Here is a 117,042-nt window from a genome sequence, read left to right as displayed (position 1 = left end):
AAGATCAATGTCATGATCACATTGATCCTAGAAGTCTTTTTTTGTCAGTGATCTTGAATAATAATCTGCCAGCATCTTCAGCTGACCCCCTATAATAGGTAGCAGCCATAATTTCAAGTGGAGGTATAATAAACTCACACTGTCAGGAAACAATGTATGATATTAGAACTATATAACAGAATACTTACCGTATTTTTCCGTGAATAAGACTAGGTTTTTCCCCTAAAAAATAATGTCAAAAATTAGGGGGCATCTTATACACAGATACCTCCCCCCCCCATTTTCTTAAATCTGAGTCCCCCAAAATAGGGGGCATCTTATACATGGGGGCGTCTTATAGATGGAAAAATACGGTATGTTCTGAGGAATCTTCACAGTGCTATCCTCTGCATGTCTACTTAGAGGCAACTACTGAGTTTAGTGGGCTTACTTAGTAAAGTACAGCCTCAGATATCCTTCTGGAAAAACATGCACAAGGCAGCTCTAGCTAGGAGACATGGGTTTATTAGGTACCGCTCCGGCGGGAAGGTAAACGGCGTTTCTGTGCGCTGCTCTGGTTTGCAGCTTAGTCATGCTGGCCACATGACCCGGAAGTTGTACACCGGCTCCCTCAGCCAATAAAGTGAGATGAGCGCCGCAACCCCAGAGTTGTCCACGACTGGTCAGGGTTCCCTTTACCTTTACCTTTTTACTGTGGCTGTGTACAAACCATGCCTTTAAAGCACATTCAAAATGGCATGCTTTCCCTCAAAGATTAGCAGTTTAGCCCTCGCGGAGTTACAATTTCCAGCAGCCTATAACAAACTATGTTGGCCAGAATTCTTTGAGGGGGGGAATGTGCTTTAAAGGCATAGTGCATATACAGCATGGGTGAATGGATGGTGTAAATTAAATGGCAGTTTTTCTCTGGCTGGGCTTATTCCATCAACCCCTGGACAATGGTCAAGGATGATGGAAGTCGTAAGAAGGGCACAAATTCCATGGCCCTGATTTAGACCAGTGTTTCTCAGCCGGGGACCAGGTGGCCTCTTAGGGACCCCCAGGATATTCCAAGGGAGCCACAGGTGGAAATTGCATAAATGGGGGGGGCATGGCACAAGACTAGGGGGCCACTAAGAGAAGTGAGAAGTGAAGAAAACAGAGTGGTGCTGTCCGTGAGCTGTCTGGTAGGACGGAGGGGGGGGCACAGGAAGGAAGCAAGGTCAGAAGGGGGGCACAGTCGGGAATAAGGGTGGGAAACACTGATCTAGACAGCTGCAGCTTCCCTCCCAGGTTGAGAAGAGCGAAGGGAAAGGAGCAAGTGAGACAGAACAGTTAGGGACACCCTGATCAATTTGAAACCACCTATCAAGCCTCTAGTATCATAATTGCCTTTATTGATCTTAGACTTGGCCCAACTCTGCTCTAGTTGCAACCCCCATCCTCTTGCCCAGGACTGTTATTGACTTTTTTCGACTGGAGCAAAAACCCAAACTTGATATGGGGCGTGGGTGTTTCCTAAGAGAAGCTAATGGGGCTGCAGCTGCCTTACTTTCTCCTTTCCTTTCATGGAGAGAAAAGTTCAAACAGCGTTACTAAGTGTGTAAGGTCTGCTCGTGCAATTGATCTTTTACACACGTTCACGCACCCCTTCCGCACATTTGTCCTCCTGCACTGCTAAGGATTTTGGGACAAGGGCTGATGACAAGGGCTTGTAGCTCAAAAAGAAAAGGCAGAAGAGGATGTGTGTGACCCATATGTAGTGTGACCACAACATTTTGCACTGGGGCAATCTGAAATTCTCTGCAAAAGCTGAAATTCACAACCTGCTGTGGTTTAGATCCTGCAACCTGAAGGTCTAGAAACCTGTTGTTTTTTAAAGGAAAAAAGTAAGAAATACTGATAAAAAACCATACTGAGTTATATTTAGTGCTAGTCATACTCAGAGAAGACCCATTTCAATTAATAGACATGGCTGATTTAGGTTCATTAACTTTAATGGGTCTACTCTTAATAGAGGTAAATTGGAGACAAGCCACTGATTTTGTAATTGTGGAATATGCCTAGTCTTGAAAGCCTCTCTTCTTCATATAGGAATGCAAGTGTCAATCTTCACAACAAAAAGGGGTTTTCCAAGCAAAGGAAGTTGCTCACACCAGGCTGGGAAATTTGCAGAATGAGCTGCTGAGATCCTGTATCCAGTTCTGACGTTTCCATCTTGAAAAGGATGTTGAGAAACTGGAGAGGATGCATGAAAGTGTGGCAGATATTGTCTGGAAAACATAAAGCCAAAAAAGTTAATGCAAACACATGTTCATATGCTAATATATATATGGGATGTTGCTGGGTACTTTAAGGAAACAGGCACACACAAAACAGAAATTTGCATAAATCAGCTTTCCCCCAAGATGTTTTAGATTGCAACTTCCATCCTTCTTGACCTTGGACCATTTTGGCTGGGGCTGGTGCATTCCAGGTGTTGACCAGGTTGGCAGCTGCCAAGTGGCAGGCCCAGAGGGGTGAAAAAACAATGCCTCTCCACTCTGGCTCGGGGTGGCTAGAAGCCCATCTGCCCATCCATCCACGTACCCCCTGGGGCCACTTCTCCCCTGCTCTGGGAGGCCAGACAAAGGGACAGTGGGCACTGATACAGCTCCTTGCCAAGGGCACAAGGGAGCCAATGTATGCCTCTGATGCAGCCTATCATATCTGGAGAGCACCAGGTTGGCAAAAGCTAGCATCCGTGTACAGAATGTAAACTGTTCTGTGATCCTCGGATGAAGGGTGGTATGTAAATTTAATAAATAATAATAAATAATAAGAATGTCTCTGGGTGAAGTGGAGATGGTAAGTGACTAGGGCCTCATCATCACTGCACTTTGCAGTTTCCCCAGAAGAAGTGGTCCAGGACAACTTGCTGCCTGAAACAAAGGGCAAAGTGGCACACTCCCACCTCAAGCCAGGAACAAATGTGAGCCAGATTGCCAGATGAATCTTACTTTCGCACTGGGGACAGCACCTGGTTTGGAAAACCAATAGCTGAAATGACCTTGAAGGCAATGTGGAAATAGGCCCTATTCCAAACCATGCTTCTTTCTTCATATATATATATATATATATATATATATATATATATATATATATATATCAAAGTGGTTTACAACATAAAACCATACAGTGAAAAACATATTATATAGTTAAGAACCATATTAAAAAGTTAAAAACAGACCATTGTGGAAAGATGAATTCTTAATTGCCTGCATAGGCCGGGTGCAACATAAAGTTTTCAGCAGGTGTTTAAAAGTTGAATCAGAAGGTGCCTGTAGTCGGGGAAGATGTTCTTAAAGTAACCCACTGCTGGTAACTTACGCCGCTTAAGCTAAGCTATTTGAGCCCTACCATGTCTACTACTAGAAAAGACCCTGATGTTGGGAAAGATGGAGGGCACAAGGAGAAGGGGACGACAGAGGATGAGATGGTTGGACAATGTTCTCGAAGCTACTAACATGAATTTGGCCAAACTGCGAGAGGCAGTGAAGGATAGGCGTGCCTGGCATGCTCTGGTCCATGGGGTCACGACTGAACAACAACAAAAATGTCTACTAAGTGCTGGAGAAAGTGTGTGAAGCACAGCACCTACATGCATATGTGGTGGCAATGCCTCCACGTAGTATGCTTCTCAGACCAGCTTTTTGACTATGTGCCCTTGGTAACAAAATGAAGCGTGTCAAGATCTCCTCCTCCAGCTTTCATATTCTTATTCACTGCTCCTGAGCTATTCTGCAAGGAACTCGTCATCTCACTACTCATAGCTGCTTGCATGATAGTGGCGGGTTGAGGGATGGAAAACATTCTTGCACATCACTTTTACTGGTTGGTACAGGCAAATTTAGTACGTAGTCTTGCCTGAGAAACTGACTTACAACACCAGATTGAGTAAGGGTCAATCCAAGACGGGTGCATTTGAGGAACTCCAGTTTTTGCAAGTATTGTTGAATTGGTGGAAGAAGGTGAGGCTGCTGGCCTTGCTTGTTTAGCCTTAGGAAAGACTCGACATGATCGCCAACCCACCTTGATGTTGTGCATTGCTCCTGAAACCCCTTCCTAGTTTCTTCTTTATACACATGTGTAAGCAGCAGAAACAAATTATATCAAAAGTTTATTCTTGCTTGCCTTTGATTTGCACATGGTAATACATGTCTATTACATTGTATTGTTCAAAATAATTAATATAAGAGTATTTAAAAACAACAACAGCAACAACAACTGGTGGCAGAGCTGCACTGTACCCACAAGTAGCAGGCTAGTTTAAGGGGAACAAGACAGGCTATGTAGCATAAATAGTCAAATGAGTGGGGTACAAATACTACTACTACTACTACTACTATTACTACTACTAATAATAATAATAATAATAAAGTTCTGTCCTCCAACACCTTCCTACTGCACCCCACTTCTGCCACCTCACTGGCAGGAGCACCTGTGGCACCCAACTACCCCGCGAGACAGGGGTAGCCAGCATGACTGCACTGTAGTTCCCATAATCCTTAAGCACTGGCCACACTGGTTGGGTCTGATGGTAGTTGTAGTCCAAGGACACCTGGAGGGCACCATGTAGGAAAGGATGCAAGGGGCAGGAGATCTGGGCCCTGACACAAAAGAACCCAGGGCCCACAGCCTCCCTGCTTTAACCGATAAACCGATGTAATCTGGACTAGGAAAAAGTTGTAATGATTGTGATAGACAGCTCAACAAAAATGTCAACTCTGTAGGAAGTGTGTAGTAGTTAGTGAGAGGGAAGGGCAAAGTCCATGTTAGTGGGCATTAGGAAAGAGATTTTGATACAAATTGACCAATATTGTAATGCCTTTCTAGAAATCCATGGTGTGGCCGCATTTGGAATGTTGTGTACATTTCTGGTTGACCCGTTTAAAGATGGGGTATCACAGATTAGGGGAACATGTATAAAAAGACAAGAAAAATGACCAAGGGGTTGAAGGACATTCCCTCTGAGGGAACGTGAGCATCTGAGGCGCTTTTGAGGGAAAATGACTAAGCAGAGACATGACAAGAGTTTTATAAAATTATGCATGGCATGAAGGAAGTGGACAGGGAAATGTCCCAATAACATATCTTGGACTCATCTACTGAAATATGCTGCATGTGAAGCTTCTCTTCAAGAGCCAAAGAACTAGGGGGTACAGGCACATGACAGGACAAATTAGTAATAGGATTTATTGTATAGTTGTATTTCTTGTTTGAAGTCTTGTTTTAGCACTGCTTTTCTTGCTGTTTCTAATGTGACGGGGCCCCTGCAGACTGGCGGAGGCTTTTTTGCGTTGTTGTTGTTGTTGTTGTTGTTGTTGTTGTTGTTGTTATTTGAATTTATAGACTGCCCCAGTGCTTGTTTTCCTTTAAAAAATGTTTAGGGGTACTCTCATTTTCCTACTCATATTGAAATACTGCCCCTCAATGAGGCCAAACTTAGATTCATAAAATATTTAGGGGTATGCGTCCCCCTGCGTACCCCCAGAAAAAAGCACTAGACTGCCCTATACCCTGAGGTGTCTTATATAGTACCTTAGTGGTAGATTTACACTGGACTGTTTGCATGTCATTCTACTTTGTTAGCTGCTCTGCAATACTTCCCCAATGTTACCCTCATTATTGTCACCCAGCGGGGCACTTTTGCGCTATATTATGAGAACATATACAAAAGTGGGACAATCACACACTTCTGCTGGAAACATCAGTGGCATGAAAAAATACAGGATTGTCACAGGATTATACCAGTTGGAAAGGAAGCAGTATGTATGCCCCAAAGTGTTTGCAGGTGCAAACAGTATTGGAAATGGCATTGTGTATAACCGACCCAATAACATCATGAGCATGCATAAGCATGAATGCACAATAAAAAGAGACATCTGGAGGGTCCCCAGCTGCAAACTATCATAGGAGCCTGTTGGATGAAGGGTTGTGTAAAAATACAATCAATCAATATGTAAAAGACCTTTCAGAAACTTCAGCTAACTCATAATTCAGCGACTAGACTACTGACTGACAGAGGCTATATGGAACACATCCCACCAGTTCTGAAACAACTTCCTGTGCATTTTCTTTAAAAAGAAAACAACAACTTTATTTTAATAAATCAGTCAATCGTCTTATTTGTATGCCGCCTTTCCGAAGTTATGGTTTTAAGGCGGCTTACAACATATTAAAAATTTACAAAAGTAGCCATAAAAAATAAGCAAAACATCAAAAGGCTTTTGTAGCTGGAGTCAACCAGGGCCCTACCCTCCCAGGCCAGGTGTGAAAAGGCCTGCAAGGCAGAGAGCAGGTCTTCCAGGACTCAAAGCCAAGAAGTCACCAAATCAGCAACAGCAACCCAAATAAGAACAGTTAAATATCATTGTCAGGCTCCCCAAAACACAATGGCAGTAACTCTTCCTTGAAAGTAAGGAAGAGATCTTTGTTCAGGCTAATAGTAATAGGGACAGACTCAACAACAGGTACAAGGTGCAGAAGTCCAGATTTCAAGGTACACGAGCAAGACTTTGGAAGGAGATAACTGGACAAATTCATGGGGAATAAAGCTATTGGTGGTGCTGTTCTTGATGGATCTGTGTTACCTTCAGTATCATAGGTGGTATTCCTCTGAATACCAGTCACGGGGCACACAGGTGAGCAGGATGCTGTTGATATTCTGCTTTTGGGCTTCCCACAAGCACCTGAATGGTCACTCTGAGAAGAGGATGCTGAACTAGATGGGCCTTGGGTCAAATCTAGCAGGCCTCTTCTATTGCACCCTTGGTGCTGGCCTGGCTCTTATGTTCACATTAAAGTTGTAAGTAAGCTAGTCTAGTTAGTTTATTATAAAACTTAACACGTAGCAACCACGCACACACTTTTCAGACAATTGTGAAAAATTAACTGCTGGCCAAAGGTAAATAAACAGTAAACACTGAAGCACAAGTGACAAGGTTACTTGTGGAAAGGTCTAAGCACTGGGGGGGGGGGGGGACCAGTATAGAGGAAGGACTCTCTTAAGAGGAAGAGATTTCTTAAAATTTCGAAATGCAAATTAGATCTCTTTCTAAGATATGCAACAGCTGTGGGCATGATCTTGTGAGCCAGATGTCTGCGGAGATGTTGTATAAGAGATGACAGGCAAGGTGAATAAGCTAAAAAATCTGAGCAATGCCCCCAGGAAGCAGAGGAAATGGTGGATTCATGAATCAAAAGTTACAGATGTGGAAACGTGAAATGACGGCTGTAAGTTACCGGTGCTCCAACATAACTTACCCTATCGCTTTATGGGATGGAGCAATACTGGGAAATGCAAAAGAAACACTGAATTCCTGGAGGAAGTTCTTAAAGAAAGGGTGTGACTAACTAGCATCCAATTACTGAGAGTAATTGATGGCACCACATTTCTTCCAGGATAAAACATCCTTTGGGCATTTCTTCCAAAGTCTCCAAGTTATTTCAAAATGTTCACATTTGTGTGAACAGCTAAAGTCTCCTGTGCACAATTGCAATATTCTGAAGCTCTTGCAAAGGTCTGCTGAAGAGGACTAGAGCATGCATCATCAAACTTTGGGGACTGTGGGTACATTTGCAAACTGTAGAAACTGCCTCTCAGGCACCGGGTTCAGGCACAGTGTGAAATGTAGCCTCCCTTGTCTTGGAGGTCCTCAGCTTCAACAATTACTGTTGCAAGTTGCAAATATTTACTTCTGAGTGAACATGCAAAGGCTGGGCACACAAGTGACTTTCGATTACCGGTGTCGTGACTTTGCCATTTTCTGAAGTGGGCTTGGATCTTGGCTGGTATAGATCTGGTGTCAGGGTTGGTGGTATCAGACATGAATGGATTTCCAGAGTGGGGATGAGGCATCTGTTTTCCAGCACCCAAAGAGACCCAGATGACAATTGTAACTGAAGTTAATGGACCAGCCTCCGGCTCACATTCAGAATAGCAAGATGACAACAGGGATAACCTCATTGATACTAAGAGATTTCTGTAGTCTCTCTCTGGGAAACTATTAAGAGTGGCATGAACTGCTGGAGTTGGGTCAGCAATAATTTTATGCCACCTCACTTGCATTTGCTCGCCACCAAAGTATTACCCATAAATATTGTTATTGGTGGGCATGTTCACTGAAGGAAAGATTTTGTACCATTTGCTAAGACTATTAAAACATGTGTAAATCACCTTGAGACAGATGTTTACAAGGTGATTAATAAATCATAGAATCATAGAAATAAATAAGAAGAAAACTATTAGCACTCCCTAGTTGTTTCTTAAAATATATATTTATCAGACTAACAAAAGAACAACAGCGTTGTTGTACTTATGAGCTGATTATGTGCTAATGAATCAATTGTTACTTATTGTTGCACGCCACCCCAATCCCCAAGTGTTGCGAGATTCCAGGGGTTCCAGGCACTTATCCAGTGTTTGTGTTTCCTTTTGGAAATGAGGTTGTATATTTTCACATATACAACCGGAGCCTGCGATGGAGGGGCTCATAGCATTGACACCCTAAAAGGGCCTTGATTCCACCATAGCCACAGCCTTGGATTCAAACAGAAATCAAACATAGCTCTAACTCTGTCTCCAGCTTACTGCTTTGCTTCTAGCTCACATCTTTGCCAAAACTCTCTGCCTCTGACTTTCTAACTACCCCTGAGTTAAGAGAGGGGGTCTCACCCATTTGCCATCTTCCACAGAGCCCTTTCCTTCATTTTCCTTAATGGCCCATCGCCCAGGCTATCATCTTACCAGGAAACCAGCCTGGCTATTCCTAGAATTAGAAGCCTTGATTAAATTTTAACACTTGCTGGATCCAGGGATTAGAAGGGTATAAGCATGCAGCCTAATACCCCAAACTCACATGCTTAGTGCTAAAGGTCTTTCTGTCTAATAGCTGCTGCCCACATGAAAAGCCCACCTTTTATACAGATGGAGAAGTAATGAGTGCTAAGAGCATTTACACCTGTGGAGATTAGATTGTTCTTCAGTTCTTGGGGGGGGGGAGATTGAACTTTCTGTGGCCTGGGGGCTTCTCCAGATGATGTATTTATTCAAACTTTTGTCATGATTTGCAGACGTTAGATTATATCTAGTCTTTATTAAGCATTTGTTTTCTTTGCAGAGAAATTGTACAACCACAAACATTCATCCCGATTTGCTTGTGGGGCGTATATATTTATTCCTTGTTAGTCATTCATTTCACATTTTCCAGTGTATTTGCCCCTTTCCAAACCACAAAAGTCTGTTTCTTATGAAAACTGAATTTGTTGCACTTGAGTTTAATCCAATTTAATTACGTAAATCTAAATTTCCAGGTATATGCTTAAATCCTTCCCTCAAAATAGGAGAAAGACAGAAAAACCACAGGGGGGAAATGCAGTATGACAATGATGGGATGATAGCTTCATCTGTGTGGATGCCCCATAAAAAACGAGTGAATGAAGTGGTGGCAATTCCACACAAAACACATTGAATGCTTCTAGCAGGTGTTTATTGTGGGGCCAATGCTCTTCCTGCATGCAGCATCCATACAATGTTTTCGGTATCAAACTGCCAGCCTGTATTCCATATCCCCACAACCCATTTAATAAAGATTTACTATTTCTAGGGGAATTCCAGTAAGTTAAAGCAAAACAAAACCTGTTTTCAATTATCCATTTGCAATATCTCAATGATCCATTTCCAAATAAAGCTCCTGTCTGGAAACACCCCTAATGTTGGAACACTTGACCCTTTATCTCAGCCCCTATCTAAACAAAGAAAGTGAATTCTTACAGGGAAGTCTCACAGTTTCCCATCTCTCCTTCCATCAGTTACCTTCTACTTTGTTGTATGTTTGTATTTGTACTACAGTGGGGTAGGATTGTTCCTATACTGGTAACCTACAAAGGATAGACTTCACAATCCTTGCCTATCACTGGGAGATCATGAAGGGGCGGGTGGAGCTGGTCAATGGCCATCTTCTGTGTCAGTTAACTGTGAACAACAGCCAAGATTGGTAAGCACAAAATGTTTGGCAACTGTAGGGATTATGGTCGGATTGGCGCTGGCAAACCACGTCAATTCTGCAAAGGTTGCAAAAACAGCGCTGGCAAACCACGCTGACACTGGAGCGCCAGGATGGGGATGCACGGGTCAGCGGGACAGCAAAACAAAGGAGTGGTGGAAAAGTACTGGAAAAGTCATAAGATGAGCATGGGAGGGGCGCATTGAGGGAGAGGCATGGAGGATGAGCACATACGCAATGGAGATGTCATGTGAGAAGTTTTGGGGTGTTACCAAAGTACCCTGTGTAGGAGCATCTCCTTATATGGCATGGATGTATCACCATTTGGCTATATGTTTCCTTATTTGGTTCGTGAAACTGTGTCTGAGGGTTAATCATTAACCACTATGTAAGATTGCCAATAAAAGGGAGCCCTCGGGTGTGGCTCGAGGTTGCCTTCCCATGGATACCATCCTGTCCATCGTGTCGTTCTTTGCCAGCGCAACAGGCAACATTGTCTAAACTCTCTCCCCCCCCCACCATATATTTGAGACAAATCTGAGGAATTTTCAATTTAGTTAACCTTAACAACATGCCAAAAATGCATTGCGCTGTCATTTATTGCCTGCCATTTATTGGGTTATTTTTATTTTTATTTTATATATTGCGATATTTTCTGTGAACCATCCTGAGACCTCCAGGTATAGGGCAGTATATAAATTCAAATCATCATCATCATCATCATCATCATCATCATCATCATCTGTAGCTTTTTAAGTATTGAATGTCTTCTCTGATCTTGATGCTGATTTTGAGTATCTCAACCTGTCTTGAAAAGTTCCTAACTTTTTTAAAATTCAGTTTTTATTGCTGTTCTTTATGCAACACACCCTGCTCACTATTCTTAATTTCTACCTGCGGACCTTTCCTACGCAAGCTGTGTGCGATGATAGCCTCAGTCTAGTACAAATAACTGTGTTAAAAGTCCCATAATCTCTTGGTATTTCATGGTTGTCTGAGGAGCCTTCCCTGAATCCCAGTGGAAGCTGTCCTGTGTCTCCTTCTCTAATGGGAAATTATGTAAAAAGCATTGCTTGGGGCTGCTCTTACTGTAATCAAACAGGATTGTGTGTGAGAAATTCTGCTTGTACGTAGTTGCCTGTGGGAGGTATTTGTGGGAAATCTAATGTTTGGTTTTCCCAGCATCTGCAAGCAGGAAATTATTTTCCCTCAAAGCACTATAGTGATATTCTGAGGGTGCCCAGAAGCCTCTTCTATGCCCTTGTGATGTTGAATATATAAGTCTGCATGTTTTATCATTGGTCTTCCCATTCTTCCTAATTTTAACCATTTGAGTCAAATGCTGGGGGTTGGACTAGAAGACCCTTGGGTTCCTTCCAGCTCTAAAATTCTATTATTCTAACCCCCTGCAATGCAAGAATTTCAACTAAAACATCCATGACAGATGGCCATCCATCCTCTGCTTTAAAACCTCCAAGGAAGGAGAGTCCACCACCTTCTGAGGGAGATAATTTCACTGTTGAACAGCTCTCACCACCAGAAAGTTCTTCCTGGTATTTAGTTGGAATCTCCTTGCTTATAACTTGAAGCTGTTGCTTTAGGTCCTACCCTCCGGAGCAGGAGAAAACAGCCCTTTAGATATTTGAAGATGGCTATCATATCTCCTCTCAGTGTCCTCTTTTCCAGGCTACACGTACCAAATTCCCTCAACTGTACCTCATAAGGCTTGGTTTCCAGACCCTTGATCATCTTGACAGGAGTTATTGGGAGTCAGCGCAAAAGACCTGGGGCTTTGGCAATCACTCGTAGCCAAGTAAAATTGTCTTCCATAAATACAGTTTTTAAAGTGAGTCTGTAAGTGACTGTGGAGGCCAATTCTGGATCCACAGTGGGGACATAGGGTTCCAGGCGGGAGTTGATCATGGTGAGGGTTTGCCAGGTGTGCCTTCCTCTTAGCATGTTTCTCCCTTTTGTCCTTAGTTCAAGCGTCTTCAAAACCCACGACACCTTTGGTAAAGGCTGTTCTCCAATTGGAGCACTCGCAGGCCAATGTTTCCCAGTTGTCAGTGTTCATACTACATTTTTTTTTAGATTTGCCACCCAAACCATTATTTAACAGTGCCCATGACTGGCCGCAACCCCATAGTCACCTTTGACTGGACTTAACCGTCCAGGGGTCCTTTACCTTTCCCATAGCCATAAATAAAAACAATGGATGTACAAACCGACACACTTCAATGGAAAAAAATGAAGATGCTTTGGGAATACAGTATATGCAAAGAAAACAGGTACTTATTCAGAAAACCTGAACAGTCTTTGTCTCACAGATGTGCCTCAATGAGCACGCAGGGTGTAAGTGAATACAAAATGTCCCAATTGTTATGTCGAGAGTATTGCCTTTCTTAGGAAATGCCCTACTAATTGAGATACACAAGATGTCAACACAAGGCTGTGAGGACTTTCTCACCCGTGTTCTGTCTGCAACTTGTTTCCTCTGCATTCCTTTAATTTGTGGTCACTTGGGGTGAAGGATTTGATAAGAGTGCCTAAGGGCAAAACTATGCATTGTGGGGAGTTCCCTGGTTCTCTTAAGAGACAATATGTGTTCTTTGATACCAGGGGTGACTCACCTGTAGCCTTCCAGTTGTTGCTGGAGGACAGGACTCACCATCCCAGCTACCTTGCTGAAAGTCGCTTCCACCCATGTGATCTCAAAGCTTCTGAGGAAAGGATGTGGGGGCAATTATTCCTCCACAGGTGTAAATGCAGCTTTGAAACAGGGCCATTGTCAGAACAAAACTGACATGTCTATTGGCACTAGCACCATCTGCTGGGTTGTCACCATCCAGTGAAGGCAGAACGACAGCACAAAAACACCCCCAAAAGTGCACATAAGCTGCATGCCAGCACTGAGAGCAGTTGCAGCCCAGGGCATTTTGCTGCGGATGCAGAGCCAAAATGAAGCAGGCAAGAGCCAACATTTTCATGACCCTTTTTAGACAGTGGCTCCTGCTTTCACCGCACCCCACTCACCCACCTTCTTGGTACCAGGAGCCAAGGGAAAAGTGGGTACCTGCTTCCTCATCCCCATCACATGTAAACTAGGCAAGACGCCCCATTTCACTACCTCTGTGTGTCTCCACCCTCGTCATTGGAGCCAACTCCTAGGAGCTAAAGTCCCTTTGCCCCCCCCCAATAAAATATTTGTGGGGGATGCCCCCCAAGTTGATGGGCATTGCCATTCAAATGGTGTGTGTGCACTGCTTCTTGTAATCGATTATGAGGGGAGGGGTTTAACCTGATTCCCCCCCCCCCGTTTCATTCAAGTTGGCACCCCTGACCCCCATCGTTTAGCCCAGACACTGAGATCTAGCTCTGGTGGTTTTTTGGCAGTTCCCTCACTGCTAGAAGTGAAGTTACAGGGAACCATGCATAGGGCCTTCTCTGAAGATGGAGGGCACAAGGAGAAGGGGACGACAGAGGATGAGATGGTTGGACAGTGTTCTCGAAGCGACTAGCATGAGTTTGGCCAAACTGCGGGAGGCAGTGAAAGACAGGCGTGCCTGGCGTGCTCTGGTGCATGGGGTCACGAAGAGTCGGACACGACTGAAAGACTGAACAACAACACAACTTAGTTATACAGTACTGTATAGTCAAATGGGCAGGGTACTGTTGTAGTAGTTGTTATCTTTGTTGCAGTAGTAGTAGTAGTAGTAGTTGTTGTTGTTATTGCTGTTCTAACAACGATCCCCTCGCGCGCCTCTGCTTCAGAACGAACTTTCCCCACTGACCACCGAAACAAACAAGCTGCAACAACAGATCGAAAGGTTGTAGCAAAATCCCTGTTTGCCGGGGGCGCGCGCGCGCGAGGGGTGGGCGGCGGCGCGTTGAGGCGGGGGGGGGGGGAAACGGGACCGCGTCCAATGAGAAGGCGAAGCCCCTCTCTAAAGGGTTAACGGGCAGCCAATGGCAGCCGCACGGCGCGGATCCCCCACACGCTCCATTCAAGAATCTCAAGTATTCAAGATGGACGGAAGGGAATGCGGAGAGGAGAAGCGGGAGCTGCTGCTTTGAGCGCCTTCCACTTCCATGCCCGGGGGAAAGGGGGAGGAAACTCCCCGCAAGTTTCCACCTCTGCCACTGGCGGAGGCGAGAGACGAAGAGAAGCCCGAGAGCTGCTGAAAGGGTAAAGGCGTCCAATGGCTCGCGAGGGGGGCCCCCTCCCCTCCTCCGGCGTCCCTCGCACAAGCTCCGTGTCTGAAGCGCGGGGGTTCGGGGGTGTTTTTGTGTGGCGGCTCTGTGGAGAGGAGCGAAGGCTGGACGGGGCCCCGCCCGGAGTACTGCTAGAGACCCCCGGGGAACGGAGGGCGGCGACCTTCCGAGTCTTTAACCTGCCTTCCCCGCCCCCGTCCTTCCAGCCCCCCACCAGTTCCACTCAAGCTCCCTTTGGCGAGGCTTCTCCGGGCAGGGCGGGGAAAAGGCTTCCTCCGGCCAACCCTTGGCTGGTGAAAAAAGCAGGAGGCGAAAGTCCCCCAAGAGCCCTCGGGGGGCCACTCTCTCCCGTGTCCTGGGCCCAGGAAAGAGGTGTCCCATGGGAATCGGAGAGTCCGGAAGAGCGAGTCCCCCCTCCAGCCTTTGCAGGTCTCCAAGAGTAAACCGGATTGCAGGCACCCCTTCTCCCTGCCCCCCCCCAATATGACACGAAGGTACCTCGGACCCTCTTTTTCCTCTCAGGGCTTGCGTTCCTTTGTGAATGTGAATGCAGAGTAGAAAAAGCTGGAAGGGTTTTATGAAGGCACCACATTTCCAGCCACTATGGTTATGGAGTTGTTTGCATTACAGGAAATGCAAAAGGTGCTTTGAGTATGTGCTCTTGGGGGGGGGGGGCTGTATCACGTGTTCAAAAAGTTATGTGTTCTCGGTTCATATTTATTGTTGTTGTTTAGTCGTGTCTGACTCTTTGTGACCCCATGGACCAGAGCATGCCAGGCACTCCTGTCTTCCACTGCCTCCTGCAGTTTGGTCAGACTCATATTGGTAGCTTCAAGAACACTGTCCAACCATCTTGTCCTCTGTCATCCCCTTCTCTTTCCCAACATCAGGGTCTTTTCCAGGGAGTCTTCTCTTCTCATGTGGTGGCCAAAGTATTGGAGCCTCAGCTTCAGGATCTGTCCTTCCAGTGAGCACTCAGGGCTGATTTCCTTAAGAATGGATAGGTTTGATCTTCTTGCATTCTCCTCCAGCACCATAATTCAAAAGCATCAATTCTTCGGCGATCAGCCTTCTTGGTGGTCCAGCTCTCACTTCAATACATTACTACTGGGAAAACCATAGCTTTAACTATACGGACCTTTGTCGGCAAGGTGATGTCTCTGCTTTTGGATCCCCCCAAACTAAGACATACACACATTGGGGTTTGAGTTGGGAGGTTCTTGCATGTCCTCATTGGTAGCTCAACAACCACACTTTGGTAGCTCAACAACCAGCAAGTCTGAGGAGGAAGGCTGCCTAGGATAAAATGGGATTCTAAAGACCTCAAGCTCCCAATATCTAGAGGGCTTCTCCAGCCACCTGATGATTCTTTAGCCTGCGTTGTTTACATTTTTGCCCACTGGAGACCCAAGCCTATGCAAAAACCAAGCACATGTAATGGTTGTAGCTCAGAAGGTCCCAAATTCAACCCCCAGCATTTCCAGGCATGGCTGGGAATATCTCTGTCTGCAACCCTGGAAAGCCATTGCCAGTCAGGGTAGACAATATTTAGCTAGATGGACCCATAGACTGATCCAATATAAATCAGCCCCTATGTTCCTGTTTGCATTGACCGGGGGAAAGTGATGTTCATTAGGACAGCACTGTTGCCCCTTGGGGAATAAAGTTTCCCATTTAAGGGGAAACATGCAAGGTTACTTGTTGGGGTTTATTTTTCAGATTTAGCAGAGGCTGCTGGGTTTTATGCACATCTGTGGCAGAAGCATCTACTCACAGCGCGGCTAAAGGCAATTTCAAATGGCTGGTATGTTGACAATGGACGAGCTCAATCCGTGCAGACAATATATATATGTTGTACAGATTGAGAAAAAGACCTAAGAAGTATTTGTGTGAGTTATCCCTGACCTAAGCAATTCATCCTTGCTTTGGGTGCAGTTTGACCAAGGTAGATGTTTATGGTATGCTGCCAATGTTAAACCGTATTAAGTCAGACCTGCAGTTCCCATCATCACAGTTCCTTTAAACTAGGTCAGGCTTTCTCAACCTCGGCCCTCCAGATGTTTTTGGCCTACAACTCCCATGATCCCTAGCTAGCAGGACCAGTGGTCAGGGATGATGGGAATTGCAGTCTCAAAACATCTGGAGAGCCGAGGTCGAGGAAGCCTGAACTAGGTGGTACACAGCCCTGTTTAGGGAAGTTTTTAATCTGTGACATTTTACCAGTAATGTATTTTAATATTTGTTGGAAGCTGCCCAGAGTGGCTGGGGAAAACCAGCCAGATGGGCGGGGTACAAATAATCATTTATTTATTTATTATCATTAATGCAGAGTCAGTTCATACATAATAAACCAGCAGCTTCCTGAAGGGGTTTGCAGTTTAAACAGATGGAGGGATAGAATCATAGAATCAGAGTTGGAAGGGACCCTGAGGATCATGTGTTTGCATAAAGTGAGAATTAAAGTTGAGAAAGTAAGGAATTGGCTAAATAAGTATTGCTAGCAAGACTAGACTGTATACAAATTTGGTTGCCAGCCCAATGGGGTTGGGGAGAGAAGAGGAACTGACTTGACCAATTATTATTTTGCTTCAAGTAATTGTCAGAAAAACCAGGAAATGTCAGGGTTGTTGTTTTTCCCCCCTCCTCAGTTTGCTTGTTTCTGGAGCTGTGCATTTTGGGTGAATAGATACCCCCTGGTAATTGCTGAGTCCTGGAAAACCCAGGGACTGCCCAGGGACTAGAATTTTTATTTTAGTAGGTAGTAACCCTATCTAGAAACAATAACATAATACTGTAAGGATCTTTATGCCATCTGATTTTTTTTCAGGGGTGGAGTCAGCAAATTTTTTACATAGCTTGTTTGGAAATCTTTGTTCTCCATTAGATTTCATGTTCTGATAGCATATATAGATTACTAAGATATTACATTTCTAAGTAGTTGGAGTGGAGTAGGGTGGGAGCTTCAAGGTGAGGTACCTCTTAGCAGTGTTCAAAACTCCCATTGTTCTAGGCCAGGGATCAGCAAACTTTTTCAGCAGGGGGCCGGTCCACTGTCCCTCAGACCTTGTGGGGGACCGAACTATATTTTTTTGAAAAAGAAAAAAAATGAACGAATTCCTATGCCCCACAAATAACCCAGAGATACATTTTAAATAAAAGGACACATTCTACTTGTGTAAAAACAGGCCGGATTTAGAAGGCAATTGGGCCGGATCCAGCCTCCAGGCCTTAGTTTGCCTACCCATGAATCTAGGCGCATTTTGCGACAGGGAATTTCATTTGGACGGGCAGTTTCTGAGCTCTAGGTGCAGCACTGTGCCTAATATTTCAGATTAAAAATGTAGAGTGGAAGGAAAGGAGGACGTTTTTCTGCCTCCCCACTTCCAGTTACTCTCTGAAGACTGGAGAAGAGACCCTCTTAAGAATATTAGGGGGGTGGGCAGGGGAAGGACTAGACCGTGTGAAAAATGAACATAAAATTTTAGCTGCAGTTCTTTCATTTTCTGCTTTGTATTCTTATAAAAAAGTGCCTAGACATTCCATTGTTGCACCCATAACCTAAGATTAAGGTGCCATTTAGCTTCTAGCTTTCACATCTCAGTTTCTAATCTCATGGAGATGCCGGTGGGGCAGCTGTCTGTACAGGGCCAGCTATCTTCTAATATGTCCCACCCCCTTGAAGACAGTAGGAAGGAAATCTCATGTGCCCTGTCCAGGGCTGATGCAAAATTTCGCTGTCAACAGGGGCATAGCTGTGGAGTGAAGGGGTATAGGGTCCAGCATGTTTGCTCCTCCTCTGTGCTGTTGATGTCTCACCCATGACTCATAGGAACAGAGGAAGCTGCCGTATGCTGAGTCAGACCCTCGGTCCATGTGGCCTACACTGACTGGCAGCAGCTCTCCAGGGTTTCAGGCAGGGTCTCTCCTAGTCCTACTTGGAGATGCTGGGGATTGAATCTAGGACCTTATGGATGCATAGCTGTATTTTGGCTGTTCCACTGGCATGTCTTCTCCAGTAAAATGGCTTTGCTAATGTGGCTCTGCCATTGTACTGGGGGAGTCCCACCCAAGGATCTGCCGTGGCAGCAGCATTCCGTCTGTATAATGGGATTTCTGCAAAACTAAAGCCCTTCAGCTAATGTTACTGTAACTCAAGTACAGGATTGTGCCCTCAGGTTCCTCATAGTGCTTTACAACTAATTGCCACCAATTCAGTTCAACAAAGCTCAATTAAGTGGAAATATAACCACTATAACCATCTTTAACATGAAACCTGACAAAAGAGCTATAGTAGCATGAAACTGGATTTCGAAGGGGCAGAGGAACCAGAGACCAAATTGCAAACATGCGCTGGATTATGGAGAAAGCTAGAGAGTTCCAGAAAAAACATCTACTTCTGCTTCATTGACTACGCAAAAGCATTTGACTGTGTCGACCACAGCAAATTATGGCAAGTTCTTAAAGAAACGGGAGTGCCGGATCACCTCATTTGTCTCCTGAGAAATCTCTATGTGGGACAAGAAGCTACAGTTAGAAGTGGATATGGAACAACTGATTGGTTCAAAATTGAGGAAGGAGTACGACAAGGCTGTATATTGTCTCCCTGCTTATTTAACTTATATGCAGAATTCATCATGCGAAAGGCTGGACTGGATGAATCCCAAACCGGAATTAAGATTGCCGGAAAAAATATCAACAACCTCAGATATGCTGATGATACTACCTTGATGGCAGAAAGTGAGGAGGAATTAAAGAACCTTTTAATGAGGGTGAAAGAGGAAAGCGCAAGATATGGGCTGAAGCTCAACATCAAAAAAACTAAGATCATGGCCACTGGTCCCATCACCTCCTGGCAAATAGAAGGGGAAGAAATGGAGGCAGTGAGAGATTTCACTTTCTTGGGTTCCATGATCACTGCAGATGGTGACAGCAGTCACGAAATTAGAAGACACCTGCTTCTTGGGAGAAAAGCAATGACAAACCTAGACAGCATCTTAAAAAGCAAAGACATCACCTTGCTGACAAAGGTCCGTATAGTAAAAGCTATGGTCTTCCCAGTAGTAATGTACGGAAGTGAGAGCTGGACCATCAAGAAGGCTGATCGCCGAAGAATTGATGCTTTTGAATTATGGTGCTGGAGGAGACTCTTGAGAGTCCCATGGACTGCAAGAAGATCAAACCTATCCATTCTCAAAGAAATCAGCCCTGAATGCTCACTAGAAGGACAGATCCTGAAGTTGAGGCTCCAGTACTTTGGCCACCTCATGAGAAGAGAAGACTCCCTAGAAAAGACCCTGATGTTGGGAAAGATGGAGGGCACAAGGAGAAGGGGACGACAGAGGATGAGATGGTTGGACAGTGTTCTCGAAGCTACTAACATGAGTTTGGCCAAACTGCGAGAGGTAGTGAAGGATAGGCGTGCCTGGCGTGCTCTGGTCCATGGGGTCACGAAGAGTCGGACACGACTGAACGACTGAACAAAGCATGAAACCAAAACATTATTAATCAAGGACACTTCTCCCTGATCTGGTGATCTTTTACAGTGCAAGCCTAACCATGTCTGTTCAGAAGTATGTCCTATTGAATTCAATGGGGCTTACTCCCAGGTAGCAAGGGTTGGGATTACAGCCTTGCTTCCTGCTGTGGGGCAGTTGTATTGGAGTGACTGTTCCATAAACTCTGATCAGACCACCTGAATGTGTGAGAAAAATCAGAGCATCCTGCACAGACTGGAAGAGATGATAGATTGCTCTGCCACCAAATACTAAGGCCTTAAATGTGCAGCCCACCAACTTTATTTCACAGACATGCACAATTACCTGCTTTCAAGCATCAGTGTGAATTGACAAACTGCCTCCACTCTGTATACAGGATCCTAACACTCAAGTTTGGACATGTGAGCATCATTGGATTTTGTGTCTTTACACCTAGTCAGAATTTTAGATTCCAGTGCTCTTCTAAAAACATTTTAAAATATATTCTATATACTCAATCCATTCTGTTGCTAGGTGCAATAAACTTGAACCAGTCTTGTTTTTTTAAACAAACAAACAAAAACCGTGAGTGACGAAATATTTCTTCCGGAGTCACATGAGGTAACTACAATTTAAACTGCCTTATTCAAAAGTGATGTGATGTCCTTATGGTACAACCCATATATGTAATCTCAGGGAACAACTCTAGGTGGTCTCTGTGTTACCTTTTCTGTTTAGATCAATATAACTTTGGCGGAAAGCTGATCAGTGTTCGGAGATGTGTTTCAGTGTTCTTTAACTATTTGTCTTCTATATTGTATACTAGAGGCTGGTTTTGTTTCTTTGTGAAAAGGGGAAAGTTCTTGGCTAAATGGGCAGTTTCAAATGCTTTCATCCTTGCCTTACGTAGTATTGCGTTCACAAGCAGCTTCCTTGCTCCTGAGCTCGGTCACATGCAGCAATATTTTCTTGCAGTTCCAACAAAACTTTCATGCTTGTGAATCCTTGGAGGTGTCCTCCCAGTAAACTACTGTACTTACCTTAATTTATTTGGAAAACATGCTTGAGTTCAGTTAAGAAATTGTCTCTATCAAAGTCATGCATACTTCTATTTCGTTTCTCTGGATCATCTTGATTTTGTTAATTACATTTATTTTTGCTTTTACACGTTTTTTTTTTTTTACTTTTATATGAAGCCAAGCTTGGTATTTTTGTCTTCCAAGGTTTTGCGGATTGTTAATGCCTTGGGTTGTCCTTGCCTCTGATTATTATTTTTAGAAGTTAGCAATGAATAAACATAGAACTGCTATCTGTCAAACATACGGTTCTCCTCTTAAAGAGGTGCAGTGATTAGATAATGGCCTCAACCAATATAACAGTCTGAACTGAACTGCAGTGTCGGAGAGGTTTGCCTACACTATCTTTCTTAGATCATTGCAGCTATCTTCCGCTGAATTTGTGCAGCCAAGAAAGCCATGCAGACTAACTGCAAAAAAATGTCGGGATCCAGCAAAGATCTCTGTGTGTAGAAGAAGAGGTGTAGCCAACACAATGCCCTCCGGAGTTGCTGGACTACAACTCCCAGCGTCCTTGACCGTTAGCCATGCTGGCTGGTGCTTATGGAAGTTGTAGTCCAGAAACTTCCGGAGGGCATAACTCCCCCACCCCCGGTGTAGAATATAAAAGCCTGTATGGGTAGGGAGTGGGCGACTTGTGTGAGAAGAGAGATTATATTTGTGGTGCAGTTCACTTGTCTAGTTCTTTCACTTGAAAGCCTTTTCTCTGCTCCCTTTGCTCCAGAAGTTTGTTGTCATTTCCCAAAAATTCAAATTGCTTCATATCTAGTTGCAAGGTTCAGCACTACTGGTAGGTGAATGACCTGTTGGTAAAAGATGAGGGCACCCTTTCCCACCAGCCGACGTCACAAAACTATCAGTCCCCATTTCATTTATGGCACAATTCCCAGCCAAACCACTTAGCCACTTTGTTATAAATACATGTGCATTAATTTTTACTGGTGAGCTGTTTGCTGGTTCTCTTTCAGAGGTCTCAATAGGCAAGGTTTTGGTTCTGGGGGTCAGAGTTCTGCCCTGGGTTACAACTTTTTTTTAACCTAGTGTTCACATGAATCAAATTCCAAGGTCTTGTGGTGTGGTTAGCATGGGATGTGGTTACGGCAGTGGGGTGAGACTCCCAGCCTTGACTGACAGCACTCATAGCTTTGGAAAATAAACCTCCCACACCTGCACCTCTGTTTGCCATTCTGCCCCTTATTATCTATTTGCTTTTAGTTCCTCTGGGTAGAGCATGTATTTTACCCTGTACTTTCAACCCTGTTTGCCGCAACAGAGCTTCTGGTAGTTACTTGAAAACAATTCCACCCAAAGTTCCTGTTGGAGGCCCACGGTGATATTTATAGCATCCATAGTGAATTCCATAGGATCAACAGATCAGGTCAAGTTAATGCTTCAGCCCTCAAGCCTTACAGACCACAGCCAAACCAGTCATGCAGCAGTTGTCTGCATCAGGCAACAGTTGCAGGACAGACTGTCAGAGGACTTTGTTGCATATATTTGCAGAGCTATGGTAAGGCCTTTATATGCTGCTTTTTGGACATACAGTGGTACCCCGGGTTACGTACTTAATCCGTTCCAGGTTACAGTTCATAACCCGAAAAGTACACAACCCGGAGTGTAGGTAACCCGAGGTATGACTGTTCACACACAAAATTCTGCATGGTGATAGCCTATATCAACCATTCAGCATATATTGTGGCCCATATAGTAAATCACACTCTTGTCATATACACCAGACCACTAGATTGGAATACAGTGGTGCCCCGCTAGACGAAAATAATTCGTCCCGCGAAAATTTTCGTCTAGCGGGGTTTTCGTCTTGCGGAGCGGCAATGGGAGCCGCGCTCCGCAAAACGGAAAAAAAAAAAGACGAAATTTGTTCGTCTTGCGAGGCAGCCCCATAGACTTTTTCGTCTAGCGGGGCAGCCTCCCGCTAGACGAATGCTTTCGTCTAGCGAGTTTTTCGTCTAGCGAAGCATTCGTCTAGCGGGGTACCACTGTATATGCATTTGGTTGGCACGGAGACACATAATTGTTGTTAATGGAAAAATGACTTCTGTGTATTGAACAGTAGTGAAGATTAGTTGGTAGCTACAGTAATAGACATGGAATCAAGAAACCTAATGTTGCTTATCCCTGACTCTGCTGCCTACTAGATGATTTGGAGTGTAAAGCTACTTTTTCTCCATTTGTCTCAATCTTCCAAGGGCATGGTGGAAATGGAAAATCCCAGATCTTCAGTATTTGTATATGAGATTGTATGTAGGGCCAAAAGTAAGAGACGGGTGGTACAGATTTGAATCATAGCTATCAACTTTTCCCTTTTCTTGCGAGGAATCCTATTCGGAATAAGGGAATTTCCCTTAAAAAAAGGGAAAAGTTGACAGCTATGGTTTGAATCCATACCCAGAAATATGAAGACATGAATCCTATTGAAAGGTTTAAAAAGGTAAAGGACCGCTGGACGGTTAAGTCCAGTCAAAGGCAACTATGGGGTGCGGCACGCATCTCGCTTTCAGGCCAAGAGAGCTTTCTAATCACACAGGCTAATCACACCACAGGCAGCTTTCCGGGTCATGTGGCCAGCATGACTAAACCGCTTCTGGTGCAACAGGACACTGTGACGAGTGTCAGAGTGCATGGAAAAGCTGTTTATACTTTCCCACTGCAGCGGTACCTATTTATCTACTTGCACTGGTGTGCTTTCGAACTGCTAGGGTGGCAGAAGCTGGGACAGAGCAACGGGAGCTCACCACCATCGAGCGAATTCGAACAGCCAACCTTCCAATTGGCAAGCCCAAGAGGCTCAGTGGTTTAGACCCCAGTGCCACCTGCATCCCTAAGAATCCTACTATCCTAATATCTAATGATTATTATTTTTAAGGTGGCTTATTTCTTATACTTTCATCTTGATGCAAAGTATTATCCTCTGTAGAATTAAAACAACAACCCACAAATCTCAGGTTGGAATTAAAAGAATACTAAGACACCGAGGCATTTGTGGGGAGAGATAAGAGTTGAATCCAACTTTCTGGATCTAGCTGGCTGTTCAGTGGCTAAGCAAATGAGACACCATACTTGCACTAGAATAAAGACTTTTCTGATCTGGCAAGTAGGGAGTTTTTTAAGCCATCTTCTAACAAGAACAGACATTTCCTTAATCTTGTGCCATTCCAGTTCACACTTAGTGAATAGCCTTCTCACTGTAGAAGTGGAGCTGGTGGGTGCAGTGACAGAGAGCAGTTCGGCAGTAGAAAGAAGTTATTCCATCTACTTTTACTCCCCTCCTTCTCTAGGTGGACCTTCTGAAACCGCTTATAGAAACACCAAACTGGATGTTCCTGCTGAATGAAGACCAGAAAGGACGGTTGAAATTATTTGGGCACTACAGCAGCCCAGAGGACACCCCAAAGAAAGCAAACTGATAAAGAGTTAAAATGAATCCCCATTGTCTTGGGCGAGGTGAGAAGGTGGTTCTCTTGTTCCCACATAGGAATTCGGAGAGAGGGAAAGAGTGCGTGAAGAGCCTCCAGAGGCACTGGGCATGGCCCCTGTCCAAGGCTCTTTTCACATTGTGCTACTGTCTGAGCCCAACGCAAGCAGTGCAATGTAAAAAGGGCATTGGGTGGGTGGCCACAGCAGCATGAAGCCTCTATACGTCCATTATTGGCAATATTCAGGGGATAGGCATGGAGCCTTGCTATGTGAGGCAAACGGAAGGTGTAACTGAGAAAACGAATACTGCCCAGCAGCAGCACAACATAGCTCCTGTGACAGCTGAAGTGCTCCCATCCACCCCAAATATATATGGGGCTGTTCAGCATCAACTGCTGGGTTAGGATAGTTCACAGGCCAACATGGTTTGGCACCTGAGTGGAAACTGAAGGGTTGTTGCTTTCTTGCAAATCACCTTTGACTGTTCCGAGGAGTTACAGCAACCTATTGCCTAATAAATGTTACCGCTTCTTTAACTGGGTGTCTCCTGTGTTCTCAAAGTTGCCGAATTGCTGGTAAATGTTAAAATTTATGGGAAAGAAAGCTCTGACTCATTCTAGATGTGGAAAGGAAGACATGGGCAGCGACTTCCTGGAATATGGTAATTTGGCACACACAGTTCTGATAAGTTTTCAAATGGGGAGAAACTTTGTAGCTTGTATTTTATTGTATATGTGGGTTTCCAGATGCTCATCCCAATGGTGCTGATGTTTGGTTACTTTAAAAGAAAAAGAAGTATTAGTGGGATTTCCAAGTTCAAGCCATCAGCCGTTCTTGTTTCAGAGAAGTCCTCTTGGGACGTTTGGCCAGCAAGCTTAATCCTTGTGAATGTAACTGCTAGATTTGGGCAGCAGCCGCGCAAGGAAGCAGGAAAAGAGAAGCCATTAGTAGCATGGCTCTTTTTGATTTTGTTTGGGTTTTTTAAATATAAAACACCTTTATTATACAAAAAGAAATATATCCTGCGCTGGTGACAGTGCTGAGGCTTTACCCCCACCTGCCCCCCATCCTGTCTTCATGTGGGGTGGGGGGATGTGGGGGAGCCATGGTGCCCAAGGTTCACAAGCACACGGCGACCCAAAACAAAAGAAATAGACTCCATAGAGTAGACATGGGGGGTAAACACCACGGCAGTGTCAGGGAACGGGAGGGGTGAAAGGGGTTGTGAACTACCATGGCTCCATGTGGAGAGGGGCTGCTCCCCCCCCCCTACCTCTAGGATCCCTTTGTTTCCTCTTTGAGAGGGATTTCCTCTCCCCAACACTGGTAGGCTGTCAAACACAAATTTTATTTCTCCCAAGAAAGGAGAAGAGCATAAAAAGCTGCCTTTTCCTGACTCAGACCCTCTTGGCCCTTCTAGCTCAACCTGGTCAATATTGATCGGCAGCAGTTATCCAGGGCCGTTGGGCAGAGAGCCTGTTCTAGCCGTTCCGTGAGGTTCTTTAAAAAAACAACAACTGGAGATGCCAGAGATTGAACCTAGAACCTCCTTCATGCAACACTTGCTGCTAAGCCATGGCATCTCCTCAAGAGCTTGCCCTGTGCCCACAGCCCTTTCCGTCCTGCTCCAGGAAGGACTGCGTTCTGTCTTACGCAACGGACTGCAAAAGTGCAAAACCTGCCTGCAGTTCTGGATGCCACTGCTTGCTCCGCCCGAAAGGCGCTGTCAGCGGGGGGGAGGGCAGCATATAGATCACGTGGAATCCAATCCAACACCCCCAGCACTGTCCCCTGAACCCTCTGAGCTTCCCCTTCTGCTGTAAGGGCAGGGGTGGGGTCCTCCACTCTGCGAATCCAGCATTCTTAGAAAGTACAAGAGGTTTGGGAGAAGGGTCCTGGTATCTCCACTCCCACGGGTGATGCTATGCAGGAGGGCTGGGGTGAGGGGTGGGGTGGGTTGGTTGTGCCGGGATGCCAGCTGTGGATGTGGGGTTGGGAAAGGGCAAGGCATGCTACGCAGGAGGGTGTGCGCCCAGAGTCCCCCTCAGTCCCAGCCGTTGTCCTTCACCATATGTGACATCTCAATAATGTACTTCCCTTCTTTGTACTTCTGGCTGGTCTCGAAGGCTTGTTCCTGGCAAATGAGGAGATTGGGAGAATTAACCCCATTTGCTTCAGATATCTGCCTAAAAAAAACCACACACACACACACACAAACTCCGTAGAATCTGCAGCACCCAAAACACAAAAGTTGCTCTCATAAGAGGTGTGTGAACAAAAAAACCACCCACAATTACAACAGGGGAAGTAGGAATCAAGAGCTTCTACTAGTGTGGCCTGACAGCTAGAGGCTGACATTTCTAAGTGCCATGGTTTCTAAGAGCCAGTGTGGTGTAATGGTTTGACAGGACCTGGGAGAGCAGGGTTCAAATCCCCACTAAGCCATGTCACCATCAATCAGCCTAATCTACCTCACAGGGTTGTTGTGAGGATGACATGGAGAGAAGAACCATGTACACCACCTTAAGATCTTTGGAAAATAAAGGTGGTATATAAATGTTATAAATAAATAAAATATAATGGCTTTGAAAAGGACCTTGTTGCCCACATGCAGGGCATGGGGTCAGCCTGGCCCTTCTCCCCAACTGAGCAGAGTCAGAGACAGGTTTTCCATGGCTGCCTCGTTTTGACTCTTTCCAACAAGGTTGCTTGCAAGAATCCTGTTTTGAAAGGGGATTTATTGTCTAGACTTTGTAAGCTACCAGTATTCAGTACTCACGTATTTCCAGCCCAGTGTTGTCTTGCAGCTTTCGCAGAAAATGTCAGCGACTGAATGGAGACCGGTGAGCAAGAGACGTTGTTCGGCCGGACCACAGCCCACATTAACCCTGCAGTCAAAGAAATTAGAAGGCACTGTCTCTCTTTATCCTTCTCAGAGTTCCACCCTGCTCTGTTCTACCTCACAGGGAGTTTAGCACAAACACTACGCAAAGAGGGTGTGAGGAACTATGTTTTTCCTAACACTTGTGCATTTGCTCACATACACACACACACACACACATACAGACAGAAAAAAAATAGGAGGAGGAGGAAAAGAAGAAGAAGAAGAAGAAGAAGAAGAAGAAGAAGAAGAAGAAGAAGAAGAAGAAGAAGAAGAAGAAGAAAGGATTTCAAGCCTCATCACTTTTTCATGTGATTGGTTTATGGAACGATCTCAGCAACTGAAACATGACTTACACAATTGGGTATGAGAAACCAAAACACATCTCAGCAGTTCCTGTTTCCAGATAAAAACCTATTAAGCACCTATTTTCTTTAGGATGCAGAAGTGTCACATCTAAGCTTTAAAAATAAATAGATTTAAGGATTTTGGCTGAGTGTTTTCAGCTTGATAATGTGTTTAATGCTGTTCCCATACATATGGTTCTTTTATACTAGTGGTATAAATATGCTGTTTTTATATGGCTTTAAAATATAATCATGTTTGACGTGGTTTTAATAAGTTTACATTGTGAGCCACTTTTTTAATCCACCTGGTGGGAAAGAGCAGCATATAAGCTTTTTAAATAAAACAAATAAATCACTTCCTCATGCCTTTACCGTTTGTCTTGAAAAAGAAAAGAAAAGCCAGCCTATTCTGCTAGGAACCAAGATGGGGCACTAAAACAAGAGAAGAGTTCTGAATTCAATCCCACAGTGGCCTCCTGTGGCCATGAGGAGAAATACCCAGTGTGACTGGAACACATTCACATTGTAGCGAAAGAACCATTCCAATTCCACACTGGTCCCTGGGAAGAGAAAGCTCTGACAGATGTGTTTGATCTTTACTCAAGGCAGGATATCTCTGCCTCGTCCCAGGCTTGATGGTACATGCTTAGCTGTAACACAGAGGCTACCACAGCCAGCTGAACAATTGTCTTAGGAGTTTGTCTTAAAAGCTTGCTGTTCTGTCAGCTGAAACATAGGGTGTTCAGCCTATGACAACTTGAGGGCCATAGGAAGTGCCAAAGGTATAAACTTCAGGGAAGCTTAAAAATGCTCTCCAATCCAACAGTAGGGGGAAAGAAACAAAACAACAGGCTCCCCTGCTAAACCAGGGGCCTAGAAACAACAAGGAACCTAGAATAACTCAGGAAGTGTCACTTGCATTTGCCCTGGAAAGTACAAATATCATCTCCTAAATATAAGGTTCTTCAGCTCGTCATAAGAATCTCTTACTATATAGAGAATCCTCATGTCCTGCTTGCAGGCTTCCCAAAGGCATTTTGGTTGGCCGCTGTGAGAACAGGATGCTGGACTTGATGGGCCACTGGCCTGATCCAGCAGGGCTCTTCGTATGTCTTTAGGTCATGTTCTTATCCTAGCCAATGCCCTCTTGGCATGATAAAGCAGATCAACCTGGTGGAAGCAGGAGGCAGCCAGACTTGAGTTACTGGAGCCAAGGACCATCAAAAGACTAGTGCTTTCCCCTCATGATTTCAAACCGATCTACATTGAAAGAAAAGTTAAATTCTTCTAAGATGTGGAATCAGGGGGCTCTGGGGCAGAGGGAAAGAAATTCAGATCTTACCCTTACACTAAGATTTGGTCTCCCATCAATTACTTCAGACTAACTCTCCCGTGAGGTGTAAGGCACCATAACTGCATTCCTTGTCTCTCTTTTTTGTGGTGACATCCAAAAGGGCGATAAACCCAGTTTCACAGCTGGAATAAAAGCTATTCTATAACATTTGTTTAGATGAAGTGTTCCATTCACCAGTTACAGGTGGGTAGCTGTGTTGGTCTGCCATAGTCAAAACAAAATAAAATAAAAAAATTATTTGCAGTAGCACCTTAGAGACCAACTAAGTTTGTTCTTGGTATGAGCTTTCGTGTGCATGCACACAAAAGTTGGTCTCTAAGGTGCTACTGGAAAGAATTTTTTATTTTATTTTGTTTTGTTCCATTCACGTTTGCCCAAGTAAGGGCAAAACCAGAATGCTACCGGGGGGAAAGAGCCATTGAATCATCGCTCGCTTATTAAATGCGCCAGCTGTCAGACAATGGTCAATTTACCAATACGAAACTATCAATAGGAACTTTCCACAAACTGTAAAAGTTTGCCATTCCCCACAGAACTGGCCCAGTAGGTCCTTGCTTTTGCAAATCCCACAGGTTCCTACCACTGAGAAAAGAGCATCTACTTCTCAGGCAGAAAGAATTCGCCACTCCAAAACAACAGTTTGCTTGGCTAGGTTCAACAAGCATGGCAGAGGAATGCAAGATCCGTATGACTCAGTCAGTCTGCCTTGGAACTAGGCCTTCTCCCTGCCAAAGGCCAATTAGAAATGAAGAGAAGAAAAAACTATGTACTTTTCTTCACTGTCAAAACCATGGCACACAGGGAGGCACCTAGAGAGAGCCTTCTGCACTATGAGCTATATTTTGCATATATTAGAGAAGTCTGAAGGATGACCAGCATTCCTCTGGCACATCTCTATGTAGTGAGGCAGGAGATTACTCATACATTGGCTTTTGCAGATGCATTCAGTAAGAGTCGTCAAAAGAGCAGAGGAACGAAGGGTTCATCTTGAAGGAAACAACATAGATAAGAAACGCTCTGTAGAGATTCTGATTAATTGTTAGATCAGAGGGAAGAGAGTTCTCATTGCCAGCAATTCAGAATCAAGGGTAGATCATGCTTGAAGGTCAAGAGTGCAACATCCTGTGGATGGTTGAGCCAGCACCCAAGAGAGCGAGCGAGCTGCAAGGACACAAAGCAAGATGTGAGGAGTTCCAGTGCAAGGTCTGGTGGTGCTACCATTAAGTTCAGCAGGATGATGTAGGGAGGAATCCAGCGCTGAATTAAGGAATGACCATGAGACTTTGGGAACAAAGACTACAATGACAGAAATTATGCACTATTTAATTTCTCTTAGATGTGCTTCATTTCTAAAAAGAGAATGGCTCAGGTGTAACGCTAGCTAGATGTCATCCTTGCTGGCTGATGCCCTTATCCCAAGCCCCAGGGAGTGGGTGCTGAGGGGCACATATTCAGAGGTAATGTTGCTTTGTTCCTCTTGAGTTCCAGAGCTCAGTATGTCAAGCTCAGATCATCAGAATGCCTACATAGTATGGAATGCTGAGTGAGGTATGATGGATAAATGCCATCATATATAAGACCTCCCCCTGGAAATACTCAAATGTAACCCTAACCCACCCTACCCTAGCAGCATCACTCTATATTTCCCTCCTTCTTAAGGAACGGATGAGATGTAGCAGTGATCTACATTCTTCCGGTGCGAAACGAAACCACCTCTCTCCCTCTGCCTCTGCTCTGCTTCTTCCAATCTCCCCCGCATCCCCACCCACACCAAATAAAACCAATTGCAGTAGGAGACTCACACAGAATTGAAAAGATAGGCGCGACCATGACTTCCCTGGAAAGACTGTGGAAATAAAGTATAGGAGTTACGACCCTCTCCTTTGCAAGGCTCTTTGACCCACTCCCCCCACAAACCCAACTGCTTTGCTTCAAGGCAGAAATCCCCAGATATGAGAAAGATTAGTTCTCTTCCTGGACAGACCGATAGGTATTGCTAGCAAGGTATCCCACCAGTAGGGTGCCATTTTTTTTAGAAAGTGTCCTAGTCGGGCCCTGGGGTGGCACTGCTTTGGGGGAATCACTCAATGCCAGAGATCCAGGAAGACCACAGATAAAATAACAGCGATGTAGCTAAACTTTCTGCCATGTCCCAGGGAGGCAAGTACCTTGGAGATGAGCTCATCGTGCTTGGCCAGATGTGCCCGGCAGTGAACACAGCTGTACGTTCGGTGGCACCGGGGCAGGTAACTGCGGAAGGTCTTGGTAGGGAGGCAGGCAGCGGGTGGCGCTGGCTCACAGCTGGGCATGACAGGCTGGAGAGCAATGCCCTGTCTAGGGGGGGGAGCCGGCGCTGTGCAGCCCCCACACAGGCGGTCGCAAGTGAAACAGCGAAGCAGGTTGGCTAGAGCCGTGTTTCAGAAAAGTGAAGTTTGGGGGGGCTGCACTGCCAGGGCCCCCCCAGATGAGAACCAGACCGAAAGCGGAGTCACCTGTGGAGAGACAACGGCAAGCAATTATCAGCCCTGGGAGAAGCCTACTGTGTGTGTCAGACCCAGGAGGAGGTGATCTAGGCCTCTTCTGGAGGTGGAAGTTATGGCATGTCCTGCACTACACAGCATGGAATGTGTATTTGAGCAGACAGAAAGCTCAGTGGATTCATCTGGAATAATTACCACTTGGCCCTCGCTCCACATTCAGACAGTTCGGTAATTAGAATCCTCCATCCACCTCTATAAAAAGTCAATGAAAACGAGGTGTGTGTGTGTGGGGGGGGGAATCAGTCTGGTTTTTACCAAATTCAAGAGGGAACTTGGAGAGAGACAGGACCTTAGTGCTAAGCGGTTTGGGGTCTGCACGATTCAAATCCCTGGCTCAGCCTATTGTTCTCATTGTTTACATAAACAGGCCCACAACTCAGGTGCCTTGAACAACATGTTCAGCTTATCCTCACAACTTTTGTAACCTTAATTGTAGGTTAAGGCCATGGTTTCATTATGCTTTTGCTTTAAGCATAATTGTATCTGTGCAGCTCAAGCCTACGTATGTTTACTCAGAAATAAATCCCACTGAGTATGGTATGATTCGCTCCCAGTTAAGCCTGCACAGAATCAGAGTCTTGGGTTTTGCAATGCCCGTGATCTGAAAGGCCCATCTGATTAAGAAACAGCTTTTCTGCTTTTACTGCCTTATACCGAGTCAGGCCATTGACCCTTCCAGTTCAATGTTGCCTATGCTAACTGGGGACAGGGCTTCAGGAAGGGGGCTGTCGCAGACCTGTGCAGAGATTTTGCCTGGCGCCTTCTGCATGCAAAGCAGCTGTCCTCCCTCTGAGCTACAGCCTTCCAATTGTAGATGTTGCTATTACACAGCATGTCACATAACCAATGACTCTGGCAACGTTGGAAAACATTCTGAAATATGCAGAGTGCCCTAAGGCCTCTGAGCAACCTTTCAACGTTGCATTGCCTAAACCCAACCCTCTGGTGATGTACCCCGCTGCCCCTTGCACTAAACGACCCCCACCCCCACCCCGCCACGAGCAGCAGCCTCGGATAATATTCCTTTTTCCGACCCACCCTTGTCACGGGCCTTTTATTGTGGCTGCAAGAGGGCCCTCTACCGGGGCCTCGACGTCATTTCCATGCGTGTTCATTCAAAGCCTCCTCCCGTCCGCCCCCGTTCTGACAGCGACTCTCGGCCGCGCGAGCGCGCCCCCTATCGGCAGCAAAGCGGCATTACAACTCCTCTCCCACAAAAGCTGACTTTCGGAAGCTCCAGCAGCAGCCTCATGCATTTGCCCACCGTGCGGACATGGGCCATTAGCGCTTCCCAATCCGTCCTGCAGCAGCAACAGCAACGCCGCGCGCAACTCCGGCTCCCGAAAGAAAAAGCAGCCCGGGTCCAGAGCAATGCCGCGCGAGAAGCATCCCAGCAGAAAGCCCTGCGCGCTGCTTTCTTACCTTGCTTTTCGCACTTCACCCGTCCACTTCGTCTCTCCTAGAAGGGCGGGGGGAAGAAGGGAGAAATCAGGGGTAAGAAAAAGTGAAGTGGGAGGAGCCCAGGTGTGGGGGCGTGCGGGGGGGGGCTCGAGGCGTTAATCACCGCAGAGTCTGACTCACGTGGCTGCCTGCGCGGAAGGAAAATAAAGGCGGATTTGGCGTCGCGAAGTTCCCAGAGGGACTTGGCCGGAGGGGGGGGGGTTGGGGAGCGGGGATCGGGCTCTCTCGGCGCGGCACGGTGGTGGAAACGAAACGAGCAACTCCCCAAGAGCCCCGCGAGCGAGGGAGGCAAAGTTTCAGCTGCAGCGGCGGCGCCTCCGCCTCCGCCGGCTTTGCCCTCCGCGCTGCTCACCTTGAAACCTGCGCCCGGGCGCGTGTGCGCGGCGGCGGCGGGGAGCTGCCTGTCCGTGTCTGCTCCTGCTCCTGCTGCCGAGCGGCGATGGGTCGCGTCCAGGCGAGCGCAGCTTCAGGGCCGCCGAAGGGCTGCTTTTGTGCTTCGTCGGTAGACGAATGTGGCTGTGTGTTGTGGAACCGCATCATAACATTGTGAGTCATCCATCCCTCCCTCCCTCCTCCTCGACTCTCTTCCTCCCCCCCCCTCCCCGCTCTTAGCCTGCTGCTACGTCAGAGAGGGGCCGGAGACACGGATCAAGGAGGGAGGGGATAAACAGGGGCCACCAGCACCACCGCAGCAGCAAGGATGCAGGGCGCAATGGGCACGCTGGGGTGAAGAGATCGGCGGAACGGGCAGCTGGCGATCAGGGAGCCGGGAAAGCGGGGGCGCTGCTGGGGTGGCTCCGGCGACAAGGATGGCGGTGGGGAGGGAGAAAGACGCGCAGGTGATAAATCCCACGTTGCGCGCCCGTGGCAAACTCTGACGCAGGGAGAGAGGCGAGAGACGCAGCTCAGGGTCACGGCCTGCAAATCTGCAATATCATTCTCCGGTGCACTTCTCCACCATCACCCCAGCCCCCAAAACATATAGCCACTCACTTTAGGGCTTCCAAGATCCTGGCGACACCCCGAAACGCAAAGGCCCAGATCTCTCAACGCTCTTCAACCTTGACAGGCTCAGTCATTGCTTAGACTTTCTCATCCCTACCCCGCACCCCAGTTGGCATCCCCTAACGAATAGGTCGACAACCTCATCATTCCCTCCCCCTCCCCGCAACGTGATTGCCAAACGAATTTGGCCTTGGGATCAATGTGGAGCCATTAACTCCAAGAGGAGTTTGGGCGTCCAGTTCTGTCGACGAGGAGTAGCATCCATTTAGTCTGTTACTAAGCAGCAGCAGGAAGACCAAACACGTCCTGCTGGTGCTATAGAGACTTAAGAAACACTAGCCTTCTTCCGTGCAAGCATACACCACAAGCAGGCTGAAGGTCCAAGTTGGAGGCACACCTATCTGATATGATAGATCAGCTTCTGTCGTTTTAAAAATGTGCAAGCTTTTGAATTCTTGAGTTCTTCAGCAAGCAGGTGCTGTCTCCAAGTACAGGTACATCAATGTTTGTTTTAAGGACTTCCACAGTCACCCAGTTCATCTCCCTTAGGAAGATTGCATGCTAAACTATTTTGTGTATTTATGTTTGCCTTGAGGAGCTGCAATTGCTTCCAGTGCTAAAAGCCATGGAAACACAGCTGGAAACCAGCCCCTTGATGGATCAAAACCTAAGTTGCCACAAGTTGAATGAAAGTCATGCAAATAGGGCCCTAATAAAACAAAAAAACAGGCTCTTTTTGCTGGTTGTGTTCTAGAATGACAGCACTCCCTGATCCTTTGTACTTCAGTTTCCACTACAGTACCATGTCAATTTCGTAAGTTGCAGACATCTCATTCTTCCCTTCTCATTTTAACACTCAAATAGTAGTATAAAAACTGGGTCTTCTGTGGTTAATAAGCCACCTTTAAGAAACCACAAAACAGAGGAGAAAAGTCCTTTTTTTATTAACAGTGATGTTTGCAGTTAAATCAGTGGTCTGATGCTCACAACATTTTTGGTTGTGCTACTGACTTCAACAGTCTTGATCCAATCATGTTTGGTACAGAAGCATCTGGAAGCTGTATCTTGTTATGTCCTTCAAATAAAAAGGATCCAAGATCTCTGTCATGGTAATAGTGTTCTGAAGATGACTCTATTCTTGCTGAAGATGAATATGGGCTGTACCAAAGGAATTGATTATATTGACTCATTCCTTTCTCATTTTCGCTTAATCTTTTTTTCTCCCTACCTTTTGCTGCCTCTTTGATCTCCTTCAAACGTAGCCTACATCTGGACACCTAGGGTCCCTTTTATTTATAATACTATTTATAGGCCCTTTGCCCCCTTTTGAGCACAGCCCATTCAAGGTGGTTCACAATGTCATAAAAGCAATACATACAGCAATCCAAAAACCCAGCAACAGCAGCAGTGTTAGCAAATATTTGAAAAGGTAGACCAGTTGAAACAGATCAGCAATGTAAATTTCCTGCAAATGTGAAGAACTATTTTAAGATGGGCAGTTCCCCCCTGCCTCTGCCCCCCTAACAATGAAGGCTTTATTTAGGAGAAGGCAATTCTGAAATAAATGGGCTTTTTAAACCCACTGAAAGCTTTGCTGGTTGGAGGCTAAAGAGCTGCAAGAGGAGAAAGTTCCACAGTCTGGGGACCACTGCCAAAAAGGCCACCTCCCACACTTGCTGCTGTTTCTGCTTCAGTCAATAACTAAGTGGAGTGAGAAGGGTACCTTCCATAGCTGCAAATGGAGAATGGAGCAACATGACCCCCCCAAAAAAGCTATGTAACATAGTTGTGGTTTAATAATAAAATATTATGAACATTTCCCCTAATTTAGAACTGACATTTTAAAGGATGCAAATGAAAAAAGCATAAAATATCCTGTTGGGTGGGCCTGTTCAGGGCAGCAAGGCAGACTAAGGCAGGAATCCCATAGTCACTTGCCTTGAGTAAGCTCCATTGAAATCAATGGGACTTACTTCTGTATAGACATGTACAGGATTCTTCCGTAAGTGACATCCTTGCAACTTCATTGCCTCTATGCTGCTGCTCAACCCTGTAAAGCACATTTAGCTACTGAACAATGCTGGAGGGAAGGAAAACTTTGTAAAGTTATGACTGGAGATTTGCATGGGTGGGCAGTTACACCACAATTGACTCAGTGCAGAGTAGCAAGCAGCAGGTACAATCTATCTGAGTAGTAAGAACTTGGAAGTTCATCTGTTGTACCCTTAAAACAAAACAGACTATTTTGGGAAGACTTAGTACTGACTTTGATGACCAACATTGTGTATTTTTCTAGGTAAACAAATAGTAAAAGAGAATCCAGGGAAAACCTAAATTCCATGAGAATTCTTGTGGCATAAGCTTTTACTGTATAGTCTCTGGTCCAATAAAGTTTATCCCACAATAAATCTTTAGTGCGCCGCCTTGTGTTTTTTTGGGTGGATGTGTGGCATAGCAGGAGTCTTTCTTGAATTTGTAAACAAATAATCAAAGACCATGATATGCCTTTTTCTGTCGAAAGATGAGAAGCAGGAATTATTCATGGTTGCGTGTGTTTAAACTCTCTCTCTCTCTCTCTCTCTCTCTCTCTCTTCAGAGTCACAGAGAGTGAAATTTTCCAGATGGGTGTTTTTGATCTGAGGTGATGAGAAGGAAATAACCCTACTCTATAGGATAGGAAACGTGCTTGCGCGGTTGTTTGTTTGCATTTAGCAGCTGAACAACAAAGGGTTAAACAAGGTTAGAAACTACATTTCCCAGCGGGCCACGCGAACAACAAACGCTTCCCCGTCAGGCAATTGAAGGAGGCGGTGGTTCAGGGGGCATGCGCACATCACACAATCGCTGCGGCCGTCACTTCCGGGACAACCGGCACTTCCGTTGCCTGGCCCGATCCGGGACTCGTGTGGTTGGATCCCTGTGGATTCAGTAGGTGGGTGATTTTCCTCAGCTTCTCAAGGCCTCGGGTCGGTTTCCATGGAGACGTGCAGCCTTCACGAAGGCAGGAGCGCAACTGCCTCTTCGTGGGGAAGAGTCTTGCCCGTCGCCTCGCTTTAGGCCCCTTCCCCTCTATGCTGCCAGGCAGGCACTGAAACGCTGCGATAGCTGCGCGGTTGTCAACACTCGAAACGGGGCGGGGGTTGAAACCCCGCTGGGAAAGCAGTGTATCGCCCAGTGTCAACGACATACGGATACTATACTGTTACTCTATTTCAGAAAGATAGATCCTGATCTTTGGCTGTTGGTTAAATCTGGAACGGTTTCGCTTCTACGGAAACGAAACTGTTCCACCTGATGGATCAAAAGGACGGATCAGCGACTTTCAGCCCCAGGATCGATCTCTTCCTCCCTCTGTACAATGCCAATTCAGTAGTTAAGCATCTGGGGAAAGATTGCCGCTAGAAGTCTTGCTGAGACTCTGCTGTGGTATGGGGGTACTGGCCTGCTCCCCTCCACCCTCTCTTCAGAAGGATCCTCCAGTGAAACTGGTTGCTGACGAGAGACCTAAATAAAACGGAGCCCTAGCTGTCTTCTTCAGAGGTGGGAGCCACCAGGCACATGCTCATAGCCACTTATAGAGGCACATCGTCCAGCTTACAATGTGTACCACAAGCAAAAGAAGAGGGATGGACGAAGGTTGTGTTGTCTTGTGTTTGGACAATCAAATCTCAGTTTAAACTGAGATGTGCAGAAGCTTCAAGCATTTTCAGGCAGCTCATTTGGCAAACTGGCTTCTAAAGAAGCCAGAATATAAAGCCATTGTTTAAAGTTGGCTTTCAGATCCTGGATCATTTGGAAGCAATTCACTACTGTTCCTGGTTTGTATGTGAAGGGAAGCCATGGTTAACTGCAGTTTCTTGGCTTGTTTGTTCATTCACACAAAGCATGGTGCATAGGGGATGTGTGCAGGTGTCTAAAAGTTGTGCATATCTTGGCTCATTAAGCTGAGGTTTGAGTGTGCAACTGTGATCTTTACAATTCAATTAATAGTTTAACAAGCCAATCCAGATCGTTTAGGCCAGTGATAATAAGCCCCAGCAATGGCAAACCCTCAGGCTCCCTGAACAACCTGGGGAAACTTCCTGCCTAACCAGAAACATATTTAGGTTAGAGAATAAACAGGAAAGCAAGGTGTCCACCCTTTGAAAAATGCATATATAATAGGGGACATTTTCGTCAAACTTAACGGGTTATGTAAGATGGGACACCAGGAGAGGAAAGATACCTTAGTACTTTTGCAAGCTTTCTAACGAGTAGATGTTTCATTTTTAAAACATGAGTTAGTTAGTTTAATTAATTAATTTTGTTTTGTATCCATAGCAGTTGCAAAGGAAACAAGATGGCAGAGGAAGCTGGAGATGAAAAGAAACTGGTGGCAAAGTTTGAGTTGGAGAGGGAGACTGAGCTCCGCTTTGAGGTTGAAGCTTCACAAATGGTCCAGCTGGAGCTTCTGACAGGCATGGCTGAGGTTTTTGGAACGGAACTGACGCGCAACAAGAAATTCACCTTTGATGCTGGTGCCAAAGTGGCTGTCTTCACTTGGCATGGCTGTTCAGTACAGCTAACCGGTCGGACTGAAGTAGCCTACATCTCCAAGGACACTCCCATGCTGCTGTATCTCAACACCCATACAGCCCTGGAACAGATGCGGTGGCAGGCTGAGCGTGAGGATGAACGGGGACCTCGTGTCATGGTGGTGGGCCCCACAGATGTAGGAAAGTCAACAGTCTGCCGCCTGCTGCTGAATTATGCTGTGCGCCTAGGGCGCCGACCCACTTTTGTGGAGCTGGATGTAGGGCAGGGCTCAATCTCTATTCCAGGCACCATGGGGGCACTCTATATTGAGCGACCTGCAGATGTTGAAGAAGGATTCTCAGTTCAGGCCCCTCTGGTCTATCACTTTGGGTCCACCACACCTGGCACTAACATCAAACTCTATAACAAGGTAAGCAGCATATTTGAAATAGTATGTGATATGGTGATCCTTTGCATGCATCCTAGTCTCACGGGGCTGGGCTGGGCTATTTTTTTATATCCTTATCAAACTGAGAATAGGGATGATAGTTAGAAATTGAATTTCCATTTTCATCTTTGATTATGTTATGCTGGAGGACAAACGAGATGGCTAGTCAATAAATTATTATCATGAATCCTGTTAATCTGGTTCACCATGCTGTTATATTCCAACTGTCATTAATTTGAAGATCAATGTAGATCTAGGGCTGCCTAAGCCTTTTGATTTGAACAGGCATAGGCACCTGCAACTCTTCATAGGGCTGGGCTGTTAGTGGTCAATAACTGTCCAGATCATTATCTTTTATACAAGGCAATAAACTAAAATATGCTGGTTTTACTTACTGAAGGAGTAAATTGTATAAGACAAGACTGTTTAGGGAGAGCCTTGTTAATATATTTGACTTGGATAACAGACCTATCTCTGATTAAGGAAAATCTTTAAAAACCACACCAATAACACTCCAGATCCTTATCCTTTACACAAAGACATTAACACAAGACATGCTGGTTTTACTGGTTTAAGAAGTAAATTGTGTAAGGCAGGACAGTTTAGGAAGGATCTTGTTAATATGTTTGACTTGATGTATCTCTGATGAACACAAATATTTAAAAGCCACTCTGATAATTTCATTATTAAAGAAAACTTTAATGAAGACAAAATCTGTGCTGAATAAACATATGATGCTGCTTGTTTGATCTGGAAACTTCTCTTTAAAACAGCAGGCTTTAGTCTTTTGCAAACATAGTGAATTGATCATGGAGCTTATTTCAGCTTAACTCCCATCATAGTCCAACAATACAGTGGTACCCCGCTAGACGAATGCCTCGCAAGACAAAAAACTCGCTAGACGAAGGCATTCGTCTAGCGGAAGGCTGCCCCGCAAGACGAAAAAGTCTATGGGGCTGCCTCGCAAGACGAAAAATTTTCGTCTTTTTTTTTTTTTTCGTTTTGCGGAGCGCGGCTGTCATTGCCGCTCCGCAAGACGAAAAACCCGCTAGACGAAAATTTTCGCAGAACGAATTATTTTCGTCTAGCGGGGCACCACTGTATCTGGAGGGCTGCAGGTTGCGGAAGGTAGGCTACGCCTCTTAAGTTTCCAACTTATTTCTCTGGCAACTACAGTTAAAAGGTTCTCAGGTCACAGGCTTGGGAAAGTTATGGAGGCCGTGTAGAACTGCTGCTAGTCAGTGTAGACAATTATGGGCTAATTGTATAAATGAGCTGGCTTAGAATAAGCAGCTTCATATGTTTATAGAAAAGTAATACAGATTCACTTTTGAAAAGCAGGGTGGGGTGCGACTAAGCTAAAACTTCAGTATTAGTAAACAATCTGGAGATTTCCAAGGACGGAAGCTTCTAAAAGAGGTCAGCTATCTTCATTTCATAAGACTTTCACCCATGAGATTTGTGTGGTTTCCTGTTGGTTAATGCTGCTGCTTCATCTTTTTCTGCAGATCACATCCCGCTTGGCTGATGTATTTAACCAGCGCTGTGAGGTGAACCGCCGGGCTTCGGTCAGCGGCTGTGTCATCAATACCTGTGGCTGGGTGAAGGGATCTGGGTACCAGGCACTTGTACATGCTGCCTCTGCCTTTGAAGTTGATGTTGTGGTAGTTCTGGACCAGGAGCGCCTCTACAATGAACTGAAGCGGGACTTGCCTCACTTTGTTCGGACGGTGCTGCTCCCTAAGTCAGGCGGAGTGGTCGAGCGCTCCAAAGACTTCCGGCGGGAGTTTCGTGATGACCGCATACGCGAATATTTCTATGGTTTCCGAGGAAGCTTCTACCCACATGCCTTTGATGTGAAGTTCTCTGATGTCAAGATATACAAAGTGGGCGCTCCCACTATCCCTGATTCCTGCCTGCCTCTGGGCATGTCACAGGAAGACAACCAACTCAAGCTGGTACCAGTTACACCTGGGCGTGACATGGTACACCATCTGTTAAGTGTTAGTACTGCTGATGGCACTGATGAGAACATCTCTGAAACAAGTGTGGCTGGTTTCATTGTAGTCACTGGAGTTGACCTTGAACGCCAGGTCTTCACTGTGCTTTCACCAGCACCTCGCCCGTTGCCCAAGAACTTTCTGCTCATCATGGACATTCGTTTCATGGATCTTAAGTAGTACCAGCGTTCGCAAGAAAATGATAAGACTCCACCACACAACTGTTAGCTCCCTCACAAACAAACCCATTACAATTCTGGATGGAACAGCATCTCACACAGACCAGGCAAGAGAGAGAAAGCAGTCACAATAAGGGATGAACATAGTTTGAACAATTTGAAATAATCCTTTCTGTTTTCTCTTCATTGTTGGAATGAATCCCTGAGTAGAATGGTAGAAGATGAAGCTTAGAAAATTCACGGGTTTGACTTATTGAACCACTATAATGGACAAAAGTGTTGTCTGCTAGCTAGTTAATTGGTTTGCTTTATGGTGGTGGTGATGGGTCTCCTTTGAGGTGTCACTCATTTAAACTGGTCTTATCTGAAAGTGACAATAGTGTAAAGAGGGCATTTTTTTAAAAAACAACAACAACTTTATAGATAGATATTTTTAACTTTAATAAATTCCAAAATGTTGATACTTTCATGTTTGTGTTTCTTTCTACATGTAACTAAAACCTTGTTTCAGCATTAAACAAACATGCACATATAGATACAGGGTAAGGCAGGACAAAGGGTGACTGTTTGGGTAATAAGCATACAGGTATAAGAAGAAATATTTCATCGGGCAGAAAGACAAACAAAAAATGTGCATATGAAAGCAGTGGCAATTTTGACTTCAAAGAACGTGGCTTACAAATACCACTAGCCATTTTCATATAGGAAGCTTGCAGTTAGGCACATGACTTAGGCTTATGAATGGAAACATAGTATGAAAATCCATTCTGATATGCTAGATCAGGGCGGTCCAACTTTTCATACCAAGTGGGCTACAAGAGTACTTGTGACATTTGCCCCCGCCCCCAGCTTCATGCTGCCTTCCCAAAGTTGGCTCTGGCAGCATCCTAGAACCTCCCACCCAGAGCTGTCAACCTTCATATTTTTTTTTGCATTGGGAAACGGCCATAGCTGTCAACGTTCCCTTTTTTTGCAATGGGAAATGGTGCTGGAATAAGGGAATTTCCCACAAAAAAATGGAAAGTTGACAGCTATGCTCCCACCTCTTTTTGAAAGCTGGGAAAGCACTAACTAGGCTTTCGGAAGGTGGTGGGAGGACTCTAGGACCCTGTGTGCAAGAGCTGGTGGGGGAGGGGGTGTCAAATGTTGAGGGCTGAATGTCTTATCACCCTGTGCTAGAGCTTTGCATTGAAAACTACTAAATTTGGGCTTCAATCTTAACTCCATTGATTTAAATCAGATATCATCATTAGTATATTAATATTTATTAGTTGCTTTACTCATGGAAGTGACTCAAACACAATTCTGAGTAGACTTGATTAGGATTGTACTGTTTCCCAGAATGTGAGCCAATACTAGAAAGTCTCAACTAAACCTGACCTGGAATGGAACGGTTCTCCCTATACCTCCAAAATCAGGTTACTGTTTCAGGCTAAAAGTGATCCAATGATCTACAAGTGGCCCCAATTTAAATAAAACGTGAATACTCAAAAGTAATGTCAGAGAATTTTCAGACACACTTGCAGTTGTTCAAGCTGTGACCCCTTCCAAAGCTGGCAAACAGCAGGCAGGATGAAACCTGCTGCTTAAAGTCTGCAAATCGAGAGCAGAAAGTGAAGATAACCATCCTGGTGCGGAAGGGGAAGAAGACAACATTTCTGTCCCCTGCAGGGTACCCCCCCCTCCCCCATGTTGTTGTGCTCAGCCAGTCACTGTTGCTCTTAAAGTGGTGGTTGAAACCTATTTTTACTAACTTGATCTAAAGAATTCTGAAGAAGTGTGCATGCACACGAAAGCTCATACCAATAACAAATTTAGTTGGTGTCTAAGGTGCTACTGGAATGATTTTTTAAAATTTTGTATTGATCTAAGGATCAGTATTTACATAACTGATTTGTTAAATGGTAGGTTTCCCTGAGCAGTTCATCAAGTGATCACTTGTTCTTTTAATTGTTTCCACAACATGGATTGCAGTTGTCAGATCTTGTGAGAAGCTAAGCCTGCTGTTTTAAACTTTCTCAACATACGGTACATCTGTGACGTGGGGATTCAGGGCACAGTCCGACAATGGCTGCGCTCCTTTATCTCAGGTCGGGGACAGAGAGTGGCGCTAGGGATGGAGTTGTCACCGCGACACTCCTTGGTGTGTGGAGTTCCGCAGGGCACAATCCTTTCCCCGATGCTTTTTAATATCTTTATGCGTCCTCTTGCCCAGATTGTCCGGAGTTTCGGGCTGGGCTGTCATCAATATGCTGATGACACCCAGCTTTATCTGTTGATGGACGGCCGCCCTGACTCGGTCCCAGACACACTGGCCAGGTGCTTGGAGGCTGTGGCTGCATGGATGCGTGGGAGCCGGTTGAAGTTAAACCCTTCGAAGACAGAGGTCCTCTGGCTGGGTCGGGACGACATGGGGTTGGGAGGCCAACTCCCATCTCTTGCGGGGGCCCAATTAGTGCCAGCGCCTTCTGTCAAGAGTTTGGGTGTAACCTTTGACGCCTCTCTTTCCATGGAGGCACAGGTTGCAGCTACAGCAAAGGTGGCATTTTTCCATCTCCGCCGTATTAAGCAGTTGTCCCCCTACCTCTCTCGCCCTGATCTGGCCACAGTGATCCATGCGGCGGTCACCTCCAGACTTGATTATTGTAACTCGCTCTACGCGGGGCTGCCCCTAAAGCTGACCCAGAAACTCCAGCGGGTGCAGAATGCCGCGGCGAGGCTCCTTACCGGGTCTTTGCCGCGGGACCACATTCATCCAGTGCTTTACCAGCTGCACTGGCTCCCGGTGGAGTACAGGGTCAGGTTTAAGGTGCTGGTTTTGACCTTTAAAGCCCTATGCGGCTTAGGACCCTCGTACTTAAGGGACCGCCTCTCCTGGTATGTCCCATGTAGGACCTTAAGGTCCTCAAATAATAATCTTTTGGAGGTCCCGAGCAACAAAGACGCTAAGTTGGCCTCAACTAGGACCAGGGCCTTCTCAATATTGGCCCCGACTTGGTGGAACAGTCTATCACAAGAGACCAGGGCCCTGCGGGATTTGGCATCTTTCCGCAGGGCCTGCAAGATGGAGCTGTTCCACCTGGCCTTTGGGTTGGCTTCTGTTTAATATTTATGCTTCATCTTTCATTGGTGGGTTATTTTGAAATTGAGACCTGCAGTTTTAATTGAATAATTGAATTTTTAAATTTGTATTTTAATCTGTTATTTTAAATTGAATCGTTTTTATGTTTTTTTTTGCTGTGATTTTAATTGATGTTAGCCGCCCTGAGCCCGGTTTTTTGGCTGGGAAGGGCGGGGTATAAATAAAAAAATTATTTATTATTATTTATTATTATTATGGATAGTGAAAGAAAAAGAAAGAAACATGGAGTTGAGATCACAAATTAAGATGTTAACAAATTGCATTTACATTGTTTAGGCAGCAATTATGTTCACAGTTACCTGGGCATAAGCCACACTGAGCACAGTAAAATCTCCTTTTGCATAAAGATGTACAGAATTGTATGGTAAAAATCTAAAGAGTTAACAACAAATGACTACCAGACTGAAAAAAGAAGACCCCCGAACCATTGTCAGAGCAGGTCTGGCAGCCTAGCTGCAGCCCAATGATATATCCAGTCAAAGGCAGAGCTGACCCTACTATTAGGGGGGGGGGGGGAGATGGTTGCCTCATGCAGCAGCTACTGAGAGGGGGGGGGGCAAAGAAGCCGCTCCTAGTAAGACCACTGGCTGTTCCCTTCTCATCCTCTGTGTTGATGTTTGCTTGTTCCTGGGCCTGTGCAGGCTGGCTGGCTAGCTGGCTTTCTCACATCATAGTTGCCTTCTCTCAATGTATCACACTTGGGAAAGGCTCCTGACTTAGCAAGCAGACAGAAAGGGAGCCAGGCCAGCTTGCACACTCGAGCATGCATTGCTCTGCTTGTGAGATGAGCAGTTATTTGTGTGGACCAGTGGCGTAGCTAGCCTCTGCGCTGCTGGGGGCGGCGGCAGCGCAGAGGCACCCCCCTGGGGGAGGGGCACGACGCGTGCGTCGTGACGTCATCATGACGTCACGATGCACGTGTATGCAGAAAGGGGGAATTTCCCCCTTTCCGAGGCTTTTTTTTGGCGGGGGGTGGTGGCCAGCTAGGAGGGGGTGACAAGCGCGACACCCCCTCCTCGCTGGTCGGCCCCCCCCCCGCCGAAAAAAAGCGGCGGAAAGGGCAAAAAGAAGCAGAGCAAGCGCTTGAATGCGCCTGTTCTGCTTCCTTTCCCCGCCCCCCCCAGCGGTTTTTTTCGGCGGGGGGTGGTGGCCAGCGAGGAAGGGGTGACAGGTTTGACACACCCCCTCGCTGGTCGGCCCCCCCCCGCCGAAAAATAGCCGCTGGAAGGGGGAAAAGGCGACATGCTTCCCCTTTGGGTCCGCCCGGCGGGGCGGGGGGACAGGGGCCGGCCAAAGTGTCACCCCCCCTCCCCTTGACCTAGGGGCGGACCGCCCCCCTGCCCCCCCGCGACGCCCCGGGTGTGGACAGCAGATGGGGCTAGGCAAAGAAGTGAATGAGTAGTTGGGTGTTGGAGAATAGAACTGCGTGGGTCATTCAGGCTGCCCTGTGTCCCTTAAGCTAGCCTTCTGTCCTCAGGGATGGTACAGCAGGCATAGGCAAACTCTGGCCCTCCAGATGTTTGGGACTACAATTCCCATCATCCTTGACCACTGGTCCTGTTAGCTAGGAATGATGGGAATTTTCATCCCAAGCATCTGGAGGGCCAGATTTTGCCTATGTCTGTGGTAGAGGATGCTGTTCAATTGTCAGTGTTGGAAATAAGCTTTTGCTGCCAGTCCATTTAGAATGTGGAGTCACTTGTGTTCTTTGTCTCAGGAAGCAAAATGTCTTGAGTCAACTATGGCTATCAGCCTGTACTAGCCTCTGAAGTACCATTCAAAAGCCCCTGGCCCCCTGGGCAGTTGCTGCTTATCTTCTTCAAATTGCCATTTGTTTACCACTGGATTTTAGGTGAAAAAAACTGATCCGAGTGGTATTTTTGGGAGAAGCTAGCTGTAATTTAATAATCTGGAACTAAATCATTTTCAGTTTACTCTTTTCCAACCACTGCTACTTAAATTGCCTGGCTTATGTCTGGACATCTTAGCTCTTGTGAAGTATTACACCACAGAGGAAAGTGATCAAGGGATCAAATGATCATGAATACAAAAGCTTGTTTATTTTAGTAATGTTATCTCACTGTAGCCCTATTTACAAATTATGTGCTATGGAGCAGTTTTATGTGACATTTCCCACCCTGCTTTGTAAGGTAAAGGTAAAGGGACCCCTCACCATTAGGTCCAGTCGTGTCCGACTCTGGGGTTGCGGCACTCATCTCGCGTTAATGGCCGAGGGAGCTGGCGTACAGCTTCCGGGTTATGTGTCCAGCATGACAAAGCTGCTTCTGGCAAACCAAAGCAGCGCACGGAAATGCAGTTTACCTTCCTGCCTATCTACTTGTACTTTGACATGCTTTCGAACTGCTAGGTGGGCAGGAGCTGGGACCGAGCAACGGGAGCTCACCTCGTTGCGGGGATTCGAACTGCCGACCTTCTGATCAGCAAGCCCTAGGCTCTGTGGTTTAACCCACAGCGCCACCCGCAGATGCTAATTCAGCCAAACCAAAATTGTAGATTCAAAGTATTCAGTGCCCCCTAAAAATATTCAGTGTCAAACACTGATACGATGCCTGCATATCTCGAAAAACCACTGTAAATGTCCATATATCTTGGTGCTTTCTTCTGGAACATACCGGTACTCTGTCAAGACCCTTTCCCATTGCAACTGTTGAAGTCTTGTTGGGGAAAATCCAGCACTTTTTTAATAGAAAAAAGGTGCCGGTACTCACCATGAAGTTGTTACAGCAGGTGCCACACTTTTAACATTTGGGGGAAAGCTGCTGGTACTGTGTACTCTTGAGTACTCCCAGGAAAAAAAGCACTGAATGTATCTAAAACAGGCTTCCTCAAACTCGGCCCTCCAGATGTTTTGAGACTACAATTCCCATCATCCCTGACCACTGGTCCTGCTAGCTAGGGATCATGGGAGTTGTAGGCCAAAAACATCTGGAGGGCCGAGTTTGAGGAAGCCTGATCTAAAGCACAAACTTCTATGTTTAACAGTCATGTCTGTAAACTACCATTTAGCAAATGTGCTGGAAACTTCTATAGCCTTTCTGCACAAAATGATCATTCCTTAGGAAGAAGGAATGAATGGCTGTTTAAACTATTTTAAGACTATACTGTAGATCAGGCACCCCCAAACTCGGACCTCCAGATGTTTTGGGACTACAACTCCCATCATCCCTAGCTAACAGGACTAGTGGTCAGGGGTGATGAGAATTGTAGTCCCAAAACATCTGGAGGGCCGAGTTTGGGGATGTCTGCTGTAGATATGTTTTCAATCCTTGTTACCGCAACGTATCTTGCTTCTCTGTTTTCTCCACAACTTATGGTCTTTTGTAATTTCATTAAACTTGCAATCCCATGGCGTTTATTTGTCATCGATCTCAAGTACTGCCCTCAGGTTCCCAATCCTAGGGATGTGCGACACTGTAGCCTACTCACCATCCCTCTTTCATCACCTTTCGGACAACTACTCTCTTAACTTTCTGCATTCCATGTCTCCAAATACAGCAAGTTTTATTCTGAAAATAGAATACTGTACAGGATACAAGAATTGCATTTTTAAAAAATTCACATCTCTCACAGCTAGATGGAGAGCTTGCTTCACAAGGTGTAGATGCAATATGGTCACCCTTAATTAAAGTATAGATCAAATAATACATTTTCAGGCTAATATTAAATACAACAGAAGCTTTGATCAGTGCAGCCAACTTCTTCAGATACAGAACTGTATAAATATTAAGGTAGGAGCATGAGATCACATGCAAATTTGTTTTCACACATGCTGACTGTGAAATGCTTAAGAGTCCAAACTTATCTTTTGCAATGAGTCCTTTTGTCAAAAGTAGAAGTGGTTTAATGCTGCAGGGATTAAGACCCTTTGAAATAAATGAGCAGTACTTGTATATATATTTAACTTATATACAGAATTCATCATGCAAAAGGCTGGACTGGATGAATCCCAAACCGGAATTAAGATTGCCGGAAGAAAGATCAACAACCTCAGATATGCTGATGACACAACCTTGATGGCAGAAAGTGAGGAGGAAATTAAAAGAGTCACGAAATTAAAAGATGCCTGCTTCTTGGGAGAAAAGCAATGACAAACCTAGACAGCATCTTAAAAAGCAAAGACATCACCTTGCCGACAAAGGTCCGTATAGTTAAAGCTATGGTTTTCCCAGTAGTAATGTATGGAAGTGAGAGCTGGACCATAAAGAAGACTGATCACCGAAGAATTGATGCTTTTGAATTATGGTGCTGGAGGAGACTCTTGAGAGTCCCATGGACTGCAAAAAGATCAAACTTATCCATCCTTAAAGAAATCAGCCCTGAGTGCTCACTGGAAGGACAGATCCTGAAGTTGAGGCTCCAGTACTTTGGCCACCTCATGAGAAGAGAAGACTCCCTAGAAAAGACCCTGATGTTGGGATAGATGGAGGGCACAAGGAGAAGGGGATGACAGAGGATGAGATGGCTGGACAGTGTTCTCGAAGCTACTAACATGAGTTTGGCCAAACTGCGGGAGGCAGTGAAAGATAGGCGTGCCTGGCGTGCTCTGGTCCATGGGGTCACGAATAGTCGGACACGACTGAACAACAACTTGTATACACGTATAAAGTTGTGCTGCAGGACAGTGCCCAGCAAATTTTAAACATTAAATTTAAAAACAAAAACAAAAACAGATTTTTTAAAAAGGTGCAGATAAAAATGTTTGAGTAATGTTTAACTCATATATATACATACATACATACATACATAAACCACATTTATGTATATTAAAAGAACGTTGAGATATCTAGAAATACAATTACAAATGATCCACTACAAACTGCAACAGAGATTTTAATCAGCAGTTCCGTGTTAAATAAATGACACCACTAGGTCGTCACCTTATATGAAGTCTAACAAACGAGTGGATATCAGGTTTGTCAATCTCAGCCGCAGCGTGCCAATGAGGTGCTTGGAAGTGGGTCGTCAAGAAATAATCTGCATACGGGAAGACGATTCACGCATGCTCGCCCTATACAGTTTCGCCCCTACCCCGCCCAGTTCTTTCGTAAGGTGGTCCTGGTCCTCTCGGATACCACGAGACCGCGCATGCGTGCGGAAATGCTGCTGTTGCTATTGCTGCTGTTCCTCTCTTCCCTCAATCACGATTTGTAGACGCGCGGCTCCTCCCCTTTTACGCAAACGAATCCTTTCCTTCATTCAGCCTATCACTTCCCGCGCATGCCCGCGAGAGCCCGAGCGAAGGAAGGCGAAGGCGGGGTGTAACTGGGGAGCGAGTGCGCACGCGCGCGTGGGGGAGCGCGGGCGAGCAGCTACCTGACCAACCGGCGAGCCGCGTCGCGAGCCCGGACGGCTTTGAGAGCGCGCGTGCGCGCCCCGCGCCCCTTGCTTGGTGCTTCTCCTCACTGCTTGGGCCGAGCGAGCGAGTTCCTCGCCTCACAGGGCGGGAGCCAGGCGCGGCAGCGGCGACGGCGGCACCAGCGGGAACGTTTTTGGCGGGTGAGTTGCCAGGCGAGGCGGGCCGGGGGGTGACGGTAGCGAGGGCACGGGAGGGAGAGGCTCACCTCCACCTAAGGGCGAGGCGGGCGTGGAGAGGGACTCCCTCAGCAACGGCTCAGCGGGGCCTAACGTCTCCCTGCCCTTCCTCGGAGTAGTGAAGAGTGAGGGAGTAGAGAAGGAAGTAGCTGCGTCGCTTGCTTCCCCCTGGCTCCCCTTACCTCCCCATCCCACCCTTTTCCTGCCGTGGGCTGGCCGAGAGTGTAACTTCCACCCCACCTACGTCCCCTCGGGGCCCTTCCCGCGTAGGTGGCCCCCGCCGCACCCCCGCTCTCCCTTTGCGACAGCTACTGTTACTTTCGCTTTTAGAGGGTTGCGAATTGTTTTTCTTTCTTTTGGGTTCCATGCCGGTAGCAGCTTGTGTTGTCGGTAATACTCATGAGTGGATAAGTTCCTTTCCCGATAAGCTCCTTCTCTCTCCTCTCTCTCTCTCTCTCCCCCCCCCCCCACTTTCTGTTCTATAAAACCGTGGTCACTTGACAAGGTGGTGGCCTACTTAAGGCCGCTTGTTTTAAGGGTAACGTACCTACTAATAGGTTTGTAATTATAGTTTTGGGGCCGGCCTGTAGGTGTGTGGCGATAGTTGGAGTGAGGGGACCAAGTTGAAAATGTAGGAACAGGAGTTGTCTTCCATATTATCTGTGTTGGGTGTGTAATCATACCCTTGCAAAATGTAGATGGCGTTACTTATTCTCCTGACAACGCTTTCCATAATTCTAGTTAAAGGTAGGTAGCCGTGTTCGTCTGCCGTAGTTGGGGAAAAAAAATCCTTCCAGTAGCACTCTTCTTCAGATGCACTCGAACGCTCATACCAATAACAAACTTAGTTGGTCTCTAAGGTGCCACTGGAAGGAATGTTTTATTTTGTTTCGCTTTCCATAAGTAACCCTTTGAAAGATCTTGCTGAAAAGCAAAGATACTTGTTAACTAGCTGTTACTTTTATATCTTGTACATAATATTTCACTTACCTTTACAAAGCCCTCCTCTCCTTTGCTTCTTACTTTGTGTTCATATGGTGGAAAAGTGAAGAAGTTTAGTTTCTTCTCTAGGAATTATTAAGGAGAGCATGCCATCTGTATTTCTCACAAATGCTTCCTGTGCAGTTATATAGACCACAAGTTTTTACTTAAGGAAGACTGATTGAAAGTGTTAAGAAGACATCTCAGCATTTGCCTCTTCCCTACTTTTCAGGAAGTAAACCTTTTTATCTCCTGTACACAAAGTCACCTTGGTAATGGATGGAGCAGGTCCTCCCTCATCTGTTAATGTTTGCTTGAACAAGCACTTCAGGAATTGAAGTATCTTATGTTTTTCTTATTATCCTAACTCCTCAACAAGAATACCAGGCATATACAATTTAAATGAATTTGAAGGCTGCTTTTAGATATTAACTTAGATTGCATGGTAACATTAGGAATTTTTTAAAGGAATTTTTACTATTCTAGCTTGTTGTTTTTCCTTTTAAGTCATTACCTGTTAATCCTTTTTCTTCCTGAACCCCTCTCTCTGTTAAGCCTCTTTCCTTCTGCACCTATACAGCATGCACACTCCTTGATCAGTACAATCATTTATCAATTGTTTACTCCTTTATATTTCCATACTGATAATTCTCCCTGCAACCCCAACTGTTCCCCTCTGTACTATATGGCACGTCACCTATATGGTATTCTGATGCCCACTGTTTTCTATGCTCTGTAGCACCTAGGATTAATTACTGAAATGTATTATATGTGGGAAAATTTGAAGAATTAACTGGTTAGTTCTAGATATAGCCACCAAGGGCTGGGGCTCGTCAGTACAAATGCATCACACTGGTCTTCAGAAACTTACATTGGCTTCCAGTCCATTTCCAAATACCATTCAAAATGCTGTAGCTTATCTTTAAAGTCCTACAAGGCTTAGGACTCAAGTACTCAAAGGGCTGCCTGCTCTCTTACTAACCTGTATGTGTATTAAGTTCCTCTTTGGAAACTCCACTCCAGGCACTTCTGTCATCTGAGTATAGCCTTCTTGGTAGTGGTGCCCATCTGTGGAATACCCAGAGAGACTCACATGACATTGCTTTATTATTGCAAATTTGTTCTATTTATATTCTTTCTTCCACTATGGAACCCAAGGCGATGTACATGTGGTTCACAGAGAGTTATTGGGGTTTCAGCTTGGTTACCATGGTGTGTTTGTGTGAAATAAATACTGTATATTAAAACACCCATGTCTGAAGGTGGGGCCAGTGTGATTCACATGTGAAAGAGGCTTTGATTAGGTAAAAGTTACACTACATTATATCTAAATCTTGATAAAGTTTAACTAATTAGTGAGTATACTGTGGTAATGTCTCCATTCCTTAAACGTATTTTATCATGAAAAGTATAAATCACAGTAATGAATCATAGCTGTATATGTATTTCCCATTCTTTCCAGTTGTTTGGAAAACCTGGTTCACTTAGAAGAGACAGTATATAGTAATAAGCTGATCTTTGTGCAAGAAAACATATCCTGTACTGTATGATGAAAACTTTGCCCTGCCCTGTAGATAATGAAGAGAAGAAGGTTCTGGCAACTATTCAGGCAAGGACACATATCAGAGTATTTCAAATGTGATTGGAAAAATAAAAGGAAAGCAGGAAATACTGAACACGAATAGAATTGTAAAGCACTTTAAAGAATAAGTGTACATTTTTAAGTTGAGTGGGTGCATTTAAGTTGGTGCCCTTACTTTCACATAAGTGCTTTTGATCCAGCAAAGAGAAAGCAAGCAATTTTTGTTGATTTCACCTCTCCTGTCCCTGTGTCACCTTCTTCCCTCTTCTGACAGGTCCGCTAATTATCTGCAGCCTGTTTTCAGGGGCTGTGGGTATAATATGCAAATATAGCACCCACACTTCCATTAGTAGAGGCAAATGCTGGTTCAGAAGCTCTTTAGTGAGCTCAAGAGCACCAGCTTGAGCCTACTCGGCCAGCAAGCTTTAATTTAATATGAGCAGGGTGGATATTACTACAAGGCTGTGTGTCTTTATTGCACTGTACAACAACAACAAACTTTATTACAGTCGCAGACCAGCATAAGATACAAACATGGCAATAAAATAAAGCACATAAGACTTAAAGAGGAGAGGGATAAAAGCAAATAGTTAAAAGTGGTTATAACTCACATAAATTTAAAGCAGTTAGAGACAAAAGACAAGCGGTTAAAAGCAACTATAAGGGAGGGAACATGAAGCAGCACAGGTCTTGCGTTATGGGCCTTCTGTTTAGGCCTGGTTTGTGACACAAACCGTCCTTTGACGTATGTATATATTTTGCATGCTATTCTTTTTGCTATACAGTGGAACCTCATGTTACGTACTGCCCTCCTTATGAATGCTTCGGGTTACAAGCTCTGCTAACCCAGAAGTAGATGCTCCTGGTTGTGAACTTTGCCATGCAGCAGCGGCGGGAAGCGCCATTAGCGAAAGCGCACCTCATGTTAAGAACCGTTTCAGGTTACAAACAGACCTCCAGAATGAATTAAGTTCGTAACCGGAGGTACCACCGTAGAGGTAATGTCCTTAAAATTCCTATATACGAATTATAGCACTTGTGACAGTTTGTGCATTTAAATATGGGAATATAGGAACCTGCTGACTGGGTAATGTTGTCATTGCTGCTGTAATGTGTTTTCTACTTTATTCTGCCTTGGTCCAGCCTCCCACCCTGCAAAAAAGTCCATACTTACATGTAGAAGCAAGATTTGATGGTGACTGGTCAGACTAGAGCTGTTTTTTCATTAGTTGAGAATGAAATGCATAAGTTTAGGTGTAAATATTCATATCTGAAAAAAGAACAAAATGGTTCTTCATTTTACAGTACATAGAATATCTTCTTTTCACTCAGTGACTCTGTTAGGGCAGGGACGTCCAACTCCAAACAGACTGCGATCTACTCACAGAATAGAAAACTGGCAGTGATCTACCCCTTTTTGGGGGGTGTTTCAGGTCAGAACTTCCCGGGGATCCCAGTTGAACGCGATCAACCTGTTGGACACCCCTATGTTAGGGCATTGATTTAGTTTAACGATGAACTGTAGAACTAACATTCTTATGGCTAAATTAATATTAACCTAGTTATTTAAGACAGCAGAAAATTGACATTTTTAAAAACAACTATTCAAGCCAAACTTTTTTAATATGATGAAAAACTGTTGACAATAATTTGAAGTTAGCTGTTTAAGAGAAACTCCTCTTTAGGATCTGAATAAAGATATTCTTGGAACTTTGCAGCACTAGAGCCGAAAACTGCACCTTATTTGGATAAACATCTTTAAACAGTTACTAGCTCTTGTGAGATTGTTTTTTAGGAAGCTTTGCAGTTACATCTATATTGTGTAAAGTGGCTTGAGAAACAAAACAACAGCTTAATTTGTATGGTGGCTTGAAGAAGTGGGCTTATGTATCATATATGCCACTACTTCCTCTCCACCTATTATAATCATTATTTCCCACCTTTTACTCTGTCTGGGACTCAAGGCAGCTTACAGATAAAATAGAAAAAGCTAAAAACCTACTGCAACATGTGGCACAGAATTGTATCCTTAGACTTCTAGTCTAGTAAGGCTTGGTGAATAGTATTACTGGTACTTTGAGGTGGTGAGTGAGATGCCAATAAGTTTTTGAAAAAAGAATATGGTATTGTTTTAGGAAGACTAATGCCTAATATAAACACTGTTGATGGTGTTCTAGAGTGAGGAAGTTATGGGTTTAGGGAGCAGAAGAAATTGCAACCAGTAGTACAGCCTTTGTATATGTATGAATTAGAGGTGTAACAAATAGTGGAGCTTGTGTAAGGAGGCAGATTGAAGGTACTGCTGTGATGGTTCACCTGAGACTATTGACGCTTTTATGAAAATGTAAAGGATAAGGAATTGGGGAAAGTTGTGGGGGGAAAATGGGTAAATTTCAAAACTGACTGCCTTGACTAAGGGTTTGGAGTTGAGTTAAGTGAGGTGAAAAAAAGTATGGGTAAGTAAGACCTGAATAATCGTGTCTGGGGAAAGGTGGGGAAAATCACGGAACAGATTCTTCTAAAAAGAAGGTTAGGTGGAAAAGAGACAACTAGAAAGGCTATAGAAGTTAGTATTTGGACATGAAGAAAATAATACCAGGGAACACTTTAGAGAGTCATTTTGTTGTTGTTGTTCAGTCGTTCAGTCGTGTCCGACTCTTCGTGACCCCATGGACCAGAGCACGCCAGGCACACCTATCCTTCACTGCCTCTCGCAGTTTGGCCAAACTCATGTTAGTAGCTTCGAGAACACTGTCCAACCATCTCATCCTCTGTCGTCCCCTTCTCCTTGTGCCCTCCATCTTTCCCAACATCAGGGTCTTTTCCAGGGAGTCTTCTCTTCTCATGAGGTGGCCAAAGTACTGGAGCCTCAACTTCAGGATCTGTCCTTCTAGTGAGCACTCAGGGCTGATTTCTTTGAGAATGGATAGGTTTGATCTTCTTGAAGTCCATGGGACTCTCAAGAGTCTCCTCCAGCACCATAATTCAAAAGCATCAATTCTTCGGCGATCAGCCTTCTTTATGATCCAGCTCTCACTTCCGTACATTACTACTGGGAAAACCATAGCTTTAACTATACGGACCTTTGTCGGCAAGGTGATGTCTTTGCTTTTTAAGATGCTGTCTAGGTTTGTCATTGCTTTTCTCCCAAGAAGCAGGCGTCTTCTAATTTCATGACTGCTGTCACCATCTGCAGTGATCGTGGAACCCAAAAAAGTGAAATCTCTCACTGCCTCCATTTCTTCCCCTTCTATTTGCCAGGAGGTGATGGAACCAGTGGCCATGATCTTAGTTTTTTTGATGTTGAGCTTCAGACCAAATTTTGCGCTCTCCTCTTTCACCCTCATTAAAAGGTTCTTTAATTCCTCCTCACTTTCTGCCATCAAGGTAGTGTCATCAGCATATCTGAGGTTGTTGATATTTTTTCCGGCAATCTTAATTCCGGTTTGGGATTCATCCAGTCCAGCCTTTCGCATGATGAATTCTGCATATAAGTTAAATAAGCAGGGAGACAATATACAGCCTTGTCGTACTCCTTTCCCAATTTTGAACCAATCAGTTGTTCCATATCCAGTTCTAACTGTAGCTTCTTGTCCCACATAGAGATTTCTCAGGAGACAAATGAGGTGATCCGGCACTCCCATTTCTTTAAGAACTTGCCATAGTTTGCTGTGGTCGACACAGTCAAATGCTTTTGCGTAGTCAATGAAGCATTTTACTTATACTGTATTGGTAGCCTTGGTAAATCAGGAAGCATGGTGGCTGAATGAAAGGGCTTCAATGGGAAAATCAGTAATACACGTTCATTATTTAACTATAGGAAGATGATAATGTGTGAAAAGTGTGAGGGCTGATAATTTAAGTCCAAAAATACTTTTTTTAAGAAGGAAGAGTGAATAAAGAGTGGTAATATCAGATGTACTGGAAACGAGGTATCTGAGTCACATTGGAAGAAGAGATTGCAGAAAATTAAAACTGAACACCAAGTATTTGTTTTTCTAATTTGATATAACATAAATAGAATGTTACAAGAATAAGCAGTTTGCTGAGGATGGTTCAGGTAAAACTGCTGCATGAAACTCCATTGACAAGCTGTTACCTGAATTAGAATTATTCTTAATCTGTTTGCCAGCGAACAACACAGTACTCATTGAGTTTTCATTATTATATACAGTTTAAATTTAGGGTAATTGTTTGAAATAGCAGTTGTTGATTTGGAGGGTGTGCTGGAGGAAGGGTACAGGAAGATGATTTTTGCCAATACCCTCTTCCCTATGTGCCCCCTAAAAAGCTGATATAGGACATTGGGATACTTTTCAAAACAGTATGGTAGGTGGCCCTGGGGGGCTGTAGGGAGGCATGTGCCCTTCCCTCTAGCAGGATGTTGTTGTTGAAACTGTACAATTTATGGAGGTGCAAATCTGCATATAAATGGTTGTAATTTGAGCATTTTTTTGGGGGGGGAGACAGGCATCTTGAAAGGAAAATACTGCGACTCGTATTTTTCTAGAGAGAAATGCATTTATTTGACCTGTGCTTGGGAAAAGATGGACCTATACTGAAGATAATGGAGCAAACAAATAGATTTGCTGCTTTTAAAAGTATTCTGGAAGTAGATTGTCTAGTTGAGATAGCGATGTGGGTGTAACATTTTCCAGTGCTTAATTTTTCCATAGAAACTTTTCACTTTCATACGTTTGTTCATAATACTGAATGCACACCAGTTACTAATATATATTAAGAAAGCTTGGCAATGTTTTTGGCTTTTCCCTCTAAATACAAATAAAATAAATATTCTAATTTAAATCACTTAAGGCACCACAAATTATCTAATGCAATTTACTCTAATTTGTATCGAAATTTCCCCCATAAGTTTTCCAGAAAACCCACATCACTGGTTGACAATGACAGCTAAATTACTGCTGTTACATGCAAGAGTTAAATCATGGTTAGTTTTCAGGATTGCTTCCAATCTTAGTTCTGTTCATAGTAAGATCTATTGAAATTAATTGATGTGATTATGGTAACTTAGGTCCATTAATTTCAATGTGTCTTGAAAGATTTTATTTCTTGACTAGCATCAGTTTCTGAATTCTTAACCACTTTCTTTTCAAGAGGCATATAAGTAGAAAATGTAGGAACAAAGATGCTTGTTGTTTCACTCAGTTGCTGGTGGGCAAAGCAACAAAAGCTTTTTGGGGGACCACAGCTCTGTCAGATAACATTTATAGATTTTAAAAAACACACATTTTGCCATGCAACAATTAGTCACGGAACCAATGAAATGAGGCAAATATTGAATTACCGGTATCCAAAGTAGTGCTCAGGATGTAATAGAAGATGTAGTGCTGTCAGATTGGTTGGCATGCGTCTGTCTTGGGAGACAATGGAATAGTGCACTTTTGAGTGTTAAATCAAACTGTAGGAAGGTTACAGCGCTTGTTGTGATTGTAGAGACTGATACGGGTGAGGCATGGTTGTTGCAGCTGGGGCAGATTGTTGTGCTGCTGCAGATGCAGCTTGGTGTTTCTTCTCTCTGCACTCCTCGTAGTAGCTATTCCTCCACTGGTCACTGCTAGAAATGCTATCAGTCTGCTTGGAAATAATTGCACAAATGCTATCAGATTTATTTTAAATTTAATTTATGTGAGTGTGGGAAATTTCCCAGAAAGGCCAACATTTCACTATATTTCTGTGTGTGTGTGTGTGTGTGTGTGTGTAGAGTGGATCGGTTCTAACAAATTAGAAATTCAGTGTCATTTTCTTCGTTGCCATGCATAGCAATCCCCCTCCCCTCCAGGGTTTCCCCTGATCCTCCCAGAGTCAATTACTTTTAGCATGTGTATGGGGTGGGGGAAGCCCCATTGCACAAAGAAACAGAAGAGGGCCCACCCTGTGGAACGCCCTCCCATCAGATGTCAAAGAAATAAACAACTATCTCAAGTTTAGAAGACATCTGAAGGCAGCCCTGTTTAGAAAAGTTTTTAATGATTGCTGTCTTACTGTATTTTAAATCTTTTGTTGGAAGCCGCCCAGAGTGGCTGGGTATAAATATATTATTATTATTATTATTATTATTATTATTATTATTGTTGTCATTGTCATTGTCATTATTACTATTACTAGTCTGTGTGCAGTACTTCCACTGAGGGGACCAATTAGTTTAATTCCACCCTTTGAATCTGTTAAAAGGAAGATGGTAAGACACAGAAGTATCAGATCCCACCAGGAAGCCTGGAAGTTATTTAAAACTATGTAGAAGGTCAGATAAAATTCATGTTGCTGCTCGATAAAGATGCAAATAAGACAAAGGGGGATCAGCATGGTTAAATAGCAGAGGAGGATGCTTTCCATAAGTCTTAGTATAGTTACTGTCTGCAAGGTCTTGTCTGTCCTCTCTCACTGCCTGCCCTGAAAATTCCATTACGTAGTACCATTTCTTACCCCTTTGCTCCTGAGAGCCCAGATGGCTACATTCTGGATGTACAGTTAAATTATATACAGATTCACTACCTTTCCCCCCTTATGTTCTTCGTTTCTCTAGTCCTTTGATCTCTGTACAGTGGTGCCCCGCTAGACGAAAAAGTCTATGGGGCTGCCTCGCAAGACGAAAAATTTTCGTCTTTTTTTTTTTCGTTTTGCTGAGCGCGGCTGTCATTGCCGCTCCGCAAGACGAAAAACCCGCTAGACGGAAATTTTCGCAGAACGAATTATTTTCGTCTAGCGGGGCACCACTGTATTTGGACTCCCTTTTTTCTTGGAGATGGGTAACTTTGAATTTGAGGTATTGTAAAAAATTCTGTACATATTCATTTATTGTACTGTCCTGCAGGGTTCTGTGATATTCTAGTGGGATCATCACATTTAATATAGTTACTTCTAGACATTGAGTACCACACCTTCTTGCTATGTTTCTATTGGCCTTACAATTTTTTGTCTGGTCCAGTTAAAATAACTCAGTCTATAGTTGGCTCTAGGCCCTAGGGAATAGCTCTTTAGTGAAATTTTATTTGGATTTGGGTAGCCAAAGTATACGGACCTCCTGTATTTCTAGGGACCTGACTCATCCTGTAATCTCAAACAATAGTCTAATCCTAGTGTGAACATTGTTTTTTTTTTTCAAAAGTTGTTCTGAAAGACAGTACTATCATACTTTGTAAATAATTAGAAAAGTGGGGTTTAGGGTTCTGAATCTTAAATGATTTAATGATTTAATCCCACAGTTCCCTGTATCATGTCAGTTTGTTCACTCTTCAGTTGTCTCATTTCTCATATGAGTTTTTCATTATGGATATATTATTTTGATCATTATGAATATGGACATTATTAGAACTCTTTATTTTTACTACAGTACTGACCACACCTCCCTTCTTTGTGGGATGTTCTTGTTGATACGTAGCAAAGAAGCTACTAACCTTTATTATTGTACAAAGTATTCAAAACCAAGATTTAGGTCTAAGATTACATATACATACCTTGGGTTACAGGCGCTTCAGGTTGTGTGTTTTCAGGTTGCGCACCGCGCCGAACCCGGAAGTATCGGAATCGCACTTTGTGCATAAGTGCTGAATTGCGACCCGCACGTGCGCAGACGCGTCGCTGCGGGTTTTGAACACTGTGGGTTGTGAACGCACCTCCCACGGAGAACTTGTTCTGAGGGTTCTCATTACCCACTCCCTTCAGTTTCAGAGGAGCAAAAGGGCGAACGTCCTGTTGCACAAGTTGAAGTCCTTGCATAAGGTTTTGACTGATGGGATTTGTTAGATGAACACTGCCCATTGGCTGTATTTGTATTTATATATCACTTTATATCACTTTTCAGGCAGACATGTCAAACTGGTTTGCATAAGATTATTACAACAATAAGCACTGGTTGTTTTTTTTTTAAAGTAACAATAAAATGGATAAGATAACTGCTACTGCTTCTTCTCACTCTCCTCAGGGCAAGATAGTTCTGCAGAAGCCCCTGTGACTGCAGTTTGGGGAAGGGTTGCTATGGGAGCTGGGTGTTGGCTGTTCACCAGGCTGTTTCACTTTTCCAGTCTCCTCAGGGCAAGTTGGTTCTACAGGAATCCATGTGATGACATTTGGATGATGGAGGGGCCACAATGGGAACAGGATGGGTGGAATCTCCAAGCTTCTTTCTTCTCTCCTTCCTTCAGGGCAAGGTGGTTTTCCAAATGCCCCTGCAGAAAAATGGCATGAAGTTAAAAAGGGGGGAAAGCACATATTTTCCCTTTACCACACTTCTTCCCTTTACCCCAATATTGTTATAAACTGCTCAGTTATAAACTGGGCTTGCAGCCAGTCCAGAACCCTTTGGTATTTTATAGTGGGGTAAGGAAAGGCTTGGGGAGTCAGAAATAATCTCCCTGAAATCACACCCCATGATGGGGGGAAAGCAACACTGACCAGCATTCCAAAGCTCCTGATCCAGGCTGGCTGCTTTTATTGGTTGGGGCTGCACAACAGCATTATGAGCTGGAAAACACTACAAGGTTCCTGCTTGAAAGAATCTTATTTGTTAAACCTACAAGGGAAAGTTGTTGTTGTTGTTTAGTTGTTTAGTCGTGTCCAACTCTTTGTGACCCCATGGACCAGAGCACACCAGGCACTCCTGTCTTCCACTGCCTCCCGCAGTTTGGTCAGACTCATGTTGGTAGCTCTTTCAAGGGAAAGAGAAGGCTATTAATCAGCTTGCAAGCAACATCCAGAAAGCAGATCAGAAAGAAGGAGAGGGAATCTGACCAATGGGAAATACAGTCAAAGGGGATGTGCACAGCTGGGGAGAGGCTTAAAGGACTGATGGGCAAAGTAACAGATCTGAAAGTTAGGTTCTGCACATATATTTTAAGGATAGAAACTTTATAACAGTAAAGAGTCTGCCTTTTAAGATACAAGACATGAATTATTTGACCCTGACATTTTGAGAAACAATCACCTAATTCTGGTAGAACAAAGAGTTGTCTTAATGTACACTTTCTTTCGAAGTGTAGTAATTTTGTAAATCTGCCTTTTTAAAAGAGTGGAGTCCTGGCTCTGAATATGCTGAAAATAAAGGTAAGCCACCAGGTTTTGGGTTTCAGTTTTATTAACATTAATAGATAATTTTAGATAATCCCAAAATCCGGAATGAGTTAATGGATGTTTGAAGCTCCCTGAGTGCAAAATATGTCGTGATGTGTGTCCTAAATATAACATGTCTCACAAGTTCTACAGATGTGGAAACTGAGTCACATAAGACTGTTACCCATAATTATAGGTTCTCATATGGGGAAAGTACTTTGGCTCTTAACTCTCAGATCTGTACTAAAGATCAGTACTGCATTGCACTTTCTCTTGAATGCTTAACCTTATTTTTATCTCTTCTAGGTACAAGAAGCTCAAGATGACAAGTTGGCAAAATGATTTAAAGACTTTTAAAGCAAATATGAATGAATAAGGATTAATTTTATTTGTGTGAAGGGAGCATGAGAATGCAACAGTTTGGAGCAGACAAAGTGCTCTAGGACATGGGTGTGGCGCTCCCAGGCATCTTTTCTTTTTTACTGTCAGTTATATTTTGGATTTTTGGGAAAACACTTGAAAACCCAGTCTCTAACTGGGTCTACTCCAGACACAACTGATCCATAATTAATGAAGCAGTCTCAAACTTAATTTTCAGTTTTTACCAGTAAAACTGAACTTGTTGAAGGATTTTTGATGTTGTACACAAGGGAACAAATAAGGAGACTAAAACGCAAGACTAGCCTTCCAGTGTGCCCCCTACTCCCCCTTGAAAGAAAAGGATTTTCAGCTCAACCTTGCACCAGCTGTTACCCGGATTTAGCAGTCAAGAGAGAAATAAACAAAATTAAACAACGAATGCCAGACAACCCCAGTTCCTGGTGAAATCAGGGGCGAGTGCTCCTACTTTAAAAGAAGAGAACGTTTGCGGCACGAGGTGGGGGGCAGAGAATGATGTGCACAAGTGTGACAGATTTGCTAACACAATAACCTTCCGCTGAGCAACAACCAGAATGTACTGCTTTATACTAAAAGCAGATTAAAAAGGAGAAACTTGCTCCAGAGTATACATTGCAAAATCACCATGTGTTTTCTGAAACAAAAATAATAACAAAGCAAACCATCAAAACCTAGTATATACCTTGTGTCTTTCATTGATCACCTTCCTTGGGGTGCTCATTTGGCTCATCCTGCACTCTTGCACTAAAACGTCTAGCCCAATTCTGATACTTCATTTGCTACATTTTTCAACTTTCTGTCACCTCAGAAGAGGATCATCTCTACTCTACTCTAGGAAGCACACTTTTTTACAGGGCTTTCCTGGTACAGGAACCTGCACAATTTCTTGAACCACTAGAATTTTCAATTGGAGTACAAGCTCCCATTTTATATTTTTAATTTTCCTTGCCCCACAAGAATCTTGGGACCACATATAGAATTCCCATTGTTGTCTTCTGTGACACTTACTTGGGTTGTGAATACTACTATTCATTTTCATCTGGATCATATTGTAAATCTGATCTGACTCATAACACCTAACTACAAGAACTTGAATACAGATTTAAAAGTCTCCTTTGCACAGTTGCTTTTCTTTTTGAAGGTCCCTCCTGCATTTTCTTGTCCTTTCTGACTCCAGTTGGGCCTGGGCTATGCTGCAGGGCGGATCATCCATCAGAGCTCCAACATGCCAGCAGCATCTGGAAAGAGATTCAAACCCAGCAAGTATGTCCCTGTATCAGCGGCTGCAATCTTCCTAGTAGGATCCACCACACTCTTCTTTGCTTTTACGTGAGTCAAGAAAATATATAGTATTTGGGAAAGGGGGGGCATGGATAGACTGGGTTGGCAGTTTTGCATGTAAGTCTAGAGGCTGTTAAGAAAATCCAGTACTCCTGGATAGAAAAAACCAGCCTTGTACTCATTTTTGTTATGCTGACTTTACAGAAATGGTAATCTAAATTGGGGCACTCAGAACCCACTGATTTGATGACTAATTTTGTTTAGCTTTGTTGAACCGAAAGCCTCCTTACCTTCAAAGTTGTCAGTTATGTTTCAGAATCTGTTGCTGTGAAAAATGTCCACTGACATTTCTAAAAGTGCATTGCAATAGGCAATCTGAGATTGTGAATGGCATACTACAAAAACATCAGTTTCTGTTGAACACATGGTGATTGGGGTTTCTTTATTTTGATGTTTATTGATGTGGCTTCAGTGAAAAACATATTGGGCAATGTATGCTTGTCATACAAGGACTTGTGATACTTAGAAAGAAAAATAAGCCACATTGATGATGATTAGTATGACCCAGCATGTCAGCAGTGGTACTTGGACTGTGCTACATGGGTTCCCATTCACAATACGATGCAATTTTGCTATGCTGTGATGAAGGCAGAACTATTGTTTGGCTGCTATAGTGTTCATTTAGCTGAGCTCCTCAGCAGTAAATGTAAAGGGACCCCTGACCATTGAGTCCAGTCGTGGACGACTCTGGGGTTGCAGCGCTCATCTCGCTTTATTGGCCGAGGGAGCTGGCGTGCAGCTTCCCGGTCATGTGGCCAGCATGACTAAGCTGCTTCTGGCGAATCAGAGCAGCGCATGGAAACGCTGTTTACCTTCCCGCCGGAGCGGTAACTATTTATCTACTTGCACTTTGACGTGCTTTCGAACTGCTAGGTTGGCAGGAGCAGGGACCGAGCAGCGGGAGCTCACCCCAAAGTGGGGATTCGAAATGCTGACCTTCTGATTGGCAAGCCCTAGGCTCTGGTTTAACCCACAGCACACACACATAATTTAGCTTTCTTCCACTAATTTATTTGCTGCTTGTAGCAGACATGCTTAACCTTGCAGGTTGCTAGATGCAAGATTCTTGAATATGTGCTTTAAAGCTTCTTTTTGGCTAAAAGAATTGGAGCAAATATCTCAGTCCAGTTCCAGCTGTTGATTAAAAGAGCCTTCTAGGTCTGAAGATGTGACTCAGTATATTTGGCAGGCAATAATAGCTGAGCTTCCAAGAAGCCTGTTATCTACAGTGAAAAACATGATTCAACAGATCTTGGGGGTGTCTACATTCAAGAATACTTGAAGTTGTTTTTCATGATATTTGGTAAGCAGTTGCATGAACCCTCCCACAACTATGATCTTACAGACTTTAGTTTGGGATATGACCCTGAGAATTTGAGCAGTGAATGTATAGTATTGTAAATGCTGATTACTCTTTTTGCAGAGTAACAGCAGGAAAAATAACCTTGTTTTTCTAGTAGGCATATTTTGCTATCTTCAGAATATCTTACCTTGTAACATTAACCATTAGCAAAATATACAGAGATTGATTGTCACATTCAAGCTTTGTTAACCATGCAGGCATTCTCTTGGCCCTGGTGTACCTTTCTTGATCTCTAGAATACATTCTAACTGAACTTCTAATTTATAGTTTAAAACAACATTTAAACATTTTGGGTAGATATGACCTCCTTGACTTTGCCTTTCAACTTTCTTTTTAAACTTCCTTTTCTGGGAAGTTTCCTCTTTTTGAAGTCAAATGTGACTGGGTTCAGAGTTGTTTGTTTTGTTTTCTTTTGTTGCAGTTGTTTGTTTACATATACATTGAATTTGATAGCATTATGATCACTCAAGATTAAGTCCCCAGGGTCATAACTCCTCTGTTCAGTTCCATTGCCTGGTGTTCTAAGTCCAGGGTAGATAAAAATCAATGATTTTTTTGATTTAAATCAGATTTTTTTTTAAAAAAATGCTTTTTGGGGAAAATATATTACCATCCAAAGGTTATTCAATCATGAAATAAATATTAGTTTTTTAATTATGTAGAATAAGGCTGTATATGTTTAATTTTTTTGGTAAATAAATTCCATTAATCCATTCACAATGTCATTTAATCCATTCACAATGTCATTCCAGAGGTTTTTGTATGATTATTGGGCAGTTTCTCTGCCTACAAGATATTATCACAGATGCTTGGTTTACTTTTGCAGTTCTCAAAATTGAATTTGACTCAGCAAAGATCACATGCCTCTTCTTCACAGCAAAAATGTTATAACATGAACAGAGTTGAGAAAAAGATCTTAATCCTATTGTTCTACAAACCTATGAATACAGAATCAACCCCTTCAGTGTTAAGTTTCAAGAAGTTCAGTGAATAGAATAGAAACAATATTTTTCTGATTGTTTGGAGTGCAATGGATCTAATAAATCTATTTAAATTGTTATTATTAAGGTAATGATTATTTTTCTCCTTCCTAAGTACAACAGAAAAGTTGTCCAAATATGAATGATTAACCTATTGAACTGGGGATAAAAAAAAACTAATATGAAAAGTTGTTATTCTAAAAATCTTCATCCACTTGCATATTAAAGTTATACCAGCAAGAATTAGTCTTTATGTAGAAAACTGTGATTTAAATCAAGCCTTACTGACAAGTGATTTAAATCGTGATTTAAATCAATTTGATTTAAATCAAATCCACCCTGTCTAAGTCAGAGTCATTTTGAGCACCTAGAAAAAAATATGCACTTAGTCCATGTGAGGATAATGGTAGTCACCTATTACTGCAGCATTTCCTCTTTTAGATGCCTCCTTGATTTAATTCTCCATTGATTTCTCATTCTCCTTTTCAAGTTACAGGTAGGTAGCCGTGTTGGTCTGCCATAGTCGAAACAAAATAAAAAAATTCCTGCCCAGTAGCACCTTAGAGACCAACTAAGTTTGTTATTGGTATGAGCTTTCGTGTGCATCTGAAGAAGTGTGCATGCACATGAAAGCTCATACCAATAACAAACTTAGTTGGTCATTAAGGTGCTACTGGCAGAATTTTTTTTATTTTGTTCCTCCTTTTTAAGATCATTGAGCATTTTGGTCAGGGGGAGCAACAGCATTTCTCTAGTACTAAATTACTTTTTGAGGCTTGATATCACTACCCACAAAAAACTCTAAGGAAGAATCTGTGCCTTTGGGGATTTCCAGTTTATTGGACTCCATGTTCTCTTTGGCATATAGAGTGACACCACCTCAGTATGTCCCATCCTGTCCTTCCTGTAGAGTTTGTATCTAGAGGTAACTTGTGTGTCATCGGCTCTGTCCATTCCACCAGGTTTCTGTTATGCCTACTGTTATGTCTGGAGCTTTAATCCTAGAATAATAGGCAGGTAGGATGTAAAATTTTAGAAGGGAAGTTTGAACCAGCCTATCGGGTGTGTTTGTCTGAGCTTGCCTGCTTGCCCCTCCCAGACCCCAGGCTACCGGTATATATCCTTTATTCACACCCTAGGTAACACCTGATAGGTTGGTTTAAACTTCCCTTCTGGAGCTGGATTGGATGGCTCCAACAGCCAATCAGATTATTACATTCTAAAATCCTACCTGCTAATTATTGTAGGATTAAAGCTCCAGACATAACACCTACTATATCGGTATTGTCCTCAAAGTCCAAGTAGTCTAGCTCATCCATCTTGACTCAAGAGTCTTCTAGCATATAAACTTACATTTTGTTGGTTGTATCCAACCTACTTTTCAGTAAATGGCTCTCTTTTCTGTCCTCAAATATTATTCAGAGGGTTGGGGGAATCCCTAGAACAGATTAAGAGGGCACATGATGAGAGGAAAGGGGAAGAAAATCCCAACGCACAAGCAGAAATCTGCACTAATGGGAAACTTACTCAGTTGTATCCAGCGTAGCATTAAGTGACTGTCTTTGTCATTTGTCATTTTAGTCTATGGTGATTGGGTCTTTCTGAACTTCTGTCATGTGCCTCTGTACTGCCAGTACCCATTTAAACAATCATACCACTTACACCTTGGTCCTTGGTGGGAAGATTTTGCTTCCGTTGGCTTCACCCCATGCAATCAGTTTAAAAACTGCTCTGACACATTTTTTAAATTATAAGCATCAGCAGTCAGTTTCCATCTTTTTTCAAGTGGAGCTTGACCCTTTTGTGCAGGCCTAAAACATTCCCTAGTGCCTAAAAAATCCAAATCCTTCCTCCTGACACCACCATCTCATCCACTCATTCATACTGCAAAGCTGTGCCTGTCTAGCTGGCTCTGTGTGTGAAACTGGTAGGATTTCAGAGAAAGCCTGGTTTTCATCATCCTACCTCACAACCTAAATTTCACTACCAGGGCTTCCTGACTACATTTCCTCATCTATTAAGTGCAAGCACAAGTACTGACTCTGCTCTAGCAGTCTTTACTAGGCTATCTAGATAATGAATGGCATCCACATCTTTCACACCAGGTAGGCAATTCACCCTGGCATCAACATGGCCATCATTCAGCCATATTTCTATATCTACTACCAGGAGTCCTCCACCCCATGAAGGAACCAAAGAGGATAACAGCTTGTCTCCCATGGAATAAAGGTAAAGGGACCCCTGACCATTAGGTCCAGTCGTGTCCGACTCTGGGGTTGCGGCGCTCATCTCACGTTACTGGCCGAGGGAACCGGCGTACAGCTTCCGGGTCATGTGGCCAGCATGACTAAGCTGCTTCGGGTGAACCAGAGCAGCGCACGGAAACGCCTTTTACCTTACCTCCAGAGCAATACCTATTTATCTACTTGCGCTTTGACGTTCTTTCGAACTGCTAGGTGGGCAGGAGCTGGGACCGAGCAACGGGAGCTCACCCCGTTGCAGGGATTCGAACCGCTGACCTTCTGATCAGCAAGCCCTAGGCTCTGTGGTTTAATCCACAGCGCCACCCGCTTCCCTTCTCCCATGGAATAGGTGCCTTCTAATGGATCTTTTCCCTCTTTCTCAGAGTGATACCTTCCTTCCCTGAAACCCTAATTCTTCATGATGGCAGGGGAGCTGTCATCCTTGAAACGAGACACAGCTATCATGTCTTTGAAGGCCTCTCCTACTAATCTCTTTGCTTTCTTCAGGTCAGCCGTCTTGGCCTTAAGGGAACAAATCTGTTTTCTCAGAGGTCAGGAGCTCATTGCACGGAACACACACCGATGACCTCTGTTCAGCAAGCAGAGTGACGAACTGTAATACACTGGAAAGCCCCATACCTTTGCTGGCTTTCTAACTGCATATCTTTGTGGTGCTGGGCTCAGTTAGAAACCACTGAGCCTCTTGGGCTTGCAGATCGGAAAGTCGGTGGTTTGAATCCCTGCGACGGGGTGAGCTCCCATTGCTCTGTCCCAGCTCCTGCCAACCTAGCAGTTCAAAAGCACGCCAGTGCAACCTTTGGGGGTGGACTCCAGTGGTTCTTCTAGTGATAACACCACATCACTGAGAGCCAGTGTGGTGTAGTGGTAGACTCGTAATCTGTGGGGACCGGGTTCGTGTCTCCGCTCCTCCACATGCAGTTGCTGGGTGACCTTGGGCTAGTCACACTTCTTTGCAGTCTCTCAGCCCCACTCACCTCACAGAGTGTTTGTTGTGGGGGAGGAAGGGAAAGGAGAATGTTAGCCGCTTTGAGACTCCTTCGGGTAGTGATAAAGCGGGATATCAAATCCAAACTCTTCTTCTTCATCATCATCATCTGCAAAAGCTTTTAATTTATAGGATTGCTGCCCCACTGTAATTCCTTTAATCTTCTGATTACTTCTTATTATTTGCACCAAGACTTCTAAGGCTAATATAAACAATAATGGTGATAGTGGACAACCCTCTCTTGTTCCTTTGGATATTTTACACAGTGTGGTAGGAATATTGCCCACAATTAACATTGCAAAATGCAAGGGTACAAACTAAACTCTTACTGAGTATGCTAAGGGGCAGGTGTTTGCAGCTCCATCTAACATTTGGGACTAAGTATTTGCTGTTTTGAAAACGTTGCCACATACTTTTACACTTCATAGACTAAATGATACAATTCTATGTAACATATAATGCTGTTCATATTTTTAAAGTACCGGTAGTAAAGTAGTTTAGATTGTTTTTTTTTAATTTATAGTTTCAGTTCCGCTCCCCCACCTGCAAATTTCAGGTTTTTCCAGGAATCCCTCTTTTATTCCCACCCTACCCCCTTTGTTTAAATGTTTTTGGAAGCTTATTAAAAATACACTTACTACAGGGCTTTCTGAGTTTCTTCTAAAGCCTCTGAGGGGCCTCTCATATTATTTCATGTCTATATATTCAAAATATTTATATACCACTCTTCTGATGGGAAACTGCCCAGAGTGGCTTACAAATAAATTGTTCTCCATTGTACAGTCTAAAAAGCCATAACAGAAGAGGGGAAAAGATGAAGAGGGGAGAGGAAAACAAGCAGTCTCTGTCACCACATTCTTAAGTTACAAAATTCTTATATCATCTTGCATGGAAGTGGGTTGCTCAGGGTTTTGGGGGTTTCTTAAGGCCTTTGTGGCCTCTGAGAAAAATCCCTGGCAACCAACCTTTCTGAAACTGTATAATATAGGTGGAAGCTGCAGTTTAATACAGGGTGGATTGTTTGCCTTCTGGAATCTATCTGGAAACTGCCAGATTCTTAGCACTCCCATTGCAGCAGGTAGGTTTTGGGGGTCTAGTGATAATACTAATACAACAACAACAACTACTACTACTACTACTACTACTAATAATAATAATAATAATTTATTTATACCCTGCCCACCTGGCTGGGTTTCCCCAGTCACTCTGGGTGGCTTCCAACAAAATATTAAAAATACAATAAAACATCAGACATTAAAAAGTTCCCTAAGCAGGGCTGCCTTCAGATGTCTCCTAAAAGTCAGATACAGTAGTTGTTTAATTCCTTGACATCTGATGGGGAGGGTGTTCCACAGGGCAGGCACCACCACAGAGAAGGCCTTCTGCCTGGTTCCCTGTAACCTCACTTCTTGCAGTGAGGGAACTGCCAAAAGGCCCTGAATTTTTCTCACATGGTAGATGAAAATGATAAGCATGATGAGAAGGAAGGAGAGGCCCAGCTCAACTGATGAGAACAGCAGCAAATAGAGAAAACAGTTCCTTATTGATATACACTTATTTTTTAAAGTTGACCTCTTAAGTGTAAATTGTGAATATAGTAGGTTGTTTGAAAACACTTAAAGTATAGGTACACTGATCAGATCTATTGCAGAAACTATTAACTGTTTGTATGCTTATGCTTGGAATTTAAATGTAGGAGAAATTTCTCCTTGAGTGTTGTAGAAAGCAAGACTTTGATAATTTCCCACCCCCTACAATCAAAAGTACCTATAAAAACAAATTTATGTCATATACCTGATGGAACTGTTGGACAGAATTCACACATAGTACAGTGTAAATAGATGAAAGCTATGGAATACAGTACTTTTTGACTAATGACAACACTTCACTAATTTAGAGCTTGGGCAATTGAGCTTATATACTGTACTTTAATGGCCTATGAACTTTTCCTTCTGCAAAGGAGAGATAGCCCCATACTATATTTTAGGAGGATCTCTTTTATTCTTTTGTAACTGATTTGTCTTTGAAACATTATTTAGGAATGCCATGTCAGCAGGGCTCTTGAAGCTTAAATTTAAAAAATATAAATATTGTACTATCAAAACTTTTCCATAGCTTGTTTTGGTCCAACTATATCAAGTTACCTGCAATGTGTTCCTTAGGTTGCCTGACTGTAAAACTGTAGAGTAGTCTTTACAAAGTAATAGCTGTTTAAAAATGTAAATAATTTAAAGTGACATAAACACTTGCTTAAGGTTTTCTCCAGATGAAGGCATGGAAGGAGACAATCCTCAAAATTAAGTGTGTATCTGATCTAACTGGCATTTTTGCCTGCAAATATCTTTAGAGTAATAGTGGGCAGCTGCCTCATTTTAATCTTTAGAACACTAGTAACGGTAAAGGGACCCCTGACCATTAGGTCCAGTCGTGGACAACTCTGGGGTTGCGCCGCTCATCTCACTTTACTGGCCGAGGGAGCCGGCATACAGCTTCCAGGTCATGTGGCCAGCATAACTAAGGTGCTTCTGGTGAACCAGAGCAGCACACGGAAACACCGTTCACCTTCCCGCTAGAGCGGTAACTATTTATTTACTTGCACTTTGACGTGCTTTCTAACTGCTAGGTTGGCTCCTGCAGGGACCGAACAATGGGAGCTCACCCCGTCACGCGGATTCAAACCGCCGACCTTCTGATCAGCTAGCCCTAGGCTCTGTGGTTTAACCCACAGCGCCACCCGCATCTCACCTTCAGAATACTAGTACTTGGTTAAATGATTCTTGTATATATTATGTAATTGCCTTTCCATTGATTGCTGTACAAAAATAAGGAGCTAAAATTTGTTGCAAATGCCTTAGTACCTGCTTCACATTTCCAGAAACCTGCTCCCCCTTCCTCTTCTTTGCACCCTCCCTGATAATAAAACCAGAACGTTAATGTCAACAGAATTTCTAGAGTTCAAGTAATAGAATGCCATTCATGCATGATGGACAGGATGTATAAAGTGAAATGAAAGAAACAAAAGCCTGAGCAAGCATGTTAGTGAAGCAGTTTGCTTAAATATACCATTTGCATCTCTTTTCCTACGGGATCTAGAAACTCGGCCCTCCAGATGTTTTGGGACTACAACTCCCACAGTCCCTAGCTAATGACCAATGGTCAGGGGTGATGGAAATTGTAGCCCCCAAACATCTGGAGGGCCAAGTTTGCCTGTGCCTGAACTAGAAGGCTAAAATCTTAAGAGCAAACCACTGAACTTTTCTCTCTAATACTGTTAGATCCCGATTGGGTCAGGATTCTAGACACAGGTTACATAGGCATCTTAAGAAACTGAATGGGCTATGCTTCTAATAGAAAAAGTTCCATTAAGTATAGGTCGCAGTTTCCACATGTCATTGAAATTCATTGTCAAGGTCCATTTTCCTGGTCTCGATGAAAAACAGTTGGAACCGATGGATCATTGATGCCACGAGTTTTGGAAGCACCATCCCTCCTACATTAAGGTAGTTGACATTGTTTGTGCCCATTTAATCAACAGTGTGCTTACTGGTGAGTCTCTTCTCATATAAGTATGTATACTTTTCATATTTTATTTTGCATGTAAAACAATCACTTTTAAGCTTCCGAGCTGGTTGAGTAACTTTTTCATTTGTCCAAAACATAATAGCTTTTTGTAGCACCCATAAGGAATTTCTAAGAAGTTGAATGTTGGAGGTTTGCCTACATATAAGAAGTTATTAGAAAGTTGGACTCAAACAGTAATTTAGCAGAAATGCAGTAATTATGACTGGCATGATCAGGAACACCATGTGAGTATCCAACTTCTTCAGAGTAGGGGCGATATTCTATTCTCCTTTGCACTATTAGATGTCTCTGCAACAGCCAAACGAAACTTAGAACTTCACTAGTGTATAGCTTGGAGGCCTAACACAGTTCACTAATGATGAGCTGTGAATGAGTCACTTCTTCATCCCTTCAGTTGTAGCAGGGAAAATACAAACATGGGCTGGGCATGTCTGTGTCATTAGATATTTGGGAAGGTTTCTGACCTAGATCTCTTCTGTAGGGAGAAAGTTATAAAATAAATTGGGTTAACTACTGGGATTGGACTTGAGAGTTCCTGTCTGAGTTCTTGAAACATTACCTCCTCTGACAGGGTGGAGTCTCCAGCACCTGCCTGTCTACTTTGAATACCTTGACCACCTTTCCTTTTGCCACTAGCCGCCTTACTTATTTTCCCTCATTTCCTTTATTTTTTCCACAGTAGAAGGCTTTATAGTTAAAATATAAGAATGTGAGTGTTAGGTAAAAGACATATAATTCCCATCTTTTAGATGCTTGGCCTATGATGTATGTGCAGTACATAATAACTTCTTTTAAAAATAATCAAGAATCAGCAACATCATTGTCACCTACTATCTCACTCTAATTCCCATGGTTATGTCTGGCCGTAAGACTGTTTCTGTAGACATATTGAATGCTAGTGGCTTTGGGATGTGTACATATATAATAATTTGAATGTGTTCATTTATCCTTTTGCTGTGATACCATTTATCACTGTGACACCTGGACAACATTGCTCTAGTCTCATAGAACAAAAAGGCTCCATATCATGTTATTTTGATTCACCAATAAGCTCAAGTTTCTATCCTTAACTCGTATAGAAAATATCAACTTGTGTTGTATTCTCTCTAGATACATAGCACATTATTGTCTTCCCAGCTTTGGTGTGTTTGCATTGCCTAATTCTGCTGTTCAGAATCCACTGATGTACTTCCCTGCCTCTAGCTACCAGATCACCATTAATGATTCACAGGCCTGATGCCAGTAGGCAGGGTTTGTTGAGTCGGTTTTTAGCTGCTGCTTCAGCCTCTTTTTGGCCTGTATTGGAGATTAAGCCTGTGTTCTCACTGACCCACAAATGAAAAGAGTTGAACTGGCCTTTGCCTTATAGATATTTTGATAATGAGGGGGAGGAGAGGAAGACTATATTGGGAGGGATGCCTAACCCTTCCCTGCTAATCTAATATATGCCCCTTAGATACCCTTAGTGGGCTCTGAGCATTCTGTCAATTGGTTTACTCCATATGTCATTTTTTAGAGGTAGCCCTGCATTTCCTTTCCCTGCTCTTTGCTCCTGCTGCCTAAATCCATCTGTTTATCACAGGCTGCTCTGATTGGAGAAAGAAGGACAGATGCTGCCCTAAATCTATGGGATTAAACTCCCAGCAGCAAAGCAGATTAGGGTATTACACTGGCGTCTTCAAGGGGGAAGCCCGCTGGGTCCTGAGCCCAGGCTTTTCTGTGGAAAGGATTCTTCAGTGTAGTAATTTTGTCAGTGGGTACCATCTTAACATTTTCCAACCTCCAAGACTGTGCCTGTGTGTTTGCTTGTGGATTAGTCATATGAATGAGTACCTTGTCCTGGAAGAATTGATCTGCATTGTCCCTCTAAGGAATGGAATTATATGACATAGGTCTGGCTTCTGTCCTAAGTCACAGTTGCATGTGAGATATATATAGTGTTTGTGGCATATTAACTTGTGGTGTTACTAATATTTCCAGAGTTGTAATTAACACCTATTCTGAGCAGCACATAGATACTGTGGCCAGCTTAAATACCTGGCTACACAGATGCAAGGATAAATCCACCCATCCCCCATTCCCATCACTGAATATGGCCACACACCCTGCAGTGAACTAGCCCAGAGAGGCACAAGTTATAATCACACTGTTGCTCTCAATTTTCCTGATGTCTCCCAGTACTACATACTGATTCAAGGTGGATATTCTCTTCCTTAACTCCCTACCACCACATTCACAGAACCTTCATCTTACTATAGGATATGCAGGAGGCCAAGTGAACACAGTGGTGGCTTCACAGTTATTTGGGAAATTTGTGAGGCTAGCCAGGGTGGCTAATGGGGTATGAAGTAACAAGTTGCTAAATGTTGATGGTGCATGGTAATGTGCCATTATTTGGATTTAGAAAAAAACCCTCTGCCCTTCCATTGTAGTTGTAATGTTCAGGGCAGGTTACAACTGCTTAAAAACATTGCAAAACATTAAAAAATATTAAGCATCACAATAAGGATCAGCAAATTTTTGGACTAGATTACCCTTGGGTCCCTTCCAACTCTATAATTCTAATTTGATACAGGTGGATACTGACCTGCATCAGATTATGGGTCCACTTCAGAATTCACAGCCCTGCAAATCACTTTACAAGGTGGTCCAAGGGCTGAAGCATTTCTCTGTTCCTCTTAAAGAAATTTCTGTTGTTTAGCCTTTAAAAAAATGGGTAATCCAGCTGCCCACAACTTGGAGTGACTAGCATGCATTTTGCCTTGCTGCCATGCACTTTGAATGCAATATAGCAAGTCCCCTTAGGAGTGACAGGGAGAGGTTCTGTCATTGTCAGGGGGGATTATATAGACAAACTGTGATTAGCTCTAGTACTTGAATTAAGTTTGACTAAATTGGCATATAGGGGAAAAGGATGATTTAAATCAATTTTTCTATTGATTTCCTCTTCATATATTTCCTAAACAATGGTGCATATTTGACCATTAAATCATGTTAATTTACAACTAAATGGAATTTATATGGTTTCTTTCTTAAAACAAAGGATTGCATCTTGCACTTGTCAAAAAAGGGGGGGGGGAATACCCATGAATGATACATCAAAGTACGTCCAGATAATTAGTGGGCAGAGTAGAGTTGGCTATTTTCATTCAAGTGAAAATGAAAGGCTAATGTTTGGTGGATGAGTATAAATAATGAAATTTGAGAAATTGTCAAATTGATTCTTAATTTATACAGTATAGGAGAGTGTCACTTAACTCAATGTATCAGGTAGAGGCATTACTATAGTTAAGAGACTAACTGTAGAGCTAATATCCATTTCTTCAGATTATGGTAATATCTTAAACTTCCCTGAAAAGAAACTTGGCATTTATCTGTTTAAGTAAAATATTGATTTAAATGTTTATAATTTTTAATTGATTTTTATTTGCGCTTCTCAGTCAGGACTGAGCATACACTGCAGCTACTAAATGTGATATGGGGTGGAATGAAGTGTCCTTCCTAGGAGAATACATTGCTGGCTGGCACACTGAACATGAGCACTCCAAACTGCAATATTTTGTTGCACATCCCACTTATTTCTATGTAGTGCTCAGACAAGTAATGTAATGAAAGTAGCAGCCCTGACTACTTGGTGGGTGGCATGTGCAGCATTATGCAGCAGTTACCATTCTGTATGAAAAGGCCAGTTGCCCATGAAGAGGGCATAGGCACACCCATATCCCACAGGGTGTTGCAGGTGTGCCAAGGTTTTCTTTCTCCCAGTTTTAGTTGTCAGGAGCAATTGTTCTCTTGCCACTGGTGACCAGACAACTCCTGGATTACAGCACTGGGTAAATACCAAATTAAAAACAGCTTTTAAAAGTGAGTGGTGACCTCAAGTTTGTGTGTTAAGTTGCATTTTGCACAGCAACATAGGTTTAATATACACGGTCTCTTGAAAATAAATGCATCTTATTTTCATGCACAGTCTGCTAAATGGGAAATAAGTCCTCTAGAAAAATACCTGATTGTTTAACTGGAGATGGTATGACAGAATATGCCATAACTTGAAGAGTAAAATAGCAAACTCACTGTTAAGATTCACTGCACCAAGAAAGTGTTTAGGGTGGGTCAGATTGGGTATTGAATGCTGAACAAGCAGAGTTCTGTTAGTGCAATGGAACCATATATGCCCCCAATTTAAAAATAAAATATTTTAAGGGTGTGCTGTGGGCTGGAGAGGACAAGAGAGAAAGAAGTTGTTTTGTAGTCTGAACAGAACTTCAGTGTTGGATACAGCCAATTGACTGGTACAGAAGCATAATTAAAGTACGTTTGGCCAGCATCTTAATGTTCTTTTGGAGTACTCCCTAATACAATTGGTTGAGGTTGCGCTGCTAAAAGAAGCATTGTGGCAGGTATATCTTGTTGTTGTTGTTCAGTCGTTCAGTCGTGTCCGACTCTTCGTGACCCCATAGACCAGAGCACGCCAGGCACACCTATCCTTCACTGCCTCTCGCAGTTTGGCCAAACTCATGCCAGTCGCTTTGAGAACACTGTCCAACCATCTCATCCTCTGTCGTCCCCTTCTCCTTGTGCCCTCCATCTTTCCCAACATCAGGGTCTTTTCTAGGGAGTCTTCTCTTCTCATGAGGTGGCCAAAGTATATCTTACACACCTTATTTTTCATGTTATGTCCTATGATTGAGATAAGACAAGGTGAGGGAGTTGCCTGCCTTTCATTCTAAAGATATCTCAGGTTAGAGCAAATGTAAACCCAGTATATAGTAGGACAGTTGCCAGGACTGACATGCAGCCTCAACCTTCCCCCCCCCCCATGGGAAGCCATGCAAGAGAACCAGTGCAGACTGTTCTGTGCAATCCCTGTGGTGAACTGCAGTATCTTATTCAGGGTAGCCTCTAAATCTCATCAATTTATCTCTTTGCAAACCAAAAATAAGAAGAAGTGGTGTGACAGTTTTTAAAATGTCTATTTACAATTCTGACATCACCTATAATTACATGCTTGCATATAAAATAATTAAAGACTCCAGTACAATCTTAGATTTCTAAATTACTCTTGCACCACTATGTAGACTTAGGGGATAAGGCTGTCATGTACAGAACCAGTTGCAATTATCTGCCTGCATATTTAATTTTTTTAGCCTGCTATACATACTTCTCTCATCCTGGCCCTAATGTAAGCCTTATCAGTTTTATGGTGTTTATTGCACTTCAAAAACCGTGTTGCCCAAAGCAGTATAAATAATGTTTGTTTGGGTTTTTTAAGTTGAAAGCTTTGAAAGTTTCAGAGACTGAAGTTTCTGAGCTTATTTTGACCTCACATTTACAAAACCACATCCCTTTCTTTCACTGGCAGCACCTATCTCCGGGCTCTTGATTTGTATTTACTAACATAGATTAGAATACTAATTCGTTCATAACCATGTGTTAAAAGGATCAAAAAGTGCAGTCTTTCACAAATGTGTAAATGAAAATAATATGCTATGGGGCAACTGATCAGAAATGAATTGACTCATTTGTATTAAGATACAAATGGAGGTGTAATTCCTTTCCCTATTGGGCTGGGAACATTATTGGGTGGTATCCAGTGTTTGCCAAGTAAACCCACTGAAATCAGTAGACCAAAGCAATTTAAGTTCATTGATTTTAATGCATCTACTTTTGATAATCCTTGATCAAACTTTATAGTTTAGTTACATTTACATTCAGATAACTTAAGGCTACTCCTAGCTTTTGTGTCTACTTCATTAAAAATAAATATGAGCTTGCTCTGATACTCTTCTGGCTGTGCTCCATTAAAGTTTTGAATCTAGCGGGCAAATATTTTAGGTTTATCTAAATTTGTTCTGCCTGCCCACCTAGCAGTTCGAAAGCACATCAAAGTGCAAGTAGATAAATAGGGACCGCTCCAGCGGGAAGGTAAACGGCGTTTCCGTGCGCTGCTCTGGTTCGCCAGAAGCGGCTTTGTCATGCTGGCCACATGACCCGGAAGCTGTCTGCGGACAAACGCCGGCTCCCTTGGCCTATAAAGCGAGATGAGCGCCGCAACCCCAGAGTCGGACACGACTGGACCTGATGGTCAGGGATCCCTTTACCTTTACCTAAATTTGTTCTGAGCAGACTTTTGTTGTGCCTTCCCTCCTTAACCTGTAGCCTTACTGCAGGTTTTATGTGGGGTGTTCTTCTGCATATGGATCTTCTAGTCAAACAAGCTAAACTTGTTTTTCTTTCTTGCTGTGTTCTGTTCGTTGACAAATTTGGTTACAGCTGATTATAGTGTGTCCAAAATGCCAAACCTCATAGAGCTCATACACATACTCAAGTAGTGTCTGGGAAAGCAAATGTTACTAATGGTACTTTCTTATTTATGTAAACATTTTCAGCAGTATTAACTTACATGCTGCATGCTGTGTACATTGAATAGAGAGCAATAATCATTTAAAACTGGTAACTGCTATATACATGTACCAATGATGAAAGTTGCTATTTCACAAAAAAATGTGTTTTATTGTACTTTCCCTAAGTGTTGAAAGTACTTTATGCACATTATCTCCATAATCCTTGCAATAGCTCTGCAAGGTGGATAATAATGGTATCATATTGCATACCGGTAAATATTGGCTTGCTTTAAGACCATCCAATGAATTCATAGCTGAGGTAAAATTGGAACCTGGGCCATTCCAACTTGCACTTTACTATACTAACTGCTTGCTTAAACTTCCCAGCACTTCGAGTGCACAAATTGAGCTCACATAAATGTGAGAGGTACACATTGGCATCTATAGGAACACTGGTAGCATTATATATCACTATAAGAATTTCAGCTATGTATGTTAATGGGTTCTTCATCACTGGAGTGAGTAGAAACTAAAAATATTTACAGTACTTGGGCCTCAGCAGAGCTGACATTTGCTATAAACGGGAAAATGCCACTTAAATACAACTATTAAAAGCACAGAAGACCAGTACTACACAGACTTGGGTGATCTCAGTGCTACATGATCATGATGGCAGTGGTACATAAGCAGCGGTTCACCTTGAAGAACTTTACACATTTTGGAGTTATCCAAATATTACAGCTAATCAGGTTTGTGCTGGAAGATGTTGTATCTGTTGTTCAGTGAATAATTTTGAAGAACTTCACCCACAGCTTTGGTAACCAAAGTGGGTGGTGTGGGCCATGTGTTGAAATGCATATTTATGTTGTTTTGTTAATTCTTAAGTGATTTGACAGTGATGCTTCCACACTGCTAATGGGTTCCTGTGCATGTTTGGATTAACGCTGTCCATTTGCTATGAAGTGAGCGGAGTATAGGCTTTGTAGGATCCCAAACTACCTACGTACTCTTTAAGACGGGGTGTGATCCTGTCCAGAACAGGCAACTGTTCTATCTTTGGGTCATGGGAACCACCTATCCATGGGACCTCCATCTTCCTAAAATTCAAACTCAGCCCTCATCCAGTCCATCACCACATTCAGGTACTGGTCCAGGGCTTGCACAACTACTCCTGATTCAAATGTGATAGCGAAATAGAACTGTGTGCCCTCAGCTTACAGATGACACTTTACTCCAAAACTCCTGGTGAGTTTTCTCTTCCATTTGCAGGTTATCCAGGTTTATTTAGGTGGAATGACCTCAGTGATTTTACTTAAGGTTGAATCAATTTATAGTTAATCTTAAAATGTTACTAGATCTGTTTTAACGTACTTTTTCTTTGTGCAGGTGCCCAGGGCTTAGCTTGCATATCTCCCCAATCATCCCCATTTACAATGCTGTGGTCTTCCTCTTTGTGCTGGCCAACTTTAGTATGGCCACCTTCATGGATCCAGGCATATTTCCTCGAGGTGAGAACTGAAAATTGCCTGTGAAGCAGTTTCCAAGGCACTGATTAATCTGAAAATATTTTGATTAGGGATGGCTAATTCCACTCTCCAGATCCAGAGCATAAATTATTGTAATCTGGATAGGTAGGAATCTTCCAGCTCAACAGTGTTTATAGTGTGAATTACGCTGGATGTAACAGCAGGATTCATTATTGGAAGCTATTGCCATATTTGGGAGGGGGGAGGTTCTACAAATTTTGGCTGGCCTTGATAGATAGCCAAAGGTGTTCTTTCCACCAAACCTGGTCTAAGTTGGGGGGGGGGGAATATTGATTGTGGTGTCACAGTTTTTTATGGATTAGTATTGAATTTTAGAGTTAAAGATTTAATTAATACAAGCCTTACTCTGTTGAGTTTATATTTTGCACAATATCTGTCTGAAATTGTCTGGTCTGTTATGCCTAATAAAGGTTATTGAATTGAATTGATTGTGGTGTCACACTACAATTTTTTGAAGGCCCTAGCTATGGGGACAAACCCTGCTCTCCTGCCTAGCATCAAGCTGAGTGGGAGTTTATCCCTGTCATGGGATCACTCCGAAGACCCTGGCATCTCACTGCTTTCAGAGCTTCTCCATGGCTTACAGGACAGTCTAGTATGTAGCAGCTCACTGGTAACTGTAGGTGGCAAGGCTCATTACATGCAGGCAGCTGAGTGAGCTAGCAGAGGAGGGATGGATTTTTCCACTGCTGGTCTGTTTTATGTATTGGCTGAGGAGGAAGGGAAGCCAATCCTTTAGCTCTGCCAAACCTATGGGAGCATTCTTGACAAAACAGGTTTTTTACAAGCCTGCTAAGAAGCTGGTGTCCTGGGTTTCCATAGCAGACACCAATTAGGGGACTTTTTCTCCTCCTGTGACCACCATGGAAATGCAGAATACTAGACTCCTAGACTTAAAAAACAAACAAACCTAGCAACCCTGCAAGCTATTGTGGACTTATTTACAAAATGGATCAAGGGTCAGCATAATCCATCTCCTTTTCTCTAAACTTGTGAGAGGGGATAGGGTGTCTCACCAGAAGCACAAAAACAAAAAGTCAGTGCCAGGGTGAATGGGTTTGTGAAACTGGGAGCAAGGACATGTTGGACATGCTCTGTACTTCATTGGATTTTATAATGTTTTCTTGATGCTTCAGCTGAAGAAGATGAGGACAAGGAGGATGATTTCCGAGCTCCATTATACAAGACTGTGGAGATAAAGGGTATTCAAGTGCGCATGAAATGGTGTGCAACGTGTCGCTTCTACCGGCCCCCACGCTGCTCTCATTGCAGTGTCTGCGACAACTGTGTGGAGGTGAGAGACTGGGAAGAGAAGGGCTGTGTTGGAGCGACTGGAATTGCTTGTTGGATTGTTGATAATGAACTTGGGATATTCTGTAATTTTTGAGATCTAGTTCAGGAACTGTTTGGGCTGCAAGATTCAGTTTTGTGTGTTATAGGTTGGGATAGACACCTCAGACTTGCCACAGCCCCAGGTTCCACACTCTGGCACTTGATACAAAATGGTGGTTTGAGAGGGAGGGGGCAGAATCAATTGCATAATTGTGGGTAAAGGTAATCCATAGAAAATGCGTTCATCTAGTATTCATTTTTTTATTTTATATTTATTTTTCACCTTCCATAATAAAATTCAAGGTGATGTGTATACAAGTGTTTTCAACACATATTGAAAGGCAGGAGAGGTGATGAGGCACCATTCAGCTATAATTCATAATCTGCCAGTTGACCACAGCCATTCTACTTACCCTTGTTATTGGAGTTGCATCTTCTGTTGTGGAAATGAAAATTTGGGTGGGATTCGGGTTTTTCGGAGTTTCAAGGGGTTCTACAGGTGTAGTGTTGTTTTACAGAGGTGATGTCCTTCTAACTCTGTTCTTTATCCTTTCACTGATAGGAATTTGACCATCACTGTCCCTGGGTAAACAACTGTATTGGGCGGCGCAATTATCGCTATTTCTTCCTGTTCCTGCTCTCACTTACAGCACATATCATGGGTGTATTCGGTTTTGGCTTGCTGTTTGTTCTGTGTCAAGTTGAAGAGCTCTCTGGGATCCGTATGGCCGTCACGTATCCTTTTTCTAGAGTGCAAGGAATTCCTTAATCAAATTCTGGTGAACAATTGGGCTGTTCACCTGAGATGCTGCCAACTGATGGGTGGTGGGAGGGAAAGGAATCCCAAAAACAAAGTTGTAGGCTGGTCCTTCATGAATTGCTTCCTTGACTTTGTTGACAGTATGGCTGTGATGTGTGTGGCTGGCTTGTTTTTCATTCCTGTTGTAGGCCTTACAGGATTCCATGTGGTCTTGGTAGCCAGAGGTCGCACTACAAATGAGCAGGTAGATATTTTACAGTTACGTTTTTTACTTCACTACATGGTATCTCTGTTTCCCTGACATATCTTTTCTTCTTGCAGGTTACAGGCAAATTCCGGGGTGGAGTAAACCCTTTCACCAATGGCTGTTGTAAGAACGTCAGTCGTGTCCTCTGCAGCTCCCCAGCCCCCAGGTAAATTCTGCCTCACCTAATAAATTTGTAGAGGCCCTATTCTTTCTTGGAGAGAGAAGAGCTAGATTGTCTTGATTGCTAATGGAGAGAAGCAGAGGAAGATTCTCTGGGATCAGTCATATGGATGGTTCCAACAGTGAGGCGGTAGGATGTGGGAAGTCATTGCTTACAGCCAGATCACACCTTGAATTACAGTTGTCTGACACAGCAGCTATAAGCTTCTTCCTCTTGTAGATTTCAATAAAGAAAGGGGTTGCTGGCAACTATCTAAAGATGTGGGAGAAAGATTAATTAATTTTTATAGTGGCTGTTTTTCCTGGGATCTGTATGTCAAGGTGCGTCTATACCACTGAGTATAATCAGTCTTTGGGAGTGGGTTGGGAGTAGTTATCTTCTCCTGACTTGGCTTACTTGAACTATCCACAGAACAAAAATATGTGGTATTCCTGCTTGAGGTGATATGCAAGGCTCATTAACAGTAGATAATTCTGTGATGTTTCCAATTCCAACAGCTCTAGTGTTCCTCACACCTATGTGTGTAACTTTAGAGAGAACAGAACTCTATATGACTTTATATCACTCTATATGACTTTATATCACTACATGCCTGTACTCATGTAAATCATAATCCAGTAACTCTCTGCTCAGCATTTATTAGTGTTTCATGTATAAACTATTTCTGCGTACTTTGTGTTTTGCGCTCATCACAGCTGCCTGTAAGTGTGAACAGACTACAGGTGTGAAAAAGCTATTTACTTTTATTACATCAATGAATGTAACTTGTGAAGAATGAATGCATTACTTACTCCATGATTTGACACTTTTTGTAATTATTCATCTGTTTTGGTGACTGCTCTCCAAAGTTATCTCTTGGCCTCTAATTTTCTCCAGTTTTCCTAGATATAGGGTGTATCTTGTTCCCCAATGCCTTATATCAGCGGTGGCCAACTTCCAAAAGACTGCGATCTACTCACAGAGTTAAAACCTGGCTGTGATCTACCCCCTTTGGGGGGGTTCAGGTCGAGGTTGTTAAGCTTTTTTTTAGGAAGAAAAGCCATCCACATTTTGGGGGGTTCGGGTCAAAGTTGAGCTTTTTTAGGAAGGAAAGCCCTATTTTGGGGGCTTCAGGGCAAAGATGTAGAGCTTTTTTTAGGGGAGCCAAAGTTGCTGAGCTTCTTTGTGGGGAGCCAGTGATCTACCAGTGATCTACCACAGATGTCCAGTGATCTACCTGTTGGACATACCTGCCTTATATCTTTGAAGGATGGCTGTGTTCAGTTTTTAATCCTAGGTTCCTATCCAGAGAAACAAAGGGATAAAAAATGCATCTTGGCTTGTTTCTGTTCTCAACTAGTGTTATAGATCAGTTTGTTAAGTATTTTGGTAAAAAAATTGTTTTGACAGCACACTTACATCAGGGAAATGTACATTCTCTCAGATATTGTCACATCACTGCTTGACTTTCTTCCTTCACTGTGGCAATATGGCCTGTGATGTAACAGGAACTCAAAGGGTATAAAGACACTACTTTTGAGTGCATTCTGCATAGCAGGGAGGCGCATAAGGGACTGTACAATGAAACCACAGGTGATACCAAGATTTGATTCTAGAGAATGAGTGAAACTGTGACCTGCAGTATTGCCTTTGCAGTTCTTTGGATACAAATAACTTCATGCCTCCAACATTCCTGAGACTTTCTTGCCAGAGCATGTAAACATCATCATTGGTTCACATGTTTGCAGGAGGCACTGTCTCATCTTTGCTGACTTCCCATGATTCACTAGGTATCTTGGACGGCCAAAGGCAGAGCAGACTGTGTCAGTGAAGCCACCGTTCCTGCGACCAGAAATATCAGATGGACAGATTGCTCTAAAGATAATGGACAATGGTATCCAGGCTGAGCTAAAGAGAACAAAGGTGAGGAGGAGATGAAGGTGCTACCCAGGCACTGGCTTTCTCCAGACCTTGATGGTGCCACTGCATTCGTGAGTAGGAACCAAATGAGCCTCTTGGACATCCTTCCCCCATGTTATCACACCTTGTACTTAGTTTTCCCTGACAAGTGAAGGTCTGTTTTCCTCCCATGTGACTATTGCTGCATGAGAGTTGTCCCCTTTTATATCCCATATAATTTTTACTTGCCCTTTCCCTTCTCATCCAGCAACTGAGACATGCACAGTCTACAAATACACTTGCTGAAATGCTAGATGGCTGCAGGTCCTTCTAATAACACTTTCACCCTTTTAGAGCTGGGGACAATGCTCAGGACTTTGGGTCCTGTCTCATTCTTCTGCACTTTGTCTCTGCAGTCCAAAGGAAGCCTTGAGGTGACGGAGAGCCAGTCTGCTGATGCTGAGCCACCGCCACCACCCAAGCCAGACCTCAGCCGCTACACAGGTCTGAGGACGCATTTAACCCTGGCCACCAATGAGGGTAAGAGGAGCATTCCAGGGAGACGAGGGATCCAATCAGCTGTGCACCTCTACAGTGATCTGCCGTCAGAGAAGTAGTCTCTGACTGCAGTACCAAGTAGTGAAGCTGGTCAGTACTGAACCGTTTGCAAAAGCCAGTGGCAGCTCTGTGCTGGTATTCACAGCACTGCTGACCATACAGGCGCCTGCTTGCCTCAGTGCTCAGGCAGGTTATTAGAGCAGGTGCTGAGTTGGTAGCTAGGTTATGACCTTTTAGATGTTAAAATCATGTAAATCTCCAGCTTTAGCTCTTGTTCACATGTGAAGGCTGCTGTCAGGATTTGGGGATTTATTGACTGTTCCTACCTTTTCTGGGTGTGGAAACTGGGGTTACTTGGAAGGACAGGTCTGTGCTTTGTTCTGCTGTCATACAGCTTATATAGAACAATAACAGAAGGCTAGTGTTATTTCCCAATTCATGTAGTTGTGAAACTCCTGCTTTTGCTTTTGCTGTTGCTCTAGTGTTTCCAGAGGGTGTAGCACCTTGAAAGAAAATGTGATCATGGAGAAATGCTTGGAGCTTTCTTTTCTAGTCAGTGCTACTGTTTCCCATCTAGCAGTGCTCAAAATTGAACACCCGAAGGGTCAGGACTACCAAGGTGTGCATGTACAGATTGGAAGCTTCTTGTGTGGTGTCTTTATTGAGGAAATGTTCCTCTTGCTCCATTTCACCTCCACTCCTGCAATACACCCCTTACCTCCTGACTGATTCCTTGACCTCCATGGTGTGTCCACCTGCCTGAGGCTCTTAACTGGTTCTCACGGATCAGTCACTTGCAATATGTGGAACTTCTGCAAAAGCGTTCAAACCAGGATTGCTGGGAGCTTCCCAGGAAAAGCTGTAAGTAACTATATAATATTGTTTGTAAGTATGTGTGTGATTCCCATTTATCTCCACAGACAGCAGTTTGCTAAGCAAGGACAGCCCTCCAACTCCAACAATGTACAAGTACCGACCTGGCTATAGCAGCAGCAGTACTTCAGCTGCACTGCCTCACTCCACCAGCGCCAAGGTAATGAAGAACTAAGGTGGTTAAACATGAAGAGTGGGGTTTTCAGGAGACCATGCAGGGTGCGGAGTTGGAAAGGGAATTCTCTTTGAGACTGTGCAGGGGTTTAGTGCCTTAATTTGACAATTTTTCTATAAGAAATTTCTCTAGTGTATTGTACAGCTGCTATTATGCCATAAATGGAGAATTCTAGCATGGTACAATGTTGGGAATCGTGGGGCTGAGAGGGGTCTTTCATTGGCTAGAATAACCATTTCACCAATTTCAGTTCTCTGTCTCTTCCCATGACCTCCAGTTCCTATTTCTGTGCTCCTGCTGTCCAATAGTGTGTGAGTCTCACTGCCATTTTCCTATTTCTCAATTGCACTCTCTTGTGGTCAAACCTTACCTGCCCAAATTGGTGTACATCTAATAAGCAGTTTCCTGAGGAGCAGCTGATTTAGTCTTGTCACAGGAAAAACAACAAAAAGTATTGTGCCTAAGGGCTGTGAGTCTTAACAGTGCAATAGTGTGTTTGTTTGTTTTCAAAAGCAAGTCCTATTTGCTAAGTGTGTATATGATTGCAACCTAATTGCAGCACAAGTATTCATGGACTAGAGTTCACTTCATCAAATATATGAAGCATTGTCTTCAAGTTGGCAGACAGAGACAAGTGGTATGTACAGCAAAATATTAGTGTCCCGTCCCCCAGGATTGCCCTTGTTCCAAGTTCAAATCTCGCTTTAAAAAAAAGAATATGGGGAAGGAAATTTGGTAGCAGTGCATGTGAGGAAGGGCAATACATTTTGAGTAGATGATGCCAATCCTGGCCTGACTGGATTGGATCCAATTAATTTCTGGGCTCAATTCAAAATTCTGATTTTGAACTATAAGGCCTTAAATGGTTCAGAACCACAATACCTTTTATCATTCCTTTGTTTTTAATGGACAGATCTTTGGACAGGGGCTCAAAAACTTTATGGTATCATGGCAGCATGGGGGAGGGAACAAGAATGATCAGTTAAAATTTTTTTTGTCAGGTTTTGAGGGTAGTCTTGAGGTAGCACAAAAATCCTTTTATGGTTTAGATATAAGCCATAGGTTAGCCACCCTGATTTAGTCCCTTCTTGTAAATGTGGAAGCTAAGATCCTTTCAGGCTCTGTAAGCATTGACTTTTCTTTTAATTCACCAATCTATGTATTTCTTCCTACCTAGGGAGTCCCATTAGTATGTAGAAACCATTACCTTATCTTGGGTTGGCTCTATTTTGCTTCCAAATTACTGGCACTCAACCACTTCAGCTTGATGTTATATGCAATGGTGAATACGTGTAAATGCTCCCCTATTAAACTCTTAATGCTTCTTCCATGGCTGGCTAGAGTTTGATCAGTGAAGTAATGGTTTATTAAATAAGACCCCCCAAAAATGAATTTCTTTTTACCTTTGTAAATACCCTTAGTGGAGCTCTGGGTGAAGTAAATGAGGTTGTTCTATTTTATATAAGAAATGGTCTGTATAGCTCAGTGGTAGAATATATGCTTGGAAGCAGAAGATCCCAGGTTCAATCCTCAGCATTTCCAGCAAGGGCTGGAAGATAGGTCCATAGAGATCCATTGTCTACATTCAGCTATACAGATTCTGCATAAGGCAACTTCCTATTTTGCTATGTATAAATCCTGTGAAATAGGTTAGACTGAAGGAATGCAACTGAGTCAATGACACACAGTGAACTTTACAGCTCTGAGGGGATTTAAACCAAGGTCTGAGACTGTTAGATGTTACATCACATTGACTCTTGATAAGTAAATAACTTGATTATCTAGCTTACATAATTCTGTTTACAATGTTTTTGAAAAAATGAGGTTTCTGCATCAAGAAATGTGGGAACTTAATTTACAGTAAGCAGAGGTCCTTGCTTATGGGAGCTTTAAGAAAGCAAACTCTGCACCCAATAGTTAAGAATTAATATCCACAGACCAGGAGGCTTGCTAATGACTATTGCATATGTCCCTCTTCCCTCCTTCTCTCCTGCTGCAGCTAAGTCGAGGAGACAGCTTGAAGGAGGCAACCTCCATTGCTGAGGGCAGTCGAAACCCCAGCTACCGTTCTGAGCCAAGTCTGGAGCCAGACAGTTTTCGGTCTCCCACTTTTGGCAAAAGTTTCCATTTTGATCCACTATCCAGTGGCTCCCGTTCGTCCAGCCTCAAGTCTGCCCAAGGCATGGGCTTTGAATTGGGCCATCTTCAGTCGATCCGCTCTGAGGGCACCACATCCACATCTTACAAGAGCTTGGTGAACCAGACGCGCAATGGGAGCTTGTCCTACGACAGTCTTCTCACACCCTCTGACAGCCCTGACTTTGAGTCAGTGCAGGCAGGCCCAGAGCCAGAGGCCCCCATGGGCTACACATCTCCTTTCCTCTCGGCACGTATTGCCCAGCAGCGGGAGGCTGACCTGCACAGTCGTTTCCCAAGTTCTGGCTCACCCAAGCACCAGCCACCCCGTGACCCTTCACCTGTCCGTTATGACAATCTTTCGCGCCACATTGTGGCCTCCATACAGGAGCGGGAAAAGCTGCTACAGCAGTCACCCACGCCACCACCCCTAGCCAAAGAGGAGGATACAGCACTGGGGGACTCAGGCATCCAGTCCACCCCAGGCTCCAGTAATGCTCCACGTACCAGCTCCTCCTCGGACGATTCAAAACGCTCACCTCTGGGCAAGAACCCACTCACCCGCCCAGTGCCACCTCGCTTTGGCAAGCCAGAACCACCACATGCACTCAGAGTGCGTTCTCTGGGCTCACCAGACCAGCCTGCAGCCCCACACTTGGGGAAATCTGTGTCTTACAGCAGCCAAAAACAGTCCTCGCAGGCCATTGTCCCAGAGACTGAGGAGGTGGCCTTGCAGCCTTTACTGGCACCAAAGTAAGTACAAGTGACACCTGCCTCGCGCTTTAAGTGTTCCTTGACTTGGTGGAGGATGAGCCGCATTCAACCCTGTCCTATCTCTGATCTGACCAGAGACCCCAAGATAATTTTTGTTCCTTTCAGCAGCATTTGGAGGGAGTGGCTGGGGGAGATCTACAAATAATGCCTGCACTCGTCTGCCCTTTCCTTCCTTCCTTCCTTCCTTCCTTCCTTCCTTCCTTCCTTCCTTCCCTCCTCCCTCCTTTCCTTCTTTCCCTCCAGTGTGTGAACCAGCCCATTTCCTCCACTGTACAATGCAGTGCATATCTCCAGAGTACTGCATTCCTTTTTGTGAAGTGTGTGTGGCTTTCCTTGGGTGTGTGTGATGGTCATTGGCTTTCCTAGAAGATACTTGGATCTGTGTGAAAGCTGCTTGGTTTCTACCTCATATATAAAACTTTTATATATGAGTCTGCCTTTCTACCTTACCCAAGTGTGGTCCTTTTCCCTGTCTTGTTGGCATGCATGAAAGAGACACTTGGGTCCACCAGGGAAAGGACAGATTGTAAGAAATCACCTGGTCCTCTCATGATGGTGGAAGCATGAGCCCTTCTGTCAGTTTCCTGAAAAGCTTTCTTCCCACTGCACCTCCTTTTTTCCTTCTAGAGAGTGTTGTATTGGGTACATGTAGCAACTTTTCTTAATAATTCTGTGTGTAGTATCCTGTCCTCTTCTAGATTAATGTGTTTACCTGGGTGGTAAAAGTATTTAGAATAAGTTCTCTGTAGATACAAAAAGTGCACTGTTCCTTAGGCAGTGTAAGATGTACCCCAAGCTTTCCTTTCCTTACCAAGTGTGAGGCAAGAGGCATCCTCCATTTCCATTGCCATTGAATGAGTGGTCACTTCCTGACATCCTTGTATCCTTCCTTTTCCCCAGAGACGAGATGCAGATGAGACCCTCCTACAGCAAGTCCAATGGACAGCCCAAAAGCCTGAGCTCAACCTCGCCCACCCCTGGTCAGCCACCTCTCAGCAGCCCCACTCGTGGAGGAGTCAAGAAGGTCTCTGGAGTGGGTGGGACTACGTATGAGATCTCTGTATGAGGAGGTGATATCCCCACTGTTGACTCCTCCCTGGCTGATTCCAAAATGCTCTATCCCTGATGAGCAGGAGATTGGGACTTGCTCACCAAATGGCTGCCCCATCAGATGCATGGACCTTTTTTTTACAAATACAGTTTTTTGGGGGGTGGGGGGAGAGAGCTGAAGGGACAGCTACCTTTTTAAACTAAAGTATCTGGGATTGGGAGAGTCCCTAAACACTACAGCAGGATTCTAGCCTTGCTCATCTCCACAGCCTGCACTCTTCCTCTCAACCAACAAAGAGACTGCAATTTGTAGCGCACACTGCCCAGAGAGAAGGGGAGGGAGTTGCTCTCAGCACCCTCTGTGAGAGAAGGTACAGGCTGCAGGCTGCCCCACTACCAACAGGACAGTCAGTTGTGGACCTTGTGCAATCGCTCGCCTAGTGTGGTAGGAGTGGATCATTTTTAATTTTTTTTATTGTTAACGGATGCTATTTTTTTCCTGTTCTGAGTTACTGGGTGTGTGTATATATAAATATCTATAAATATATAAATATAAATATTAAAATATATATATATATCCATATGGAGCGTGGGGTGGCCCTGGCAGATCCATTAGCTGGGCCTGAGGAAGCCATGTATGGAGCATTTTAATTTTGGAGGAGTCCAAAGGGCTTTATCAGATTAATCATTTTGTTTACTTTTGAATGGGTCAGGCAAAATACAAAAACTGCTGTTAAATTACTATCCTTGGACAAGTATGGCTGAGGAAATGTTAATATGTTACCTAATGGGTACCACTGACCTGGTCATCCCAGTGCCTGTGGCCAGGCTTGAGTTTGGCTTGTTCTGCCCCACTCTGGATTTTCCTTTCCATGAAATGAAGGGAATAGACAAAGACTTCCTAATCCCTGCTCTATCCTTCTGGAAGATTTCCCCCATGAATAAATCCTTCTTTTCTGGGGGGCTTGGGTGGTTTAAGAAGACTATGGGAGTGTTTGGCTTCCCATGTTTTCAGCTCCAGACAGGCTTTGACTTCTCAGTAAAATGACTCCCAGTGAAAGGATGCCATACCCTACAAACCAGGCCAATCAGCATGCACAGGTGCCAGTTGCATACTATTAGGATACAGGAACGTGCTTCGGGTGCTGAGCAGGAGGAGGGTGGCAGTGGCATTGGAGCTGTGTCGCCTATGTGGATATATTACTTGTATTTAGTAAATCCCTCCCCCAGGTGGTTTCCCCTGCTTTTTTACATTGCTTTTATGATTTGTTCCATATTGATTTATTGTGGTATCATGGTTCTTTATTCACAAACTGGGCAAGAGAAAGAAGAGGGAAAACAAACAAACCAAAAAGCAATATTTTTCCATATGCCAAAAATCTTTCAACCCCTAAAAGCCCATGAGTAAAAATCAGAGCAACCCAGGAATCCAACAATCTCCAGTCGCTACTGACTCTTTCTCTATGGCAATATCTTTACTGTGGCCTGCAATGGGCCACACTTTTATTTTTATTATGACTAGCCATTTTAAAATGAGGAATAAAAAATTATATAATGAGCCACTCCCTCCATGCTTGTGTAGTTTTGTTTTGTTTTGTTAACCTGGGGAGGAGAGAAGTCCTGGTGGTTGTCCTTCAGTGTTGCTTGCCGTGCCACCCAAAATGGTTCCGTAGGAAGGACATTACTAGCTTCTGATCCTTGGTAATTCGAACTGCAGGCATTGTGCTGATTCCCAGAGCTGGTGCAAAAGGTTTCCCAAGAAGGTAAGTGAGGAATGCTCATTCAGTCGTCTACATTCCAAACCTCGTTACAGAGGAGGCTTACAATGGAGGACTAGTTCAGAAAGTAGTTGCATCTAGAATGAACATCTTCAATCAGTGGAAAAGAAGCAACCGTCATTCAGTGCACATCTCCTGTGCAAAACAAAGGGCATCCTTCACCAACTGCATTATGCTTTGGAACCCAAACCATAAGCATAGCCCATATGCCCCACACAAGGTTATTGCAGAGCAAATACACCCCAGCAAATTCAAGCAAGAAAACCAAGCCATCAACCACGGGGGAGGGCAAAATTCCCTCCCGGAAGAGGTAGAAATTCCTCTAATCAGTCTAACCTGTGAAGAATTCCCTCTTAAAACCAAATAATTATAGATCAGAATCTAAGTGATATGTTTCTGTTGAGTAACCTGAAAGAAAACTATTGAACATAGTTCCATCCCACCTATGTGACATTATATTAAAGGAGTAAACATGCACAGGCAGGGAGTGAAGCAAGATCCCTTTGATTTCAGTATTAAACCCATGCTTCTCATTGATTCCAGTGTGGGAAAGTTACTGACATGCCCAATATTACTTAAATAGTACCATTGATATGGAGGTAGTTACGGTCTCTAAATTTCATATAGAGATGCCCTGAGTGATGCTTTATAGAAGAAGGGTGGAGTATAAAAGTGCATTAAATAAATACACACAATTGCTGTTTGTATACATCAGCGTAATATGATTTCTAATTTTTGGTAGATAAACATTTAAAATATGTATGTCATAAGTGCTAATAACAACCATGATGCTCATGCAGAAAGTCAGTGCTTTATTTCATTAATTCTTTTATTAACTATGGAAACAGATTCTCCTGAATTCTTCTACTTTAGAGACCAAGGAAGGGGCTTGGCTCAGAACCAGCTGCAGCAGTAATGGCTTTAGGCCTGCTTGGTCCTTCTAAAGTGATTCAGTTTCCATAGATGTTTCCACCTTGGTGAGTTAGTTTAAATTATCCCAGAATGTTTGCTTAAGCTCTTCAGTGGTTCTTTTAAATGTTCTGCTTCTTGTTGATGCCAGCAAGAGTGCTAATTGCCCCAATTACAGTTCTGAGGCAGAGCCTTGATGTTGCTTACTTTGCCTCAAGGAGAAGCCTTTGAACCTCGTTTGTATCTCCCAATGCCTGCTCATCATCTGGAATTGCTGAGTAAGGCTGTGGTAGTACAGTAATGGTGACTAGACAGACACCTTCATGAAAGCAGGCTATAATCCTGTAGCAGGCAGTCTTCAAGAAAAGGGAGTTCCCAGTGAAGACTAGTAGGATTGTAGAAAGGCTTAATTCTAATAGCCTGTGGGTGGGACTCATTAGGCTGCTCTGTAATAAATTCTAATTCAAGTGAACTTGGGAACCCTGGCTTCTCACTAGCTGCTGTTTATTTGCCTTTTTGCTAGGAGACAAGACTAACTTAACTTCCACAACAGTGCAAAGTTGCCATGGTACGCTTCCATACCGTCAAATCTGCATGCAGTGTAAGTTGGAAGGGACAGCCTCAACCAATTTCTGCCATAAATTGCACAGAAATTATGATGAAAACTGTCCCTGTTAAATTTCTACTCAACATATAGCAGCTAGACACAGCCTCATACTGGGATTGGGGGTGGGACAGAAACACATGGTATATTTTGTCAGGGATAGAGGGGGAGGGGTCTTCCCTTATGGGATGCTCCTTTAGTTGTTTGGAACTATGGGCTCTGCTGGCAGTTTGATTTGGAGATTTTATTAGGTCCCCCTCCCACCTGAAGTACATATAATTGAGATGACTGCATATTCTTCCCTCATCTGTCCCTGCCTCTGTTCTCTGCTTTCCCCCCTTTTTTTCTTTTTAGATTGAAGGTTGCTTGGGATAAGGGCATGTCAGACCTGTACTTTATAACATGCCATACACAATAGATGGTGCTGTGTGAAAAACAACTGCAATATTCAAAACAAAATAAAAAATAAAAAAATTCCTTCCAGTAGCACCTTAGAGACCAACTAAGTTTGTTCTTGGTATGAGCTTTCGTGTGCATGCACACTTCTTCAGATACTGCAATATTGTAAATGATTGTATGGAGGGTCCTTACTTGGAACTGATGACCTTTTAAGCTTCCGTTCCCAGCATTTCCTTGGTGATCTTTTAAGGAAGAAGATTCTACAACTTGCCTAAGCAGCTGGTTCCATTGCTGATCAGCCCTTTCCTCTTGGCAGTTTCCCTATAATTTTAAATCTTGTGTCCCCCCCTTTTTTATAACCACTTTTGTATCTGCTATTTTTGAGATGGTCAACAGCATCCCTTAATCTTCTGTGAGGTGAACACACTCAGCCCCTTTAGCTTCTCCTTGTATTCATGTCTCATATTCTTTGGAATTGGGGTACTCTGTTTTAAATATCTCTTTATGACACTGCTGCACAGAATAGTATTCTGAGTTCTGCTAATACAGGTTGGATTGGCCTAGCTGTACAGCTTAGCTTTGCACAGGCTTGTCGGACTGAACCCTCCCCCTCTCACACAGTGACTCATTAAGAATCTGCAAGTCTTGTCACACCACATTTCAAGAGACCCCCTTGGAGAGTAATGACGTAACTTTGTTATGAAATTAACTTAACATTATATTTGATTCACACCGTTGCAGAAGGAAACCAACAAACAGGGAGTGACTTGTTGAGCTTCAGTCAACGATTTGGGCTTTTGGCTGCAAGAAGCTAATGGTTAGCATTGAAGAAGGCTGCCATGTTTCCAGGCTTGTAAGTCTCCCACCGCCACCCCCACCCTAAAAAAGCAGGTGTGGTCATGAGTAAATAATAGGGCTAAGCACTAGGCAGGAGATCAGAATCCATCTTCCGCTTCTACCATAGTTTCTCACTGAGCAAATCATTTTTGATCCCAGTTCCAAATTTTTAAAATGGAATACAGCAGTGACCTACCTCACAGGGTTGTTGTGAGGGCGCAAATAAAGATTGTAACACACTTTGCTAATTAAAAGTGCCACAGATGTGATTGGTGATGGTGTCTACTTGGGTAACACAAGTGGGCTGCTCACAGTTTCTGCAGTCAGTGTCTTTTGGCATCGGTTACTCTTCTGCTAATGGTCATTATTCCTTGTGAAAATTAATAGTCCAGTTGCGTAGCATTAATTAGTCTGTTCTACAGATTTATGAAATACTGACTATGTTGCATGCTAAACAGCTGCCCACAAAATGAAATATAATACTTGATCAAAAATAAAAATCAAAGTAATGTACATTTGACAAAAGATAAGAGCATGGGTAGCTATTCCTATCACTCCAAAAGGTGTTATTTACTCCTCAAAAACATTTGACAGAAGCACAAATACTGTTTTTTATACAAAAAACTTACAAAAAATAAAATAAAAACATAGCTAGCTGTATGTATAGTATGGTTATGTCCACAAAGACAGCTGTCTTTGCATAGAATACATTGGTCTGCGAGGCAGCTATGCCCTATTGACCACTCAAGTTCTTTTGCAGCCTTCACAAAAAACCCCACCAAAGCAGACCTTCCAGGGCCATAATTTTTCCCAAATTACAAAAGAATAGTTCCAGTTACAGGTGGGTAGCCGTGTTGGTCTGCCATAGTCAAAACAAAATCGAAAATTCTTTCTAGTAGCACCTTAGAGACCAACTGAGTTTGTTCATGGTATGAGCTTTCGTGTGCATGAATAGTTCTTTACCTTGCCTACCTTGCTACCTGCCACTTGTAATCCATCCAAGCTTACTTGTGCCTAAATCTTAGAAGAAGGAATGGAATGTGATTTTTGTTGTGACTTCTGTTTGAAGGGAGAGCCACAATTTTTGTTGAATTTAATCATTGTTTCAAACCATTTGAGCTCAGCAATTTACTTCAGTGCTAGTATCTGCTGTTCAATATAGGTAAACCAAAATGTTCAATACAGTGGATGTTTTATGTTGAGGCATATTTGTGTATGTAAATAATAGTTCCATGCACCACTGGTCTTCAACTGGTGCATCAGGGCCTGATCCAAGGTGGGTTGCAACAGGAGCTGTGCCACCATGCAAATATTAAGGTAAGAGATTAAGAAATGAGTCCCTAAATGCATGTTTGAGTTAAAAGTGGGCCCTGGGTCTGCAAAAGTTGATTGTCTGCCATACAGCATGACCTCGTAGCAGATTTCAGACCGCTTACTATTTCCTTGGCAGAAGGACAAAACCTCATTGTTTGTGACCCATTTCTTCTCCTTTGTGGGAATATGTAGGACCCAGACAAAAAAGAGGGGGATTGTCTACACATCATTACACCAGCAGGTGTCTGCGTTCAAAGGTTGCTGGTGGATCTGGGACCAGCTACCAGCTGTCAACAGATAAGTCAGCCAAGGACTGGACCTATTTCAATGTGTAAACTTTTTAGATTGGTGGGGGAGGGTAAAAAAATACAGCAGAGGCTTGTAATGTTATGCATAATGTTGGGTGAGCTTTACTGCCTTTCTGTCAACACCAGAAATTGGGATTCCTAAGTGAACTTTGCTGGGGAGTAGATTGAAGATAAAAAAGGAGCACTTCGTCTGGTGCATACTTAAAAGGTATGGCATTCACTGCTCTAAGCAGTGATGGTTGCTACATTAGATGGCTGGAGAATAGGTTTGCTACGGTCTTCACAAAGCAGTATGCCACTAAATGCTGTTAGGTTAACAGCAGCAAAGGGCTGTCGTCCTGTCCTGCTTAGAGGCTGGTGGTTTAACATGGTGTGAAGCAAGATGTTGGATGAGATGGGCGATTGGTCTGATTCAGCCAGGCTATTGCATTTTTAAGAGATGGTGGTGCAGATTTACCTGTGGGCTGAAAGAGGTGGAGCAGGGAGCCTTGTGGCTGTATAGCAGGAGAAAATGTGCTGTGGGTTGCAGAGAGAAAAAGGCTAACATAAAAGTTTAAAAGAAACCAGGAAAAAGGCAGAGAGGCATATTTTTCTGGAATTAGCACACCACTCGAACCTTCATCCCAAATCCCCCTTGTAAATATGCAAATCTCCACACAAAATTTAGCAGTTTAATTGTACCTTTAACAAAATTTATTGCAGGAAAAAACTCATGAGCTAGAGGTCAGTCAGATAGTACTAAGTGTTATCTTAAATGGGTGGAGATGTACATCTGTGCAGAAACACAACAGTCAGAGGGCTCAGTAATACAAGAGAGAGTTGTGCTACATTATGCTGCAGAGCACAAATAATCAGGCAAAAGGATGAAAGATATAATCAGATAGGGCGTGGCGCATTCCCAACTGCTAATAAAGTATGGCAGCTTTCATGTTACAGGAGTCTGTCTGGCCATTGTGTAAGAGACTTTATAAAGTTACCATACTTTGGAACAAAAAAAGATTTCAAAGGGAGGCTCCAGAATGATGTTGCCGAGTTGGAATTCATTTTCAGATCTGACACCCTAACTTAGTTCTCAGTATAGTTAGGGAGTGTCTCTCTCACAACTGTCCCACTTTCGGTGTTCCTTTTCACCATCTTGTTTTTGGCAGTTTGTTAATATTTGGGAAAGTTTGCACCTACTCTGCTAGGATTGCATTGCATTATAATGCCACCCCCCCTTTTACATGTGAACCAAGGATGCCGTTTTGTGCATTTTACAAAGTGGGCTCTGGCCCATGAAACCTTATGACATAATAACTTAAGTCTTTTAAAATGCCACTATCCTTTTTTGTTAATGTATGATTTGCGCATTATTGGTGTGATGCATTTCTATGTACAAAGAAATATTGCACACCTTCCTGCTGCTACTAGTAGTTGATGGGTGTTGTCTCATTTCAAAACTGTTCCATTGCAATGCTCTGGGTGTTGGTAGGATTGCCATACATCCAGAATTTCCCAGACATACCGGAATACTGCATTTTCCAGCAGAAATTGGCCAAATGTCCAGGAAAATCTAAACATATGGCAGCCCATGTTGGCAGTGCTCGTTTTCCCTTAAAATGACTCAAAAATCACCCCGGTATGGCTCCCCTTCATCACACACTCAGCCCAATAAGACAATGACAAAAATCTACCGACAGCATACAAGTCAATATGGCTAACCTGACAAAAAACACTTACCCACCCCACTCACACAGGAAACCAAAGACCACCACAGCCAATCACAAATGAACAATCACACCCTACGCCAACCCCGACCTCTCTCACCACCAAAGAAGCACATGCGAACAACAAAGAACCTGCACAAACAATGCTGACACCAAACCCTACATATATTAATTAAAATAGAAACATCGTCACCCCACCCCACCCATCACCCCGTCCCGCCCACCTCTTTCCCCCTTTTCTTCCTAATGTCTCAACAAACGAAATTGATTTGTAAAAAATGTTGCATGGGAAAAATACGAGAGAGACATTACACATACCTTTGTAACTCAAGAAAATCTTTAGTAAAAAATACTTTAAAAAAAATAAAATGACTCAAAAACAGCAAAGCTCAACAATTTTGGGCAAAACTAAAAAAAAGCTCAACAATTTTTGTGTCTGGATAAGTGTTTGAAATAGTGGCAACCCTATGGTTAGTCCTACTTGTATCATCTTGCAGTGACTTCGTTCCTCTCAGGTGTGTACTCCTGTGCTGCCTATTTACGTTGTTCTAAAGAATTTAGCAGCAGATTGTTCACACCAGTTTCTGTTACCTTCTACAATTCCCATTGATGCTGCCCAGTTCAGCCTGGTTTTTTTTTCTTATTACAATGCCCATCAGCCCCAGCAAACATTGCCAATGGGCGTTGAAGTTCTGTAACATCCGGGGGGGGGGGTAGGCTGAAGGCGTGTTTCCCTTCCCTGAAACATATCCCCAGGGCTGCAGAGGAGATGACAGTATGTTTCTGATGGTTCTGGGTTGGGAACAGAGAAAGTATTCCTTACTTGTTCTTCAAGATGCAGAAATCACTTAGAGGAACAGGACCAGCCAGTTTTGCCCCACCTTTCCTACTAGCAATGGCTTTTAATTTAGATGCATGGGATAATTGGGGGTAGAGAGGAGTCGGGAGTGGAGTAGACTTTCATCCTTTTTCTTTATTATCATCAGCTTTCTTTTGTAAGCACATGGAAGAGTAGCAAGCAAAGCATTATTATATGATCCCCATTTACTGCCTCAGTTCAGTTCATTACTTTGCTCTCTATAGCAAAAGGGAGAAGAGGATGGAGATGGAATAAACAGCTCATAAAGGTAAAGGTACCCCTGACCATTAGGGACGTGGGTAGCGCTGTTGGTTAAACCACAAAGCCTAGGGCTTGCCAATCAGAAGGTTGGCAGTTCAAATCCCTGTGACGGGGTGAGCTCCCGTTGCTCGGTCCCAGCTCCTGCCAACCTAGCAGTTCAAAAGCACGTCAAAGTGCAAGTAGATAAATAGGGACTGCTCTGGAGGGAAGGTAAACGGCATTTCCCTGCACTGCTCTGGCTCACCAGAAGCATCTTAGTCATGCTGGCCACATGACCTGGAAGCTGTACACCGGCTCCCTCTGCCAGTAGAGTGAGATGGTCAGGGGTATCTTTACCTTTACCTTACCCCTGACCATTAGGTCCAGTCACGGACGACTCTGGGGTTGCGGCGCTCATCTCGCTCTATAGGCTGAGGGAGCCGGCGTTTGTGCACAGACAGCTTCCGGGTCATGTGGCCAGCATGACTAAGCCACTTCTGGTGAACCAGAGTAGCGCATGGAAACAACATTTACCTTCCCACCGGAGCGGTACCTATTTATCTACTTGCACTTTGATGTGCTTTTGAACTGCTAGGTGGGCAGGAGCTGGGACCGAAGAACGGGAGCTCACTCTGTTGCAGGGATTCGAACCGCCGACCTTCTGATTGGCAAGCCCTAGGCTCAGTGGTTTAGACCACAGCGCCTCCCGCCACCACACTGCTCTTCTAAAGGTACTGAGAGCAAAGGAAATGGCAGTCAGATTGTTCAAGGGCAGCAACGGGAGTGTACTGAAAATAGATCCAGGACCTAGTAATTTTAGTTACAAATGTCTTCAAAATGCAAGGGGGAAGAGAATAAAAGAAACAATATAATTGTCTGTCCAACCACCCTTTTCTCTTTTAATATTTATTAGCCTGGTATATCAGGAGGAGGATATACAGGTGGAGAACCCAACTCTCCTTCCTTTGGTACCCAGGCAGTGTAGCGTCATGGCCTTGGTGTCATAGTAGGGGAACCAAACACTCACTGGGCGTTCTTAGGCCAGTCACTCTCAGCCTAGCCTATAGGGTTGCTGTAAGGATAAAGTGGAGCAGAGGGAGGGCAGAAAGTATGTATGCTGTCTTGAGCTTCTTGGAGGGAAGGTAGGACACAAACATAGTGAATAAATGAGATGAGTAGATTTTCATGATTTCCACCTTATCAACTCAATCAGTGCATCTTTGCTGTAATCAGTGAAAGACCTATGTATTTGAATGCATAACTAGGCCTACTTTACCAAAAAAATTTATACTTTTCCACAAAAAGCACTGGGTGTAAAGCAAGCTCCCCCATGGAGCAATATTAAGTCTGCACAAACTCCTACTTCATATGAGTCTTTTGACATTAAGCAAGCCTTCCTGTGCAAGTAGACCAGCATGAGAGACAAGCAGTACAGAGCATTTCACTAGAAAGCAATTTATTAATACTGTGAGCCAGAGCATCTGCATTTCATTTCCAAGTGACATCTATCACCATCTCTGAAAGGACTGATAAGGAGATCTAAGCAGCGATTTCTCAATTATTTTTTAAATTTCATTAAAAATGGTAAGTGGGAGATTTGGATTGGATCCACAGCACTGGGGGTGTTAGCTGTTTCCATGATAAAAACAGTCTCCCTGGAGCAGCTTATTCACTGGGGGTGGGACCCACATTTACCCCTTGAGGCAGAAAATTTATATTTGGAGAATCTGATTTCAAGAAGTTACAGGAACTCTAATCAGGGTCCTGACCTCATGACCAGTTTGTCCCTAAGAGGCACTCTTGATCAAAGTGCAGTTCCACCCTCATTCTGATCCTTAAGCTCAGGAAAGAGATGTTTCAACTGTGGGTGAAATTCCCCTTCCTATAGGAAAGAAGCAGCAGTTAAGATGGCAGGCTATTTCCAAGCATGTTCCTCTTGGTCACTCCAAGGAATTCTGGTGCAGTAGATAGGGGCAGATTCATCACCACCTTTGTCTTTAGAAGTGGGACAGACTAGCCAGCAAGATGACCAGCTGACAGTTTAAGGAACCATTTCTGCCAGGGTGCTCTGCTGAGGTAGTAATTCAGGAAAAAAATCAGAAGAACAGGACAGGAAAGCAATGGTTTCTATTTGTCCAGGTTCCTGAAAGAGGTTTCCATCTGTTCACAGCTGAAGCCTGTTGCTGAAGATTCCACTTTCTCCCTTCTGCTGGCAAAGATTTAAACGATGTCAGCTTTTTTTTGTTTTCAAGTTTTATTTTTAAAGGGGCTACATGTAGAGAAGCCTTTACCTGGTAAGTGAGCCCTTAGGGGGAAATATCACCATATACACAGTTCTGTCCTTGGATTCACAGTATAGCTTCTTGACTCACATGCTTCCACAGTTAAAAGAAATTTGGTCAATGCTTTCGACTTAACTCTCTATCTGATGATACTAAAGCAGGCCTACTTATCAGCATGGATCAACTCCGGGAAGATAAAACCAACCTTGTCTTCTCTTTATTCCCACCTCACAGCTTTGCCGTTTCTCCCATTTTCCGATTTAGAAAAAGCCCGATCCCATTAGCTCTTTCTACTGAGGCGACTAACTCACCCACTAGCCTTGGGCCACACTTTACAAAAGAAAGCACTTCTGGAGTCTCTCCCTATCTATTTCACAGTGCAGTTTGAAAGCCCATGATATGAGAGGAGGTTCTAGACCCTCCCAAGTGCCCCAACAAAGGTTTAACTAAATCACAAGGCAGACACATCCCAACTTGGTCAGGAACATTCTGCAAAAAGGAAAAGAAGAAGAAAAAAACCCTCCCCAAGTAGGCAGGGCTCCCATATAAAGACACCGGTCTGCACTGTGTCGCAGGCAAAGTCTGTGTTCCTTATAGAGAGATCAATGGAGTCCCAGAAGTTCCACTCAGTAGAGGTGAAGGGGAAGCAGGGGAAGTATATGAGTCTGTGATGACTCCCCCGTTATTGCTGTTCCTCCTTTTCTTGTCAAAGCTGTAGCACCTTCCAAGATAACTCCATGGCAGGACTTTACCGGAGGCTGCTGCTGCTGCTGGCCTGAGAGCTGCCCACACCAGGGTGTTCAGGGCTATGCCGATTCTAAAGAAAAATAAAATGGACACACATGCAAGAATGAGAATGAAAGTTCTCAGCAATAATGAAAGGCCAGGAGAAAAGGCCCCACATCTCAGTCAGTTCTCTGGCACCTGAAGGTACAATTACTTGAGCTGGTGGAAACTTTCTTCCCAACTTACTTTCTTTTTCTTCTTCTCCTTCTTCTTCCTTTTCCGCTCAGGGTCATCCTCTTTCTTCTTCTTTTTCTTCTTGTGGTCAGAATCTGAAGGAGTTTCTGCCAAGAAGAGAAAAGGAACTGAAGCAGACACTCACTTTGGACGGGGCAGGAATTGCGATAGCTTAGGCTGCTGGACTGTGGAATGCTAAATTGGAAAGGAAGGGCAGGGGTTGGTGAGGGCAAATGCAACCACAGGGTCCAAGGAGGATGCTTCTTACCTGGAGGGACAGGATCCTGGGTACGACTCTGCTTGTGTTTGTGCTTGTTTTTTTTCTTAGGTGGCTGGATGTGCATTAAGCGACACTGCTCTGGCAGCTGAGGCAGTGCAAAAGAAACAAAAGAGCATGTTACTCCACTGAATACCACATCTGTTGTTCCAGAAAATAACCACTGGTGCAATCATTTGCAGGGAGGGGGTTGCTTGTCTCTTTGGTAACCTGGTCCCACCATTATCCCCCATCAAAACTTGCAAGAAAAGTTTCTACTAGGTTCACTAAGCTTAGTACTTGGTTACAGGTAGGTAGCCGTGTTGGTCTGCCATAGTCAAAACAAAATAAAATTAAAAAATTCCTTCCAGTAGCACCTTAGAGACCAACTAAGTTTGTTCTTGGTATCTGATGAAGTGTGCATGCACACAAAAGCTCATACCAAGAACAAACTTAGTTGGTCTTTAAGGGGCTACTGGAAAATTTTTTTAATTTTATTATGTTTAGACTTAGTACTTGGGTCTGTTATGAGCTCAGAGCTCTCTAGACTCCTTGGCAATCTACCCTTCATAGAATATGGCTAAAGCATTACTCGAATTCACATGAGTCAACCTTCCTCTTCATACCTGCTCTGCAAAAGAGAGCACTAAATTTGGCAGTACAGTGGTTCCTTCCGTTTACAAACTTAATTCGTTTCAGAGGTCCATTCTTAACCCGAGGCGCGCTTTTGCTAATGGAGCCTCCCACTGCCGCCACACAACTTCCACTCGCATCCCAGGGCAAAGTTTGCTACCCAGAACATCTACTTCCGGGTTAGCGGAGCTCATAACCCGAAGCGTTCGTAAGGAGGATGGTATGTAACCCAAGGTTCCACTGTACTTCTCTTTGCGAATCCTCCTGCCTGGGATCCCTCCCTAACTTCAGCCTACCTACTACTGCTGCCTATTCTATCAAGGGATATGGATCCCATTCTGCTGGACACTTAGAAGTTTCTCCCAGTACTCATATTCTCCAGTGCACCCTAACATCCATTTCCAACGCTGGCATAATTTTTTTTGTCATTCAGGACATTCTTTTCCCACCGACAGTCAATATTTCCTTCTTCCCTTGCAGCCCCCACCTCTAACTTACCGGGCCCGCATGGAGACGAAAGCCTGTTAGCATGGTACCAGTGATAGGGTTGAACGAACTGCTGCAGATGGGAGGCTTCTCAATGAGAGAGCGCAGGCTACTGTTGTCATGTGAACCTGGCAAATCTATCATCCCTGGTAAGTCTGGCAGGAAGTTGCTGAGCTTCTCCTTCACCTTTTTGCCACAAAATTTGTTGTAGGCATGCTCCAGGTTGTAGTGGGTGATCAGGTTTGTGCTCCCTGTTAGTTCTGTAGTACCTGGCAAAGAACAAAGGACATGACAATACTGCCTATGTTTGGCTTGTTGGGAGTAACAGGACAAAGGCAGATAGAATCTGGCAAGCAAACCCTTCAAATACGACACTACTTGCACCTGCAACTGACTTCTTTGTTGAGATGACAAGAGGACATGTCCACCCTCATACACCCGAAATGCTTTTGGTGAAGCCAGATCAAGAAAAAGCTTTGCTCTACTTCTCTTCTTGATACGCTGAGGCATCCTGGGAAGAAAATCCCTAAAGTCCTATTCATGTATACTTGAAATTAAGTCCCACTTATTCCATGGGAGGTTGCTTCAAGGTGCAGTGGTACCTCAGGCTAAGTACTTAATTGGTTCCGGAAGTCCATTCTTAACCTGAAGCGCACTTTCCCGTTGGTAGTAATGGTAAAGTGGATTGAACCATCCCAGAGGATGAAAAATACCCCCCTAAAACAGCAATTTAACATGAATTTTACTGTCTAACGAGATCATTGATCCATAAAATGAAGGCAATAATCAATGTAAAAGGTAAAGGGACCCCTGACCATTAGGTCCAGTCGTGTCCGACTCTGGGGTTGTGGCGCTCATCTCGCGTTAATGGCCGAGGGAGCCGGCACACAGCTTCCAGGTCAGGTGGCCAGCATGACAAAGCCACTTCTGGCGAACCAGAGCAGCACACAGAAACGCCGTTTACCTTCCTGCCGGAGCGGTACCTATTTATCTACTTGCACTTTGATGTGCTTTCGAACTACTATAATCAATGTACTATACTATAAAATAAATAAGACTGTATTGTAGATGAAAAAAATATTTAAAAAATTCTTACATGCACTAATAGTCATTGTTTGGATTGGGGGCTTTTATCCATTTCTACAGTCACACAATCAACCAGTAGCTGAACTGGGCTCCACACGACCCCCAAAACAATGGCAGAAGGCAGAGTCCCCCAAACGAAGGAGCAAAGCAGAGACAAAGGCACAGGGCAGACTCACATAAACAAATCCCAAAATCCCTTGCAGAATCCCAAAATTTTCCACTCCCTCCCCCACAGGGTAGGTGCGTTTACCTGGCTAGATGCCACCCTTCTTGCTACAGCTAGGGGGGGCAAGGGTTGGTAAAGTTCTTTTCGGCCCAGGCTGATCTTTGTTTTCTTAACAGCTTCACTGCTCTTGGTCTTTGTTAGATAAGTGTTCCTTACCTAACTTTGGGGCTGGGGTGTGACCTGCTGGGCATCCTGCGGATGTCGGGGCCTGGCTCTAGGCAGTCGCAGATGCCTCAGAGAGCTTCCTCTCCTGGAGCCCAGTCTTGGAGCCTATGCAGGCCCTGCGGATGTCCGGGCTTGGCTCCGGGCAGTGGCGAGGCCTCCGAGAGCTCAGAACACTCACTTCTGGGTTAAAAATGTTCTTAACCCGAAAAAAACGTAACTTGAGGCATTCGTAACCAGAGGTACCACTGTAATGGTTTGTAGGACCCTCGTCTGGTAACAAAGCAATAGTTTGTTGCACACAACACTAAGCCAAATCATGGCTTCACGCAAATCATGATTGCTGTGCTTCTTCCTGAGTCCTGCTGATGCACTTACTCAAGGTCAAGTTTGGCTATGCATTACATCCAAACCTGGTCTCATGTTCTGTCTCTCCCAACAAGCCATGAGCTGTTTGTTGATGATCACTCACAGTTTGTGGGAGACAACCACGACCCCAGAGTCAGCATGCAGTGCTGAGCCAAACCATGGTAGCGCAACAGCCACAGCCTTTGCTCTGGGAATGCTTGCTCTTGTGTGCTAAGCCAGGTTTTGGCAGTATTGTTACATGTTCACTGGGCCCTATTTGCTTATGGCATTTAGACGAGGCAAAGGCAAACTCGGCCCTCCGGTTGTTTTGGAACTACATCTCCCATCATCCCTAGCTAACAGGACCAGTAGTCAGGGGATGATGGGAATTGTAGTCCCAAAACAGCTGGAGGGCCGAGTTTGCCTATGCCTGATTTAGACAGTGCTTTTCAGACGGACCTTCCACAAAGATTATTACAGCAAACATCTGTTAAAACAGGAAAGGCAAACGGCTGCTTGTCTTTAAGTTAATGAACTTCAGCGGCTTCCGTCTCGGGAGCGCCAAATGCGGATGCACAGCACGATCCCGCCTCCCTGCTTTGATCCGGCACCTCATTGGCCCCCAGAAGCTGCCAATCGAAACCCCACCACTACCTGCGCTTCCGCGAAGTCGTCAGCTTCGGCTGTTGGGTCTAACTTCCCACAGGACCAGGGAGGAGTGCCCATCACGACGCAGCCGCGTATCTCTATTGGGCCATTCCCCCGCGGCGCCTCGTTGGCATTGGCCAAGGATGCAAGGCCCACCTCTAAATTCCGGTAGGCTGAGTAGCCCGCCCCCTCCAACAGCCACTTACCTGGTAACTCGCGCATTAGGTAGAACGGGCCGCTGGCGGCCGCCGCTTTCTCTCCGACGGGAGTCACCGCAGGGACAGGAGGTGGCCCTGTCCCCGGTCCTCCGGGTTTCCCTGGACCAAAGCCCAGCGCGGCGGCTGTGGTAGGCGGAGGCGGTTCCGTTCCTCCGAAGAGAGCGGAGAAATTCTCCATCATCCCGGCGTGCTCCGCGCAATCTCCTCCCATTGGCTTCGCATCTCGGCTGTCCCCTCCGCTCGCCTTGTTTTCATTGGAAGGCGGTGAACCCTCCTCTTACGTGTGATTGGCTAACTAACCTGGAAACTGGGCCGCGCTCCTATTGGACGGCCTTCCGCTTTCTCGTGACGTATTTTTAGATGGCGGCGTGACGTTCACAGAATGCGTCGAGAGGCCTCAAGAAAGCATTCCCCTAGTTCAGGGGTCAGCAACCTTCGGCTCTCCAGATGTTTCGGACTACAATTCCCATCATCCCTGACCACTGGTCCTGTTAGCTAGGGATCATGGGAGTTGTAGGCCAAAACATCTGGAGAGCCGAAGGTTGCCTATGTCTGCCCTAGTTGTATTCCAAATCCATCACCTCGATTCTGAAATCGGCCAATGAAAGCGCGCGGTGTTTCTCTAAGCTCCGCCTTTCCTTTGATTGGCGTAGGCATTGGCCAGCGAGCCTGAGCGGAGGAATAACGTGTGAGAGCCGCAGGCAGGGGCTGGAAGTTGTCGGCGCGGGGGCTCGGTCAGGGTGAGGTGAAGATGGCGGTGCTTGCTCCGCTGCTGGCCCTGATCTACTCCGTGCCTGGAATCTGCCGGTGGCTGGCGCAGCCCTACTACCCGCTGTCGCTTCTGCTCTCGGCTGCCTTCCTGCTGGTGCGGAAGGTGCCGCCGTTATGCCACGGGCTGCCCACCCAGCGCGAGGACGGGAACCCCTGTGACTTCGACTGGGTGAGGCCTTGCCCGGAGCCCCTTCTGACCGGCGCCCCCCTCACGCCCTTTTTCCTCTATGGGGCTCATCCGGCGAACTGCTGGGAAGGGAACGCTCCCTTTCTCCCCTTTGCCCAGAGAAGTCGAGATCTGCCGTTTGGCATCCTCGTGCCGGAGACTCTCGACTCTCCGACTGGAAGGAAAGAGACAGACGTCTGTCTGTCTGTCCTTCCTTCCTTCCTTCCTTCCTTCTTGCTTCCTCGGCGCCATCAACTGATTGCGCTGTTGTTGTTTTGATGACTGGTTCGTCATGTACTAGTGAAGGGTGACTTAACTTGCCTTCCCTCCAGATATTGCTTATTTATTTATTGAATTTATATACCGCCCTGTACCCGGAGGTCTCAGGGCGGTTCACAGAACAAAATCAAAATATAAAACCACAAAATATATAACCAAAATAAAACAAGACATGATAATAGTTTGTGTTTAATGTAATAAGCTCCTCCACCTCAGGAGAGGACCCCAAGCACAGGTGAATTTCCTCCCAACCTCTGATGGGAGTGACCTCCAGGAATATCTGCTGACTTTCACACTTAACCTCCCTTTAAAGTAGTGAAGGCCTGCTCTGTTCTCCGCTTCCCAATATGCTGGTATTTGTCTGGCTGTCCTGTTCAAATCTCAATGCTTATAATACCACCAGAGTGTTTGTTTGCATGACAAACAGCCCCTGGTTAGATAGTAAATTCAAAGTGGTTCCCACTCCCATTCTTCCTCTGGTTCTTCCTCCGGTTCTTCCTCCTACTATTGCTTACCATTTTCTGCCCTTTCTTAAAATGGCTCCTGTGCTTGCGCTGAACTGCATACAAAAGTTCAAAAGAGCTCATAAAGGGGTCTCTGAATTCTCAACCTCTTATGATAGTTTTATTACTTCTATTTCCTTTTGTGCTGTCACTGCAACTCCCCATTTCTCTCAGTGCAAGGACTGCTAAAATATATGTACATTAGAAATGCACAAGGCAGCTTGTGTTTTGCAGGGTTTGGCTAATTGGTTTAAAGGGTTATCCGGCTTAACCAGGTGTCAGGTTTTTTTTGTTATGTATAATACACCCATATTGTGGCACCTGGCAGGTAACAGGTTAGAATGCCCCCCCCTTTATTTCTTAAATAGAGAAAAGAATGCTTTCAGTGGAACTTGATGTGACAGGTGGAAATCATTTTTTATCCTTTAACACCTGTGACAGGTGTTTCCACCCTATTCCTGTGACTGTAATTTGTTTTAACTGTTTTCAATACACCTTTTCTAAAAATAATAATTCCAAACTATCGTTCATTCATTTGCAAATAAACACCAATCTAATCAGTTAACTGGGTAGTAGGATTGACTAACATTTCTTTCACCCTGGGGGTGTGCTTGCAGAAATATATATGATAATGGCTGTCACTTCTGTTGTAAGGCACATGTGTACATAGCCTCAGTTACCACCAGCAAATCAGTAAGTGAAAATTCCTTTCCTGTTGCATCTTCTTTCATATCTCCAAACCTCGAAAGAAGCTGCTTTGAGTGTGGTAACCCATAGCACTTGTTTTCATGTCACACTGTGGAGTTTCCTCCCTGTATGAATTGATCATGTAGGAGAACTTAGTGATCACAAAACTAGTTTAGTTGTGAGTGTATGGGCAGCCTTAAAAGACATTTGGACAGACATCTTTTGAATTCTTTAGATGTGATACATGTTTTAATCATATGGGTTGGAGTAAAGTATTAATTGGGTCATTTCTGGTTGTGTAATTCTGTGGGCATGGTGGTAGGTTGGTCTATAACAGGTAAGCAACAGGTTGAGAGGACTTCTGTTACCACTTGCAAGATTAGGGAAGTTTTTAATGTTTGATTCTATTTTTAATATTCTGTTGGGAGCCGCCCAAAGTGGCTGGGGAAATTCAGCCAGATGGGCGGGGTATAAATTATTATTATTATTATTATTATTATTATTATTATTATTATTATTATTAACACCTCACCATGTGTAAGTTGCAGTTGCACTTGAGACCAATTCCTGTATTAATGAATTGACCCTAAAGTTTGTGTGTACCACTAATGTAAATTCCCCTGCACATAAAGCAAAAGCAATTTTTTTATTGTGGTATCTAAAGTCTACAACAGTGATATATTGTGCTAGACACTAGTTTTTCAGATGTACCACACTATATTTTGTTGTTTAAAGGGCCACAAAAATTGTTTGGTTTTGCTGCTACAAGGTAGCATGGCTATTCTTTTTGTATTTGCCTCATAAAACACTTTAAACATTTGAGCAGGGTGTTTATCCAAGATTGCACTGTTTGTTTCAGTGAAAAGATATTTTCACTGCAAATCATCCTGTACGTGGAGGTAGTTAACTGCATAATTTGTTTTTCATGTAATATGAAAAAGGCAACATAGAACACTTGCATGATTTACTAAATGTATAAAATAAGGGTGATCCTTGCATATGGCGTCACATAAAAGTCAGCTCTAGTTTTATTTCATTGTGCACCTGCTTGGTTTGTGGTCCTGAAACTTCCAAGCAACTGTAAGCTTCCTTTGGAACTGGCAGTATGGCTAGCTAGATGATGGATAAATGTGACATCTGCTCTAAGGACAGGCCAGCTGGTCCCTTTTTCCCTCTGCTTGTACAACCACTTACTGCCATCTTTCTTTTTAGCGCGAGGTGGAGATTCTTATGTTCCTCAGTGCCATTGTGATGATGAAGAACCGCAGATCCAGTAAGTAATGCTTGTTCTTTATCTCTCTCTTTTTTTGAGTAAAGCTTGCAGATATTTCAGAAAACAAAGATTTCACAGCTGGCTTTAACTTGTATCGAAATCTTATTTTCTTTAAAATCAGTATGGTCCAGTCAGTATGTTTTGAACAAATAGCTGGTACAGAATGGGATGTAAGTGGGATGAGGTTATGTCAAAAATTCACACAAAAACAGAAAGCACCTAAATGATTTGAAAAGTTTTAAGATGAATGGCTGCTAGGCCCTTGTTCCTCTGCCACAATCAGTGCATTGTCCCTGTGCATTCCTGCTGTGGGAGTGGCTTCAAAAGGTGACCTGTCCATTTCTTTTGTTTTCTGTTCCATAATACAAAGATATGGAGGCCAGTGAGGCAAAGCTTCCATGTGCCAAGTTTTGGTGTATTATGGGTGAGATTAAGTGATTGTCAACATGGAGGTAGGTGATAAGAATATAGCAGAGAACAGAACAGTGACTGCCTAAGATGAAAGGATATGCAGAATGTGGGGTTTAGCCTGAAATGATATGGGAAGCAGGAATGACCTGTAGGCATGAAAATAACACACTTACTAGTATCGTTTGCAGGAAATGTAGAAGGCTACAGCAAATGCTGTAAAATACAAAACTGTACAATGTTAGCCTAGGACAGCGCTCGTTTGACAAGAAACTCACACAAACCTTGAAAACTATACCATGTGTGTGTATCTATCAATAGGCATTCTAAATATGTAATCTGTCTTGCACAGAAAGCTTCCACAAATTTTTTAATAGTTAAGCTTCAGTCAAAATTCCAGCTTGTTACTGGGCCTAGCAGTGATGCAGATAATATCAACCATAAGAATGTGCCTCTTTCTCTCTCTCAAGTTACTGTGGACCAGCATGTGGGAAACATCTTCATGTTCAGCAAAGTAGCCAATGTCATCCTTTTCTTCCGCCTTGACATCAGAATGGGACTGCTCTACCTCACCCTCTGTATAGGTGAGTCATCCTAGTTATATCCTAGTTCTAGTTCTAGTTATATCAATTGAGGAGCACTTGGACATCATAAATAATAGGACTTTATATGCAAAATCTACCAGTTCTGCATTACCACATAATAAATCTTTCATGATTCCTCTATTTTTGGGCATTATTATTGTTTCTAGGGCAATGCCAACTTGCATTAAGTGAAAGTAAAGACTACCCCATGATTGCCATATCTAACACTGCAGCTGGAACCTGGCTGCCTGAATTCCATTTGCTTGAGTTATTGCAGGAGGGCTGTGGGTTGCAGGAATCTTCGTTCCTGGCAAGAGGAGAATATAATCCAGGGAACCTTTTGAGAATTCTGCCAATCTCAAAAGCAGGGAGGAGCCACAGCTTTTGTAGAGCACCTACCTTGGAGAGCAGCTGCTGGTTGTTTTAATAGGCAATACTGTAGTAGGTGGACAAACACTCTGGTCCCATATAAAGTGGCTTCCTAATCCCATCCCAGTATAGTGCTAAACCAGGGGTCAGCAAACTTTTTCAGCAGGGGGCGGTCCACTGTCCCTCAAACCTTGTGGGAGGGCCGGACTATATTTTTTGTGGGGGGGGGATGAACGAATTCCTATGCCCCACAAATAACCCAGAGATGCATTTTAAATAAAAGGACACATTCTACTCATGTACAAACACGCTGATTCCCGGACCGTCCGCGGACCGGATTTAGAAAGCGATTGGGCCACATCCGGTCCCCGGGCCTTAGTTTGCCTACCCATGTGCTAGCTAAGCTGTGCTTGTTGTGTGCCTTTTCAGTGTTCCTGATGACCTGCAAGCCACCTCTGTACCTGGGTCCTGAATACATCAAATATTTCAGTGATAAAACAATAGATGTGAGTATTTTATTCTCTGCACTCTCATTTGTTCTTGGGGAATTGGATAAACTGGGTATAGCTTATTATTTTGCGTATAGCTTATTATATTATGCTGACTTAGTTTCCTTACAGTAAGAAAATGAACACAATAAAAAACCCTTGTTAAAACAGAAATAGGCAGAGCTGGCTGAAAAGGAGACACTGCTTCAACAAGGTTCCACAATGACCACCTTGGAAAATATGCTCCTCTCCCACTTTTGTTCCTGGATTTGGAACATTTATTCTCGGGCAACTGGATAGTCTGCAGCTCCTGGCTTTTCCTGGCAGCAGCAGCAGCTGAACCAGCAGGGAGATGATGATGATGATAACTGGCCACTTCCCAGGCCATAGATGGTCACTGTTGCTGCTCCAACTGTATGTTCTACCTTTTATTTCTTGGAGCTCAAGAAGGCATATACAGTATTCTATACATTCACACACACTTTGTTCTCATAACTACCTTCTGAGGTAGATTGGCCAGAGAGAGTGTCTGGCCCAAGCACCCTCACTGAGCTTCATTACTGAGTACAGATTTGACCCCTGATCTTCCAGGTTCTAGTTTGACACTTTATCAAACCATTGCACTGCATTTGCTCTGCTTAAGGAGGCCCCAAGTTTATTATTCTATATCACTGTTTCCTCTTGCTGATTGGTTTTTTTAAAAAAAGTTCCATGCAGTCTTACATTATGTTGGAAACCGCCCTGTGAGATTGTGGAAATTTTGTTTATAGATATGGAATATTAAATATTATTTAAAATATTTAATAGAAATGGTAGGTATTAACACGAGAACTGAGAGTATTCAGACCTAAGAAGATCTGAACCAAGAGTGTAATTGGCAGTTTAAATTGATGTCAGTTAGTGGTGGTGGAATGGGACCGGTTCAGCCCAACTCAAAAAGCCTTGCCCTGAGCTCTGAAGTTCAGACAAAGGGAGCACTTTCCAGATAGTCTTAAACACAGAGAGAAGTGCAAACATGAAGGTTTAACTGTTGGCTGTAGCCTAGTATATGAACTATTTGGAGCTACGCCATGATGGTTGTGTACTGCCTCCAATATTGGAGGTGGTTTGCATCTGAATCCTAGTTCCTAGGAAGCACAAGTAAGGAAAGTGCTGTTACGCTCTGCCCTTGTGGGCTTCCCATAGGCATCTGGTTGGCCACTGTAAGAGAGGGTGCTGGGCTGGCTGCTCTGATCCAGCGGGGTTCTACTGATATCCTCCTGTTCTCTAGCAGTGCATCTCAACTTCTGGAACTCTATAGGTTTGGATTGTGATTGCTGGTCCTTCTGTGCAGCAGCTTTCCCCAACCTGGTGCCCTCCAGGTGTTATTAAGCTGTAACTCTTGTCATCCATCCCCATTGGCCATGCTGGCTGGGGCTGATGGGAACTGGAATACAAACCATGTTGGAGGGCACCAGGTTAGAGAAGGGTTGATGGTTGTGTGATCCTGCTTCGGGATAGGGGTTGTCCTTCTGTATCCTTTCAACTCTATTGGAGTGTTGTATGTCAACATTTGAGGGATGTGCATGGTGTCAGCCTTAATCCCTCTTTTGCAGGAGGAACTGGAACGGGACAAGCGGGTAACCTGGATTGTGGAATTTTTTGCTAATTGGTCCAATGAGTGCCAGTCATTTGCTCCCATCTATGCAGACTTGTCTCTCAAGTGAGTGGTTTACTCTTTAATAAAGTATGGTGTCTTAGCGCAGGGGCAGGCAGACTTCAGGCACATGTGATGCCTAAAGTGTGATGCATACTTTACCTCCAGCACTCAGCATTTTTGTTGTGCTGAAGGGTACAGAAAGGCATTGAGTCCAGTATGTTCCAGTGTGATAGCTATTGGGCTAAGATGAGTGTGTATTTTATGCTGTGAACTGCCCTGAAATCTATGGATGATAAGTGGCTTATTCTTACTCTTATTATTATATTTCTAAGATACAATATTTCATTTGTTGGGTGAACAAAGATATACTCACCAGGTTATTCTGATTGCAGCCCCTGATGTATTGCTGGCTTTTAAGAAAGAGTGTTATTATAGCCATGCAAGTTATGGTTTAAAACAGGAAAATTTAGTATCCTCTAAAGCAAACTTTAATGGGAAGGAGCCTTAACAAATAAGGAATGTCTATGAATCCAGGCCCATTTAAAATGGAAGAAAATTAGTTCCCAAGAGAGTTTACTTTATTTGTGGTTCCCGTTCTGAGGTTTATGAGACCTAGTAGTTGAACTAATGGAGATGAATGGTGGCAATAGCTCATTAGCTACTGGCAGTTTCTGGATAAAACTCCATAGGAGATTCTGGTGACTCCACCAGACATTCAACTGAGGCAAAGGCCTCCCCCCCCCCCTTTGTACTGAGGTACCAAAGTGAAGGATTACTCTTTAAGTGGCTCTTGGCAAGGGCCTGGCCGATGGCTTTTTGTTTTTTTTTTGTTTTTTGAAGCAACCCATTGCTTCCATTAATGACCAGTAGATGGCCTTAGCGTAGAAAGTGTTTTCGTTTTTAGTCCCTGTAGAGTTGAGTTATGCTGTATAACTCAACACAGTAAAATCTAAAGCTTCCCAATGCTTAATCAGAGGAGTAGTTAAAACTTGAGAGAAGGGAGAAAGCCCCTGGAATCAGCTTAAGGCTGTGCTTTCTGTGTTCTTTTATATTCTGTGTTATTGTCTGAAAGCACATGATGCCACAACCTTGGTTAAAGCTGAGATCATCTAGGTTTGGTTAGTGTCTGGATGGGAAACTGTCTGGGAAACATCTGTATGCTGCTTTGAGTTCTGTGCAGGAAGAAAACAGAATGTGACCATTAATGAAATAATAAACATCTACTTTGTTTCATGGTGTTTCTGCCTGCATACTAACCATTGCTGTGCCTCCCCAGATACAACTGCACCGGATTGAACTTTGGGAAGGTGGATGTGGGCCGCTACCCTGATGTGAGCACCAGGTGAGCTATTTGCTGTAGGAACCTTGGGAGAATGAGGAAGACCACAAGGCTAGGCGTGTGATATGCAGCACCGTGGAAACTTTTTTGCATTAGCAGGGCAGTGTGGGAAGAGGAGATGCCGTGTTATGAGTAATTCATATTAGGGTAATTCAAATCAGAGATTTTTCTGATTTCCTAGAGAGATGTAATTAGCATGTTTATTTTACTTGAATTTAATAAACAAGGCTTAAAACTTGGAATCCGCTGTGGTGACCTAATAATTAATTGTAGTTGGCATTCGTTATGACTAATGAGCCTGTGGAACAATATTTCCTGAAGGAAAAACAAAACACTAGAAAATTTCCTGGAACATCTCTGGCTAGATGTTCCTTTTCTTATTCTCCCTGGACTCAAGCCCTTTGTCTCTTCACAGGTACAAAGTCAGTACCTCTCCTCTCACTAAGCAGTTGCCCACACTAATCCTTTTCCAAGGAGGGAAGGAGGTGATGCGCCGGCCACAGATTGATAAAAAGGGACGAGCAGTCTCATGGAATTTTTCGGAGGTACACTCTATCTGAAGTTTCATTTGTATGCTGTCAATATCAGATGTGCGCCTTGTATTAAGCTGGGGGTCAGTACAAGGTAACACAAAACAATGCTGTTCTTTCTTTTTGTCACAGGAGAATGTGATTCGGGAATTCAACTTGAACGAGCTGTACCAGAGAGCCAAGAAAGTGTCTAAGCAGCCTGAGGTCCCAGAGGAGTCTCCAGAGCAGCCTGCTGCCCCTGGGGTCCCCAACGGAGAGAGCAAGAAGGACAAATAGAGCCCAGAGGACTGGACTGTGTTCCTTTACTGTTTAGCTCCCCATTCCTCTTCCATTGCCATTCTGATCTCTCTCCTGGGAAATCAGCCACAAGCTGCTTTCGCCCACAACGCTGGTGCTGGGAGATGATTGTACATGCCAGGGAGCTTCTATCTTCTGAGTGTAGTTGCCAGGGAGCTTCTATCCTCCTGGGCTCAGTGCCTCTCTGCCGGCAACTACACATTTCTTTGGGACTTCCCCCATGCCCTGATCCTCCTTCCAGGGGTTGCTAGGTGTAGTTTCAGCAAGATAAGATGTGGCCCCAACTCTATGGAAGCTAGAACCTGTTTCTGCATCTAGATGTGGGGCTGCAGGCTTCTCTGGCAATGAATAAGAGCTACTGGGGGGGAGCAATAACTCAGTGGACACTGTAAATGGGCAGGATGAGAGGAATCGCCACTTCCGGTGGAATTGACTCCCTCCTGTCAAAGCTGCGACACCTCACTCCTGTTTGAATTGGTTTTATGCAGGGTCGTATCTCTGGCTGAGAAGCTACAGGTATCATTGACCAGTTTTGACTACTTGCTACCCACTGCCCTCTACTGTACTGACAGCAGAACTTAACGTGGTCTCTTCCCATATGTTTTGGGCTTTAAAAGCCGATGGGTGGACGCACAATGTTTCTTTGCTGAACTTGAAAGTGCTGCTGTGCCAGAGAGTAAGCAGCAGCCATGCAGTCCTTAAGGATTCCCTGTTCTCTGCATCATCATCGTCGTCATCAGCTGCTTGCGTGGTGTAATATGCTGAGGGTGTGCAGTAAGAAGGGGGTCCCTCCTGCCCCCAAACTGGAAGAGTAGCTGCTTCTGCCGCCCAGAGTCATAATTGACAGGGTTCTTATAGCTGCTAACTCCATTTCCAACCCAGGGAGCTTGTTAGCGGATAGGAACAAACTCCACTTCACTGTACCCATCCACCTTCACACTTCTGTTAATTGTCTTATACGGCTATCTCTAATAAACAAACTTGGAAATGTCTTCTTCTGGGGCCTTCTTTTTGTTTCTGAGTTGGAATATGACCACAGTCTGCAGTGATTTATGCAAGCATTTGCTTATCATCATCATCATCATTATTATTATTTATTAAATTTGTATACTGTCCCTTCATCCATAGATCTCAGGGCATTCTGTTCTTTTCTTTTTCTTTTAAAAAAGGATGTTTCCTAGTGACCAAGTAAATTCTGTTCACTGTTTAGGGCTCAACTCTTCTGTATGGGATGAGGGCTTTGCTACGCTATCCTTCTTGGTGCTCTCTACCAGACTGTAAGCATGCTGGCTGAGTCACTGGGAAGATCTTGGAAAACTCCAACTAGGGTCTCCACCAGTTTTTAGATGGAGGAAGCATCAGTTTGAAGCTGGACTACAATGTGTGTGGGGGGGGGGGAGATTTA

General features: G+C 43.8%; 6 protein-coding genes and 1 long non-coding RNA gene across 11 annotated transcripts; 5 read left to right on the top strand and 2 right to left on the bottom strand.

The window, feature by feature from the left end:
• The first annotated feature begins 13,981 nt into the window (after positions 1-13,981).
• LOC117051609 lies at positions 13,982-25,725 on the top strand. Its single transcript, XR_004427194.1, has 2 exons — positions 13,982-14,211; positions 24,084-25,725. It is a non-coding gene; the product is annotated as an uncharacterized LOC117051609 (long non-coding RNA).
• YPEL4 (yippee like 4) lies at positions 25,199-33,233 on the bottom strand. 3 transcript variants are annotated; one of them, XM_033158143.1, is made up of 6 exons: positions 33,158-33,233; positions 32,767-32,803; positions 30,973-31,296; positions 30,607-30,650; positions 27,002-27,110; positions 25,199-26,356 (listed from the first exon to the last, which is right to left on the bottom strand). In XM_033158143.1, exons 3-6 carry the CDS (start codon positions 31,111-31,113, stop codon positions 26,267-26,269), a joined length of 384 nt encoding a protein of 127 aa, XP_033014034.1. In that variant the 5' UTR covers positions 31,114-31,296; positions 32,767-32,803; positions 33,158-33,233; the 3' UTR covers positions 25,199-26,266. The 3 variants fall into 3 exon arrangements, with proteins under 3 accessions (XP_033014034.1, XP_033014053.1, XP_033014044.1); XM_033158162.1 differs by lacking the exon at positions 33,158-33,233 and adding an exon at positions 32,926-32,944; XM_033158153.1 differs by lacking the exon at positions 33,158-33,233 and having other exon boundaries at positions 32,767-32,871.
• LOC117042220 lies at positions 32,448-34,650 on the top strand. Its single transcript, XM_033141777.1, has 3 exons — positions 32,448-32,609; positions 32,945-33,351; positions 34,565-34,650. Exons 1-3 carry the CDS (start codon positions 32,448-32,450, stop codon positions 34,626-34,628), a joined length of 633 nt encoding a protein of 210 aa, XP_032997668.1. The 3' UTR covers positions 34,629-34,650.
• Positions 34,651-36,409: 1,759 nt separating this feature from the next.
• On the top strand, positions 36,410-41,415 carry CLP1 (cleavage factor polyribonucleotide kinase subunit 1). Of its 3 annotated transcripts, none has more exons than XM_033158131.1 (3): positions 36,410-36,483; positions 38,131-38,755; positions 40,282-41,415. In XM_033158131.1, the coding sequence occupies exons 2-3, from the start codon at positions 38,150-38,152 to the stop codon at positions 40,951-40,953; spliced, it is 1,278 nt and encodes a 425-aa protein (XP_033014022.1). In that variant the 5' UTR covers positions 36,410-36,483; positions 38,131-38,149; the 3' UTR covers positions 40,954-41,415. The 3 variants fall into 3 exon arrangements, with proteins under 3 accessions (XP_033014022.1, XP_033014003.1, XP_033014013.1); XM_033158112.1 differs by lacking the exon at positions 36,410-36,483 and adding an exon at positions 36,584-36,742; XM_033158122.1 differs by lacking the exon at positions 36,410-36,483 and adding an exon at positions 36,621-36,742 and having other exon boundaries at positions 38,134-38,755.
• An 8,008-nt stretch (positions 41,416-49,423) lies between these two features.
• On the top strand, positions 49,424-91,611 carry ZDHHC5 (zinc finger DHHC-type palmitoyltransferase 5). Its single transcript, XM_033158076.1, has 12 exons — positions 49,424-49,611; positions 61,583-63,004; positions 79,921-80,042; positions 81,218-81,375; positions 81,976-82,148; positions 82,315-82,417; positions 82,495-82,586; positions 84,371-84,503; positions 84,896-85,019; positions 85,958-86,070; positions 88,085-88,974; positions 89,896-91,611. Exons 2-12 carry the CDS (start codon positions 62,901-62,903, stop codon positions 90,059-90,061), a joined length of 2,178 nt encoding a protein of 725 aa, XP_033013967.1. The 5' UTR covers positions 49,424-49,611; positions 61,583-62,900; the 3' UTR covers positions 90,062-91,611.
• Positions 91,612-101,234: 9,623 nt separating this feature from the next.
• On the bottom strand, positions 101,235-106,561 carry MED19 (mediator complex subunit 19). Its single transcript, XM_033158099.1, has 5 exons — positions 106,293-106,561; positions 103,629-103,885; positions 102,510-102,606; positions 102,254-102,348; positions 101,235-102,098 (listed from the first exon to the last, which is right to left on the bottom strand). The coding sequence occupies exons 1-5, from the start codon at positions 106,513-106,515 to the stop codon at positions 102,030-102,032; spliced, it is 741 nt and encodes a 246-aa protein (XP_033013990.1). The 5' UTR covers positions 106,516-106,561; the 3' UTR covers positions 101,235-102,029.
• A 494-nt stretch (positions 106,562-107,055) lies between these two features.
• TMX2 (thioredoxin related transmembrane protein 2) lies at positions 107,056-116,629 on the top strand. Its single transcript, XM_033158088.1, has 8 exons — positions 107,056-107,244; positions 109,923-109,983; positions 110,862-110,975; positions 111,774-111,850; positions 113,428-113,534; positions 114,748-114,813; positions 115,226-115,355; positions 115,473-116,629. Exons 1-8 carry the CDS (start codon positions 107,056-107,058, stop codon positions 115,614-115,616), a joined length of 888 nt encoding a protein of 295 aa, XP_033013979.1. The 3' UTR covers positions 115,617-116,629.
• The last annotated feature ends 413 nt before the right edge of the window (positions 116,630-117,042 follow it).

Source organism: Lacerta agilis, chromosome 1 (genome assembly GCF_009819535.1).
Source record: "Lacerta agilis isolate rLacAgi1 chromosome 1, rLacAgi1.pri, whole genome shotgun sequence".
NCBI lineage: Eukaryota > Metazoa > Chordata > Lepidosauria > Squamata > Lacertidae > Lacerta > Lacerta agilis.
The sequence above is the reverse complement of the archived record's forward strand: the minus strand, read 5'-3'. Positions and strand labels throughout refer to the sequence as shown.

Coding starts and splice junctions, on each gene's coding strand:
- YPEL4 (XM_033158143.1), bottom strand. CDS start 31,113: ATGCCCAGCTGTGAGCCAGCGCCACCCGCTGCCTGCCTCCCTACCAAG. Junction 30,651..30,972: donor ACGATGAGCTCATCTCCAAG/GTACTTGCCTCC, acceptor TTATTTCCACAG/TCTTTCCAGGGAAGTCATGG. Junction 26,357..27,001: donor CAACACTGGGCTGGAAATAC/GTGAGTACTGAA, acceptor CTCATTTGCCAG/GAACAAGCCTTCGAGACCAG.
- LOC117042220 (XM_033141777.1), top strand. CDS start 32,448: ATGCGTGTTCATTCAAAGCCTCCTCCCGTCCGCCCCCGTTCTGACAGC. Junction 32,610..32,944: donor GCCTCATGCATTTGCCCACC/GTGCGGACATGG, acceptor CCTGCGCGGAAG/GAAAATAAAGGCGGATTTGG. Junction 33,352..34,564: donor TGGAACCGCATCATAACATT/GTGAGTCATCCA, acceptor GTTGTGTTCTAG/AATGACAGCACTCCCTGATC.
- CLP1 (XM_033158131.1), top strand. CDS start 38,150: ATGGCAGAGGAAGCTGGAGATGAAAAGAAACTGGTGGCAAAGTTTGAG. Junction 38,756..40,281: donor ACATCAAACTCTATAACAAG/GTAAGCAGCATA, acceptor CTTTTTCTGCAG/ATCACATCCCGCTTGGCTGA.
- ZDHHC5 (XM_033158076.1), top strand. CDS start 62,901: ATGCCAGCAGCATCTGGAAAGAGATTCAAACCCAGCAAGTATGTCCCT. Junction 82,418..82,494: donor GTCGCACTACAAATGAGCAG/GTAGATATTTTA, acceptor TTCTTCTTGCAG/GTTACAGGCAAATTCCGGGG. Junction 85,020..85,957: donor AACCCTGGCCACCAATGAGG/GTAAGAGGAGCA, acceptor TTATCTCCACAG/ACAGCAGTTTGCTAAGCAAG.
- MED19 (XM_033158099.1), bottom strand. CDS start 106,515: ATGGGAGGAGATTGCGCGGAGCACGCCGGGATGATGGAGAATTTCTCC. Junction 103,886..106,292: donor CCTAATGCGCGAGTTACCAG/GTAAGTGGCTGT, acceptor GTTCTTTGCCAG/GTACTACAGAACTAACAGGG. Junction 102,607..103,628: donor TTCGTCTCCATGCGGGCCCG/GTAAGTTAGAGG, acceptor GCACTGCCTCAG/CTGCCAGAGCAGTGTCGCTT.
- TMX2 (XM_033158088.1), top strand. CDS start 107,056: ATGGCGGTGCTTGCTCCGCTGCTGGCCCTGATCTACTCCGTGCCTGGA. Junction 107,245..109,922: donor ACCCCTGTGACTTCGACTGG/GTGAGGCCTTGC, acceptor CTTTCTTTTTAG/CGCGAGGTGGAGATTCTTAT. Junction 110,976..111,773: donor CTACCTCACCCTCTGTATAG/GTGAGTCATCCT, acceptor GTGCCTTTTCAG/TGTTCCTGATGACCTGCAAG.